General features: G+C 41.2%; 2 protein-coding genes and 1 long non-coding RNA gene across 4 annotated transcripts; 2 read left to right on the top strand and 1 right to left on the bottom strand.

Moving 5' to 3' along the window:
• Nucleotides 1-580: 580 nt before the first annotated feature.
• Nucleotides 581-2,748, bottom strand: LOC113906947. Its single transcript, XR_003515044.1, has 3 exons — nucleotides 2,524-2,748; nucleotides 2,300-2,406; nucleotides 581-849 (listed from the first exon to the last, which is right to left on the bottom strand). It is a non-coding gene; the product is annotated as an uncharacterized LOC113906947 (long non-coding RNA).
• A 17,167-nt stretch (nucleotides 2,749-19,915) lies between these two features.
• ZBTB41 (zinc finger and BTB domain containing 41) lies at nucleotides 19,916-59,353 on the top strand. Of its 2 annotated transcripts, none has more exons than XM_027565771.1 (11): nucleotides 19,916-20,040; nucleotides 20,674-21,913; nucleotides 33,611-33,818; nucleotides 34,497-34,566; nucleotides 38,039-38,186; nucleotides 41,104-41,233; nucleotides 44,558-44,653; nucleotides 45,982-46,088; nucleotides 47,552-47,657; nucleotides 48,659-48,747; nucleotides 53,166-59,353. In XM_027565771.1, the coding sequence occupies exons 2-11, from the start codon at nucleotides 20,791-20,793 to the stop codon at nucleotides 53,819-53,821; spliced, it is 2,733 nt and encodes a 910-aa protein (XP_027421572.1). In that variant the 5' UTR covers nucleotides 19,916-20,040; nucleotides 20,674-20,790; the 3' UTR covers nucleotides 53,822-59,353. The 2 variants fall into 2 exon arrangements, with proteins under 2 accessions (XP_027421572.1, XP_027421571.1); XM_027565770.1 differs by lacking the exon at nucleotides 19,916-20,040 and adding an exon at nucleotides 20,166-20,249.
• A 14,670-nt stretch (nucleotides 59,354-74,023) lies between these two features.
• Nucleotides 74,024-135,980, top strand: ASPM (abnormal spindle microtubule assembly). Its single transcript, XM_027565769.1, is given in 29 exon segments — nucleotides 74,024-74,500; nucleotides 81,967-82,110; nucleotides 82,263-83,754; nucleotides 90,033-90,128; nucleotides 90,868-91,014; nucleotides 93,000-93,245; nucleotides 93,521-93,588; nucleotides 96,156-96,297; nucleotides 97,833-97,963; nucleotides 98,741-98,916; nucleotides 101,652-101,797; nucleotides 101,886-101,971; nucleotides 102,402-102,623; nucleotides 104,531-104,738; nucleotides 104,841-104,983; nucleotides 105,103-105,231; nucleotides 108,949-109,143; nucleotides 115,226-116,195; nucleotides 116,198-119,928; nucleotides 122,058-122,224; nucleotides 124,251-124,347; nucleotides 125,388-125,597; nucleotides 126,921-127,073; nucleotides 127,905-128,093; nucleotides 128,688-128,880; nucleotides 129,232-129,386; nucleotides 131,566-131,742; nucleotides 132,770-132,939; nucleotides 134,910-135,980. Coding segments are annotated over 29 exon segments (10,383 nt in total). The 5' UTR covers nucleotides 74,024-74,203; the 3' UTR covers nucleotides 135,013-135,980.
• The last annotated feature ends 8,199 nt before the right edge of the window (nucleotides 135,981-144,179 follow it).

Raw genomic sequence — 144,179 nt, 5'->3', positions numbered from 1 at the left:
AAAGCATTGGTAATTAGATGGGGAGGAGACAGTCCTGTCCTACTTGCATTGGGCAAAGGCGTTTTTTCCTTCACATAAAGCCCTCAAGGGCATTCCGCCCTGTCTCATGAGTACAGATTTAGAGGTAACACAGACAACTCAGTGAATCTGCTCTCAGCCTTAGGATCCTGTCACTACAGGACTGAGTGTCTTAAATTTTACTCTAATTATTGAGGGTTTGTTAAATCCTACCCACCTGTGCTATCATTCAGGTAAGACTGCAGATGGAGTACATGAAGCAAACCTTGTGTCTTATGTAATACTTTATGTTTGTATGTGTAAACTTTATTAAATGCTCTAAAGAAACCTAACCGACAGTTCTCCTGAATCCGAGGTGTCTTTAATCATCATACAATGTTCTACTTTCCATATGAAACGCTCCATCCATTCCCCTCCTCACCTTTAGTCTTAGCTCTTCTCTGAAAATTATCTTATCAAATTCATCTCATTTTAGATACTGATATACTGAAACCTAGTGTCTTGTTGCTCTAATTTATTTAAGTCCTGGATTTTAGGTGACATGGACTCACCATCAGATAGAAGTTGCTGAGGAACAAGAAGGAAAGGGCAAATGCTGAGGAGGATACAAGTCATCCTTCCTACCTTTATTTCACTCAAACATTTTTTCACTCCCAGTATGTCTTTACTTAAGTCTTTTCAATACTTCTGTGCTCTCCCAGAACATAGTTTTAAGCCATTCTGAAAGGAGTTAATCTGAGAAGGTGGGAGAGAAAGCAGAAGAGCCGACTGGAGGGTTTTCCTTTTGTTCTTCCCTCGTAGAAGCAAGACTGCGAATGAGCTGGACTCTGACTGTAAGAGGAGAAGTGAGGGAGGGCATTAGAAACAGAAACCCAGGCTCTGAGCTCACCTTCCCTTTGACGTGAGGCTGGCTGCCCTGGCCCGGAAGAACTGGAAATCAGTCCTTCATATTCACTAGAAGGATTGACGCTGAATCTGAAACTCCAATACTTTGGCCACCTGATGTAAAGAGCTGACTCATTGGAAAAGACCCTGATGCTGGGAAAGATTGAGGGCAGGGGGAGAAGGGGACAACAGAGGATGGGATGGTTGGATGGCATCACCGACACAATGGACATAAGTTTGAGCAAGCTCCAGGAGTTGGTGGTAGACAGGGAAGCCTAGCATCGCTCAACCTCAGTCAGGGATGCCATCCAACCATCTTATCCTCTGTCATCCCCTTCTCCTGCTGCCTTCAATCTTTCCCAGCATCAGGATCTTTTCCAATGAGTCAGTTCTTTGCATCAGGTGGTCCAAGTATTGGAGCTTCAGCTTCAGCATCAGTCCTTCCAATGAATATTCAGGACTGATTTCCTTTAGGATTGACTGGTTTGATCTCCTTGCAGTCCAAGGGACTCTCAAGAGTCTTCTCCAACACCACAGTTCAAAAGCATCAATTCATTGGCACTCAGCTTTCTTTAGAGTCCAGCTCTCACATCCATACATGACTACTGGAAAAACTATAGCCTTGACTAGACAGACCTTTGTTGGCAGAATCTTAAAACCTTATGATATTCTACAGTCTATTCCCACAGACCTTTGGTCATCTTCTCACCTAGGAAGTTTCATGTAATTTTTCCCAAACATTGATTAAACCTGAAGGAAAGGGCCTTAAAGCAAACTTCATTTATTCTTTTCCTTAAAATAAGAGGCTGGTGGCAAGTTTAAAGAGAAGTTGGCAAAATCAAGGCTTGTGTCTGAGCAAAGAGGAAATGCTGGGAATCCAGGAAGTTAGTGAATTTCTTTATACAAAATGACTGTGTCATACTTATTCTTTACTGACAAATCATGTCGCTAATCTTATAAAAATACTTTTAACTTCTTTGATCTCAAGAAGAGTACACCATAGTACTCTTCCTGGCTACAGAAAGAGAAGTAACACTTGGCATGAATTAAAATATTTTAAATTGACAATGGTAAAAAGCAAGTTGCAAATTATTACCCTGAGTGGAACAAGCTTTGCAATTAACTTAAACTATGGGAAGAAGCAATCTTTAAAGAAATGATGGTGTAGAATTAAGCAAATGTGTATCACTAGCCCAATAACATATTCAAAATCAATATAATAGTCTGAAAGGAAGTTTGATGGCCTCATGGCAGGGTCACACATACTGAGAAAGGCTGTGGTTGGGTATTGACTGAGGATTGACAACATGGGTCTTTAAACCTTGCAAAAATCCATAACTGTTAATATGATCAAAGATAGCGGCCTATAGCAGAAAACCTCCAAATAGAGGCTTACAGGAGCTAGAAGCCTCTCTTGCTCGAGCCTCTCTTGCTCTTCATCCCAGCATCTTGCCTGAAGGTCTACAATGGCTGCTTAATCTCTTGCTGCTCTTCATGCAGGCACTGGAGGCAGGAGGAGAGAGCAAGCAGGAGTAAGTGTCGCAGACCACAGATCTTATATCTTAAGAAGTCCCCCTGGAAGTCCTACCCAACAGTTACACTTAACATTTCCTTGCCCACCTGTTGACAAGTCATGCATCTCTGAGGCCACATGAGCTGAGACGATGTGGTCTTTTCCTCTGAGTGGCAATCTTGGTGTTCTGCTACGGGCAGGGGAGGAGAGAAGAGCTGCTGGGATAGGCAATTAAGAGTCTGAGTCACCATTTCTCTAAGTCACGATTAAGGGAGTTCTATTAGTTTTGGCCAAGGAAAAACCATAATAGTTGATGGACATATTTGAGACATTAGCTGCAATGCAACTTGCCTGCCTTCAAGTGTCTAAAATAAAAATCAAGACACTGCTATTTGGGTAACAGGAGTTGACAAAGATAAGTCTAACATAGCTATTAAACAATGATCATGTCTGGGCCATGCAGTCAGGCCACCCAGCCTGAACGGTGGTAAGTATAAACTTGGGTAAGTCACAAGACAATTCAGATTCCTCTTCTCTGAAGTGAGGAAAAATGGTACCTATTTATTGAGGTTGCTGTGAGAACTAAATAACTTTCTGTTTTTTCTGTTAAAAACAGAAAGTTAATCAGTACAAAATTCTGCTGAGACACAACTGATTGGTAATCAATAAATATGGCTGTTATTAAAAATCTATATTTTATTAATGTTATATCTAAAGTGAAGTGAAGTAGCTCAGTTGTGTCCAACTCTGTGACCCCGTGGACTGTAGCCCACCAAGCTCCTCCATCCATGGGATTCTCCAGGCAAGAATACTGGAGTGGGTTTCCATTTTCTTCTCCAGGGGATCTTCCTGACCCAGGGATTGAACCCAGGTCTCCCACATTGCAGGCAGATGCTTTAACCTCTGACCCACCAGGGAAGCCCAATGTTATATCTAAGACACACATTAAAAGCCTTCATACTACATGAAGGCATATAATGAAAACAAAAAATTCAACTAAATGAACATATTAGTTTTATGCTTATTAAATAAACATTTAATTTTAGAGCACACATTATTATTACTGCTGCTGCTGCTGCTGCTAAGTCGCTTCAGTTGTGTCCGACTCTGTGCGACCTCATAGACAGCAGCCCACCAGGCTTCCCTGTCCCTGGGATTCTCCAGGCAAGAACACTGGAGTGCGTTGCCATTTCCTTTTCCAATGCATGAAAGTGAAAAGTGAAAGTGAAGTCGTTCAGTCGTGTCCGACTCTTAGCGACCCCATGGACTGCAGCCTACCAGGCTCCTCTGTCCATAGGATTTTCTAGCAAAAGTACTGGAGTGGGGTGCCATTGCCTTCTCCACATTATTACTGCACATAGTCTAATAATCTGTATTTCATAGAGAATTTTAAATGAATACAGACTGCTAAAGAAAACCACTGCAAAAACTTCACAATAAGTAGGGCTGTATTTCTCTTTATTATGAATTGTTAGCATACATTTTTGCAGTATTAAAAACCAAGAAAGTCATAGGCAGTATCCAAAAAAGAGAATAAAAAAATACACTTAGCTTAAAAATCACTTGATCCTAATTAAATCAAAAGTATACTATAGAATAAAGCCCAGATTCCTATTAGTGAAATTTCATTTATTTAAAGTTTCATAAAATCTACTCTGCATTCCACATGGAAATAATCATTTCTCTAATATTTTTTATAAAGTATACTCATTAAAGGAACTGTGGAAATATTGATACACTGATGAATTGCACCCTCCAGTGGGAAAAAAAATGTTTATCCATAAAAATTTAGTGTGCTTCTGCAGTGCAGGTTTAATATATTCAAAAGAATTTTCACCTAAAAAATTTAATGTAACTGTGTTTTATGACCTTCACTAATGTATATCAGCATCTATTCACTTCCTCTGGGTTCCAAGGAAGTTGCTCTGAGTTTCAGAATCTATTACGTAAATAGGCCATTAAATTCTGGGAAAGTAAAACACTTTCAAAGCAAAAATACAATTATGTAAAGTTTAAAAATAAAATTAAATTAAAAAAATTAAAAAAATTTTAAAAAAAAGTAAAGTAAAAGATAAAATTGGACACACACACTCATATATTGGTTGTTTTCTAGAAGAATATCCTTTACTCTGTGGTTGCTGCTCTGCAACCCTTCAGTCGTGTCTGACTCTGTGCGACCCCATAGACGGCAGCCCACTAGGCTCCCCCGTCCCTGGGATTCTCCAGGCAAGAACTTACTCCGTATTTAATGTAGAAATAATTTAAATATACTATACCACATCACCAGACAAATGTTTCATTCTTATTCAAAACATGTATGATTTTTTCAATGGGAAAAAATGTGAATCACTGATTGTAAAATTATTATTTTTCAGAAAGAACTGAAAGGCTGAGCACTCTCTCTGATTTTCACTATAGTCTGAAAAGCATACAAGCTGACACCAACAGGATGTAAGAGGTATGCTTTGACTCCAAAACTGAACTCATCCCACGATATTCTATGCCACTCCCACGGTTACCGACCCCTTGCTTCTCATGAATTAACAGCACACTATCAAAACCAGAAGCAGGGATCACCTAAAACTGAGGTCTTTTTCTTAACCGTCATCTCTCCTTGAAATGCCTCCCTCCTTTGCTTTCTTCTCTCTGCTGCAATGTGACCTATAAAAATCTCCTTTATTTTCCCGATCATTCTCTAGCCTTGCCTTACACACCGTACACAGTAGGCAAAATGAAAGCCTGATAACCCAACTTGACCACCTTCCATCCCAGCACACTCTAGAGGATTTACAAGTCTCTTCCTTGCAGATGGCCATGCTAAGCAATAAAATTTTCACTCCACGTTACCACTTTGCCAAACAAACATCTGATGTCCTTGACAAATCAACTTAAAGCTTTCTGGCAGAAGAAAGCAAACCCGATCTCTGTTACCTGAGGCTCTTACAGCACAGGGCCTAATTCTGACACCCTCCATCTCCTCCCTGCTTCTTTCATCTTGTCTCATATCAGAAACCCTTCTAGAACCAGCGTAGGCACTGAGCTGTCAAGTATGCTTTGTTCTCACCCCTCTTGAATACCTTCCTCAACCTAATTCAGTGTGTTGCAGGTTCCAGGTTTAATTTCTACTTCTTCAAAGTGTTTTGTTTAATCCACTTGTTTTACTTATTACAAATATTTCTCCTTTATTTTACTCAGTTCTTACTTTTTTTCATCCTTTAAAAACGTAACCCCCATTCCCTCAACTTTTTTTTCACTTAAAGGTGGTTGATTTACAACACTGTGCTAGTTTCAGGTGTAAAGAATAGTGATTCAGTGTTTTTACATATTATATTCCTTTATAGGTCACTAGAAGATAATGGGTAGAATTCTCTGCGCTATACAGTGTATCCTTGTTGCTTACCTACTTTATATAGAGTATCTTGTATCTGTTAATTCCATACCACTAATTTGTCCCTTCAGGGGTGAAGAATCTGCCGTCCTGTGTAGGAAATGTAGGTTGGATCCCTGGCTGGTAAGCTAAGATCTCATATGCCTCAGGGCAACTAGAGAAGCTCTCACACCACAGCGAAGATCCCTCTGTTCCAACTAAGACCCCATTCAGCCAAATAAATAAACTTTTAGGGAAAAACGGGATGCTTTCCTGGTGGCTCAGACTGTAAGAATCTTCCTGCAATGCAAAAGACCCTGGTTCATCCCTGCATTGGGGAGATCCCCTGGAGAAGGGTATTGTGACCCACTCCAGTACTCTCGCCTGGAAAATCCCATGGACGGAGGAGCCTGGTAGGCTGCAGTCCATGGGGTCGATAAAAGTCGGACACGACTGAGCGACTTCACTTTCACTCTTCACTTTCATGCATTGGAGAAGGAAATGGCAACCCACTCCAGTGTTCTTGCCTGGACAATCCCAAGGACGGGGGAGCCTGATGGGCTGCCGTCTATGGGGTTGCACAGAGTCGGACACGACTGAAGCAACTTAGCAGCAGCAGCAGCAGCAGAGCCATTAACACTCTTCTCCTTCCTTTCACCCTTTACCCTTCAGTAAGCACAGATTTGTTTTCTATATCTGTGAGGATGCTTCTGTTTTGTATGAGTTTTCAGATTCCATATATAACTGGTATCATACAATAGTTGTTTTTTTCTGACATTTTACCAAGTATAATATTCTCCAGGTCCATTCACGTTGCTGCAAATGGCCGTATTTCATCCTTTTACGGCTGAATAATATTCCATTCTGTATGTGTACTTCCTCTCCTGAATCCAGTCATCTGTTGATGAGCATTTGGGTTGCTTCCGTGTTTTGGCTATTATAAACAGTGCTGCTGTGAACATTGGGGTTCATGAATCTTATCCAATTATTGTTTTCATTTTTTTCTGGATATATATATATATATCCATCACTGGATAATACAGTAGTTCTATTTTTAGTTTATTAGGGTACCTCCATACTATTTCACATAGTAGCTGTACCATTTCCATAACCACTCCAGTATTCTTGCCTAGAAAATTCCATGGACAGAGGAGCCTGGTGGGCTACAGTCCATGGGGTCGCAAAGAATTGGATACAACTGAGCAACTATCACACAACAATTTACAAACATTTCATTTCCTCCGTATCCTATCCAACATTTATTATTTGCAGACTTTTTGATGACAGCCATCTGATAGGTGTGAGATGATACCTCATTATGGTTTTGATTTTCATTTCTCTAATAATTAGTGAAGCTGAGCATTTTACATGTGCCTGTGAACCACCTGTATGTCTTCTGTGGAAAAATGTCTATTCAAGTCTTCTGTCCATTTCTCAATTGGATCATTTGTTTTTTGATTCTGAATTGTATGAGTTGTTTGTATATGTGGAAATTAACCCCAGTGAGTTGAATCATTTGCAAATATTTTTTCCTGTTCCTCGTTGATGGTTTTCTTTCTTTGCTGTGCAAAAGCTGTGAAGTCGATCATTATAGGTCCCACTTGTTTATTTTTTATTTCTTTTGCCTTAGGAGACTGATGAAGAGGAAAATATTGCCGTGATTTATGTCAGAGTGTTTCCCCTATGTTTTCTTCTAAGAGTTTCATGGCTTCATGTTTTACATTTAGGTCTTTAAACTATTTTGAGTTTATGTTTGTATATTATGTGAGAGAATGTGCAAAGAGATTCTTATTTTTTACTTCCCTCTCCCACATTTTGTGTTTTTGATGTCATTTTGCATCTTCAAGTTTATCACTTTACTGTTCATTGTAGTTATAGTTGCTTTCACAACTTTGTTTTCTTTTTTTAAATCTACATACTGGATTATTTAAATGATCTTCAATCCTTCTATGTATTTGCCTTTCTGTTGGGATTTTCCTTTTCCTATAGATTTTTGCTTCTTTTCCATTTAAAGGAAACCTAAAGCAATCTTGAAAAAGAACAAAACTGGAGGCATCATACTTCCTGATTTCAAAGCAACATAGTATTGGCATGACACTGATCAATGGAATAGAATCAAGTGCCCAAAGTAATCCTGTGCATATATAGTCAATTAACTGACAAATGAGCAAGATATACAATGGGGGAAAGACATCTTTTCAGTAAACCTGTTGGGAAAGCTGGACAGCGCCATGCCAAAGAATGAGACTGGACCCCTTTTCTTACACCATGCACAAAAATCAACTCAAAAATAGATTAAAAACTTAAATGTAAGACCTGAGACCATAAAACATTTAGAAGAAAACAGCTGGCAAACTCCTTGGCATTGCTATCAGCAATGATTTTTTGGATTTAATAAAAGCAAAAATTAACATGTGGAACTATATCAAATTAAAAGCTTCTACATAGCAAAAGAAACCATCAGGAAACTGAATAGTCAACCTTCAGGATTGGAGAAAATATTTGCAAACCACTTACCTAATAAGGGGTTAATATCCAAAATATACAAGTAACTCATACGATTCAACAACAAATAACCCAATGGAAAAAACAGGCAAAGGACCTATACAGACAGTTTTTCAAAGACATACAAATGGCCAACAAGTACATGGAAGGTTGCTCAACATCACTAATCCTCAGGGAAATGCAAATCAAAACCACAAGGAGATGTCACTTCTCATCCACTAGGACGCTCATCATCAAAAAGACAAAAGATAACAATGTTGGTGAGGATGTGGAGGAAAGGAAATCTTTGTACACTGTTAGCGGAAATATAAACTGATACAACCACTGTCAAAAACAGCTTGGAGGTCCCTCGAGAAATTAAAAACAGAAGTGCCATATGATATAACAACCCCACTTTTGAGAATATATCCATAGAAAGTGAAACCATTATCTCAAAGTGATATATGCACTCCTGTGTTCACTGCAATATTCAAAATAGCCAAATTATGGAAACAACCTCAGTATCTGTAAACAGATGAATGCGTAAAGAAAATTTTATATTTCTTTATATATACTATTCAGCCTTAAGTAAAAGAAGGAAATTCTGCCTTTTGCAACCTAAAGGCATCATGCTAAGTGAAATAAGCCAGACACATATACAAAGACAAATATGAATACTATCAATATATATTACCATTTACGTGTGGAATCAAAAAAAAAAAAAAAAAAAAGGTCAAACTCATAGAAACGGAGAGTACAAAAGCAGTTGCCAGGGCCTGGGAGGTAGGGGAAGTAGGGAGAGACTGACAAAGGGCACAGACTTTCAGTTATCAGGTTAATAAGGTCTGACGCTCGAATACACAGCATGGTGATGATAACAACATAGATGACTGAAATTTGCTCAAAGAGTAGAACTTAAATGTTTTCACTAAAAAATGTAATGTGAGGTGATGGATGTGTTAAAAATATGTGACATGATGGATGTGTTATTTAACTTGATGGTGTATTAACTTATAATGTGTATGTATGTCAAGTCATCACATTGTACACTTTAAATATATTACAATATTATTGTCAATTATACCTTAATAAAGTTGAAAAAAAATTTTTCTAGGTAGCAGAGAAGTCCCCAAGACTATTTTAAGTTTTTACAGTCCTTGTGTTTTCATAAGGTGACAATGACAAAGCTTTCTTATTCCTTGCTCAGCATATGTGACACTCTTCAACTTTGGAGTCTGAAGTCTAAGAGCCTGTAAGCACTATGACATTATCTGACACATTTTATTTATGGTACTTTTTTAAAAACTTATTTTCCTCATTAAAAAGTGTTGTTGTTGTTCAGTTGCTCAGTCATGTCCAACTCTTTGTGACCCCATGGATGGCAGCACACCAGGCTTCCCTGTCTCCCAGAGTTTGCTCCAACTCATGTCCATTGAGTCAATGATGCCAAAAATACATGTTTATAATAGAAGAATTGAAATTTTTGTTTTAATTGAAGAAAAAAAAATCTTATATCACCCCACAACCTGGAGAAAATTTCTATTAATGTTTTGATGCAATGCTTTCCAAACTTCACTCAGTATAACTTTTACAAGTGAACAAAAAGCACTCTTTTACACATAAAAATTATGTAAGCATTTTCTATGCTGTTACAATTACAAAATGAATATATGATTTTTATTGAATGTAATTCATATAAAATAAAATTTAACCTTTTAAACCATACAATTCAGTGGTTTTTCAATTCCTGGGTTGGAAAGATCCACTGGAGAAGGAATAGGTTACCCACTCCAGTATTCTTGGGCTTCCCTTGTGGCTCAGCTGGTAAAGAATCTGCCTGCAATGCGGGAGACCTGGGTTTGATCCCTGGGTTGGGAAGATCCCCTGGAGAAGGGAAAGGCTGCTGCTGCTGCTGCTAAGTCGCTTCAGTTGTGTCCAACTCTGTGCGACCCCAGAGACGGCAGCCCACCAGGCTCCCTTGTCCCTGGGATTCTCAAGGCAAGAACACTGGAGTGGGTTGCCATTTTCTTCTCCAATGCATAAGAGTGAAAAGTGAAAGTGAAGTTGCTCTGTCGTCTCCGACTCTCAGCGACCCAAGGCTACCCACTCAGTATTCTGGCCTGGAGAATTCCAAGCGGTTGCAAAGAGTCGGACACAACTGAGCGACTTTCACTTTCACTTAGCGTATTCACAAAGTTGCACAAGTAAAATTACAATCTAATATTAGAACAATTTCATTACCCCAAAGAAAATCTGTACCCATCAGCAGTCATTCCTCCACTCCCCTTTTCCCTAGACCCTTACAACTACTAATCTACTTTGTTTTTGTGAGTTTCACTATTAATTTTATATAAACAGAATCATACACTATGTGGTCATTTACATTTCACATTTTTTCACTTAGAAATTTTTCAAGACTCATCTATGTTGTAGCATGTATCAGTACTTTAATACCTTTCCTGATAGGACATTAAATTCTATCAATAAGCCAAATTTTAATATCAGCATGGACATCTGGGTTGCTTCCACCTTTTGGCGATTATGAATAATACTGCCATAAACATTTGTGTACAAGTTTTTGCGTGAAAATGGGTTTTTAGTTTTCTTAAGTATGGTTAGATAGCATCACCGACTCAATGGACATGAATTTGAGCAAACTCCAGGAGACAGTGAAGGAAGGACAGGGAAGCCTGGCATGTTGCTGTCCAAGGGGTTGCAAAGAGTCAGACACAACGTTGAGAATGAACAGGAATAAACCTAGGAGTGGAATTGCTAGGTCACATGGTAACTCTCGGAGAAGGCGATGGTACCCCACTCCAGTACTCATGCCTGGCAAATCCCATGGATGGAAGAGCCTGGTAGGCTGCAGTCCATAGGGTCACTAGGAGTCGGACACGACTGAGCGGCTTCACTTTCACTTTTCACTTTCATGCATTGGAGAAGAAAATGGCAACCCACTCCAGTGTTCTTGCCTGGAGAATCCCAGGGGCGGGGGAGCCTGGTGGGCTGCCGTCTCTTGGGTCGCACAGAGTCGGACACGACTGAAGCAACTTAGCAGCAGCAGCAGCAGCAGCAGCAGCATGGTAACTCTTGTATTGTAACTCTTGTTTCTCTTTTTGAGAAACTGACAAAACATTTTCCAAAGCAGGTGCATTTCATGTTCCCACCAGCAGTGTATGAGGGTCTCAACTTCTGCACAGCCTTGCCAGTGTTCGTTATCTGTCTTTTTAATAATGACCATCCTAGTTGGTGTGAATGCGGTAGGTATGTATCTGTGGTTTCAATTCACATTTCTATACAGACTGTGACATTGAACAACTTTTCATGTGTTTATTGGCCTTTATATATCTTCTTTGGAAAAATGTCTATTCAAATCCAATGTCCATTTTAAAAACTGGATTATTTTTTGATTCATAAAATTTTTAAATAGAATCTAGATACTAGATCACCAGATTTATCATGTGCAAGTATTTTCTCCCATCCTTAGGTTGTCTTTTCACTTTCCTGATAGTGTCCTTTCTTTCTAGTACTTTCTTTCTGGTACTTTTACAAGACAGAGAGCTTGTCACTTTCCAACCATGGTTTTCTTACTTTTTAAAAATCTCTATTTTTCCCTTCAGAAACTAACAGGGAGCCAGCCTGCAAATCTGAGTGCCAGCCCAGCATCACATGCAGAATTTTGAAGGGGAGACTTGAAGTTAATACACAATAACTTAACAAATGGCACACAGGAAGGTAAGAGTTCCTTATCAACTGTATACTGCTTTTTTTTTTTTTAACAACAACAAAAATAACTTTAGGGTTTAAAAAAAAAATAAGTGGTATGGTCCAGGGGTTAAGAATCCATCTTCCAATGCAAGGGACATGGGTTCAATCCCTGGTTGGGAAACTAAGATCCCACATGCCACCAGGCAACTAGGCCCCAACTACTGAGCCTAGGCGCTCTAAAGCCTGTGTGCCCCAACTAGAGGGAAGGCTCTGTGCCATGATGATGAGCCCACGTGCCATGAGGAAAGCTCCCACACACCACAACTAAGACCCAATGCAGTCAACTACTAAATAAGTAAATATAAAAAAATAACTTTCCATTTTACTGATATCTGGTTTTGGTTGTTTCCAATCTTATAATCTCTGGAAATTTTTTTGAGGTGGGGGGCAGGTGCTAATACTTGGAATTAATGCGTAGATCAAGAATTTTCAGTTCTTCTTCTAGTGTGAGCATTTAAAGTTGCCTTCTAAATATGATTTTAGCTATATCACATTTGTTTTGATATATTTTTATTATTATCCAGCTCGAAATAAGTTGTAAATTATATTGTGATTATTTTCTTTAGGCTGTTTCAGTTCAGTTCAGTCGCTCAGTCATGTCTGATTCTTTGCAAGCCCATGGACTGCAGCACGCCAGGCCTCCCTGTCCATCACCAACTCCCAGAACTTGCTCAAACTCATGTCCATACAGTTGGTGATGTTATCCAACCATCTCATCCTCTGTCATTCCCTTCTCCTGCCTTCAATCTTTCCCAGCATCAGGGTCTTTTCCAATGAGCTGGCTCTTCACATCAGGTGGCCAAAGTAATGGAGCTTCAGCTTCAGCACCAGTCCTTCCAATGAATATTCAGGACTCATTTCCTTTAGGATTACCTGGTTTGATCTCCTGGCAGTCCAAGAGACTCTCAAGAGTCTTCTCCAACACCACAGCTCAAAAGCATCAATTCTTGGGCGCTCAGCTTTCTTTAGGCTATTGACTCTATGCTTGTTGTTGTTGCTGTGTAGGCGCTAAGTTGTGTCCGATTCTTTTGTGACCCCATGGACTGCAGCCAGTCACAGTCTTCTGTCCATGGGATTTCCCAGGCAAGAACACTGGAGTGGGTTGCCATTTCCTTCTCCAGGGGGATCTTCCCAACCCAGGGGTGGAACCCGCATCTCCAGCATTGGCAGGTGGATTCTTTACCACTGAGCCATCCATGTATTAATGAATTTCCAAACATTTTGGGTTTTCAAGTTATCTTTTTTGTACTAATATGATAATGTTATATATATAATTAGTATATAAAATATTATATACTAGTTACTATATACTTGTATATAAAATATTATATAATAGTACATACTTTTCTTATATATGTAAATAAAATAGTACATATGTATATACATATGGATAGATAGAAATTTATCAGTATATAAAATATATACATAATTGAATACAGGCATACATATTTGAAATTGCTATATCTTCTTCATGGATTGAAGACTGTATTATTATTACATGGCCTTCTATCTCAAATGAATAATTTATGTCTAAGTCTACTTTGCCTGATATTAATATAGGTACAGTAATCTATCTTTGGTTAGCATTTGCATAGTGTATAATTTTCCAACTATGTATTTTTAACTTTTCTTTAAATTTAAGCCTTGTCTACAGTAATCAAGTTTTTGTAGTAATGAAGTCTGTAATAGCAAGTTTTTATCTTTTTTCATTCAGTCTGTTAATCAGTGTCTTTTTAATTGAATAATTTGGTCAATTTCCAGTTAAGTCATTAACTGGAAATTATTACATTTGACTTTAGATCTTCCATCTTACTACATTTTTCTATTTGTTTCAAATGCTGTTGCTCTTTCTTTCCCTTTCTTCTTCTTGATTTTTCTTTCAGTGTTCAAATTCCTTACCTCTATTAGCCTACTTATTAAACATTTATTTAATTTTGATTTTAGTAGTTACCCCAGAGGCTAAACACCCTTGAGTTATTATATATAAATTAGAACTTTTAACACATGCTGAGTCTGGAGCTAGTGAATCCTCTCAAGATTGGCTTATTTCAACTAGTTTTTATCTTGCTTCTCATTTGAAGGATTTTTTCTAGCTTAGCAGTTGTCTTCTATGAGCATCATGAAGGTGTCTTTGGGCTTCAAAAACTTACACTGGGAAGTCAGCTCTTGGTCTAATTTTGCTCCTCTCATGCCAATACTCTTTTTTCTCCTGCATGCATGCCTGCTAAGTCGATTCAGTCATGTCTGACTCTGTACACCCTTATGTACTGTAGCCTGCCAGGCTTCTCTGTCCATGCGATTGTCCAGGCAAGAATACTGGAGTGGGTTGCCATGCCCTTGGCCAGGGGATCTTCCCAACCCAGGGATCGAACCTGCATCTCTTTTGTCTCCTGCACTGGCAGGGGGTTATTTACCACTAGTGCCACCTGTGAAGTCCCTTTTTTCTCCTATGGATGCTTTAAAATTTTTTTCCTTACTTCCAATTTTCAGCAGATTTATATGCCTAATTTTACTTTTCTATGAACTTATCTTGCTTGGAATTCCTACTTTTTCTTGAATCTCTGGCTTGATGTTTTTCATCAATGGGAAATTCTCAGCTGTTCTTTTTAAAATGCTACATCTTCCTCATTCTCATTTTCCTCTTCTGCTGCTGTGGTTCTATTAAGATTTATGTTTGGTGTTTTATGTGTTCTAAATATTTCTTTTCCTCTTTCCTGTATTACCTATTCTTGGTTTGTGTTTTATTCTGGATATTTCTTCTGATTTATCTTTTACTTCAACAGTTTCTCTTCAGTTCTTTCTAATCGTAGGTTAAACATACCCACTCTTCTTAGATTTACCTATTATGTTTTCCTGTCCTAGAATTTGTATTTTATTTCCATTTTTTTGTTTAAAATTTCAATATTCTCTGTCAATTCCTTGAACATATCACTCATAGTTTATATGCTGTTGCTGTATTGGTCTAATAACTTCATTTTCTTCATCTTCTGTGGATCTGTTTCATGTTTTGTGTCTTACATTTTTGGAAACAGCCTTTGTGTGTATAGGTGTGTGTTTGATACTGGATATTATATATTAAAACTTAACAAGTTAGGAATTCCTTGGTGGTATACGTTATGATACCACACTTTCACTGCTGAGGGCCAGGATCGATCCCTAGTCAGGGAACCAAGATCCCACAAGTCATGTTGAATGACCAAGTTAAAAAAATAATGAGCCTGGATGATGTCATCATAATCAAGACAGGATGGGTTTTGCCTCTGGCAGGCAGGTAGGCTAAAAGAAGGAGAAATTCTTCATTGTCTTTCTCAAATAAGGAATAAAAATGTTAAGAACTTTAGTGTATGAAGACTGGTCTATTTCTGGTACATTCTTACTCACAGAGTTCCAGCTGGAAACATGGGGTGTTTATTAGGGTCCTTTTTTGTGGAAGGGGTCCTTTAATTTCAACGTTTATCTCCCTGTCTCACGGCTCTGTCAAGGATCTGCTCATGTTATCAGCCTCTCAGTTGTTTTTTTCCAGTCAGTAACTGCTTTTAGGGAGAAGCTCCCCCACCAAGGCCAGATCACCTCTTTGAGCCTCTTTTTCTTGCAGTCCAGGCCCTCACAATTCCTCATATACAACCTTGTTAGCTATGCCATGCATTCAAAACAGTAGCTTTTGTCTTAAAAAAAAAAAAAATTGAACTAGCTGTTTACAGCAAGACAATTGGTTCCAGCTACTTAATACACCATTGCTGATACTGGAATTCCTCCATGTAAAATATTTTTAAGTTTATATAGTTGATTTAACAATTTTCTTCCCTTGAAGTGAACTGAAGTCGCTCAGTCATGTCCGACTCTTTGCAACCCCATGGACTATAGCCTATCAGGCTCCTCCATCCATGGGATTTTCCAGGCAAGAGTACTGGAGAGGGTTGCCATTTCCTTCTCCAGGGGATCTTCCCTACCCAGGGATTGAACCTGGGTCTCCCGCATTGTGGGCAGATGCTTTATCCTCTAAGCCACCAGGGAAGTTTTCTTCCCTTAATTGCTTCTAAATTCTGACTCATGCTGAGAGAGACCTTCACATTTTACTGTTATTTTGTTATACTCCTCTTATGGTTTCAATTTTTAAATTTATATTTTTTTATTCATCTGGAATTTATCTTAATTAGCTGAGGTTATATACAACTTACTTTTATTTCTGATGCCCACCTATTTTATCTATTTTCATTTATTGGACAGTCTTATATTTTTGTCACAGACTTGAAACTTTACCTTTTTAAATAGTAAATTGACCTGTGAATTTTGATCTGTGGACTTTCAACTTTTCCATTGTTTCATTGCATGTCTGTCTGTGACATGTTTTAATGACTTTAAGATTATCATGCAATACTCTGTATATATTTAAGGTATATAATTTGATCAGGTATATATTTGATCAGCTATATATATATATGTATACTAGTGTATACATATATGTATGTATACACTAGTGAAATTATCGCTACAATCAAAATTTTGTGTGTTTTTAATCTATACAAATTCTGATGCCACCTGCTGTGACTAAGCAACAAACTGTCATTTTAATCTGTGGTTTGTAGTTTTTTGATAAATCGAATCACATAGAATATACTCATTTTGTCTTTTATTCACAGTTATTTTGAGATATCTATTTTGTTGCCTTTGGCATTAGTTTGTTCCTTCTTACTGCTAAGTAGTGAAAGCGTTAGTCACTTAGTCATGTCTCCTCTTTGCAACCCCATGGACTATAGCCTGCCAGGATCCTTTGCCCATGGAGTTTTCCCAGGCAATGAACCTAGTCTCCTGCATTGCAGGTGAATTCTTTACCATTTGAGTAGTTTGAGACTCATCTAGGTTGTTGCCTTTGGCATTACTTTGTTCCTTATTGTAGACAGTAATAGTATTCTACATATTTATCCACTTTCCTCTTATTGGACATTCAGGTTGATCCTAATTTGGGGCTATCATAAGTAAAGCTGCTATAAAATTTTGTAAGACTCTGTGTGGATATAATGCTTTGATTTCTCTTGAATAAAGACGGACTGCCTAGCCTATATGATGTGTGATTTTCCAAAATCGTTCAACTGTTTTCTAAACTGCTTATACCATTTTACATTTCAGGAAGAAGTGAATAAAGGACTTCCCTCGTGGTTCAGTGGTTATGAATCCACCTTGCAACCCAGGGGATGTGGGTTCAATCCCTGATCTGGGAACTACGATCCCACATGCTGCAGAGCAACTAAGCTTGCATGCCTCAACTACTGAGCCCTCCCACAACTAGGGAGTCCACGCACCGAAAATGAGAAAATCTTGCCTGACAAAGCAAAGATCCCAAGAGCTGCAACTAAGACCGGATGCAGCCAAATAAATACATGTATTTTTAAATTAATGAGATTTCCAGTTGATCTATCTTCATCAGTTGATACATCTATCTTCCAGCTGAAACATCTTTTTCAACACTTGATATTATCAGTCAAATGTAGTTATTGTTATGGATGTACCTTACTGTGGTTTTAATTAGAATCTCCTTTAAGATGCAATTTAAAGATAATACCTTTCACATATTTATCTCTTTTCAAGCAATGTCTGATCAAGTATTTTACTCATTTTAAATATTTTTTTTCCCTTCTCATTAGCTGTAATAGTTCTTTTTACTTGGGGGACATTATGTTTTTCAAATATATTCTCATCTGCCTTTTGATTTTCTTAAACATGTGTTTAGCTACGCTGGGTCTCAGTTGCAACATGTGGGATCTAGTTCCCTGACCAGAGTTCAAACTCCAGCCCCCTATGTTGGGGGCATAGAGTCTTAGCCAATGGACCAACAAAGAAGTCCCTTGATTGACATCTTTACAATATGCACTCTTCTAGTCTATGAATATGACATATTTCAATTATTTAGGTCTTCTTTAATGTCTCTGAACTGTGTTTTAGGGGGAGTGCTCAGGTATTTCATATTCCCAGGTATTTTATATTTCTGATGCTGTCAAATAACACCTTTTAAGTTTATTTAAAATGTTACATGCAGGGTACAGAATAGTTGTTCAATGGATATTCAATGAGTAAATGAAGAAACACATTTTCATTTTCAGAAATAAATTTGTGAAACAGCCTTTTAAAGAATGTTGAATTAAGACCATGACAGATCAGCAAAAGGAAGCTATAGGGAAGAGGTTCTAAAGAGTGTAGATTTCCTTTCTGTCTTGACTTTTTGGCTCCGCGCTTTCCTTCGCGGCACCCACCCCACTGTTACTTCCTTTGACAAAGACTTCTGACACCTTAGGGACACGGATGTTGGTGCCACATGACTGAGGAAAATACAAAGGCATTATTTTTCATTTTCCTATTGTTCACTGCCAGTGTACTAGTTCATTGCCAGTGTACTAGTGACGGTTCTCCAGAAAAACAGAACTGACAGGATAGATAGAGGATACACTGATATTCTAAGGAATTGACTTGCATGGTTGATTCTGGGGGCTAGTAAGTCTGAAATCCATAGGACAGGCCTATGAATAGACATTTCCATAGGAAACTCAGGTAAGAGTTGATGTTCCAATCTTCAGTCCAGACACTTCACAGCATCAGGCTGAAAACCCAGGCAGAGTTTTCAGGTTGAAGTCCTGAGGAGAACAGCTTCTGCTGGAAAGCTCAGTCTTCGCTCTAAGACGTTCCACTGACTGGATAAGGTCTAACAAAGATTCTCCTTGACCAAATTTTAACCAGGCTCCTCTAAACTCCCTTCTCAGTTAGGTTCTGACTTTTGAGCTTCTGTATTTGTCTCTGCATTCCTCAGTTTAGCCGGAATACCCCACCCTCTGTATCTGATACCTGGTTCCTTAACCTCTTCCCCAACCCCATCCCACCAGGTGATGTCTGACCAATCCCACCTGCCTCCAACCAGAATCCTGTTGGGTCAGTTTAGCCAAAATCCCCCGACACCCCGCGTTATCTCTTGGCAGTTCTCCATCCACTGACATGCCCGCCACCCCCAGGCAGCTCCTGGGCTGCAAATTCCCACTATTCCTTGTCTGGAATTGAGTCCATTCTCTCCCCCACAGGACAGAACCCTACTGAACGAAGTTTGCCTTACCGTTAACAAGTGTCAGGAATAACTTTTTTGTACCAGGTCCATCCACAGGGGAACAGGGAATGGGTTCCCCGAGCTGCTCGGCGTCAGCCTCTGCCTCATTTCCCCGGTGTCTGGAAAACGACACGACTAGGACCGCCTAGTAAACGTGTAGTCTTCGGGGAAGCAATCCCGGCACCACCCGGGACTGCGCTACAAACGCACAATCCTGGGCACTGGCCCCAAAAGTTAGCCTGTGGACCTTTTCTCCTTGGTTCAGCTTTCTTTCCTGTCCTACCAGCTGTATGCTTATGTGTACAATGTTCAATGTTTCTGTGGACGGTAAAAAGTCAAACACTAATTTTAGGAGCAACTGCGTTAGCTGCGTCCTGCTGGGTTCTTCCGACGCGGGGCGGCGTAGGCGGACACGCTGTCGCCTGCCGCTGAGGGGCCGCTGCGAACCGCCCCAGGCAGGGAGAACGCTGTCCTTTCGCGCCGCGGTGCCCCCGCCCAGGCCTCCGCAACTTCGCCTCGTCTTCTCCTCCGCCGGTCCCCGCAAGGCTGTCCCCCAGGGCCAGACTGGCTCGGGCACAGCGGCCCCTGAACCGCCGCGAAAACCCGGACTAACGGACTCGGAGTGTAGTCGCTGGGGTCGCCCGGGAGCGGGGGCATCACGGAGCATGCGCGGGGAGGGTGAGCGCGCGCACATGCGCAGGGCCGCGCGCTGTGGGGGTGGAGGGGTGTCGGGCGGCAGCGAGGCTGCGCGCCGCTGACGTGTTCGGTGGCCGCGGCGGCGGCTGCGGCGGCGGGGCGACGGCAGGGGAAAGGCGGGCGGGGCCGGGGGCTGAACCCGGAAGTGTCTCGGCGCCGGAGCGAGCGCGCCCGGAGTGGAGCTTGGCGGCCGGGAGCCAGCGGGGAGCCCTGCGTTCCCGGGTAAATGGACGCGCGGGGCGTCCGCGCGGGAGCGGGTGGGCGGGCGGCGAGGGGTCGCCGTCGGTGGTGCGGTCTCGGCGCGGCAGCGGCCCGGGGAGGCTCTGCTCTGGCGGTCGTCCCCCGGGTGACCCCGATCTCCTCTCCGCGCCGCTCCCAGGGCAGTCCCGCCGGGCGCCTCCGGCCTTTGGACGCTCGCCGGCCGGGATGAGGTGCGCCTCACCGCCCCGGGGAAGCGTGTTAATGGGGGAGGGGGAGGGAACGTGGGTTCCGTGGCCGCGACGGCCTGAGTGTCAGCGCCCCGGCGCCCTTGCATCGCGAAGGTGGGCGCCTCGACCTGGCCCGCGGCGGGCTCGGGGGAGCCTCCCCTTCTGCCCGCTTTCCCGCTACTCCGTTCGGGAATAGGGCCTGCAAGGTGTGCCCTGCCTCCTTCAAAATTATTCTTTTGTTGGCTGTCTTTTTCTAACCCTGCCCTCCTCGTTCTCCGCCCTAAAATCTCAGCCACGAATGCGTGGAAGCGGTGACTTTGTCATAATTTACTTCTCATTTAGGAAGGTTTTGTTGACAGTACCGCGAGTGACTTAGGATGGCTGGGCCGTGGAGTTGTTTTACATGCTTCTACTCTCTTCTTCACAGACCATGCAACCCTCGGGCACGCCCCTCCAGAAGCTGTGATCCCAGACAATCCTGTTTTCCTTCATAAATCCCTCAAGACACTTATGAAGTTTCTTGTTCTGAAACCGTTGTACTGCAATGAAGAAGAGGAGAAAGGTTACTTCACATCTTGACGAGAAGATCCATCTAGGCTACCATAAAGATTCCCCGGAAGGAAATGTTGTAGAGGAGTGTGACCAAGTAACCTACGCTCATTCCACAGAAAGACCAGCTCCTGAAGCCCTACGCTGTTATCAGGAACTTCCTCCCTCCCCGGATCAGAGGAAACTTCTGAGTTCTTTGCAGTACAATAAGAACTTGCTGAAGTATTTGAATGATGACAGGCAGAAGCAACCGTCTTTCTGTGACTTACTTATCATAGTAGAAGGAAAAGAATTTAGCGCCCATAAAGTTGTCGTTGCTGTTGGCAGTAGTTATTTCCATGCGTGTTTGAGCAAAAATCCGAGCACGGATGTTGTCACCCTGGATCACGTAACGCACTCCGTTTTTCAGCATTTGCTTGAATTTCTTTACACATCAGAATTTTTTGTGTACAAATATGAAATCCCTCTTGTTTTAGAGGCTGCAAAGTTTCTGGATATTATAGATGCAGTTAAGCTGCTAAATAACGAAAATGTTGCCACTTTTCAGTCTGAGCTAACTGAAAAGTCATCACCAGAAGAAACACTAAGTGAATTAACTGGAAGACTATCAAGTAATCATCAGTGTAAATTCTGTAGTAGACATTTTTGTTATAAGAAGTCTTTAGAGAATCATTTGTCGAAAACCCATAGGTCCCTTTTATTAGGGAAAAAACATGGGTTAAAAATGCTGGAGAGAAGTTTTTCCACAAGAAGATCAAAACGGAATCGAAAGTGCCCTGTTAAGTTTGAGGACACCAGTGATGATGAGCAAGAAAGTGGTGATGGGTCAGACAATTTGAATCAAGACAGTTTTGATAAGGAAAAGTCAGATAGAAATGATTCTGAGGATCCCGGAAGTGAATATAATGCTGAAGAAGATGAGCTAGAGGAGGAAATGTCAGATGAATATTCTGACATTGAAGAACAGAGTGAAAAAGATCAGAATGATGCAGAAGAGGAGCCAGAGGCCGGTGATTCCGTTGGAAGCATTCATGAGGGGTTAACCCCTGTAATCATTCAGAACAGTAACAAAAAAATATTGCAGTGTCCCAAATGCGATAAGACATTTGACCGCATAGGTAAGAAAGAAAAGCATGTTTCTTGTCTCTAATAGTTTACTTTTCGTGGGTGCTTTAAAGGTGATTATTAAAAACTAAACTTTGAAAATAACTTTTGAAAAGTATGGAGGGTATTTGATTTTTGATCTGTATTTTATCCTGTTATAAATTTGTTGTGATTCAGGAATTAAGTATTTATATTACCTTTTATTTTCTCTTCCTCATGTCCTGGCAGTAGGTGACAGATCATTAGTTCCTGTGTTTAGTATGAAAAATTCCAGAGTGTCAATAATTACGAATATAGCATTTTGATTTATATGCTAATTTAATTTAAGCGCTATTTTTGAGTCATCATAGAAAATTGAAATAGGCCATATTGTATGTAATTTAATAATTCCTGTACTGTTTCCCCTTGAGCGTGGTAATATGTGAGTCATAAATATAGTCACTTTTCCAGTATCCAGTACTGTTTAGAACTGGGATGTTTCAGATTAAGAATAGTTACAGATAAAACTAAATTACTAAGTGTAATAAATGCCTTCATTCTGTAGGCAGAGACTTTAGGAAGTGTCCTAATAGTATTCTTGGGTTATTATAATAATGAAGAAATCAATTTTTTCTTTATTAGAAAAGCATATATATGAAAAGCATATGAAAAGTGATATGAAAGTGAAAAGCATATAAAAGTGAAAGTATTAGTTGCTCATTTGTGTCTGACTCTTTGCAACCGCATGGACTGTAGTCCACCAGGCTCCTCCGTCCATGGAATTCTCCAGGGAGGAATACCTGGAGTGGGTTGCCATTCCGGTCTCTGGGGATCTTCCCAGCCCAGGGATCGAACCTGGGTCTCCTGCATTGCAGGCAGTCAGTGAATATTTAATTTCAGGAGAGCTTACTTGCTAGTAAAATAATTTTTGGAGGTGTCTTATATGGACTTTATAATGTGAACTTTAAAATTGCAGCAGTTCACCTATTTACATATAAATGAGAGTTATGAAATTGGGGACTGTATTTTACCACATAGAATGATAAAAGAAGCTGCTGCTGCTGCTGCGTTGCTTTAATCGTGTCCGACTCTGTGCAACCCCATAGACGGCAGCCCACCAGGCTTCCCGTCCCTGGGATTCTCCTGGCAAGAACACTGGAGTGGGTTGCCATTTCCTTCTCCAATGCAGGAAAGTGAAAAGTGAAAGTGAAGTCGCTCAGTCGTGTCCGACTCTAGCGACCCCATGGACTGCAGCCAGATTTTCCAGGCAAAAGTACTGGAGTGGGGTACCGTTGCCTTCTCCATAAAAGAAGCAGATAAGTATTATTTGACCTTGTAAAATTACTTACATACATTTAATATATCCCCATGTGTCCCTAGTGGGTCAGATGGTAGAGTCTGCCTGCAGTGCTGGAGACCCAGGTTTGATAACCTGGTCAGGAAGATCCCCTGGAGAAGGAAAGGCAACCCCCTCCAGTATTCTCGCCTGGAAAATCCCATGGACAGAGGAGCCTGGCAGGCTTCAGTCCATGGGGTGGCAAAGAGTCAGACATGACTGAGCAACTTCCCTTCAGTCACTGATGTTATTGAGTTAGGAGGAAATTGGTTAAATAAGGTATTGATAATCATTTGCTCTCAAAATACTCAACAGTGTAAACTATGACACAGCAGTAGGTGCCTTTTTTTTTTGCTTTTTTATGCCTTTGAATATTTTTTTCTAAATTAGAATGCTTTTGACAGTCCAACTTAATAATTGTTCATGGCTATTTTTACTGTGTTTAAAGTTCTGTGCAAATGAATAGAGTAACTTTTTTTGAGCAACTAGTCAGTTGGAAGAGTGTGTGAATACAAGTAGCTTGTTAAACTAAGGCTGGTAAATATTCTTGTGGAGCTGTGAACACATACTGTGAGCATTACAGGGAACAGAAGAACATTCTTGAATTGAGATACCTGACAACATTTCATCTTTCTAGTTGATTCTGCCTTTTTAAACTTTGTATTCTTAGCACACGCTTCCTGTGTCATGCCTTGTTCTCAGTCGGGCTCAGTTGCTCAGTCGTGTCCGGCTCCTTGCCACCCCATGAACTATAGCCCACCAGGCTCCTCTGGTCATGGGATTTTTCCCGGCAAGGATACTGGAATGGGTTGCCATTTCCTTAATTTGGCCTAATTTGATTTGAGATGTGTGAGAGCAGGGTCAGTCTGCCAGTGGCATTGTGGGCCCAACAGATAGATATCAGGCTCTTGTATCCAACACTGGGCCTGTGGGATGCATTGTGAGCAAGGGATTCTGTGTTCAGGTAAGACAAGGAAGACGATACTCAATCTCTATTAACACTCTCAAATTCTCTAGCAAACAAACCTGTTAATTTTACTTAACCTGGCATTTTCTCAGATAACTTTATCACGGGACATTTGGAAACTCCCGGGAAACTAGAGTTCTGTGCACACTATTTGGGGAAATACTGCATAAGTTAAGTTCTTGATGTACTAAGAAGAAGGCATTTTGCAGCTTTTTGAACTAAGGTTAGTTCAGATAATCAGATAAAAGTGGGTATCAATAGATCACATTGTCAGCTTATTTCCAGCCTCCTTTCTGAATGTGTTTTATATTATCCCCCTCTTATTGAACCCCTCTTTTGCTTAGCCTCAATGGGGCTGCTGACTTCTCCCCTGTGCAGAGAAAGAGAAGAGATTGAGATTATGATTTTATCATACTGGTTATGAAGCATTGATATGAGCTGTGGTGATGTCAGACTGCCTGCATTTTTGAATCCAGGTCTTATGTGAGTTACTTCACCTGTGTGTACTTTTGTCTTCTCACAGATAGAATGGATGATGCTAATAGTACCTTCTCATGGGGGTTACTATGAGGATTAAATAGCATAGTCTTTGTGAAATTTGTGTGAATATAGTATGAAATTACAATACTGTGAAATTTAGGTGTGCAGTGAATGCAAGCTGCTTATTCATCATTAATATAGTTTCTAAGTGTCTGTACTATGCCAGACACTAAACAAATATGAAGTGATATGTTCTTTGTCATCAAGAATCTTAGAGATTAATGAGTACAGGCAAAAACAAAATTATAATAAAGATAATCTTATCAGGACAGGGACAGAGGCTTAGGGGAATCTGGAAAGATTTCATGGAGCAGGTAGCATTTGAGCTGAGAACCTAAGAAAGGGAGGAGCTTGCAAGGCAGAAGGACCAACAAGTACAAAGACTTTAAGGTAGTCAGGTTCTAGAAATTGCTAAAACTAGGGTGATTTCAGGGTGGGCTGCTGCTGCTAACTCGCTTCAGTCGTGTCCAACTCTGTGCGACCCCATAGATGGCAGCTCACCAGGCTCCCCGTCTCTGGGATTCTCCAGGTAAGAACACTGGAGTGGGTTGCCATTTCCTTCTCCAGTGCATGAAAGTGAAAAGTGGAAGTGAAGTCGCTTAGTCGTGTCTTGACTCTTTGCGACCCGGTGGACTGCAGCCTACCAGGCTCCTCCATCCATGGGATTTTCCAGGCAGGAGTGCTGGAGTGGGGTGCCATTGCCTTCCTCGTCAGGGTGGGCAAATAATGGGCGTAATGAAAACGATGATAGATGAGGATTGGGAAGTGAGCAGAGGTCACATTTTGAATGGTTTATATGCAGTGCAGAGGAGTTTTTAATCCAGTAAGTGATAAAAAGTTGAGAAAACAGAGGAAATGACCGCCATAGGAGTTTTAGAAAGGTAAGCTGGCTTCAGGGAAGAGAAGGAAGTTGGAAAGAGCAGAGGGTTATTCAGGCTTGGGCTAGGAGGATGAGCAGCATTGGGAATGGGACGCGGGACAGGGTGGATCAGAGCTGCAGGCTTCAGTGGACTGGTGACCGGTAGAATGAAAAGAACAGGCAGATGGAGAAGACCTGTGATTCTTCAGTGTCCTCCTGTATCATCTCTATCAGAAGTCCTCTTTATTCTTGAAACATTTCCAGGGCTACTTTCCAATAACCCTTGTATCACCCACATTTCTTTAGGAGGTTTTTAAAATGTCCACCTAGGATTTTGGTTCTTATTTCCCTGCCTCATCAGATTGTGAGCTGGAAAGTGTTGTCTGTTACTTTTGGTTAGTATCCTTCATGATCCTCCAGGTCATTTCAAATGGAATAGTAAGTTTTCAGTAAGCTCCTCTTTAGTTGAACTAAGGTGAAAGATGGACCTCTGACTTGTAAGAAGCCTTTAACTTGCTGTTTCAGAGGGGTTTATGAGAGGCAGCTAATGAGCTCTGGAACCATATGTAGTTTACTAATTTGATTCTCTCACTTTGGATCTTTTACCTTTTTTGGTGTGTTTCATAGATGCTTGGAGTCAGACTCCTGATGCAGTTGTGTTATTCCTGAGGCTCCAGCTGTCCTCCTCTCTGCCCATTCTCATGCAGATAAGAGTCCTTTGACCTTTCCCCCTTAAACTGAAAACCTCGGGTTAAAAGGCAAAGATCAAATTGGGAAAAGATGACAGATGGGAGTGAGAGAAAAAAAATTTGGATGATTTGTCTTTTCTGTCCTTTCCTTAGATTAAATTTGATCTCTTCTAGAAGCAAAAAAAATGTAGCTTTAAAAAAAATGTGACTTGTTTAAGACTATCCTGACAGATTCCACTTGGTTCTGAATAGGGAAGAGTTTTGACTTACGGCATACTTCTCTACTTTAAAGTTAAATATTTTAGTGAAGTGTTCTTCACGCCATGCCAAATGATTTGAGGTATAATTTAAGATTTGGCATATGAGATATATAATGAGCTAATTTGGTGATGTTTCTCTTTGAAAAATCTCCACATGAAATCTGATAATAATTTAGCATGACCCCCCCCAAAAAAAATAATAATTTAGCATAACCCATTTGGAATGAAACCCAAGGTCAAGTTTTGGTATGTATAAATATGTGTTTTCTATATCTCCTAATTTGGGACATAATTCATATTGGGATTCAGTCAGAAAAATGCTGTGGATGAAATTTCTTAATATTATGTATTTTCTATTGGTGATCAAGAATGGTTGGGCATAACTTAGTATTCTGTGAAAGAACATTTTTTTGATGGAAACTTTATTTGATAACCTTGAAGTAAACACTTGATTTATACATTATTATTGAATTCCCCCCACCTGATAAGAAAGAGAGATTTGTTGTCTGTGTTCATGCGAGGAGAACCCCACCCTCAACAGCCTTACCAGTTGATTTAAACCTGGGATTTCATTGTACATTTACCTGACTTTGTGGTTCAGCATTCCCTCAGAAGCTATGTCTCTTGTTGTTCAGAAATTCAAAGCCATGCAGATAACATATCCTGCAGTGCCTCTGTGCATAAATTTGAGTTGACATAATAGAAATGTGTTTTTTATTTTAGAGATTCTGATTGTTAAAGTGAATTATTCAAATTTATCTATTTTCATAGGTGTCTTTGGATTTTACTGAATTTATTTTAAAACAATTTTCTTTTTGGGGGGTTAAATCCTGTTAAGTCTTCTGGTCTGTAGGCAAATGGAAGTTTAACAATCAGAAGTAGTTTTGATCTTTAACTGCCACTCAAGACTTTCTTGACTCTAAATAAAGGGAAATTCTACTAATTGTTAATTTAACATCTTCCCAACAGAGGTATTTTCATAGAAAATAAAAGGTTTGGGGAAGATTTTTCTTATAATTTAAGATTTTCATTAAGTTGCTCTTCCTATTCACTTGGGTAAAAATCAGGAGACTTGAGTAGTAGGAGGTTAAGTTAGCTTTCAGTTCTGAGACTCTGTGCGAGGTATGCAGTCAGTCCCCTGGTAAGAATAGTCCCATTCCAAAAATCACTTGTAATTTAATCATTTAAAAATTATACTGTATACTCTTGATTCATTATTTACGTAATTTAAAAAGCAAGCTTATGAAAAATGTGAAACATAAAAACTTTTATAATCACGGAAAACTTTTTTGCTTTAATTTCATAAAATGACCCCTATCTTTGCCAAATTAAAATTATGGGTTATTAGTACATATTAATAATGTTTGGATTCTGTACCTGTTCTGGTAACTGATAAATGCGTAAAAAGTATTTTGGAATCCAGTACAAGCATGCTATATTTTTTTAATTCATTAATTTAATTGGAGGATAATTCAAGCATGCTGTATTATAATAGAGAAATATTAAAATCAACTCAGAAAACACTTCCCCTAAGAAATTTTTATAGCAGTATTATTCTGGTTATATCCTGCAAAAAATAATAAAAATACATGCTTTTCCAACTTTTTTTGGATAGTTCAAGGTTAGAAACATGGAACATGGAACAGACTGGTTCCAAATAGGAAAAGGAGTACATCAAGGCTGTATATGCAGAGTACATCATGAGAAACTCTGGGCTGAAAGAAGCACAAGCTGGAATCAAGATTGCCAGGAGAAATATCAATAACCTCAGGTATGCAGATGACACCACCCTTATGGCAGAAAGTGAAGAGGAACTAAAAAGCCTCTTGATGAAGGTGAAAGTGGAGAGTGAAAGAGTTGGCTTAAAGCTCAACATTCAGAAAACGAAGATCATGGCATCTGGTCCCATCACTTCATGGGAAATAGATGGGGAAACAGTGTCAGACTTTATTTTTTTGGGCTCCAAAATCACTGCAGATGGTGACTGCAGCCATGAAATTAAAAGACGCTTACTCCTTGGAAGGAAAGTTATGACCAACCTGGATAGCATGTTGAAGAGCAGAGACATTACTTTGCCAACAAAGGTCTGTCTAGTCAAGGCTATGGTTTTTCCTGTGGTCATGTATGGATGTGAGAGTTGGACTGTGAAGAAGGCTGAGCGCCGAAGAATTGATGCTTTTGAACTGTGGTGTTGGAGAAGACTCTTGAGAGTCCCTTGGACTGCAAGGAGATCCAACCAGTCCATTCTGAAGGAGATCAGCCCTGGGATTTCTTTGGAAGAAATGATACTAAAGCTGAAACTCCAGTACTTTGGCCGCCTCATGCGAAGAGTTGACTCATTGGAAAAGACTCTGATGCTGGGAGGGATTGGGGGCAGGAGGAGAAGGGGACAACAGAGGATGAGATGGCTGGATGGCATCACTGACTCGATGGACGTGAGTCTGAGTGAACTCCGGAAGATGGTGATGGACAGGGAGGCCTGGCGTGCTACGAATCATGGGGTCGCAAAGAGTCGGACACCACTGAGCGACTGAACTGAACTGAACTGAAGGTTATGCTAAGTCGCTTCAGTCGTGTCTGATTCTGTGCGACCCCATAGAGGGCAGCCCACCAGGCTCCCCCATCCTGGGATTCTCTAGGCAAGAATACTGGAGTGGGTGGCCATTTCCTTCTCCAATGCATGAAAGTGAAAAGTGAAAGGGAAGTCGCTCAGTTGTGCCCAACTCTTAGCGACCCCATGGACTGCAGCCTACCAGGCTCCTCCATCCATGGGATTTTCCAGGCAAGAATACTGGAGTGGGGTGCCATTGTCTTCTCCGGAACTGAAGGTTAGAAATACATAATTATGTTATATGCATATTAATATGTATGTGTATGTTCAGTTGCTCAGTTGGGTCCAACTCTTTGTGACCCCATGGTCACAAAGGCTCCTCTCTTCGTGGAATTCTCCAGATAAGAATACTGGAATGGGTAGCCATTCTCTTCTCCAGGACATCTTCCTGACCCAGGGATGGAACCACAGTTTCCTGTTTTGTAAGCAGATTCTTTACTGTCACAGCCACCAGACAAGCAAAATATGCATAGATCATCATATGGTCTGTGCTTAAATACCTTGTGGATTTTTATCATATTTTGGTTTTTCTTTGCTTATAATGTTATCCTTCCCCCCTACATTAAGGGAAATACCTTGGTTCCCTTTCTTCAGTATTCTTATGTAAGTGCAGTGCAATTAATTTTTAGATAATACTCTCTGTGTTTATTAAATTTAATCATATTTGTTTAATTAAGGAACTAAAAAGCCTCTTGATGAAAGTGAAAGAGGAGAGTAAAAAAGTTGGTTTAAGGCTCAACATTCAGAAAACTAAGATCATGGCATCTGGTCCCATCACTTCATGGGAAATAGATGGAGAAACAGTGGAAACAGTGTCAGACTTTATTTTTGTGGGCTCCAAAATCACTGCAGATGGTGACTGCAGCCATGAAATTAAAAGACACTTAATCCTTGGAAGGAAAGTTATGACCAACCTAGATAGCATATTGAAAAGCAGAGACATTACTTTGCCAACAAAGGTCCGTCTGGTCAAGGCTGTGGTTTTTCCAGTGGTCAAGTATGAATGTGAGAGTTGGACTGTGAAGAAAGCTGAGCGCCGAAGAATTGATGCTTTTAAACTGTGGTGTTGGAGAAGACTCTTGAGAGTCCCTTGGACTGCAAGGAGATCCAACCAGTCCATTCTAAAGGAGATCAGCCCTGGGTGTTCTTTGGAAGGACTGATGCTGAAGCTGAAACTCCAGTACTTTGGCCACCTCACGTGAAGAGCTGACTCATTGGAAAAGACTCTGATGCTGGGAGGGATTGGGGGCAGGAGGAAAAGGGGACGACAGAGGATAAGATGGCTGGATGGCATCACTGACTCGATGGACGTGAGTCTGAGTGAACTCCAGGAGTTGGTGATGGACAGGGAGGCCTGGCGTGCTGCAGTTCATGGGGTCACAAAGAGTCGGATACTTAGCAACTGAACTGAAGTCCCATTTGTTTATTTTTGTCTTTATTCTCATTACTCTAGGAGATGGGTCAAAAAGGTCTTGCTGCGATTTATGTCAAAGAGTGTTGTTCTGCCTATGTTTTCCTCAAAGAGTTCTGCAGTGTCTGGCCTTGCATTAGGTCTCTAATCCATGTTGAGTTTATTTTTGTGTATGGTGTTAGGAAGTGTTCTAATTTCTCTCTGTTACATGTCCAGGTTTCCCAGCACCACTTATTGAAGAGGCTGCCTTTTCTACATTGTATATTCTTGCCACCTTTGTCAAAAATTAGGGGACCATAGGCACTTGGCTTTGTTGCTGGACTTCTATCATGTCCCACTCATCTGTATTTCTGTTTTTGTGCCAGTACGATACTGCTTTGGTTACATAGCTTTGTAATGTAGTCTGAAGTCAGGGAGCCTGATTGCTCCAGCTCTGGTTTTCTTTCTCAAGATTGCTTTGGCTATTTGGGGTCTTTTGTGTTTCTATACTAAGTAAAATTTTTTGGTCTAGTTCTGTGAAAAATGCCATTGATAGTTTGATAGGGATTGTGTTGAATCTGTAGATTGCTTTGGGTAGTATGGTCATTTTTACAATATTGATTCTTCTAATCCAAGAACATGGTGTGTCTAAATGTCCATCAACAGATGAATAGATAAAGAAGATGTGGTATATATGTACAGTGGAATGTTACTCAGCCATAAACAGGAGCGAAATTGGGTCATTTGGAGTGATGTGGATGGACCTAGAGTCTGTCATACAGAGTGAAGTAAGTCAGAGAAAAATAACATATATTAAGGCATGTGTGTGGGATCTAGAAAAATGGTACAGATGAACCTATTTGCAGGGCAGGAATAGAGACAGACATAGAGAAAAGACTTGTGGACCCTGGGGTGGCTGGGAAGGGGAGGGTGGATCTGGAAGGTAAGATTGACATATATACATTACCATGTGTAAAATAGATAGCCAGTGGAGACCTGCGGTGTAGCACAGGGAGTTCAGCGTGGTGCTCGTTGATGACCTAGAGGGATGGGATGGTGGGAGAGAGGTCCAAGAGCGGGGGGACAGGTGTCTACATACAGCTGATTCACGCTGCTGTACAGCAGAAACTGACACAACCTTGTAAGCAATTGTTCTCCAAAAATCGTATTAGATGCATGTAATAAATTGGTGAATGTAGACAAATAATTATGATTATCTTTTTTCCTCCTGGCCTTAGAATATTTTGTTTTTTATCTAATCTCCATGATACATATAAGACTTACATATTTTTAAAAAGTGTGTGGGTGAAATGTTTATACTTGCTTATTAGCTTTCGCCTGAAGAAAAATTTATGTATATATTTTTTTCAGGACAAGGCAAAGCTAAGCTTATCATAGAAAATTACTCTTCATATTGATAGTGCTTTTTCTTATTTCTATTGCCTTTCACTCAAAAGTATCCTTAATTAAAATTTCTATTTTATGCTACTAGATGTGCATATTCACAGCTTTGATTACAGAATAATAATAACAGCCAGCATTAACTGATAGGTTATAATGGGTTAGAAAACAGTAGTGTCTTATGTGTATGAATTGATTTATTATTACGCTAATCCTCTGAAGTAAATACTATTATTCCATTTTTATTTTTGCATATTTTCATTACGCCACTATTATTTTTTCAAATAAGAAAGATTTGAGAAAGGTTACTTGTCCAAGGTCACATAGCCTGCAAATTAAAGTGTTGTGATTCATGTCCAGGTGCCTGGATCCAGAGTCTCTGCCCCTACCATTAATACTGGTGTGCCTCTATAATGTGAAATTGTATATTCTGAATAATAATGTAAAAGGCTTTTAGTATAAGGTGGCTCAGTGGTAAAGAATCTGCCTGCTAGTGCACGAGACATAGGAGATGCGGATTCCATCCCTGGATCCGGAAGATCCCCTGGAGAAGAAAATGGCCACCCACTCCAGTATTCTCGCCTGGAGAATGCCATGGACAGAGGAGCCTGGAGGGCTACAGTCCAGGGGGTTGCAAAGAGTCAAACGTAACTTAGCAACTAAACACACTACCACCACCATAAGTAGGAATATAAATAAAAATTAAGCCAAAATGTATCCTTTTATTTCATTTTTTAGTTGTCATTTTTCTTTTTGGACAAGCTGTGTTAAAATTTCTTTTTTTCAATTTTTTTTATTGAACTATATTTGATTTACAATATTGTGTTAGTTTCAGGTGTACAACAAAGTTACTCAGTTTTATATATATATAAATTCTTTCCCATGATAGGTTGTTATGTGTGTGAGTCTGTTTCTGTTTGTAAATAACTTTATTTGTATTATTTTTTATATTCACCTGTTGTATGATAGGTGATTTTGTCATATTTGACTTACTTTGACTTAGTATGATAATCTCAGGGTCCATCCATGTTTCTGCAAATGGCAGTATTTCACCATTTTTTATGAGTGGGCAGTATTCCATTATATATATATATGTGTGTGTGTGTGTGTGTGTGTGTGTGTGTACACGTATATATACATACAACATCTTTTTTATCCATTCATCTGTTAATGGACATTTAGGTTGTTAGGGCCTATAATTTAGGACATTATACTCAGAATATAATACAGATCTCACATTAATATGCCTCCACATGTCTGCATTATACCCGTTCATTTTGTCATTTTCTTACTTTTCTTTGTTACCTAAGTATGTGGGCTTTAGTAACTTCATGTTAAGCATGCAGTCAAGCCCAGGTGGTGTACTTGTGTCCTAACGTCTTAATAAGTTGGAGAAGTCTTGTATGAATGGGCTGTAGTATAAATTTTGTTGAGTAATGCTAGATTTGTAGTACCCTTTCCAGATTTCCTTCTGTGGGAAGAGAGATGAAAATATATGAGCTATATAATATATTATGCTGCCTTTTGTGATATTTTTAAAAAGTCTGCTAATCTGTAAGTTTCTTTCAACGTGTGTCTATTAAGTATACTGTTTATCATGAGATTTTATTCCACCATCTAATTTCAGTCACTGTGTAGTAAATGTACTGAATTTAATTTTAATTTCTGTCTCTTCATAGGGAAGTATGAGAGCCACACACGTGTTCACACAGGTGAGAAGCCCTTTGAGTGTGATATTTGTCACCAGCGCTATTCGACAAAGTCTAACCTAACTGTTCACAGAAAGAAGCACAGTAATGAAACAGAATTTCATAAGAAGGAGCACAAGTGCCCTTACTGTAATAAACTTCATGCAAGCAAGAAGACTTTAGCCAAGCATGTTAAGAGGCAAGTATGATCTTGCTTCCATAGTAGACTTTAATATGCCTTCTCATTTAAATATGTAGTGAGCCAAACACATCTATGGAGTGCTTGTCTCCAGTCCTTTGATTGCTTAAAATTTTCTAGATGACAAATTTTTTAAGAAAGGAACAGCAAATATTAGTTCATACTTGTGAGATTAAGTTTTTTGAGATTGCAACAAAAACAATCTATACTCTAGAAATTTAAGAAACAGCATTTTTATTATCCTTGGTTTTGTGTCTTGGGTTTTGACAAGTATATTTTCAACGTATATGATTATACAACTCCAGAAAACTTATTCCTCATACTCAGCTTTGTCTTTAGTATATAAAAATTTATGAGAGAATATTTATATTTAACTGAGAAATTAAATTTACTGAACTATGGACTAAAGTCAAGTGAGTTGCCTTGAAGATTCTCTGTGAATAGATAGGTTCCTGAATATATTTAAAATGATTATGTTTTAGTTTGACTATTTCTGCATAAATTCAGGCACACATTCATATATTAAAATGATAGCAATTCTTTAAATACTCAGATGTGCCTGTCTCTAATAAAGGAATCACTGCTTGATTCTTATAATTACTGTTAACATGTCAAATGGAGTACTGACTTAACTAATATCATCTCTTCCTAACAGTATTTTAATTTTTTTTCTGGTAGATTTCATCCTGAAAATGCACAGGAATTTATATCCATTAAGAAGACTAAGAGTGAAAGTTGGAAATGTGATGTAAGAGATTTTAATTTGTAGTAGAAAAACCCCAAATTAAATGTAGTGTGAACTTTTGTGAAAGTAATTAAATTTTAAAGTAATATAAACTTAGCTTATATCACTTTTAGAATCTTTTATACAGTGTTATTCTAATATTTTTACAAATTAAGCCTGGTATGAGTTACTTTTTGGATGATGGACCTGAAAAATAGTCATCCTAGATTTTATTTTTATTGTAACCACTATAACGTGTTTCTATAGCTGTCTGTATAAACTGTGACATTACTGTTGCATATAATATAAAATGTTAGAATTTTCCCTCCACTTCTGATTATCAGTTGCTATGTGTCAAACCACCTGAAAACTTGAAAGTGAAAGTGAAGTTGCTCAGTCATGTCTGACTCTTTGCAACCCCATGGACTGTAGCCTATCGGGCTCCTCCGTCCATGGGATTTTCCAGGCAAGAGTGCTGGAGTGGATTGCCATTTCCTTCTCCAGGGGATCTTCCCGACCCAAGACTCGAACCCGGGTCTCCTGCATTGCAGGCAGACGCCTTACCATCTGAGCCACCAGGGAAGCCCCTGAAAACTTAGTGGCCTTAAATTACTGTTTCACTTTCATTTTATCACTTTGGGGGTCAGTAATAGCAATGGGGCAGGAGTTTGCTAGGTAATTCTTCTGTCCCACGTGGCGCCAGCTGAAGTCACTCAGTTGTTTTCAGCTGGTAGGTGGTCTGTCTGGTCTGATCCGGTCTGGTCTGGTTTGGAGCTGCTCCCAAAGTGCCTCACTCACCTGGCTGGAAGCTGGTATTGGTCTGCAGCTGGGAGCTCTGCCAGGCCGTTGGCCAGGGTTGCTTCCTGGAGCTGCTTGAGCTTCCTTCCAGCATGGCACCTGGGCCCCAGGAGGGAACGAGTGTTCTAGGAAGCCAAGGTGAGCAGTACCAGGCTTTTTACAGCCTCACCTTGGAAGTCTCACAGCACCACTTCTAGCATGTTCTGTTGGTCACACAAGCCACTCCAGCCAGGGAAGATTTAAGGGGAGTGGAATCAGTCTCTATTTTACAATGATAGGAGAAGCAATGAATTTTTAGGTATTTTTTATTCTTCTATACCCTCTAAAGTCAGTCAGTTTAGTTCAGTTGCTCAGTCGTGTCCGACTCTTTGCGACCCCATGAACCGCAGCACGCCAGGCCTCCCTGTCCATCACCAACTCCCGGAATTCACTCAGACTCATGTCCATCAATTCAGTGATGCCATCCAGCCATCTCATCCTCTGTCGTCCCCTTCTCCTGCCCCCAATCCCTCCCAACGTCAGAGTGTTTTCCAATGAGTCAGCTCTTCACACGAGGTGGCCAAAGTACTGGAGTTTCAGCTTCAGCATCAGTCCTTCCAATGAACACCCAGGGCTTATCTCCTTCAGAATGGACTGGTTGGATCTCCTTGCAGTCCAAGGGACTCTCAAGAGTCTTCTCCAACACCACAGTTTAAAAGCATCAATTCTTCGGCGCTCAGCTTTCTTCACAGTCCAACTCTCACATCCATACATGACCGCAGGAAAAACCATAGCCTTGACTAGACGGACCTTTGTTGGCAAAGTAATGTCTCTGCTTTTTAATATGCTATCTAGGTTGGTCATAACTTTCCTTCCAAGGAGTAAGCGTCTTTTAATTTCATGGCTGCAGTCACCATCTGCAGTGATTTTAGAGCCCAGAAAAATAAAGTCTGACACTGTTTCCACTGTTTCCCCATCTATTTGCCATGAAGTGATGGGACCAGATGCCATGGTCTTCATTTTCTGAATGTTGAGCTTTAAGCCAACTTTTTCACTCTCCTCTTTGACTTTCACTTTTCACCCCCTAACATAGTTTTTCATTATTTAGGTAAATACTGTTTAAATGAGTCACCAGCTGTCATTTTGTCCTTTACTCCAAAGCCTCAGTTTATGACCGCATTCTCACCATTTCTCTGATCTCAGCTTCTAGGAATTGAAGTTAATTATTTGGATCTTATTATAAGATGGTTTCCTTACCTTACTAAGTTTTATCATCCTCACGTGTAAAATGATAATAATTGTATCTACCTCCTAGGTTTGTTGTGAGAATTAAGTAAAGTAATCCATGAATCACTTAGCTTTGTGCCTGGTATATAGTACATGCCATGTTGTTACACCTGGTGGATAGTACATTGTTATTACAGCAGCCTGCCCCCCCACCCCCCCACCCCACTTTCTAAATTTGATGTCTACTGGATTTTTTTTTTTTTAAGTTTTATTTTATTTTTATTTTTTTTTAATTTAATTTTATTTTATTTTTAAACTTTACATAATTGTATTAGTTTTGCCAAATATCAAAATGAATCTGCCACAGGATGTGTTCCCCATCCTGAACCCTCCTCCCTTCCCATACCATCCCTCTGGGTCATCCCAGTGCACTAGCCCCAAGCATCCAGTATCGTGCATCGAACCTGGACTGGCATCTCGTTTCTTACATGATATTTTACATGTTTCAATGTCATTCTCCCAAATCTTCCCACCCTCTCCCTCTCCCACAGAGTCCATAAGACTGTTCTATACATCAGTGTCTCTTTTGCTGTCTCGTACACCGGGTTATTGTTACCATCTTTCTAAATTCCATATATATGCGTTAGTATACTGTATTTATGTTTTTCCTTCTGGCTTACTTCACTCTGTATAATAGGCTCCAGTTTCATCCACCTCATTAGAACTGATTCAAATGTATTCTTTTTAATGGCTGAGTAATACTCCATTGTGTATATGTACCACAGCTTTCTTATCCATTCATCTGCTGATGGACATCTAGGTTGCTTCCATGTCCTGGTCTACTGGATTTTTTTAAAAGTTGTGTCTATTCTTCTTTCTGACCACTTTTAAGAGATAAACTTTCAAGTAATTTTTCTGAGGTTTTTTTATTCCAATTCCTAATCAAATATATGGCTGGTATGACATATAATTAATTTTCAAATATACATTTAATGGATTTAGAAATGTTGACCAGGATTAAGATTACTGTATAATCTGAGGAATTAGCCTATTAGAAATGTAAGATGTTGAAGTAATTTCTTACTATAATTCCTCCGGGGCTTCCCTGGTGGCTCAGTCGGTAAGTGATTTGCCTGCAATGTGGAGACCTGGGTTCATTCAAACCCTGGATTGGGAAGATCCCCTGGAGAAGGGCACGGCAACCCACTCCAGTATTCTTTCCTGGAGAACCCCATGGACAGAGGAGCCTGGCAGGCTGCAGTCCATGGGGCTGCAGAGTCGTGACAGGACTGAGTGACTGAGCACAGTGCACATAATTTCTCAAGGCGTTCTTTTTTTTTTTCTGTACAATCAGTTGATTATACTTTTGGTAAGTTTTTTCTTTTGGGAGAAATTCCTGACTGCTTGAATTTATATGTTTATTTCTCATCAAAGCTTTATATTTTTATTTTAGATTCATGTTCCCTCACATTGTATGTGCGTTTTCCTTTAGATTTGTAAGAAATCTTTTACTCGAAGACCACACTTGGAGGAACATATGATTCTCCATTCTCAAGACAAACCTTTTAAGTGCACCTATTGTGAAGAACATTTCAAATCACGATTTGCACGGTTGAAACATCAAGAAAAGTTCCATCTGGGTAAGCAGATTACTTTTCTAGGAGCATCACAGCCACTGTTGGTGAGCACGTCATGCTGGGGAGACTGCTGCTGTGGGACCGCTTAGGAGAGGAGCTCGTGTGAGGGGGCAGGGCTCTTGGAGACGAGTAAACGCTGGGTGTGTTTTGTTTTTGGTGGCGCTTGTGGTCGTGGTCGGAACTGCATTATTTACAGTTGATTGTCGGATAGGTTTGTGAGTGCCTGGGCTAGGCATTTTTGTTTGTTTGTTTTAGAAAAACCTCATTTTTCAGAAAGTGCAGTAAACTTGGTACACTTGGAACGCAGGGCTGTATTTGCTGAGTTTTCTGCCTCCTGCTAGTGGGCACAGTGGAGACTTGTGTTCCAGATAGGTGCATTTATGACAGCTTAATCCCAGTAATGAATTATCATCATCCAAGTAGCCTTTTCCCTGTCCTATTCACTGTTTTTATTGACAACTTGGATAAAAGATAATATACTTCATGTTTTATCAATATGCAGCATGACATAAAGCTCGCAGCGGGAGTGGTAGCAGAAAATAAAAATGTAAAAAAAAAGTCTGTCAAAAAAGTTAAAACAAATTAACTTAAAATTAATTATGAATAAATACAAAGTTATACATATGGGAACAATCTGACTTCCAGTCATTAGGAGTTGCAGAGCTGTAAAATGGTATAGAATCCAAAGGCCTCAGTTTTCAGATGGGCTTATTAACAGCAGAGGCCTTTTAGATACTGTCTGAATCAGTAATGTCATATGACTGACAAAAGCAATGGTAGTTTTAAACGACATTAATGAAAACGTATTGTTCAGAATTAGGAAGGTCGTCATCTCACTGATTTTAAATTGATCTGGAACATTGCATTCATTTATGGATACCATATTCAGGATGCATATTGACACATATTCCAGAGGTGGGTAATTATGGCAACATAGGGCCTTAAGATCATGTCATCTGAAAAACTTTTGAAGGACCTTGAAATATTCTGTTTAGGAAAGGGAGACAGAACAGCTGTCTTCGGATATTCTCAAGGCTCTGTGTACACAGTGAGGAATACAGTTGCCCCTCAGTATCCGTGGGGGTTGGTTCCAAGACTTCCCCAGACACCCAAATCTGAGGATGCCCAAGTCTCTCCTATAAAATGGGGTAATGTTTGCATATAATGTGCAAATCCTCCTGCATACTTTAAATCATCTTTTGATTAGTTAAATAATACCTAGTACAATGTAAATGCTATTCAAATAGTTGTAAATACAATGTGGGTTTCCCTGGTAGCTCAGTGGTAAAGAATCTGCCTGCCAAGCAGGATACCCAGGTTCGATCCCTGGATCAGGAATATACCTTGGAGAAGGAAATGGCAACCCACGCTGGTATTCTTGCCTGGGGAAATCCCATGGTTAGAGGAGCCTGGCAGGCTACAGTTCTTGGGGTCATGAAAGAGTCAGACATGACTTAGCATGTAAACAACAACAAAATACAACATAGATGCTATGTAAATGGTTGCCAGGGCCTGGCAAACTCAAGTTTTGCTCTTTGGAACTTTATGGAATTGTCTTCAAATATTTTCTATCACTTCATGGGAAATAGATGGGGAAACAGTGGAAACAGTGTCAGACTTTATTTTTTTGGGCTCCAAAATCACTGCAGATGGTGACTGCAGCCATGAAATTAAAAGACGCTTACTCCTTGGAAGGAAAGTTATGACCAACCTAGACAACATATTCAAAAGCAGAGACATTACTTTGCCAACAAAGGTCCGTCTAGTCAAGGCTATGGTTTTTCCTGTGGTCGTGTATGGATGTGAGAGTTGGACTGTGAAGAAGGCTGAGCGCCGAAGAATTGATGCTTTTGAACTGTGGTGTTGGAGAAGACTCTTGAGAGTCCCTTGGACTGCAAGGAGATCCAACCAGTCCATCCTAAAGGAGATCAGTCCTGGGTGTTCATTGGAAGGGCTGATATTGAAGCTGAAACTCCAGTACTTTGGCCACCTCATGTGAAGAGTTGACTCATTGGAAAAGACTCTGATGCTGGGAGGGATTGGGGGCAGGAGGAGAAGGGGACGACAGAGGATGAGATGGCTAGATGGCATCACTGACTTGATGGACGTGAGTCTCAGTGAACTCTGGGAGTTGGTGATGGACAGGGAGGCCTGGCGTGCTGCGATTCATGGGATCGCAAAGAGTTGGACACGACTGAGCGACTAATCTGATCTGATCTGATTTTCTATCTGGAGTTGGTTGGAACTGCAGATTCTTCAGGGTGGTGTTCAGTGGGCAGGGCATAGCAAGTACACCATACTTCTTTTTCGCACATCCTTGGTCTACCTTTTGGTTTGCCCTTCAGTAGAATTCTGTCTTCTCTCCAGTCATTTGGTAAAACCATGGTGACATTTTGAATGCAGTTAAAGGTCAATATTACTGTAAGAAATTTGTGTTTAGTTTTTGTAAAACAACAGAAATGTGCCACAGTGTTTTCAGTCTAGACAATATCATTACATTTTTTTGGTTATAAGGAGCAACAGTATATTTCCAAACCATGAGCTCTCTTAAGTCCTCTGTTTATCCTTTGAAAGTTTCTTATTACCTCTTTTCCCCCCGAACTTTGGTAGGTAGCATTTTTTACTTTGATCCAGTCTGATTTCAAGCTAGGAGTTGGCCATTTCAGTTTGTAAACCCATTGGTTTATTCAGCATTTATTATACCAGATGCCTGGTGCCATGCTCAGCTCTGGAGATCTAGAGATGTACCCTGTCTTCTGGGACTAAACGGTCCCAGAAGGAAGGAGATAACTATAAATAGATAATTGGTTGTGTTACGAGATATGCACTAGTAGTGGGAGGTATGAATTTATAACATGTATTAAATTTAACCTAGTATCTGTTCATAAACTTTACATGCACACTAATTCTTCCTTTGTAGGTCCTTTCCCATGTGATATATGTGGTCGCCAGTTTAATGACACTGGAAATTTGAAACGCCATATAGAGTGTACTCATGGTGGAAAGAGAAAATGGACTTGCTTTATCTGTGGAAAATCAGTACGAGAAAGGTGAGGAATTATCTAAATACCCAGAAAAATCCTGATACTGTTATGTAGAAATAATCAATGAATATATTTTATAAGATTTAAGGTAAAATAAGATACTTGAATCATGCTTTAATTTGAAACTTAAGTATAAAAGAAATTACATAAATGTTATAGAAGGTGATACGAAGTCAGGATTTTCAAATTTAGATGGTGAGCTTAACAGAGACATCATTTTGTTTCTTTCTGAAACCCCACTAAATATTCATTAAAGGTTGTTTGTTCATTCATTCATTTTGAAGACATAAGCTGCAAAGACAGCAAGACAGGAAAGCCACAAGAGCAGCCCAGGTTTGGAAGCTCAAAAGCAGTATCGGTGGGAACTGACCTAGCAGGTCTGAGGAGGACAGATCCCAGAGCGGTAATGGAGAAATAGAGAGCCTTGTCTCCTTGCAGAGTCCACAGAAGGTGCAGGAACTGGCGGGCCCAGATGCCTCTGGAACCAGGGTGAAGGGCAGGGGGAGTAAGGACTGCTCTGCAAGTGAAGTTAGAGCGTTGGGTTCTCTGTCGCCTGCCAGGCCTGCTGCTGGACAGCCACCCCCCGCAGTGGCAGATAGCTGCGTGGAGTCATACAGTCGGACACACAGCAGTGAGCCCCAGTTACGGTACAATGCAGTGCACTGCCTATGATGTGTGCTACACGGCAGTAAGACAAAGAAAGGGAGCACTTACCTAAATGGGTGTTTCTGAGAGAGGGACGAGCGGAGGGGACCCAGGATACCATGGGAAAGTGTGACGGGAGCGTTCTCCGTCTCATCCCGCACATAGCACTCTTCTTTAAACAGTATGTGCATACTAGTACACATACTAGTCATACACATATACTCTTATATGTAGAAGTATGTAGTTCTGCGCTTAGTATGTGGAAGTTCATTATTTTAAAACAATTGAAGTGACACTTTGCTAAAAGAATAAATGGGTACAGCGGCAGAAAAATCAGTATGCTATATTTATATGAAACTTGTATTTACCCGATTAGCAAAATATAAATGATATCTTATACATTATAAATTATTGTTTCCCTTAAAGGTCTTTCTGTAAAAGTAAAAATCAAACAGACTGAAAAGGAAAACAACCTTTCCATCTTTTCACTTGTTAGGGTCTGGGAATAGTTTTCCTGGTGGTGTGGGCCTGGAAGAGGAGACCCCCTACTGGTGGAGATCTGCCTTTAGTTCACATTCACCTTCATGCCCGCTGGATGTGGGGCCGAAATAAAACCAGGTGGTGGTGACAGTCAGAAGCCCGCATGGTCAGATATACTGTGCTTTCCTTTCTTTCCCCTCAAAATAACTTTGTCTGCCCTTCCTCAGCCTTTATTTTATGTATGTGGGAAATCTCCGAATATTAGAACTGTAGGAGATGCCACAGTGGTTAGTGATCCATCCACGGTCGGTAGGGCTGGAGGATTTAGGACTAGCAACAATTAATATCCTTTACATGGTTTCCCTGTTTACCATTGCCATCTGGAAATTGCAAGTATCTGTGAAGTTTTCTTTGGCTTAAAACATTACTTTAATAAGTTGTGAGCACATATTGGAAGGGAATAGTACTGATAAACTGGATTTCTTATATATTATTAAACTCTATCCACTAAAATTTACATCAGTTTTACTGATTTGTCACTAAAATTCAGTACTGACAATTGAGTATTTTTCATTTGTATGTCTTGGAAGTTTCAGTTCAGTTCAGTCGCTCAGTTGTGTCCAACTCTTTGTGACCCCATGAACTGCAGCACGCCAGGCCTCTCTGTCCATCACCAACTCCCAAAGTCCACCCATATCGAGTCGGTGATGCCATCCAGCCATCTCATGCTCTGTCATCCCTTTCTCCTCCTGCCCTCAATCTTTGCCAGCATCAGGGTCTTTTCAAATGAGTCAGCTCTTCGCATCAGGTGGCCAAAGTATTGGAGTTTCAGCTTCAACATCAGTCCTTCCAAAGAACACCCAGGACTGATTTCCTTTAGAATGGACTGGTTGGATCTCCTTGCAGTCCAAGGGACTCTCAAGAGTCTTCTCCAACACCACAGTTCAAAAGCATCAATTCTTTGTTCAGCGCTCAGCTTTCTTTATAGTCCAGCTCTCCATCCATACATGACCACTGGAAAAACCATAGCTTTGACTAGACGGACCTTTGTTATTAAAGTAATGTCTCTGCTTTTTAATATGCTATCTAGGTTGGTCATAACTTTCCTTCCAAGGAGTAAGCGTCTTTTAATTTCATGGCTGCAATCACCATTACAGTGATTTTGGAGCCCAGAAAAATAAAGTCAGCCACTGTTTCCACTGTTTCCCCATTTGCCATGAAGTGATGGGACCAGATGCCTTGATCTTAGTTTTCTGAATATTGAGCTTTAAGCCAGCTTTTTCACTCTCCTCTTTTACTTTCATCAAGAGGCTCTTTAGTTCTTCTTCACTTTCTGCCATAAGGGTGGTGTCATCTGCATATCTGAGGTTACTGACATTTCTCCCGGCAATCTTGATTCCAGTTTGTGCTTCCTCCAGCCCAGCGTTTCTCATGATGTACTCTGCATATAAGTTAAATAAGCAGGGTGACAATATACAGCCTTGATGTACTCCTTTTCCTATTTGGAACCAGTCTGTTGTTCCATGTCCAGTTGTAACTGTTGCTTCCTGACCTGCATATAGGTTTCTCAAGAGGCAGATCAAGTGGTCTGGTATTCCCATCTCTTGAAGAATTTTCCACAGTTTATTGTGATCCACACAGTCAAAGACTTTGGCATAGTCAATAAAACAGAAATAGATGTTTTCTGGAACTCTGTTGCTTTTTCCATGATCCAGCGGATGTTGGCAATTTGATCTTTGGTTCCTCTGCCTTTTCTAAAACCAGCTTGAACATCAGGAAGTTCATGGTTCACATATTGCTGAAGCCTGGCTTGGAGAATGTTGAGCGTTACTTTACTAGCGTGTGAGATGAGTGCAATTGTGCGGTAGTATGAGCATTCTTTGGCATTGCCTTTCTTTGGGATTGGAATGAAAACTGACCTTTTCGAGTCCTAGCAAACCACTAGCAAAGGAGGCCAGAGCTAAATTATTTGCTTTTTTAAAGAAAAGAGACATAATAAACATACTGGTACAACTAATCCAATAGGAAGCAGAAATGTTGTAGGAGAAGGGGAACAGTTGACATTATGTTAGCTTGAACAACTTTCTAGTAAGCTTTCTAGAAATCTGTGTTTATGTATTAAATTTGTGTTTCTGTATTAGGTTGGCATTAAAAAATCTGTAGCTATATATATATGTGTGTATACTTTTTTTTTTTTTAATACAGAACTACTTTGAAAGAACATTTGAGAATCCATAGTGGAGAAAAGCCTCATCTCTGTAGTATCTGTGGACAAAGTTTTCGTCATGGAAGCTCATACAGGTAGGTCAGGCCATTTTCCCCTATAGTAAGAAAGATAAAATTCTACCTCCATTTTATACTCTCTTTTCTTAACATTGTGTTAGTTGTTTGATGAATTAAAACATGTCTTAACATTTGTGATAAAGCAAAGCTGTGCAGAAAAGTTTATAGACTTTTGCCTCTTCTTTATGCCTTTTAATATTTTCTTCATTCTGTAGTATAAAATATGTTAATATCACTAAGAGTAATGCTTTACCAAGTCGTTTTTATTTAAATATTTCATTACTTTTCTTTGAATCAAAATTCATGAAAACTCTGGTGTTCTAAAGTTGGTGTATTTTTTCAGTCCTAATTGTCAAAGAATGTTTTTGTTACAAAAATATGACAAAATTGAAAACTCGAGGATTGTCAATTTTAGAAAGTTTTCTGAAAATAAGTTGTAACTTAAGTGATTATTTTTACAGCTGAATGCTGACTACCATTGCAATTTATGAAAAGTTGTTTTTAAATGAATATATAATAGATGACTACTTATTGTGAAATATGTATACAATTTTAAATCTTATCAGTGTTCTCAGGATTTTAGTTTCTACACTGTTATTTCCTGTTTTTAAGTTTAAACAGAATGCTGATTTTACTGATTTTAGTCATAGCAGAATCAACACCTGTTTTGACAACTTGAATGGAAAGGCTGTTTATTTCACTAGGATGTATACAGATGGAATATTGTGGGGATAAAAATAACTCAAGTTAAATTAATTCTCATAATCTGTTATTTATGATAGCCTTTTATAATCTGTTTCTAGGTGATTGTAAAATGAGCCACACTTTATTTGGTTGGTGTGAAGGAAAGGAGTGAAGTGTGACTGTCAGAAAGCTGATTCCTTATTGGCTTTGCTAAGTTCTCAGTTGCCAGTGTGTAAGCGGTGTCAGTTGTCCAGAACAGGACTGATTCTCAGTGATTTGCTCTCATCACACATCTGTCGCTTGTGCACTTACCTCGTTTGTCGATTCTGATTCTGTCCCATTCAGTCCTGCAACACCGGCTGACACCCCTAGACGTCCGGTAGGTTCCCAGAAGCAGGTTAGGAGCCTCATGTCAGGAAGGAATGTCATCCAGAGGTAGTGGAGTCTGTGCAGATGTCGAAGTGCTGCCCAAAAACAGCTGAGTGGGACCCTGGAGTCAGGTGTGAAGCGGGAAGGCCCCTAGAAGTCAGAAATGGAGCAAATAATGATGGGTGAGCGTGGTTGAGTAGCAGCCCAGTTCGCATTATTGAAAGTTTAATCGAGTTTTTCTCTTTCCTTGTCACTGGTGTCAGTGGGCTTCATTTATTTTTTTTTCTTTGTAGACTTCACTTACGAGTACATCATGATGATAAAAGATATGAGTGTGATGAATGTGGGAAAACGTTCATTCGTCATGATCACCTTACGAAGCACAAGAAGATACATTCAGGTGAGGCGCACTTTGTAACGATTTTCCAGAGCACCTGAAAAACCACACCATGGCTGTGCTGGCTGTAATTTAAATAGCTTGGTATATTTGGTCACCTCTTTGTAAACAATGCTGATTATAAAAGCTTTTTTAAAAAGCATCTTTTTAAGCTTTTTTAAGCATTTCTTTTAAAAAGAGACATAATTTTGTGACATGTTTTTTTGGTCTCTGTAATTTTAATCATTTGGTTACCCTTTATGATCACAAACTGACTTTTAAAATTTGTTTCAATCAGATTCTCAAAATTTGCATTTTGTATATAATGTGGATATGTGAAGTTATTACCATTGGCACTTTTTTGAATCAAGAAGTCAAGATTATATTTCTCATTTTAATTGGATTTGAAAGAAGCTAGCAAAACTTAGATCCCTCAAGAGGATCATTGTAATTGGGGTGTTAAAGTTTATGTACCAGTGAATTTTTGAAACCGTATCTTTGGAAGAGCACCTTAATAATCCTGATCAATTTCAGATCTTTATTCTGTATTTATAATTTTTATACTCTGGGGATTTCTTTCATATTTTCCTCTCAGATTGATGTTCAGGAAGTGCTAAGAGAGCCACCTTTATGAGCACAATGATGGGAAAGAGCCATCTCTCTCTGAGCCCAGTAGAACAGGTGATTATTATTATTATTTTAACCATAATTTAAATGGACAGTGTGCAGCAGATGTAACAATTTCTTTAATGATCCCCGTGAGGCAGGCTGCAGTTGTTATCACCACTGTTAATAGTGCTAAAGTTCTGATGACTTTGGCATTGTGCATTTCCATTTTCAGGAGGAGAATTGTAAATTTCTGATTCTAGAAGTCACATGGTTTAATTGCACACGGGTAATGAGACTGATTTTTAAAGAGCAAGCCTTTGTAACTGAATATGAGAATAGAGGTGACAAATTGAACTCTTCTAGAACTTTCCTTTATATTTGTATTTTGGCTCATTGCAAATGTAAGAAATCCCCACAGATGAAAAATCTTTAAAAGTAAAGTGTAAAGATCTGAAAATGTTCAGGTCCTTTTTTATAAACAATAAGACAGCCTCATCTTGATTCATTGTATATTCATTTGAGGTGTTTGATATCCAGACTTATATATTCCTTTAAAAAAAAAAAAAAAATCCTGAGTTGTGAAGTCCTTTCATTATCTCACCCTGTTACACTGAAAGTCAAGATTTGAAGTCTGCAGCAAAAGGCTACCGATTCCTTCTCCAACTGGGGAGGAGGATTCACATTCCTAAAAATAAGTACAGAGTCCCTGAAGAAACATAAATTTGAGTATTAATATAAGGCAAAGAGCCCGGATAAAGGGTGGCTTTACTTTTCTGGTATCTGTTTTCTACCATGGTGTGTTAACTGCTGGATAATTTGTTTCTGGGGATAAAAAAGATTGACATGCATATTATAACAAAAATATTTGGATCTTTAAGGTGAGAAGGCTCATCAGTGTGAAGAATGTGGAAAATGCTTTGGCCGTAGGGATCATCTCACTGTTCATTATAAAAGTGTACACCTTGGAGAGAAGGTGTGGCAAAAGTAAGTTTCAGGCAAAGTTTCTCATCATCATCACCTTGGATAAAGCTAGGTTGGAGAAAAGTTGTCTCATAGTTTATTTTATTTAATTGAGGATGGGTTAATCGGTGACCTTTTCTCCAGCTTATCTAGCTTCTCTGCAGATGTAAAGGAATTGAATGTAGCATAATTTTTCATACTTGTTTCCAGTTGATTCAAACACTGGGAGATGGTAGACATTGAAGTGAGTGACTAATATAAAATTGTGGCCTTCTTTGGGGATTTCATTTATATTTGGTTGCGGTAGCTCTTGGAGAGCTAAATATAAATGAACATACTGCCTACATTTTGTACTTAATATGACAACAATTATTGGAAAATGTTGTCAGAATTTAGATCCCTTTAATGACACTGATAAATGGTACTTTAATGGAAGGAGGTATGTACTGTCTTTGAATATCAACTTTTTAATACAATTTAGATATCCAGGCTTAATAACTTGGATTGTGTGAGTATGAGATGTTCTAAGAATTCATGTTCTTGGAGTAGGTATTTGGATCAAATGGTCTAAGATATCGGGAAACTTAGTGTAATGCTGACCTAGATAATCATGGAACCAGAATTGGTCCCTTACACGTTCTGCAAGGGCTGCTAGGAGTGGGTCTCAAGTGGAGCCTTGTGATCACTCCACGGTGCACTTTTGTGGTCAGCCCCCACTTACCCATCTCATTGGTTTTTTTTTGGTCCCTATAATTTTTCCTTCTCATTTTTAAGTAGAAAATAATATATAAAATTCTGATGATTTAAAGCTTAAAATAAAGTAGTTTAAAGTTGAAAATCTAAAGACATCTTTTTATAGATTTATTTGTTGAGTATAAATGGAGGAGGAAAAACCAGGGTTAAGGCTGATGTTTAAAAAGTATCTCCATGTTCATTTTATTCTCTGCTTTAATAATGAGACAGTTATGTATGAAGTTATAACTTATTTTCACTATTAAAACACTCAAATATTTTTATTTTCTTAGATATAAAGCAACCTTTCATCAATGTGATGTTTGTAAGAAAATTTTTAAAGGCAAATCAAGTCTGGAAATGCATTTTCGGACACATTCAGGTAAAACCTGATGGGTATTTTATATATATATTTATATATTTGTTTATATATTATATATATATGTATATAGTCTAATTATTCAGAAGTGATAAATGGATGTTTATACTTTGTTGTTCTTGGTGAAATTGGTTTTTTTCCTGCCAGTAAAATTTTTACTTATTAAAATTGGTGTCATGAATGGACATTAGTGTGATCATTCTGTTCCATATTATGTAAGCTTTAATACTTTTGAATATCATTTTGTAGAATTTGGGGAAATTTTTTTCCATAGAGAATTTATTTAACTTTCAGTTCTCATTTTCTCCTTTCCTGGTTGTTTATGGTTCCTCTATATCTATATCATATATATCATAGAGCATGGCTCTATGAAGACATTTTATTTCCTTATCTTTTAAAAGAGTAATTCAGATACGACCTTGCTGTTGCTTATCAAGTCAACCATTGTATGGTTTTCCTTTTTACATATTCAGTTGTGATGTATAGGTAGTTATAGTAGAATGATTCACTTCAGCTGCTTTCTAGGACTTGAAAGTGAAAGTCATTCAGTTGTGTCCAACTCTTTGCAGCCCCATGAACTATACAGTCCATGGAATTCTCCAGGCCAGAATACTGGAGTGGGTAGCCTTTCCCTTCTCCAGGAGATCTTCCTGACCCAGAAATCGAACTGGGGTCTCTTGCAATGCAGGTGGATTCTTTACCAACTGAGCTATCAGGGAAGCCCTTTCTAGGACTTATCATTTTCTAAATCTTTCCTTTTTTTCCTTTGGCAATTCTACCATATTTTGAAACATAGATTGTTGGATTTTTTTCCTATATGTTGTCATAGTTCTTGTTTTACTTCTCATGTAAATTAATAATTTTTAAAGCTTTCTTTCCTTCTTTTTGGGCTTCCCACGTAGTCTGTACAGCATCTGCCTGCAATATGGGAGACCTGGGTTCTATTCCTGGGTCGGGAAGATTCCCTGGAGAAGGAAATGGCAACCCACTCTAGTATTCTTGCCTGGAGAATCCCATGGACAGAGGAGCCTAGTGGGCTACAGTTCATGGGATCGGAAGAGTTGGACACGACATAGTGCTATCTTTCTTTTCCTTCTTTTTAAGAAAGAAAGCTATTAATACATTTATGGCTGTTTGCTTTATATTTAGTTTGGAATTTGTCAAGCTGCCGTTCTGGAAGGGAAATTAATTTATTTTATATTTCTCATATTTAATGAGAATTGGAAATAACTGAATTTGGGCAATTTCAATAGCATAAAATTACAGTAAAAAATCTATTACTGGGACTTCTCTGGTGGTCTGGTGGTTAAGTGGTCCCAGTGCAGGGGGCCTGGGTTCAATCCCTGGTCAGCAAACTGGGTCCTGCATGCCACAACTAGGAGCCCCCATGCTGCAGCTAAGACTTGGCACTGCCAAATATTTTTTAAAAATTAAAATAGAAAAAGGAATTTGTTACTGGTACAGTAACTGTGTTAAACATAAAAACGCATCTCCCTGAAAATGAAAAAGTCCTAATTTGGGAGTTACATAAATAGGAGTAAGAAATGAGGAAACTGTATTAATACTATTCTCAATGCTAGTTAAGAATAAACTCATGATTTGAAGGAGATAGTTAAAAGTTAATTTGAAACCATTGATGATTTCAGAACTGTAAAACTATAGGAATTACCTAGAGGAGAAAGTTATTAAGGGCTGTCTTTATAACTGCATTAAGTTTTTTTTAAACATTGATTTGTAGTAATTAATTGATAACCAGTGATTTTGGAATTCTCATCTCTGGATATGTCACAGTTAGTTAGAATTAGGGACAAGTCCCTCTGTCCATGGAAAACTGGGGAAATGAGCTCTCTTACAGATTAAGACAACACTTAATGGCAGTTACAAAATGAGATAGAGGGATCATTTGAAGCAGAGGTCAACTACTTTTTTGGTAGAGGACTGCAGAGTAAACATTGGAGAAGGCAATGGCAAGCCACTCCAGTACTCTTGCCTGGAAAATCCCATGGATGGAGGAGCTTGGTAGGCTGCAGTCCATGGGGTCGCCAAGAGTCGGACACGACTGAGCGACTTCACTTTGACTTTTCACTTTCATGCATTGAAGAAGGAAACGGCAACCCACTCCAGTGTTCTTGCCTGGAGAATCCCAGGGACGGGGGAGCCTGGTGGGCTGCCGTCTATGGGGTCGCACAGAGTCGGACACGACTGAAGCGACCTAGCAGCAGCCTAGCAGATAGTAAACATTAAAGGTTTTGTGGCCCCAGCAGTCCAGACCACAAGCACTCAACTCTCTGTGGTAACATGAAAGCAGCCATAGACAAGGTATAAATAAAAAGAACGTGACCACATTCCAAGAAAATATTATTTACCAAAACTGTCATTGTGCTGTTTGTCCCATCTGTTACTTAATGCTTTTTTCCCTTGTCTTCACTTCCTTGTAATTGTGAAGTCTTTTTATTACCCATTTTCCCCTTGGTTTACTTGTTAATTGCATATTCTTTCAGTTTTCTTTTAGCAGTCACCCTGTAGATCACAATGTGTTTTCTTAAATGATGAGACTCTATCTCACGTTAGCTCATCATCCCTTTTCAGACAATTCAGAGACCTTACGACACCTCGTCTGTCACCCTTTATGCATTGTGTGTGTTTTAATTTTACATATACTTTAAGTGACATAAGACCTTATTATTTTGTTATTTTGCTTTAAATAACTTGTATTATTCATTTTTACTCTTCACTCCTTCCTGCATTACCATTCTTTGACCTGGAATCATATTCTTTCTGCATGAAGAATTCCCTTTTGTGCATATCTGCTGGCACCAAATTCTCTTAGGTTTTGATTGTCTGAAAATGTTTTTATTTTACTTTATAGAGGACATTTGGCTGACTATAGAATTTATGTTAGTGGTTATTTTTCTTTCAGTATTTTAGATGTCATTTTTTCCTCTTTGACCTTCTTCAGTTTTTGGTGAAAAATATACTGTCAGTCTTATTGTTGGTCATTTAAAAGGTATTTCTTTTTAATTGCCTGCTAAGATTTTTCTTTTATTTTTGATAGTTTTTTATAGTGTGCCCAGATATGCTTTTTTTTTTCCTCTTTTGTATTAATATTTTTTTAGATATATAGAACTTATTGCATCTATGACTTGATGCCTTTCATTTAGTAAGATTGTCAGCCATTTTTTCTTTCCAGTTCTGCTTCTGACCTATACTCTGTTTTCTTTCTGGGACTCCGGTTATATGTATATTAGACTGTCCACTTTGTCTTATGTATCTCTCTCATGTAAGTGGCTTCCAGTACAAGCTTATGATGTGACAGCTTTATAAGGTGAGAAGAATGGCCCAAGCTAAAAATGTCAATGTTAGTAGGGCTCCATTTCTTTCTGGAGTTGCTAGGGAAGAGTCTGTTCCCACTCGGTTGGATTATTTATTGACTTTCAGGAGTAGGACTGAGGTTCTAGTTTTGTAGCTAGTCGTAAGCTGAGATCTTCTCGGGTTCCAGAGGCTGCCGCATTTCTTGAGTCCTAGCCTCCTCCTTCCGTTTTCAGAACCAACAGTGTGGGTTTGAGTCCTCTTGTCACAGCTGTCCTACCCCTTCATCTTCAGTTATCACTGCTTTTAAAAATCTATGTGATTTTGGGTCTACCTGGTTAATCTCCCCACTTCAGGGTCTTTAAGCTTAATCATATCTTCAAAGTCCCTCTCTCCATGTAAGGTAACAAAATCAGTCCTTTCGGGGATTAACCAACCACCCTGGCTACTTTAAGAATTTATACCATTAATAGGAAGAAACAAAAACTACAGTGTGAGAACCTGACTCAGGCACAGCCAAAAACTGGCTTCCTTATTCTTGATCCTGATCAACTCTCCTTATTTTAATCTCAGGCTATAGACACCAGTATTACTACTTCTTATTCCAGTCCAAAGCCCCAGGTTAGTCAGAGTTGCTGTTTTAGTTTTTAATCCTTCTTGATAGGAAGAAATCAAATGTTCTAGTTTTACAGCTTCTTTAGGGGCTATAGTGAGAGCAAGCCGTAGTAACAATAGCGTGAGTTTATAAGGTACTCACCATGTGCCAGGATAATGCTGAGCACTACTATTTACTTTTCTCATTCAGTCCTTTCACCAGTCTGTGAGGCAGGTACTATTAACAGGTGAGGAAATTGTGCTTAGAAGTTGGGGGGTTTGCTCCAGGTTTGCCTGGTAAGTGGTACAGCTAGAATTCAAACCCAGATCTTTCTGATGTTTGAGTTCATTCTCTTTTTTTCTTTACCAGTTACTATACTGCCTCCACTTTATGATAGCATATATTAATTGCTTTTATTAAGTTCTTGTAAGTATTCACATGGAAAATTTACTGCTTAATTAATATTATTGTCTTAACTGAATGTATTTTACGGTTAATTTCATTTATGTTCAAACAGGTGAAAAACCATACAAGTGTCAAATTTGCAATCAATCTTTTAGAATTAAGAAAACTTTAACAAAACACCTGGTCATTCATTCTGATGCCCGGCCTTTCAACTGTCAGCACTGTAATGCGACATTTAAACGGAAGGACAAGCTGAAATACCACATTGACCACGTTCACGGCATAAAGTCTCCCGATGACCCTCTCAGTGCTTCTGAGGAAAAACTCGTGTCCTTGCCGGTAGAGTACTCATCTGACGATAAAATCTTTCAAACAGAAACAAAACAATACATGGAGCAGCCCAAAGTCTACCAGTCGGAAGCCAAGACCATGCTACAGAACATGTCTGCCGAAGTGTGTGTCCCCGTGACGCTGGTCCCGGTGCAGATGCCTGACACGCAGGGTGACCTGGTGCGCCACACCACCACCCTCCCGCCCCCCGCTCACGAGATCTTGTCGCCACAGCCGCCGGCCACGGATTACCCTCGAGCCGCTGACCTAGCTTTTCTGGAGAAATACACGCTTACTCCTCAGCCTGCAAATATAGTTCACCCAGTCCGACCCGAACAGATGCTCGATCCTAGAGAACAGTCTTACCTTGGAACGTTATTGGGCCTTGATAACTCCACTGCTGTACAAAACATATCTAATAGTGAGCATCATTCATGAGCAAATCTAAACATTCCACAGACTTCTTCAGTGGCTATGCACAATGGTAGCCTAGCGCTGACGGCTTTTAAATTAGTGGGGCTGCTATTTTTTCATTTTCTGTATAGTTTCTCAAGTCCTCAGATGCTTTTCCAATCAAAAAAATATGTATCTCTGTTTACTGAACATATTTGAATATTTGGACCCATTTTGAGGTATATAATATTTGAAATAGACATTTTGTGATTTTTTTTTTAAAAGATTATTTAGTGCTAATTTTTAACTCTCTTAACTTTTCAAAACTATCAGCTGTTGACATTATGGGGGTATTTGTTTTTAAACATCGGTGGAAGTTTTTATTCTCCTTTAGTCTCATTCCTCTTTTCTCCTTTCCCCATCTTCCAAACAAGTGTTAAGGAACATGTACCCTTTAAGAAAGAATGTCAGAGTGTACTGATAATTGCAACTGTTCCTTATCCTGACTTAAGTTTCATGATTATTTCTTCCAGATTTAAAAAAAAATGAAATTAGGAATTTGAATTTATAAGAAAGTCTTGGGATCGATCTGTGTTGTTTTTCCATCTGGCCGTAATTTCAGTGTATCACTCTTCTTTGGTCTTTTGACAGACTCAAGACCAGAAAGCTGACTAATGTAGGATTAGCTTGTTAAATGAAATGTAGAACTGAAATAATTATCCAAATGATTGGTTTTTGCCTGTGCTTCAATTATTATGAATAAGAAATGGAAATACAGATGTAGGCATTAAATTATACAAGTTGAAAATGTGTTAAAAGCAAAATATGGCAGTTTTAACTAGATTTTTTTAAGGTAAATTAACTGTTTGTATTTTGTCATTTATTTCAGAAACATTAACAGTATATCAGCATATATCATCATCTGACTAATTAAAATTCAGTTAACAAGCCACTTTTGGTCTCATTTACCTTGGCCAGCTGTAACTCTGGGAAATAGAACCTAGAGATTTGTGTTTAATTATTAGAACAGGGGCCAACAAATTATAAAATTCATGTCTAACTGAACTAAATGTTCATTTACTTTAATTAGAGCAAACCATTCCTTGTATACAGATACACATGTAACCTAGATCTTTATTTTTACTTTACACATAACCCTAATGTCTGTGATTATCCTTAATTTTTATGTTTGTATGATACAAAAGTTGAGGACTTGGTAAAAGGAAATAGCAGTTGGAGCAAAACCTCACTGATTAAAATTAAATGAGGAAAACAAAAAGTCAGCCAAAATTGTGAAATACCTTAAAGATGTGCACTTTCCATACTCTGAAGTCAATTTAAACTTAAACTAGGATGTTTCCTAGTGGAGCTGCTCGAAGGATTAGAGACTAGGCAGGGTTGATTTATTATTAGCATGTCCTTATGTAAACTACTGGAAAATAGCAATTTTAAGAGTTTTCTATTTCAGTTTTGTTTACACTCCTAATTGCTTTAAGCACTTTTTTTGTGTAAACTGTAAAGTCTGGCCCAGCCCTTGTGAAAAAGAAAAATCACAAATAAAATAATGAAGTTTAGCAAAAAATTTTAACCACTTAATAATGTGGAAACATGTTTGCTGAAGCACTTAAGAAATGAAGGTACTTTGCAGGAATATTTACCACACTAGTGGGGAAAAAAAAAAAAAGTTGAGAATTGGGGCAGTTAACCAAAGTAGCTCATATAACTAGTAAAGCCAACCTGAGTTTTGCCTCATTTGTTGAAGTTTGGTTATAATTCTCCTATAACTGATAGATACAAGCAATGTATCAATATTCTTTTTAAAGCATTCTTACTTTTGTGTGGAAATGTTGTGTCTGGGGTACTTAACATGATAGAACTTGACTATATAAGGTACTATTAATTTGTCTTTCAAACTGACTTTTAAAAACATCTCTTTATGATTTTTATCATAAAGACTTTTAACTAAAAGACTTACTATGATGAAAAGAAATCACTTTTAAAAATGTACCCTGCCTTGAATATAAAACAATGTAGAAAAGTCTGGACTTAGACAAAGGCAAATAGTATATATGTATATGTGTGTGGTATATTATATGTTTGGTAGCAGAAAAAGAGGGTGTTGCATTTTCACATTCAAAAGAATACTTTGCTTTTTGAAGGTATTGACTTTAGGGTTCTTTTAATAATAATCTCCTAATGCTTTAAATATATAATTTGATTGTAGGAATTGGTTTACAGTATAGAACTTTTCTTGAATACATCTCTTATATAAAGTGAAACATAATTATATTTACTTATTATTGTAGATAACTTAAACTTGAAAAGTAGTTTACTGTTTTATAAAATGCTTTGACGGTTAACTCATTTAAACCTCATAGCCAGCTCTGAAGTAGAAATGGCATGCTGTATTCCCATGTTAGAGATGAAGAGTCTGAGGTTAAGCCTACATCGTTAGTAAGTGGCAGAGCTACTAATAGGGGAAGAAATAGAGCATTAATGAATGCTTTCCAGGTGCCAGGCACTGCATTTTCTCATGTAATCTTAAAAATAGTATGGGAGGTAGGTAGTATAATTCTTATGAAGAAATAGTCTCAGCGGGCAAACAAATCTTCTGCCTCTAATCTCCAAATTAGAATATAAGAAGTCTTAAAATTGTGAAAACCTCATGGATTTGGGCAAACTGAATGTATATATAAGTTTTTGAAGTTGGCACAAAAAATATGAAATGAGGCCTGCTCTTTTCAGTTAAGTGTTTGTCACATTTGATTTTGAGTATTTGGGGCAAATGCTCCATTAACTCTAAAATCCATGAATTCTGTAACTATACTTAAAATTTTGAATCTTGCAACTAAGGTCAGCCTCATTCAGAATTTTTTATTTTATGAGCATAATTTATTGTTTTAAATTAATTTTGTAGCTGATAGCTGTTAGCACTTATTATGTAAATTGAATAATTTATCAAATGTAGAAATTTGTTAACCTAATCCATTTTTACGTAAATACGCCAAAGATTTTTAGTAGGTTTTAAAATAGTTTAAAAGAATTTAAATTCTTTGTTGTTTGAATAAATATTTGTCCAAAGAAGCACAGTTGAAGTCCTAGGATTATGGATTTTCTAAAAAAAATCATTAGTTTGAATACTAAGAATAAGTGTTTGTGTTTATATGTATTAGAAATAAGAACAGAAGAAAATACTCCGGGAGTAGTCATACTGACAAGCCAATTACAAGTAAGAATACTCTGTTTTCCTCAGTTTAATTAATTGAATGTTATCTTTTAAGTGGACACTATTAATTGCTAAATAATAATAAGCTGATTTTTTACACTACACTATTAAAATAATTTTGCCTTAGAATTTTTTTAGGACAAACTGAAGATTTTTTTGTAACAAACCCCACCTATTTTTTTGCAGCCTAAAATACCATTTAAGATTAGGGTTTGTTCTTCATGCCAGCAAGATTTCACTAGCTATGAAGGTGGTGATCTTTGCATACTTTTAAGTAACTTAGTCATTTATTGAAGAAGAGTAGCAAAAATAGGGTTTTAAACTGGTGCTTTATTAAGTGACTTCCTTTAAAGTGATGGTACATCATGAAGTAGGTACACTAATACTTTTCTGTCAACCTTAAAATTGTCAAAACATCTTGGCAGAGTGAGTGACTATAAGCTATTAGTTAAGGGCTAGTAGGTATTCAAAAATCATTCATTGCTTTCACTCTGTCATTAACAAATGAATTAAAAACACCGTTAACTGGTGTGTGTGTATGTAAGTTTGCATTCTCTTCTCACAGGTCATTCTGCTGTATCATGGGTGGGAAGTCAGATGTGGAGCATCAGCTCTGCGACAGTGTGCTTTTGACCATGCCCAGTCATCTCTGGATTGAATGCTTTGTGCCTTTTCAGATTGAGGCAGCAGTTTGTAGTAGCTTAGAGTTGACTCTGCTGGCTAGGTTGTGCTGGTTAATAAATGATTGTGGTTGTTTTGTTATTGTTATGGGTCTTATGTTTGTGTTGCCTGCTGGTCAGGCAACAGTCTTTTTTTTTTTTTTAGGTTGCTTTATATTTTTGTAGGGAAACTGGCATCAAGTACTAGTATGAATTTTTTTTTAATCTTTACTATTGTGGCCTTTCTAGTTACTGCAAAGCCACTCCTGGGCCTGTCTCTAGATACTCACTAGAGGAATCTGACAAATAAAATGAGCAGTGTGTCTGCCTCTCCATCTCCTCCCATCTCCCACCTTTTCTTCTGAATAATCCGTTACCAAACCACCCTGCTCTAAAAAGCAGCTTCTTCGCTCAGTTTGCCTAAAACTGAGCCAAAGGTGATGGTTTGAGATGAGTCTCTAAAAAGCAACATCCCAACCAACTGACAACTTGAGTTGATGAACTCAGGAAAAATTAGGACTTTTGAAGTCGTATTTGGATCATTCTAAGATTCAGTGCCAAATTTTAAATGACTCAAAATGTATTTTTTAATAAGAGTCAAGTCACATTTCTAAAACCTGTAATAGTGTTATGGTAAATGTCACTTACTATTAGGCTGAATAATGGATAATGTGACAATAATTTTGTAGTAATTTCTAGGAACCACAGACAGTTCTTTTTAGGTCCTCCCCTTTTGCACATTCCTCTAAAGTCTGTAGTGGTTTTTGGGGAGGGGGGACTATTCCCTGTTTCTTCAAAAATTGTTTCTACTTCAAGGTACTTTTATTCTGGACTAGTGGCATACTTTCTGCGCTTCCTCTTTGGCAGTGGCCTTAAGAAGGCAGAAGTAGCAGCAGTAGGTCATGTGAAGAATGAGGGGAAGGGCTGGTGGAGAGAGTATCTTTCCTGTATTTACTCTTCATCTTTCAATTTGCTGTGCACTCATCTTGAGTCTGTGACTGTTGAAAAATCCCTAAATAGTTTAAATTGAGCCTCTATAGCTATTCGTATAAAGAGAAAATAAGAATTATATTCAGAGAATAGAGGTTATACAAAATGGATATGTCTTTTTATTCTGCTTTCCCCCCCTAACTTCTTAGATAAAGAAGTAATTTTGGTGCTCATATTACTGCTAGAGATTCTAAAACATTTCTTGAATGAAGAGTGTGCACACTTATTGTTATTTCACCCTGTTGCTTGGTATTCCTGCTTTATGATTACACAATTTTTATTCCTTGTAACAGTCGGACTTTTCTTATCCCTGTGGATAAAACTGTATTACAGCTGATGACTGAGGCTGCCAAAAATGAGCACAGAGGTGGGCACTTGGATTATGAGATTTATGATGTACATTAAAGTGGAAATGCCTTTGAACCTGTTTTCAGACTCCAATCTTAAATTTTGTTTTTAATCATTAGAACTTTTAAAAGCAACTACAAAGAAAAATCTAAAATACCAAGATTTATAATTTTGTCAACTGTGTGTAAAGTATCTTGTGAGTTTTCTAGATATTTTGACTGTCTTGTGTTTCCTGAATATCAATGTCTTTATAGAAAAATTCAGTTCTCTGTGAAGACTAGGAAGTGTGTTGTATGCTGAACTAGTTCTTTGTCTTGTTTTGATATTTAAATAAAGTTCTTTGGTCCTAATAAAGCATTCTAGGTTTTATTGAACACATTTTCACAGCATGACAATGCACAGTGCTCTGCCTGCCTCCTGAAAAATTGAATGAAAAGACAGTGAACACATAGAAAACCAAACTCTTGGAGCACAGGTATTAAAATATTATTCACTTTTCATAAGCTAGATATAATTTCAAATATTTTATGTTAAATGTATAAATCATTAATATTTAATGGTTTTTAATCCAACCAGTCCATCCTAAAGGAAATCAGTCCTGAATATTCATTGGAAGGACTGATGCTGAAGCTGAAACTCCCAATACTTTGGCCACCTGATGCGAAGAACTGACTCATTGGAAAAGACCCTGATGCTGGGAAAGATTGAAGGCAAGAGGAGAAGGGGACGACAGAGGATGAGATGTTTGGATGGCATCACTGACTCAATGGACGTGAGTTTGTAAACTCTGGGAGTTGGTGATAGACAGGGACGCCTGGTGTGCTGCAGTCCAGGGGGTCACAAAGAGTCGGGCATGACTGAGCAACTGAACTAAATTGAAGTGGCTAAAGAGGAGAGTGAAAAAGTTGGCTTAAAGCTCAACATTCAGAAAACTAAGATCATGGCATCTGGTCCCATCACTTCATGGCAAGATGGGAAAACAGTGGAAACAGTGTCAGACTTTTTTGGGGCTCCAAAATCACTGCAGATGGTGACTGCAGCCATGAAATTAAAAGACGCTTACTCCTTGGAAGAAAAGTTATGACCAACCTAGATAGCATATTCAAAAGCAGAGACATTACTTTGCCAACAAAGGTCCGTCTAGTCAAGGCTATGGTTTTTCCAGTGGTCATGTATGGATAGGAGAGTTGGACTGTGAAGAAAGCTGAGCACCGAAAAATTGATGGTTTTGAACTGTGGTGTTGGAGAAGACTCTTGAGAGTCCCTTGGACTGCAAGGAGATCCAACCAGTCCATTCTAAAGGAGATCAGCCCTGGGTGTTCTTTGGAAGGAATGATGCTAAAGCTGAAACTCCAGTACTTTGGCCACCTCATGCGAAGAGTTGACTCATTGGAAAAGACTCTGATGCTGGGAGAATTGGGGGCAGGAGGAGAAGGGGACGACAGAGGATGAGATGGCTGGATGGCATCATGGACTTGATGGACGTGAGTTTGAGTGAACTCTGGGAGATGGTGATGAACAGGGAGGCCTGGCATGCTGCGATTCATGGGGCCGCAGAGTTGGACACGACTGAGCAACTTAACTGAATTAATATATTTTCAATCATTAATGACAGTTATTATGCTTGAAGCAGCCACCTGCTGTTTTTCCCCAAGAAGTCTAAAGTGCAGAAAACCTCATGGATGGGCTGTCCCCTGTGACAGTGAGGGCCATTCTCACCGGTGCCCCTCACTCCCAGAACTGTACACTCTGGCCACAGGAGAGGCCACTGCAGGTTTATAAAAGGAACAAGCTGTGTCACAGGACACGCCTGGCCTTGCCAGCTGCTGTCTGCATCTGGCACCATAATTCAGCCTCTGTGGGCAGATGGTAGCTCAGTCAACTCCATGGACAGGAGTTCATTTCTTTGAAGCATGTCTTCCCACTGGAGTCAGTGTTGTATGAAAAACCTAATTCTCTACTGCTGTGTAACATATTAGACCAATTATAGCAGACAGTGTCTTAAAACAGCAGGCATTTATTGCCTGCTGGGTCCGGTGGGTCAGGAGTCTAGTGGCTGAGCTGGTGGCTCTGGCTCAAGATCTCCCCTGCAGCTGAGGTCAAAGCTCATGGCAGTGCAGTGGCAAGAAGGGGCAGAGGAGCTATCCCTCGCCCAAGGTCAGGAGCAGCGGCCGAGAAGAGCTACCCGATGCCTGAGGTCAGGGGCGGCAGCTGAGAGGATGAACCCCACGTCCAAGGAGCAGTGGCTGCACGGGTGGAGGACGGCTGAAGGAGCTACTCCACGTTCAAGGTCAGGAGGGGCAGCCGTGAAGAGATACCCCTCGTCCAAGGTAAGAGAAACCCAAGTAAGACAATAGGTATTGTAAGAGGGCAGACACACTGAAACCATAATCACAGAAAACTAGCCAATCTGATCACACGGACCACAGCCTTGTCTAACTCAATGAAACTAAGCCATGTCCTGTGGGGCCACCGTCAGGACTGCTGACCCCACGTGACTTTTGCATAACATCTCAGTGTATAAAAGTAGACCATGGAAAATAAAGAATTGGGATCAGTTTCTCGAAAGACTGGTCTCCCCATGTCGCTCTCTCTCCCACTCTGGCTGAGTCTCCATCTGGAGCGCGGAACCCACCATGCTTACTAATTATGCCTGGGCTTCTAAGATCCGACCGGGGAGGCCTCAGTGTCTCCTCTCCTTCGGGAGAACGGAAGGACGCCTGTGGCCTACGTAAGTGGTGCAAGCTTCTTGTCTTGAAGTTTTATTGGTCTCCCGCGTAAACCAAACCACTCAGCCTCTTTTCTCCACTGAATTTTCCTACTGAGCTATCCTCATTCTATTACTCCTTACATCTCTAATTAATATCTAGTTGAAGCTATCGTATCCTGATCTTCGCCTACGCCGTCTCTCCTTCGAATACCCTGGATCAGCCGGGGCTGGTCCCCGGCAGCCACCCAAGAAGGGCAGGTCATGGTGGAGAGGTCTGACAGAATGTGGTTCACTGGAGAAGGGAATGGCAAACCACTTAAATATTCTTGCCTTGAGAACCTCATGAACAGTATGAAAAGGCAAAATGATAGGATACTGAAAGCAGAACTCCCTGGGTCGATGGGTGCCCAATATGCTACTGGAGATCAGTGGAGAAGTAACTCCAGAAGGAATGGAGCCAAAGCAAAACAATACCCAGCTGTGGATGTGACTGGTGATAGAAGCAAGGTCTGATGCTGTTAAGAACAATATTGCATAGGAACCTGGAATGTTAGGTCCATGAATCAAGGCAAATTGGAAGTGGTCAAACGAGATGGCAAGAGTGAATGTCAACATTCTAGGAATCAGAAACTAAAATGGACTGGAATGGGTGAATTTAACTCAGATGACCATTATATCTACTACTGCGGGCAGGAATCCCTTAGAAGAAATGGAGTAACCATCATGGTCAACAAAAGAGTCCAAAATGCAGTACTTGGATGCAATCTCAAAAATGACAGAATGATCTCTGTTCGTTTCCAAGGCAAACCATTCAGTATCACAGTAATCCAAGCCTATGCCCCAACCAGTAATGCTGAAGAAGCTGAAGTTGAATGGTTCCATGAAGAACTACAAGACCTTTTAGAACTAACACCCAAAAAAGATGTCCTTTTAATTATAGGGGACTGGAATGCAAAAGGAGGAAGTCAAGAAACACCTGGGGTAACAGGCAAATTTGGCCTTGGAATACGGAATGAGCAGGGCAAAGGCTAATAGAGTTTTGCCAAGAAAATGCACTGGTCATACCAAACACCCTCTTCCAACAACACCAGAGAAGAGCCTACACATAGACATCACCAGATGGTCAACACCAAAATGAGATTGATTATATTCTTTGCAGCCAAAGATGGAGAAACTCTATACCGTCAACAAAAACAAGACCAGAAGCTGACTGTGGCTCAGATCATGAACTCCTTATTGCCAAAGTCAGACTTAAATTGAAGAAAGTAGGGAAAACCACTAGACCATTCAGGTATGACCTAAATCAAATCCCTTACGATTATACAGTGGAAGTGAGAAATAGATTTAAGGGACTAGATCTGATAGAGTGCCTGATGAACCATGGATGGAGGTTCGTGACATTGTACAGGAGACAGGGATCAAGACCATACCCATGGAAAAGAAATGCACAAAAGCAAAATGGCTGGCTGGGGAAGCCTTACAAATAGCTGTGAAAAGAGAAGTGAAAAGCAAAGGAGAAAAGGAAAGATATAAACATCTGAATGCAGAGTTCCAAAGACTAGCAAGAAGAGATAAGAAAGCCTTCCTCAGCGATCAATGCAAAGAAATAGAGGAAAACAATGGAATGGGAAAGACTAGAGATCTCTTCAAGAAAATTAGAGATAACAAGGGAACATTTCATGCAAAGATGGGCTTGAAAAAGGACAGAAATGGTATGGACCTAACAGAAGCAGAAGATATTAAGAAGAGGTGGCAAGAATACACAGAAGAACTGTACAAAAAATATCTTCACGACCAAGATAATCACGATGGTGTGATCACTCACCTAGAGCCAGACATCTTGGAATGTGAAGTCAAGTGGGCCTTAGGAAGCATCACTACAAACAGAGCTAGTGGAGGTGATGGAATTCCAGTTGAGCTATTTCAAATCCTGAAAGATGATGCTGTGAAAGTGCTGCACTCAATATGCCAGCAAATTTGGAAAACTCAGCAGTGGCCACAGGACTGGAAAAGGGCAGTTTTCATTCCAATCCCAAAGAAAGGCAATGCCAAAGAATGCTCAAACTACTGCACAATTGCACTCATCTCACACACTAGTAATGCTCAAAATTCTCCAAGCCAGGCTTCAGCAATACGTAAACCATGAACTTCGAGATGTTCAAGCTGGTTTTAGAAAAGGCAGAGGAACCAGAGATCAAATGCCAACATCTGCTGGATCATTGAAAAATCAAGAAAGTTCCAGAAAAACATCTATTTCTGCTTTATTGACTATGCCAAAGCCTTTGACTGTGTGGATCACAATAAACTGTGGAAAATTCTGGAGGAGATGGGAATACCAGACCACCTGACCTGCCTCTTGAGAAACTTATATGCAGGTCAGGAAGCAACAGTTAGAACTGGACATGGAACAACAGACTGGTTCCAAATCGGAAAAGGAGTACGTCAAGGCTGCATATTGTCACCCTGCTTATTTAACTTATATGCAGAGTACATCACGAGAAACGCTGGGCTGGAAGAAGCACAAGCTGGAATCAAGATTGCTGGGAGAAATATCAATAACCTCAGATATGCAGATGACACCATCCTTATGGCAGAAAGTGAAGAGGAACTGAAAAGCCTCTTGATGAAAGTGAAAGAGGAGAGTGAAAATGTTGGCTTAAAGCTCAACATTCAGAAAATGAAGATCATGGCATCTGGTCTCATCACTTCATGGCAAATAGATGGGGAAACAGTGTCAGACTTTATTTTTGGGGGGCTCCAAAATCACTGCAGATGATGATTGCAGCCCTGAAATTAAAAGACACTCCTTGGAAAGAAAGTTATGACCAACCTAGATAGCATATAAAAATGCAGAGACATTACTTTGCCAACAAAGGTCCATCTAGTCAAGGCTATGGTTTTCCCAGTGGTCATTTATGGATGTGAGAGTTGGACTGTGAAGAAAGCTGAGTGCAGAAGAATTGATGCTTTTGAACTGTGGTGTTGGAGAAGACTCTTGAGAGTCCCTTGGACTGCAAGGAGATCCAACCAGTCCATTCTAAAGGAAATCAGTCCTGGGTGTTCATTGGAAGGTTGATGCTGAAGCTGAAACTCCAGTACTTTGGCCACTTCATGCAAAGGGTTGACTCACTGGAAAAGACTCTGATGCTGGGAGGGATTGGGGGCAGGAGGAAAAGGGGACGACAGAGGATGAGATGGCTGGATGGCATCACTGACTCGATGGACATGAGTTTGCGTGACCTCTGGGAACTGGTGACGGACAGGGAGGCCTGGCGTGCTGCAATTCATGGGGTTGCAAAGAGTCGGACACGACTGAGTGACTGAACTCAATTGAAGAAGTGGCTGAGAATTTAGACACTATTTGAAAACCACCACAGATTCTTTGGTTCCAGAAGAAGCATTCTCCGGGTCCATGGGGAGGTACAGTCTCCAGACTCAGCAAATGCATCCACTCCAGAGAGGACAATACCACCTCATCCATGACAGAAGGGGTTTAATGTAACCCACACACCACAGGCAGCTGGCTGATCCTGGGTAGGGGTGTTACATTGGGGGTTCTGCTTGGCCTTTGTTAGTCAGAAAGAGGTCCTGACACCTGAGCATGACAGGTTATCTTGTTTGCTTGAGTTGTGAACTCCTTCTTGGCCATGGATGCTCTCTGATGGGCATTTACTTGGGACACAAATTTCTTAACTTCCTGTCCCTATATTGGGAGGTCCTTTAACATACCTCTCCTTCCCAAATCTACTTGTCACCAACTTTTCATTTTTCTTTTTCCAAACCTTTGACCAGCTGCCCAACCTGTTGGCTGCTGTCTTTGAGTCAGCAGAGAACCGACTCACATCTCCCCTTTGAAGAGGACCAGATGGACCTATGCAAATACTGCTCTTGAGAGTGTTGTCATCTACTCCTGAGAGGAAGATGAAATGTAGCTCTACTCACATCTGGCCTACCACCCACATCCATACATCAGTTCAGCTGACTTCAGTCACTCAGTTCTGTCCAACTATTTGGAAACCCATGGACTGCAGCATGCCAGGCCTCCCTGTCCATCGCCAACTCCCAGAGCTTGCTCAAACTCATGTCCATCCAGTCAGTGATGCCATCCAACCATCTCTGTGGTCCCTTTCTCCTCTGCCTTCAATCTTTCCCAGCATCAAGGTCTTTTCAAATGAGTCAGCTCTTCACATCAGGTGGCCAAACTATTGGAGTTTCAGCTTCAACATCAGTCCTTCCAATGAACACCCAGGACTGATCTCCTCTAGGATGGACTGGTTGGATCTCCTTGCAGTCCAAGGGACTCTCAAGAGTCTTCTCCAACACCACAGTTCAAAAGCATCAATTCTTCGGTGCTCAGCTTTCTTTATGGTCCAACAATCACATCCATACATGACCACTGGAAAAATCATAGCCTTGACTAGATGGACCTTTGCAGACAAAGTAATGCCTCTGCTTTTTAATATGCTGTCTAGATTGGTCATAACTTTTCTTCCAAGGAGTAAGTGTCTTTTAATTTCACGGCTGAAGTCACCATCTGCATTCATTTTGGGGCCCCCCAAAATAAAGTCTCTCACTGTTTCCATTGTTTCCCTATCGATTTGCCATGACGTGACAGGACCATGCCATGATCTTAGTTTTCTGAATGTTGAGCTTTAAGCCAAATTTTTACTCTCCTTTTTCACTTTCATCAAGAAGCTCTTTAGTTCTTCTCTGCTTTCTGCCCTAAGGGTGGTGTCATCTGCGTATCTGAAGTTATTGATATTTGTCCTAGCAATCTTGATTACAGTTTGTGCTTCATCCAGTCTGGCATTTTGCATGATATATTATGCATATAAGTTAAATAAAAAGGGTGACAATATACAGCCTTGACGTACTCCTTTCCTGATTTGGAACCAGTATGTTGTTCCATGTATAGTTCTAACTGTTGCTTCTTGACCTGCATACAGGTTTCTCAAGAGGCAGGTAAGGTGGTCTGATATTGCCATCTCTTGAAGGATTTTCCACAGATTGTTGTGATTGTTGACACAGTCAAAGGCTTTGGCATAATTAATAAAGCAGAAATAGATATTTTTCTGAAACTCTCTTGCTTTTTTGATGATCCAGTGAATGTTGGACATTTGATCTCTAGTTCCTCTGCCTTTTCTAAATCCAGCTTGAACATCTGGAATTTCTCAGTTCACGTACTGTGGAAGCCTAGCTTGGGGAACTTTGAGCATTACTTTGCCAGCATGTGAGATGAGTGCAATTATGCAGTAGTGTGAACATTCTTTGGCATTGCCTTTCCTAGAGACTTGATTGAAAACTGACCTTTTCCAGTCCTGTGGCCACTGCTGAGTTTTCCAAATTTGCTGGCATATTGAGTACAGAACTTTCAGAGGATCACCTTTTAAGATTTGAAATAGATCAACTGGAATTCCATCACTTCCACTAGTTTGCTCGTAGTGATGCTTCTGAAGGCCTGCTTGACTTTGCACTCCAAGATGTCTGGCTTTAAGTGAGTGATCACATTATCGTGGTTAAGTGGGTCATTAAGATCTTTTTTGTGTGTAGTTCTGTGTATTCTTGCCACCTCTTCTTAATATCATCTGCTTCTGTTATGTCTATACTGTTTCTGTCTTTTATTGTGCCCATCTTTGCATGAAATATTTCCCTGGTATCTCTAATTTTCTTGAAGAGATCTCTAGTCTTTCCCATTCTATTGTTTTCCTCTATTTCTTTGCACTGATTACTGAGCAAGACTTTTTTATCTCTCCTTGCTAGTCTTTGGAACTCCACATTCAGATGCGTATAACTTTCCTTTTCTCTTTTGTCTTTAGCTTCTCTTCTTTTCTCAGCTTTTGAACTGTGGTGTTGGAGAAGACTCTTGAGAGTCCCTTGGACTGCAAGGAGATCCAACCAGTCTATTCTAAAGGAGATCAGTCCTTGGTGATCTTTGGAAGGAATCATGCTAAAGCTGAAACTCCAGTACTTTGGCCACCTCATGCGAAGAGTTGACTCATTGGAAAAGACTCTGATGCTGGGAGGGATTGGGGGCAGGAGGAGAAGGGGACGACAGAGGATGAGATGGCTGGATGGCATCACCGACTCGAGGGACGTGAGTTTGAGTGAACTCCGGGAGTAGGTGATGGACAGGGAGGCCTGGCATGCTGCAATTCATTTGATTTAGGTTGTTTATTGACTATGAGGGTTTCATTCTCCTTGGATGGCAAGCATTCTTCCATGAACCCCACAATTCATGGGGTTGTAAAGAGTCAGACACGACTGAGTGACTGAACTGAACTGTGAGGGTCTGAGATTTTATACAACTAAAGTTTTATTGGAACACATTAAATGAGCCCATTAATTTACACATTTTCTATGATTGCTTTTACACTACAGTTCCAGGAGAAATTGTGTGGCCTCCAAAGTCTAAACTATATGGTGTCTGGTCCTTTACAAAGAGGTCTACCATCGGGGATCTAATCCAAAGAACCAAACAACTCATTGTGACAAGCAAACTTCTGTTATCAAATCAGTGGTGTCCAACAGCTTGGGGCTGAGTGGGTCCAGAGTTCACAACCTGCAAAGATGACTTGGGTCCTGTAATATCTCCTCCTCCCATGCTGCCTCAGTCTGTACCTTGGGATGGTGGGGGTGTTCCTTGAGCATTTCATAAAGGAATAAAAAGCCTGGTTAATGGAAGAATGTTTGCCATCCAAGGAGAATGAAACCCTCATAGTCAACAAGAGTCTGAATTGCAGTACTTCGGTGCAATCTCAAGAATGACAGAATGATTTCTGTTCGTTACCAAGGCAAACCATTCAATATCACAGTAATCCAAATCTATGCCCCAACCACTAATGCCAAAGAAGCTGAAGTTGAACCCTTCTATGAAGACCTACAAGACCTTCTAGAACTAACACCAAAAAAGATGTCCTTTTCATCACAGGAGACTAGAATGCAAAAGTAGGAAGTCAAGAGATACCTGGAGTAACAGGCAAGTTTGGCCTTGGAGTACAAAATGAAAGCAGGGCAAAGGCTAATAGAGTTTTGCCAAGAGAACGCACTGGTCTTAGCAAACACTGTCTTCCAGTAACACAAGAGAAGACTCTACACATGAACAGCACCAGACGGTTAACATCAAAATCAGATTGATTATATTCTTTGCTGCCAAAGTTGGAGCAGCTCTATACACTCAGCAAAAACAAGACTGTGAGCTAACTGTAGCTCAGATTATGAACTCCTTATTGTAAAATTCAGATTTAAATTGAAGAAAGTAGGGAAAACCACTAGACCATTCAGGTATAACCTAAATCAAATCCCTTACAATCATACATGGAAGTGAGAAATAGATTGAAGGGATTAGATCTGATAGAGTGCCTGAAGAACGATGGATGGAGGTTTGTGACATTGTACAGGAGGCGGTGATCAAGGCCATCCCCAAGAAAAAGAAATACAAGTAGGCAAAATGGTTGTCTGAGGAGGCCTTACAAATTTGCCATGAAGTGATGGGACCAGATGCCATGATCTTAGTTTTCTCAATGTTGAGCTTTAAGCCAACTTTTTCACTCTTCTCTTTCACTTTCATCAAGAAGCTTTTCAGTTCCTCTTCACTTTCTGCCATAAGGGTGGTGTCATCTGCATATCTGAGGTCATTGATATTTCTCCTGGCAATCTTGATTCCAGCTTGTGCTTCTTCCAGCCCAGCGTTTCTCATGATGTGCTCTGCTGCTGCAGCTAAGTCGTTTCAGTTGTGTCCGACTCTGTGCGACCCCATAGACGGCAGTCCACCAGGCCCCGCCATCCCTGGGATTCTCCAGGCAAGAACACTGGAGTGGGTTGCCATTTCCTCCTCCAATGCATGAAAGTGAAAAATGAAAGTGAAGTCGCTCAGTCATGTCTGACTCTTAGCGACCCCATGGACTGCAACCTACCAGGCTCCTCTGTCCATGGGATTTTCCAGGCAAGAGTACTGGAGTGGGGTGCCATTGCCTTCTCCCAATGTGCTCTGCATATAAATTAAATAAGCAGGGTGACAATATACAGACTTGATGTACTCTTTTTCTGATTTGGAACCAGTCTGTTGTTCCATGTCCAGTTCTAACTGTTGCTTCCTGACTTGCATATAGGTTTCTCAAGAGGCATGTCAGGTGGTCTGGTATTCCCATCTCTTTCAGAATTTTCCACAGTTTATTGTGATCCACACAGTCAAAGGCTTTGGCATAGTCAATAAAGCAGAAATAGATGTTTTTCTGGAACTCTCTTGCTTTTTTGATGACCCAGCAGATGTTGGCAATTTGATCTCTGGTTCCTCTGCCTTTTCTAAAACCAGCTTGAACATCTGGAAGTTCACGGTTCACGTATTGCTGAAGCCTGGCTTGGAGAATTTTGAGCTTTACTTTACTAACATGTGAGATGAGTGCAATTGTGTGGTAGTTTGAGCTTTCTTTGGCATTGCCTTTCTTTGGGATTGGAATGAAAACTGCCCTTTTCCAGTCCTGTGGCCACTGCTGAGTTTTCCAAATTTGCTGGCATATTGAGTGCAGCACTTTCACAGCATCATCTTTCAGGATTTGAAATAGCTCAACTGGAATTCCATTACCTCCACTAGCTTTGTTTGTAGTGATGCTTTCTAAGGCCCATTTGACTTCACATTCCAGATGTTTGGCTCTAGGTGAGTGATCACACCATCGTGATTATCTTGGTCATGAAGATCTTTTTTGTACAGTTCTTCTGTGTATTCTTGCCACCTCTTCTTAATATCTTCTGCTTCTGTTAGACCCATACCATTTCTGTCCTTTTTTGAGCCTATCTTTGCATGAAATATTCCCTTGGTATCTCTAATTTTCTTGAAGAGATCTTTAGTCTTTCCCATTCTGTTGTTTTCCTCTATTTCTTTGCATTGATTGCTGAGGAAGGCTTTCTTATCTCTCCTTGTTATCCTTTGGAACTCTGCATTCAGATGTTTATATCTTTCCTTTTCTCCTTTGCTTTTCGCTTCTCTTCTTTTCACAGCTATTTGTAAGGCCTCCCTAGACAGCCATTTTGCTTTTTTACATTATCTTCCCTGGGTATGGTCTTGATCCCTGTCTCCTGTACAATGTCACGAACCTCTATTCATAGTTCATCAGGCACTCTATCTATCACAGTACCTGACAGCTATTTCTTGCTCATTAGATTTAATCAGCAAACATCATCAATATAATGGACTGGCAGACGGGGCTGACTCTGCTGGAAAGTGAGGTTTGTAGGAAGAATTACAAGTTCTCAGCCTTTAAAATTTTACCGAAATTACTTTGCCAACAAAGGTCCATCTAGTCAAAGCTATGGTTTTTCCAGTGGTCATGTATGCTTGTGAGAGTTGGACTATAAAGAAAGCTGAGCACTGAAGAATTGATGCTTTTGAACTGTGGTGTTGGAGAAGATTCTTGAGAGTCCCTTGGATTGCAAGGAGATCCAACCACTCCTTGTGGAGTGGAGACTCCATCCTAAGGGAGATCAGTCCTGGGTGTTCACTGAAAGGACTGATGTTGGAGCTGAAACTCCAATAGTTTGGCCACCTGATGTGAAGAGCTGACTCATTGGAAAAGAACCTGATGCTGGGAAAGATTGAGGGCAGGAGGAGAAGGGGACGACAGAGGATGAGATGGTTGGATGGTGTCACCGACTTGATGAACATGGGTTTGGGTGGACTCAGGGAATTGGTGATGCACAGGGAGGCCTGGCGTGCTGCGGTCACAAAGAGTCGGACATGACTGAGCAACTGAACTGAACTGAACTGAAGATACATTTTCACAGGGTTCCACTTTCTCCCCTTAGGTAAGAGGCTGGCAGGGTTGGGTGTTTAATTAGTGCTGCCACATTTACCAGAAGACGTGGGCTTGGTCCTTGGCCATATGTTCCAGGAGACCACAGGGAGTGAGGGGCTTCTTCAGAGCTCCTATCCACACATTCTTATTCTCAATATATATTCTTAGTGGTACCTTCATTTTCTTTTTCTCTATGTATTCTCTCTAGGGTGTCAGGTAAAACCAGATGACACTAAGCTTGGACAGTGTCCAGTGGATAATTTGAGGACTCAGGATGCTACCCCACCCTTTGGATTGTCATGGTGTGTTTCTTGCTAGTAAGAGTTTATCCCTGTGCTTCTCAAATATGAGCAACTCAATTCAGAATTCTACCTGAAGAGGCTATTTCCCAAGGCCAGTGTTGTAACAGCCAAGGTCACTAAGGAAATAGTTGGCCCTCTCCAATTTACTGTAATTCAAGGAAGCTTAATAAAGGGACTATTCACAAAGATAGGTCTGGGTTGCAGGGAAACAAGCAATAGGGTCTTATCCTGGGCCTAGTGATACTGTGGTATCCCCACATCCAGATCTCCAATAGGAGAGGGCACCTCTCCAGCTACATATGACTTTAATGTGGAGATGGAGCCAGCCCCTGGTGGGTAGGGTTGGGGGGCATACCCTGGCTTACCTCTTTGACTAAAACAGATGTCACAGAGTAAGAAACCTATGGATGTAGCAAATACAGAACACAGCCAGCGTCTCACAGCCAAGAGCAGGCTGGAAAAAGGTGAAGGGTGGGAGTGGAGGGCAAGCAAAAAATATCCAGTATAGTTCATTTTGGGTTTTTAAAAACTATGCATCAACAGCATTGCTTTATGAAGAGAAACCTGTAAGGGGAGAACATATAGAAACAAAATGTGTTCCTATCATGTTAAAAAGGATTGAGACAAACATTTCAGTGACTTAAGCTTGCTGCTGCTGCTAAGTCGCTTCAGTCGTGTCTGACTCTGTGCGACCCCATAGATGGCAGCCCACCAGGCTCCCCCTTCCCTGGGATTCTCCAGGCTTAAGAGAGCCTATATTTGCAATGTTAATTTGATGAATAACATTCACTGTACAAAATATAATAAATATAAATTAAGTGTATTTAAAAGTTACTGTCATTCATTCAAACATTTTGGTAAAAACGTATGTAGTAGCATTCTCCTTGTGCATCAGTCTTGAAGGATTTTTTAAGAAACCTCCATAAACACGTTTGATTAAATATCATTGAGGTAACAGGGTTCAACATCAGGTCAAATTGGGTGTCAGTGAATACAGTTTCCTATCTCACTTTCCTCATTTTGGTTTTCCTTTCAGGGAGTTTTCTTTTCATGTATTCTGTGTGGCTGTATGCACATCCACAGGCTATTTTTTAAAGTCTCCTCCTGTCTTTAGCCGAGAAGGCGATGGCACCCCACTCCAGTACTCTTGCCTGGAAAATCCCATGGACGGAGGAACCCGGTAGGCTGCAGTCCATGGGGTCGCTCAGAGTCGGACAGGACTGAGCGACTTCACTTTCACTTTTCACCTTCATGCATCGGAGAAGGAAATGGCAACTATTCTTGCCTGGAGAATCCCAGGGACGGGAGCCTGATGGGCTGCCGTCTATGGGGTCGCAAAGAGTCGGACACGACTGAAGCGACTTGGCAGCAGCACCTGTCTTTAGAGGCAGCGCGGGCAGCGGGGACAGCAAGAGGAGCCTAGCCTCCGGTGCCCCTCCTGGCCTCGCCACTCCCAGCTGGCTGAACGCCGGCCTCGCTCTTCTGTGAATCGCGAATAACGGTCCCTTCCCCCAGGGTAGAAGGGAAGGTGGAGATAAATACGTGCAGGGCTTAACACAACCCCTGGCAGAGAGTAACATGTAGGCTACAATCATTACTATCAGATATATACAATTTAAATGAAAACCGAGAAGTTATCTGTCGAGGGCCATGCCCGTAAAGACCACCGCTTATGAATTACTGGGAATTTCGGGTTTTGTTTGTTTACCTGGTTTAGCTCCCAGAATCCCGAGGTAAGAACCAGCAGGTAAATTACTGAGCCACTGCAGCGACACCACGCACTGACGTCAGCACGTTCGCACTAACTGTACATTTAATTTTCATTTTCCTCATTTTCTCCCTTTTGGGCCCAGGAAGTGGCAGAGGGATCCCGGGCGAGTACATTGATCTCCCTCAAAGTACTGTGAGGGAATGACTTTGCCGGCAACCGCCAAGACAGCTGCATTTCCGGAGGAAGTGCTGTGACTCTCTTCGCTTCCACCAACCTGTTCACAAAACCGATAGGCGAATTCCGAACCTGAGCCCCAGCCCTCAAAGGGAGCCCAGACCCAGCTGCCATAGCCCTCTCCTCTGCGAGAGCTACCCGTCACCGTCGCCGCCACATTTAAATAAGGCGCCGTCTTCTCATTGGCTGGCAGTGCTGCTCACCGATTGGGCCCGCTCGGAGGTGGGCGGAACCAGGGCAGCCCATTGGTGGAGGCGGGAATTTTAAACGGGGCAAAATCCCTTCTCAGTTCGCGTCTCTCTCCAGTTTGAGTTTGTGCGTCCGGACGCCTTCCTGTGTCCTGGCAACTGGACGAGAAAGGGGGCGAGTTGTTTCTCGATCCCCGCAGCTCCTCGAGGGGAGGCTGTGGGCGTTCTTGCGGAGGCCGCTCGGAGCAGCCGGGCGTACCCAGAGGCCTCGATGGCGACCTGGCAGCGGGGTAGCGGCTGCTGGGAGCGGAGCCCGCCGGAGCCGAGGCCGCGGGCGGGGCCGAGGGGTCCCCGCGCCGAGGAGGAGGCGGCGTCCCCGGCCGTCCTGTCCCTCAGCCACTTCTGCAGGTCGCCCTTCCTCTGCTTCGGGGACGTGCGCCTGGGAGCCTCGCGGACGCTGCCCCTGATCCTGGACAACCCCAACGAGGAGGCGGCCGCCGTGTGGCTGTCCCGCGGCCCCGCCGCCGAACGCGGCTTCACGATCTGGCCGAGCGCCTTCGTGCTGCAGGTAGGAGCGGGATGCGGCCTCCCCGCCGCGCTCCGGGACCCGGGCTCGGAAGGGGCAGGAGCGGACCTGAGTAAAAGCCGAGTGATTCCCTCAGACTCTGGTGAGCCCCTGTCCCCGGGGCAGGAGGAGCCCGGTGGGCGGGGACCCGGCAGTGACAGCGCCCGCGCCCGCGCCGGGCATCCTTCGGAGCACATTCCTGCCTTCTGTGATAGAGAAGAGTTTCTCATTGACTTAGGGCCTCGAGAAGATTGGCAGTTCTAGAGGAGTGGATGGCACGCTTACAATTAATATTCTTATCTTTCATCTACTCATCCATCTATCCATCTTCCTGTTTGCATATAAGATTGCCAGGAGTACTCTGATTAGAGCAGGGTTTTTAAATTGCTTTCTATCAGTCATCTTAATATGCGCTTTAGTTTCTAAAGGGAAACTGAGTCCATGGAGTGTCAGAGTAACTACTCTTCTGGTGAGCTTCGTTTTGGCCAAATAGCGACAAAATAAAAAACACTTCTCAGGGTCGTTTTCAATAAGTATGCACACTTTATTATTTAATCTTTTTTTTTTTTCCTTTGCTGTAGTGTAGTTTTAATGGTGATTCAAATTTAAATTTGTAACTGCTGTTTCAAGGATTTCCAGGGTAGCTTTTCTGCATTACATTCGCCACAGTAAAGCTCCCATTCCTGTCATCAAAATCCAGAATATTTACATCCTTATTTGGACTGCAGTGGTCTTTCCATTGGTTAGAACCTCTGAAAGTGTGAGAAGAAGAAAAAAAAAAATTAGCTGAGGGAGTCCCACTCCTTGTCTAAAAAACCACTTCCTAAAGCAGTGATACAAGGCTCTAAGCTGAGGTCCATTGACTTAAGCACTTGTTCAGCTACAGTTAAGAACCTGCCCTTCCTCTCTAGTTTATAAACTCCTTGCAGTTTATAAACTGCTTGCTTTTCTTTTTGTGGGAAAACAAATACTTGCTTTTTCTATCTACACTATACTTCTGCTTGTTCTTTTTTGTTTTGTGGGACTAAAGTTTTTGAATTTTTTTTTAGAGTTATACTTTTATATTATGAAAGTTAACTGTTCTTTTAAACCATATGTTTGTGATGTTTTATGGTTTCTGCTTTAAAACAAAGCTTGTCTTTTATTAGCTGTTGATTTCCTTCAGCTTCAGGTTTGGGTGTGTTGATTCCACTCAACCACTAAGATAATACATACAAACATAATGTTTACCTTTTACAAATTGTTCTCAAGTCTGTTGCCTTATTTAATCCTTACAACAAACTCATGGAGTCATTATTTACATTAGAGGATAAGGCACTACTGTCAAAGGGTTTGTGTGCAGTGCATCAGAGTTAGGCAGCTCGGTTCAGTATTCTGAGTCTCTCTTTTCTCGTCTATTAGTTGGAAGCAATGCCAGCTAAAGCTGTGCATGGTGCTCAAATGAGAGAAAGCTTCAAGCAGAGATCTTGACTGTGTCCTGAATAAATGTTCCAGTCTTAATTTTTAATGAGGAAGTATGCTCAGAGGGTGGAAAACATTTACACATGGTTTTATTCTTGGCGATTGACACAGTTAGGATTCTCATCCAGGTCTTTAAATCCCGTGCACTTTCATTTGTATTGATTCAAAGACAGGAGGCATGGTTCCTTCCTAAAGACATATGTTAGGAGGATGAGGGGAAATTCTAAGAACAAGGAGAAGCTGCATCAGATAGGCACCAAGAAGGATGGGATGTTTTGAGGAGACTGGTGGTTCTAAATTTGAGGGCATCAGAATCAGCTAAGGGTAAAATACTTGGGGCCCCTCAGAGTCTGATTCCATATGTGCAGAGGACAACTAGAATTTGCTTTTCTCAGAAGTTCCCAGGTGATGCCTCTGCTACTGGTCCAAGGACAGCATTTTGAAAAGCACAATAGTAGAAAATACCTATGTGAACATCCCTTATCTAAAACACACCCTTGGTGAATTAGCATGTCACCATACACCTAAGCAGCATTTCTCCGAGATGCCTCAACCACTCACATCAGATTTGTCTGGATTGCTTGTAATATGGGAGATTTCTGCTCATCACTCCACACTTGCTAATGTGAATCTCTGGGGGTAAATACAGAAAACTGCATTTTAAACAAGATCTTTTGTATGCAGATGGCATCTCAAGAATCACTAGGTATTATACCTGCCAGAGAGTGACTTCACAGTTACTGTAAAAATATGTCTACAACACAATGTATCTAGGCCTGAAAAGGAATGAAGGACCAGAGACTCATTCAGGATATTTTTTGCAGAGCAGATTTATGGGCAGCCCTTTTCAAGGAAAAAACATTTTTTTTTGTGGGGGGGTATACTTATCTATTTTTTTCCCATGATACATTAAAAACTGTATTTTTCATGCATCTGCTTTTTGCCAGGTACTGTATGAGACACTCAGCTTATAAAATTGAGGACAAAGGGAAAAAAACTTTAAATGATTGTTCTCTTACTCTCCTAATCATGCTTTTTAAAACTTTGATAATACTGGTGTGCTAGAATCTGCCTGTGACGGCTGTCCTGTAGGGGGTGTGTCATTTGGGCCTGAGTCTTCATAATGACAGTCAGTTAAAATCACCACCCGCCACAGTAAACACCTCCCTTGTAGCTCAGTTGGTGAAGAATCTGGCTGCATTGCAGGAGATCTGGGTTCGATTCCTGGGTCGGGAAGATCCCCTGGAGAAGGAAATGGCAACCCACTCTAGTATTCTTGCCTGGAGAATCCCATGGACCGAGGAGCCTAGCAGGCTACAGTCCACAGGGTCTCAAGTGTCTGGACATGACTTAGTGACTAAACCACAACCACACTGAATGGAGTTCAGCTCTGTGTCCATCCTGGCTGCATGTTACCTCCTGGTGAGCTTTGAACAACCGCAGGTACCAGGACCCCGCTTCAGCATCACTCCTGGGAGGACATGGGGAGGGCCAGGGCATCTTTACCTTCCACAAACCCCTCAAAGTGATTCCTGTAGCCAGGTGTGCAAATAATTTAACTGGACGGTTTAACAGACTCATTGGTGCCAGTTATGGGAATATGAGCTTCTGCTACAGATGAGTAGAAACTAACATGAGGCCACTTGCGCTTCTTTAATAAAACAAGCTATCCTTCTTCTATCTGCAGTGAGTGTGATGCTATTTTGATCTGACTGGAAGACTTGGATGAACTGGCTTAATAGCAGCCCCAAACCTGACTCTCCTCCCTCTTCACCTCTAGGCTTGAGACTGTTCTGTTCATTGCACTTAGGGCCACCAGGGGGCGAGCCAGATCCAGTTAATAACCACGCACCTTCCGTTGTCACTGGCTACAACTATCATTTTCTGATTTGTCACTAATAAGGGAGTGTGTAAACAAAGACTGCAGAATCTTAGGACTTGAGGGAAATGACAAATGATTCTGTTCACTGATTCTCGGCTTTTAAAAATTTCCTCCCCAAGGAGAGATGCAGTACACATTTTAAATTGCTATCCTGACTTTCTAATGTCTCTCTTAGAATCCAGATAAAATAGTATCACTCTTGTCTCAGACACTCGGCAATGCTTCTGTTCAAAAAAATAAACAGTGACGCATAGACTGCCGTTACTGAAGGTATTTAAAAGAAAATATATAACAGATCGGTTCCCTCATTTGTTTTGTTTGAGTTACTAAGAGGTTGAAAGCAAGGGGGAAATCCAAATGAAGACTTACCAAGGGGAAAAAGCAAAGTGCTTCATGTTTTATCTCAGTTTTTATACCTCTGAGAGTATTTGTCTCCATAGAAAGTCAAGTTTTGTAGATAGACTATCATCATCACAGTCCAAAAGCAGGTATCAGTTTTAAATCCCTTTTAAGTGTCTCTCAGAACTGACTTGCTGTCAGTGTCTCAATCTATGGACTGTTACAGATTAAAGGAGGACTTCCTCATGGGAGAGTGGATGGAGGAGGAGGAGGCAGGAAAGAGGAAAGGGGAGGAACATTTTGAGCATCTGTTTTCCCAATGTACTCTCCTAGGTTACAGGATTAAGCCTTCAGTTAAGGATAAAAAGACTTGAACTTCATTTTGGTATGCCTTAAAGAAAATAGGCACACAAGCAAAACAAAACCTCTGAAGCCAAATGTACACCTAAGTAATGTTTGCAATGTTTCGATCTGCTAGAGAGTGTTCTAATATGCAGCAGTCCTCTGCTGCTCTCTCCAGCCTCACATGTCGCAGGTCATCTGCCTTCTCACTACTCTTAAGCCACACTGGTCCTCTTGTCTGTTTCTGGGGTTGTCCTACGAGGCAACCCTAACTGTAACCCTAACCCTCTGGTTCCCGGGCTATGCATGTGTTGGTACCTTCTGAACTGCTTCTCCCTGACAGCTCAGTTGGCAAAGAATCCACCTGCAATATGGGAGACCCCGGTTCAATTCCTGGGTTGGGAAGATACCCTGAAGAAGGGACAGGCAACCCACTCCAGTGTTCTTGGGCTTCCCTTGTGGCTCAACTGGTAAAGAATCCACCTGCAATGTGGGAGACCTGGGTTCAATACCTGGGTTGGAAAGATCCCCTGGAGAAGGGAAAGGCTACCCACTCCAGTATTCTGGCCTGGAAAATACCATGGACAGTCCATGGGGTCTCAAAGAGTCGGACACAACTGAGCTACTTTCACTTAGCTCTATGTGTCCAGCTCATTCTTATACTTTGTTTTAGCTTAAATATTATAATTATTATAATCTCTGATCAGCCCGTTAGCGATTATAGTTCCCTACACTGTTGCTGTGCCTCTCAACCTTTGTTTCATTGATGACAGTACTGGGGACTTGTATTTTTGTACTTATCTTTTTATTTAGATTTTGTCATTTCTTTTATTGAGCAGAATATAGTGTCCATGAGACCAGAGGCCAAGTGTGTTTTTCATTCACTCAATAATTTTGTCACTTAAATATGTAACATATGCCCCCTCTGTGTCAGGCACTATGTATGCCATTAGGCAGTCAATAACCATTTGTTCAATAGTTCCTTCTTTAGAAGGAACTTCCCCTTTTAAATTAAAAAAAATTTTTTTATGTATAAATTGAGAAGCAAGTAGTAAGAATTCACACTCTTGAATTTATCCTAAACAGACAATTTCATCTGAATCTCAGTGACAATGAAATTTGAAAGATAAGCCCATTAAGTATAAGCAGATCTCAGATATTGTGGGTTCTCATCCAGACCACTGCAACAGAGTGAAAATCATAGAAAAATGAGTTACATGAATTTTTTGGTTTCCCAGTGCATATAAAATTTATATATACACTATTCTGTAATTTTTTAAGTGTACTATAGCCTCATGTTGAAGAAGACAGTATATGTATCTCAACTAAAAAGACTGCTACTAAGAGATACTAACAATCAATTGAGCCTTCTGCAAACTATACCTGTTTTGTGGTTGTTAAGTTCTGACCTTGATGTTGGTGGCTGCTGACTGGTCAGGGTGGTGGTTGCTGAAGGCTGGGGTGACTGTGCCAATTTCTTAATGTAAGACAGCAGTGAAGTGTGCTGCATTGATTGGCTCTTCCTTTCACGAATAATTTCTCTGTAGCCTGCAGTACTGTTTCATAGCATTTTCACCACAGCAGAACTTCTCTCAAAATTAAAAGTCTCTCCTCGTCAGCCTTGCTCTGCTTTCCCAACTAAGTTTGTGTAATATTCTAAATCCTTTGTCATCATTCCAATAATCTCCATAGCCTCTTCACCAGGAGTAGATTCCATCTCAAGAAACCAGTCTCTTGGCTCATCTGTACGAAACAACTTCCCATCCATTCAAGTTTTATCATAAATTGCAGCGTTTCAGTCACGTCCTCAGATACTTCTAAATCTGTTACTGAGTCCACACTTGTACTGCTCACCATGCAACAGGCTAATAATCCTAGAGACGAGCTGCTGGGGCAAGGAGTAGTGACTTTATACGGAAATTCAGCTGACCAAAAAGACAGTGGACTAGTGTCCCAAAGAACCATCTTACCCTAGTTAGAATTCCAGCTGCTGCTGCTGCTTTTTTTTTTTTTCAAGAGGAGGGTACATGATTGGTTGGTAGAAACTTCTTGGTGTCAGAATCCTTTGTTCTTGCAGCTGTCCCTATAGGTCGGGTCATGATGTTCCCATAAACCCCTAACAGGGCAAATGCTACAACTGTCTTGTTCTTCAACTTTTTAATCTCTATCTTAATGGGAAAGTGCAACACGTAAAGGTCAGAGCCTTGAGAATGGGCTCTCCTGTATGTTTCAAGTTACCTCTAACATTCTTAACTTGTAGGAAAGCAACGGAATACAAAGTTTAAAGTAAAAGAAACAGATCTGCTGCGGAGTGGGATTTATTCTTCCCTCTTAAAATTCAAGTTCTCTTGCTATTTCTAACACATCTGCACCTTTGCTGAAGTCTTGAACCCCTCAAAGTCATTCTGGAAGACTGAAATCAACTTCTCCCAGATCCCTGTTGATGCTGACATTTTGATCTCTTCTCATGAATCATGAATGTTCTTAATGGCATCCAAAATGGTGGATCACTTTCAGAAGGTTTTCAGTTTACCTTTGCCAGATCCATCAGAAGAAGCACTCTTCATGGTGGCTATAGCCTCATGAAATGTATTTCTTACGATTTGAAAATTGAAATTACTCCTTGTTTCTCTGGGCTGCAGAATTCGTAAAGCTTCCTGAACCTTGATTACTTCATCTGTAAAACATGTATCATGACAGTGTCTGCTTCCTAGGGATGTGAGATTCAGACTAGTTATGTTAGATAACCTGAAACTAGGCCTAGAGTATCAATAATGATGCTATGGACTTTAGAGAAGCTCGTGGAGAGCAAGGAATTTAGCTGATCATCTTTACATTTCTTTCTGAAAATGTCTTTCTCATATAAGGCATTTATATTTGAAATGGAAGTTCTGTACATAGTCTAAAGAAGTGGAAATAATGTGATTAAATTTTTAAAAACCACTGAATTAAAATAAAGTGATTCGTAGACTCTCTGTTCCACTGCTTTCATATACAATTAAGAGTTTATTATAATTTTATCTTGTTGTGAACTTTGTTATTACGGTAGCCTTTTTCCTTAGAATGAAATGAGATAGGATAGGAAGATACATTTGACTTGTTAAATGTTGGTGAGTAACAATTATTAATCCTCTACTGTATTCTCTCTATTGATGGGGGTGTTAGTTGCTCAGTTGTGTCCAACTCTGCAACCCCATGGACTATAGACCACCAGTTTCCTGTGTTCATGGGATTCTGCAGGCAAGAATACTGGAGTGTGTTGCCATGTCCTTCTCCAGGGGATCCTCCTTACCCAGGGATCGAACCTGGGTCTCCTGCATTTCAGGCAGGTTCTTTACTGTCTGAGCCACCAGGGAAGACCCATTTGTATATAATATAGAATATGTTTGTGTTGTTATACATCACTACTGTTATAGTAATTTAAAATGTGTTCTTTTGGTTATAGCCTAAAGAAAAAATTGTTGTTTCTATTACCTGGACACCGTTAAAAGGAGGCCGAATAAGAGAGACCATAACATTTCTTGTAAATGATATTCTGAAACACCAAGCTATATTACTAGGAAATGCAGAAGAGCCGAAAAAGAAAAAGGTAATAAGTTTTCATCATTCTGTATTTACTCTAGGAAATAATATGTAAAATCATTTTGTTCACAGGTCTCTTGAAGTAACATTCATAATATTGCTTATAAGTAGTATTCAATAGTTATCAACTTAATCTGTATGTTTTGCTTATTTTTGCAGAGGACTCTTTGGGATACTATTAATAAGAAGAAAGCATCAGCCTCTTCAAGACATAACAAGAAGGCTTCAAATATTCAAAATGTGAATAAAACATTTAATGTTTCCCCCAAAGCTGACAGAGTTAGGAGCCCACTACAAGCCTGTGAGAATCTGGCTACAAATGGAAACTGTTCCCCACCAGAAAGCAATCCTTTAATCCTTGAAGAAAATAAACTCCCCATATCACCTATCAGCCCCGCTTCCCAAGAGTGCCACAGGGGGACCTGCTTGCCACTTCCTGTTCGTCGATCTACAACCTACACATCCCTCCCTGCTTCTGAAAATGGGGGACTGGTGAAAGCAGACGGTGCCAACACTGCAGAAGATTTTCATTTTAATGAGAAAGGCATAACTGAAACCTCCTTTGACTCCATAGACAACGTTAATAGTCAAATTGAAGAGAATGGTAAACTTACTCTTACCCCAAATTATTCTTCAAGTTTGAACATCACACAAAGCCAAGGACATTTTCTAAGTCCGGATTCTTTTGTGAATAATAGCCATGCATCTAATAATGAACCAGAATTCGTGAAGTGCCTCTCACCAGATATGTTTGTGAAAGGTAATACAAGGCCTGTGATTTTGGAATCAAAAAGGGTACATGAAATCTGTCGGAAAATTCTAAGTCCAGATTCTTTCATAAATGATAATTATGGACTAAATGAGGATCTAGAAACAGAGTCCATCAACCCAATTCTCTCCCCAAATCAATTTTTAAAAGATAATATGGCATATATATGTGTATCTCAGCAAACATGTCAATTGCCATTATCAACTGGACATTTTCAGGACTCACAGCCTCCTGAAGATGAGAGAAAAAATGCAGCTGTACCTTGTATTTCTGAATGTCAGCAGTTAGAATCTCCAAGAGCTACTTTTGAAGCATCCAAAGCTTTAGAAGTGATGTCAAACTCTTACACTTTTAAAAAACAGAACCAGTCTAAATTTTCGGCAGTTCAGGATATTTCTAGTCACAGCCGCAAAAAACCTATTAAGAGACGCCCAATACTTTCTGCCACTGTGACTAAAAGAAAGCCCACTTGCGCTGTAGAAAACCAAATGGAGACTGTTAAACCAAAGGCAAAAAGATGTCTCAATGTCGTAGTGGGTGACTGCAAAAAGGAAACAGATGATCAAAAAGAGAAAGATGATTTTCATCCTTTTCTTCCAATTAGAGATTTAATACAGAGTAGACCTAAGAGCTCTAAAAACATAGTAACTCCTCCCTGCAAGGTAGCTTCAGTTGCTCGTAAAAGAAAGAGTGAGGGACACACAGGAGATGAAAATGTGAGGATAACAGTTACAGAATGCATGGAAGTACAAGAGGTCAAAAGGCCCCATTTTTCTCCTGTGGAGTCTAAAACATCAACTGTTAAACACACAAAAAAAGTGGTAACCTCCTCCTTGAAACGTGTTAGCCACAGAGAGAAATTAAACCTGAAGAAGAAAACAGGTGAGTCTCATTCATAAAATCTTTCATGAAAGTATACCTATATGGGGGATAGTTTCTATTTCTTTTGGTTTAGTAAATTGCTATTGAGAAGCTTGAATCAACTTGTACTTTTCATTCACCGGTTGGCTTTAGTGGAAGATGAGTCAGACATAGAGTAGGGCCGAATTCTGAAATCACTGTGATCTCATTCTTATTTACATTTTTGATGTTTCATTCATCACGGTTTTTCTGCAGTAATTTTTAAAAACTATTGTGTTAAAATGCTTTCTTTATATATATATATATTTTTTTGTCTTTATATTAAAAAAATTTTTTTTTAACATATTTGTTTATTTGGCTGTATCTTAGTTGCAGCATGCGAACTCTTTTTTTCCCCGAAACTTTAAGTCTTATTTTGTATTGGGGTATAGCCGATTAATAATGTGGTGATAGTTTCAGATGAACAGCTGAAGGGACTTAGCCGTACGTTTACATGTATCCATTCTCCCGCAAACTCCCCTCCCATCCAGGCTGCCACATAACCTGCAGAGTTCCATGTGCTATACAATAGGTCCTTGTTGGTCATCCATTTTAAATAGAGCAGTGTGTACTTAACTTTTCCAAGGTCCCTAACTATGCCTTCCCTTCCAGCAGCCGTGGTTCATTTTCTGTGAGTCTGTCTCTCTGTTTTGTAAGTGCATTGATATGATTTCTTTTTAGATTCCACATATAAGGCATGTCATAAGATATTTCTCCCTCTCTGTCTGACTTACTTCACTCAGTATGACACTCTCTAGGCCCACCCATATTGCTGCAAATGACATTGCTTCATTCTTTTTAATGGTTGAGTAATATTCCATTGTTTGTGCCACATCTTCTTTATCCATTCCTCTGTTGATTTAGACTGTGTTTCCATGTCCTGGCCACTGTAAACAGTGCTTCAGTGAACACTGGGGTGCATGTATCCTTTTGGATCATGTTTTTCTCTGGATATGTGGCACACAAACTCTTAGTTGTGGGAAGTGGGATCTAGTTCCCCAACCAGAGATCGAACCTGGGCCCCCTGCCCTGGGAACATGGAGTCTCAGTCACTGGACCATCAGGGAAGTCCCTACGTGCTTGTCTTGCTGACAGAGTTTTTTGCTCCCCCTGCAAGTGTTGCACCCGGGGAAGTACTGAGCGTGCCTCACCTTAGTCCAGGCCCCAGAGTGAGGGCCCAGTGCACACCTGGCCCCCGTCACACTGTCTGAGGGGGCGCAGAGGGGGCCTTCCCCCAGGGACATCGTTCTCCTTAGCCTCTACTTGGCCCTTATTTGGGGATGAAGACAAGGCCCCCGAACTCCTCTTTCCTTTAGGAGGAACCTCACCGTTCCATCCCCAGCCCTCACCCATCCCACCCCTGTCTGCTTCAAAAACTGTCAGGACTAATCCCAGACTGCCTCAGATGCCAGTCAGGGTCCAGGCAGGAAAACAAACCACACAGGCTACGAAACAGATAGTGTAAAGGGATCCCAGGACTCACAGGAAGTGTCACACCCACTCGGGTACTTGAGCTCATTTCTCTTTGTACACTCCCCAGTTGGAATCACCTTCTGCATCTCCCCAGCTCTCTGCAGTGCCTGTGTGCTCTGGACTCACTGCCTTCCTTCACATCCAGCTTTGCTGAATGCCCCCTCCTCCTGTTCCCGCCCTGACCTGGCCCTCTCCCGAGAACATGCCTTCTCTCCTGCTCCTCTGACCCGGAACCTCCTGGGACCGTGGACCACCCACCGTCTCATACCTGCTTCCAGACTGTTGCTTCTCCTTTCTTCCCGGAAACAGATGACAAGAAAGCAAAGGGCACAGATAGCTGGAAGCTCAGTTTCCATACCACCTCACCTTGAGTTCTCCTTGTTACAGGGAGAGATGACTGAGAATTTTTATATTTGGCTCATAAGACCTTCTCTAAAACTTCTACTTTATGATGCGTCTTTATGATTTCAAGATCCTTGAAGGAGATCCTTCCAGTACCCTGGCCTGTGAATTGCAGCCTCCTTAGGCCACACTCTTAGAGCATCTCCCTCGCTGGGATTTCAGCGTTTTCTCTAAAAGCCAATGAATCCACCTCCATTTCCCCAGTCCTCATCCCTGACCTGTCATCATTTTCTCACTTGGCTTGGCCTCCATGGCTCATCGTAACCCCTTGTTCCGTCTTCGTGCTTGTCTGGCACATTCCAGTTCCCAGGCCAGCTCTGTGCCTGAACCTTGCTGGACCGTGACCGCTCATCTCCTGGAAGCCCGCAACTCTCCTCAGCTCTGTCGTCCTGCTTTGTTGACTTTATCTCTCTCTGCTGCAGACTACTGCCCCCCTCCCTTTTTGTCCTGAAACCTCGAGCACCTCCTTCCTCCTCTGAGGACAAGGCAACAGCAGCCAGTGTTTACTGCCTGCGTTCCCCGCAGCCCCCGCTGTGAGTGCCTTGCTGATAGCGCCTCTCATAGCTACAGCAGTCAGACTGAGTAGATGTCATAAGCACACGTTCAAGTCAGAAAACCTCCGCATCCAGAAGCTGAGTCTTTGCCTGAGGTCACGGGGAGTAAGTGGTCAGGCTGGGGTTCCCCCATGCAGGGGGCTCAGGAGCTGGTGCTCTGATCCTCACCTACACCGACAGCATACTTGCTGCCTCACTGAGGATGCAGAGGTGTTGTGGAAAGTTCCACAGCATCCATCACCCTCTGCGTTCCCATCCCCTGCTGCCTCCCTCCCGTGACAGCCTGAGAAGTCTGTGCACCGGTCAGGCGGCTCTTTCCTAGTAACAGTAAAGACCCCAGCCGTCTACACAGTCGTTGTTTTAGCAGCTGCCTTTGCCCACGTCTCCAGGGTTTGACTCCCTATCAGGTCATTTCTGATTCATGCAACAAAGTGCTGTTCTTACCTCCATCTCCCAAAAAAACAAAGACTTCTCATTGATACCACATATCCATTCACACCCGGCATCTTTCTGCTTTCTTGTAAGCAACACTCCTTGAAAGAACCTACATGTTCATTTTGTGATAGTTCACTGATTCCGTATACTTTTCCACGTAAACTTATGCTTGAATTAAAAGGTGCTTTTTAATGTAAAAGAAAATAATCACTTTGAAAGATGCTTTTATTAGCTGTTTCTAGATCTCCTCTTTGTTGAAGTCACTTCAACCAGATTTTGATGACTCTAGTAAAACCTTGTTTTGTCAAGGTCATCAGCGCCTCCACACTGAATCCAGAGGTTATTTCTCAGTCTTCATCTTGAACTATTAGGCAACCTCTCTCTTCTGAGACCGCTTTACCCTGCCACTCCCACTTCCTCCTGGTTCTTTTCCCGCCTCCCTGGGGGCTCCTCTGTGTCTGTCGCTCCAGCCTCTAAACTTTGAGGTACACAAAGACTCAACCACTGAAACTTTTTCACACTTTTGCTCATTCCCTTAATGCTTTCAGGCCGTCTCACAGCTTTCAGTACTGCCTGTACATGGAGGCCTTCCAGCTTTACATCTTTAGGATGGACCTTTCATCTGTAGACTCGTTTATCCAGCGTCTTTTATTTCCACTTGACTGCCTAGTGAGTGCCTTTAATTTGTCCAAAAGCACCCCTTGCATCCCCAGTCCCGTGACATCTTCCCTGGTGTGTCGGTCCGACACACTTCTGTTATGATCTCCTCTCAGCTCAGGCCCCACACCTTGGGGTGTCCCTAAGTGTGCTTCTCTCCTACCCTTTCTCTATAAATTCAGACAGTCTGCCTGATTCTAAACTCAGTCCCTCAACAAATCCTGTGTTCTTTTTTCAAGTACATTCAGGACTGGGTCACTTCTCACTATCACTGACGGCCCCATCCGAGCCTATGTCTCTGCAGGTCCCTGTCAGATCTTGCCTTCACCCTTGCCTTCTCTGGAGCCCGTTTTCCACTTAGCTGCCAAGGCAATGCTTTTAAAATAGTCATCAGTTGGATTCTAACATGCTCCACTTCTATACCCCCGCTGGCCTTTCATCTCACTGGAAGCCAGGTTCTTACAGTGACGAGCAAGACCCTGCAGTGTCTACAGAGAAAGAAGTCAGTTTTTCCAGGTACGTTTATTCAGCTCTGATAGGTCCCTGCCACGCGCTATGCATTGTTCTAGGCTCTGTGGATACTGGGAGAAAAGACCTCATTCCTGTCCTCAGCCGCTCCCGGTCCTTGGAGCTGTGCCCAGGGAATCATGAAAGCACAGAAGGGGAGGCACTTTACTTGGCTTTATGGGAAAGACCAGAAGCTGTGAGACGTTTCCAAGGAAGTCTCCCACAGAACAAAATGGTTGTAGGCAGAGGGACTAGCCTGTGCAAGCCTTCAGAACGAGGAACTCACATTTTTAATTTTAGGTACGTTAAGACGGAAAGAAACTTATAACCGAATAGATATTATGTAGCAATGTGGTCATATTCCTTATTTTGACAATTGGCATGGATTTGCATTTCTTCTAAGTCAAAGCTGGGCACTTTTTCTCTGAAGGTCTAGATAGTAAATATCCAGTTTTTGCAGCTCATGTGACCTCTGTCACAACCAGTGGGCCCTGTCATTGCCGACGGGGAAACAGGCACAGACAGTGTGGACATGAGCAGCTGTGACTCCGTGCCAAGAAGACTTTATTTATGGACACCAAGATCTGAATTTCATATTGTCTTCATGTGTCATGAAATCAAACTGTTTGGAGGTCTATTTTGTTTTTAACTAGTGTTCATAAACGTGAGAACTTCTTAGCTTGCAGACTGTACCCAAACAGCTGTGGGCTGGTTTCTGCCCTGGGCCTTAGCTTCCCCCCCTCTGGCTTTATTATTAATATTAGCTCCTGGTTTGTATGGAACAGCAGCACAAGCTGGTATGAAACCCACATTTGAGGGAGTGAACTGCGTTAGGACAGGCTGTTTTCCTCTGTGACTTCCCCTGTAGGTACCCCCAGCCCCATCATCTACCTCCTGTAGGTACCACTTACCATCTACCTCCTGTAGGTACCCCCCACCGTCTACCTCCTGTAGGTACCCCCTACCGTCTACCTCCTGTAGGTACCCCCCACCGTCTACCTCCTGTAGGCACCCCCACCATCTACCTCCTGTAGGTACCCCCCACCATCTATGTCATCACCTGGGTGAGGTCTGGGGACCTGTCAGTGTTCTCATTCTCCATCACTTGCCCAGTCAGTTGACATTAAGCCCTGTTGCAAATTCTGCTATGAAAACAGCTCTTCTCTGGTTTTTTCTCCACTGCTTCTGCAAATTCTGCTATGAAAACAGCTCTTCTCTGGTTTTGTCTCCACTGCTTCTGTGTTCCTTTAAATTCTCATCATAACTGACTTAGGCCCCTGGGATTGCTTCCTTTTCGCTTCCATCTCTAGTCTTGACTCCAGTCCACTGTCCATTCCATCTTCTGAAATACATGTGACAGTGTGACTGCCTGGACCTTAATCCTTCACTGGCCCATAGGGTACTTGGAACTGAATTACAGTGCAAGCTCTGAAGCCATACTGTCTAGCTCAGCTACCTACTAGCATGTATGACCTTGACCAAGTAGCATAGTTGCTCTAAGCTCCATAAAACATGGAAAATGATGGTGCACTTCTGATAGACTTCTGGTGCTGACTACATCAGTAACCTAAATTACAAGACTCTGGGAGTGCCTGGTGCAAGTATTCAACTACTGGCCATCACTGTTATTTTTCATATTTTTTAATTCCTTTCTTCCTCTTCCAACCCCTTTTTTGTCTTGCTTTTCTTGTCTGTGTTCTTGGCTCCGGGCACCACCTTGCAGTTCAGTCAGAGGCCCGGTTCCTGGTGTGTCAAGTCCATTGCAGGGTCAGCCCAGGGGCGCTCCCGCCAGGAGGCTGTCTGCCTTCCAGGTGACTCAGCTTTCCCTCCCCTTGTCCCGGGCTCCTCTTATACTTCTGATGTAATGTACTGTGATTCTTTCTACTCCTCTGTTCTGGACCCAGAACATCCTGAGGGCGGGAACCACATCTTTCCATTCTGCATTCTCAGCACCTAGTTGTATATGTACATACACACACACACGCACACACACACAGTGAGCTGGTTCAATCTCAATCGTAGCTTCTGTCAACACAAAATACGTTGTAGTTTCTGGTCTGTAACTTCCAGACATAGGTTTTATTTACCCAAGTTCATACCCTGGCACATAGTGGTTACTCAGCATCTGCTAAATGGATATGATTTTGGAGAGTGCAAATTTTAAGTTGATAGCAGTTCACTTGCAGAATTTATTTTACTTTTAAAATGCTATTCTTTTTTGCATGATTGTAGATTCATTAGGATACAGAACTCCTAAAACAAACAGAAGGACAAGACCCTTTGTTCCTGTGGCTCAGTCTAACTTGACCTTCATAAAACCACTAAAAGGCAAGTGTTTAATATCTTTAAAGTCTATGAAAAACTGACACTGAATGAAACATTAATCGCATTTCAAATGGAAATGAATTGATTTTTTTTAATGGAATAAAAGCCTTGAAGAATTGTTAAAGTATGTGTCCCAATAACAATTAGGATATTTTCTCAGAGTTCAATGAAGTTGACTCACTTTTCTTGGGATTTTTAAATAACCAGGAGGTACTGCCTTACTTTTTCTCTCTTACTTTTACTATATTTTATACCCCAAAATGGGCTTCCCTAGTAGCTCAGCTGGTAGTGAATCTGCCTACAATGCAGGAGACCCCAGTTTGATTCCTGGGTCAGGAAGATTCCCTGGAGAAGGGATAGGTTAACCATCCGGTATTGGGCTTCCCTGGTGACCCAAATGGTAAAGAATCCACCTGCAATGCAGGAGACCTGGGTTTGATCTCTGGGTTGGGAAGATCTCCTGGAGGAGGGCAACCCACTCCAGTATTCTCGCCTGGAGAATTCTGTGGACAGAGGAGCCTGGCGGGCTACAGTACACGGGGTCACAAAGAGTCGGACATGACTGAGTGACTGAGCACAGTGCAGCACACCCCAAATGCTTTCAACTACTTCCAGCAGGAAGTAGAAAAGCAAACGTCATTCAGTGTCTTAAAGGTGTTCTTGCTGACGATAGTCTATTGCTATAGATTGTATAATAATTTAAAGGAAAAGTTTTTATGCCTTAACCTAACTGTATTCCTAGGTATACCTAGACATCCAATGCCGTTTGCTGCAAAAAACATGTTTTATGATGAACGCTGGAAGGAAAAGCAGGAACAGGGCTTCACTTGGTGGCTAAATTTTATATTAACTCCTGACGACTTCACTGTAAAAACAAATATTTCTGAAGGTAAACATGAAGTTAATGTTTAAATTGGGTAATACTTTCTTTGTTTTAATGGGTCATTTTTAACATGATTTTTCCATTCTTTAGTTGTACAGATTTATTGGGCTTCCCTGGTCGCCCAGATGGTAAAGAGTCTGCCCATAATGTGGGAGACCTAGGTTCAATCCCTGGGTCAGGAAGGTCCCCTGGAGAAGGAAATGGCAGCCCACTCCAGTATTCTTGCTTGGAAAATCCCACGGACAGAGGAGCCTCGCAGGCTATGTAGGGTCGAAAAGAGTTGAACACTACTGAAGTGACTTCACTTTCACTTTCACAAGTGTATCATAGTGTAGTACTTTGGCCACCTCATGCAAAGAGTTGACTCATTGGAAAAGACTCTGATGCTGGGAGGGATTGGGGGCAGGAGGAGAAGGGGACGACAGAGGATGAGACGGCTGGATGGCATCACTGACTCGATGGACGTGAGTCTCAGTGAACTCCGGGAGTTGGTGATGGCCAGGGAGGCCTGGCATGCTGCGATTCATGGGGTCGCAAAGAGTCGGACATGACTGAGCGACTGATCTGATCTGATCATAGTGTAGTTCGTGGCACAGCACACTAGGTCTTTAACATGAATGCTCATTATTGTGCAGGTGAGAGAATTTTGTGCTGTAAGCACTGAACTTCTTTTTTTGCTCATCAGCCAGTGTGATTTCCAGCCTTGCCAGTGAATGGGTTTTATTGTAAGACAGATTCAGTCTGCATTAACAGAGACATGGCTGCCTAGAAACCCAGTCCAGTCTTAGCTGCATCAATCAAGTGGAATGTCCGGCGGATCGTTTTGTCTTGTATGGCCTGTTAGGGGTATTGTCTCTGTTGGACCCTGTTTAAGATGTTTGTGGCCAAGTATGTAATGATGAGAGGTCTAAAAACCAGTGGGTATGAGGAATTTTTAAAATATTTCACTGTAGTTCTGGAAAACAGAAAAACTCAAAGTATGGAATGTGATGGAAACATGGTGTTCTTCAAATATTGAAAGGGTTTTCTCCTGAGACAAGGAAGATTCACGTGTGGTACTCTCTCATAGAAGTTACAGAGATCAGTTCAACTCCAGATAAGGAAAACCCCTTTAAAATACTTAACTTGCCCAGGCATCACACAGGCTGACTTTAAGGGGGACGATTTCCCTCTTGCTGTAGTGTTCCAGCAGACACTCGTCTGCATTTGTTAGAGAAGTTTGTATAGGAATTCTACCTTTGATTAGGTACTTTTCTTTTTCTCCAAAAGTAAACAAAACATGATTTTTAGTTCTTTCCTTGAGAGAAGATGTGCTCTATGAAAATTCAAATTGCATTTCAAAATTTGACTTTAACAAATCACATTCTTTTTTTTAACCTTTATTAATTTATTTTTAAATATTATTTCTATTTCTCTTTGGAATAGAGAAATATAACTTTTTTTTAATGTATTCAAGCATATTGACTTTTTACCTTTTGGATATTTTCCATTACTTTTTTATTATTATTCTTTTTAAATTTATTTTTAAAATTGAAAGATAATTGCTTTTAGTATTGTGTTGGTTTCTGTCGTACACCAGCATGAATCAGCCATGGATATATGTATGTCCCCTCCCTCTTATACTCCCTCCCAACAAATCCCATCCTTTAGGAGTTTATCTTTTGATAAAGCGTATGGAAGCAGAGAAGCCAGCTAGGAGGCTCTCTCATGAGTCTGGGTTAGAGGAGATCGTGTTGGAACCTGGACGACAGTGGTTATAAGAAATGGTTAGATTTGGGATACAGTTTGCAGGTACAGTCAACTGGTTGTGACCATAGGACAGCCGAAGCTTCTGAGTGAAGGATGCCACCTTCACTTTGAGGTGGGAAGGAGAGGAGCAGGCTGGAAGGCACAGGGACTAGATCCTGTCTTCAGCTGTGCTTATTGCTAGATTTTAAAGTGTATGCACGTACTGGTTAACCAGAACTGTCCTTTCTTTCATTTTGACCCAGTAAATGCTTCCACTCTTCTTCTGGGAGTAGAGAGTCAACATAAAGTAAGTGTCCCGAAAGCTCCTACCAAGGACGAGGTGTCTCTCAGAGCTTACACCGCCCGGTGCAGGCTGAACAGGTTGCGCCGTGCCGCGTGCCGCTTATTTACTTCTGAAAAAATGGTTAAGGCTATGAAAAAGCTTGAAATTGAAATCGAAGCTCGGCGGCTAATTGTTCGGAAAGACAGGCACCTCTGGAAAGATGTGGGTAAGAAGATTATAGAAATCTTGAGATTAATTCTTTAAAAACACTCTAGAAATTTTTTTTCAGAGTCAAATATATACATGGTTTCACTTTGCTACCTAAAATTTCACAAACTTAAACGAGATCATGTACATATATAAAAGAGTGGAAGTATACTTTAACATATTTCATATATGTGATGTTCCTTTTTGGTCTCTGATTTCTGTCCATGAAATTGTATTCACTGTCTCATATTTGATTAGTGGTCTGAGCTTACTTGCATTTCATATGCGTTTCAGGAGAACGCCAGAAAGTCCTGAATTGGCTATTGTCATATAATCCTTTGTGGCTACGAATCGGCCTAGAGGTAAGTACACCATTCAGTTTTTGAAAAAAGATACTTTGATATATATATATATATATATATATATATATACACTTTTAGAAGATTCTTTAATAAAATGATGGTTTCAATTATCAAATTATTTGGTTGCTTAATCTCTCAGTATGAAATTTAAGGTCCCTTCATAAATGCTCATTAGGTTAACAGACTGTCATTCTGTATTACTGCCATCTTGTTACATAGCAGTTTTCCCGTTAGTTTCTTACATATATAAAATTTGGTACCAGATGTAATAACAAGCATAGTTAACTCCTTTCTGAGCATTTACCAATGACAATACTGCTGCTGCTGCTGCTGCTAAGTCGCTTCAGTCGTGGCCGACTCTGTGACCCCATAGACGGCAGCCCACCAGGCTCCCCCGTCCCTGGGATTCTCCAGGCAAGAACACTGGAGTGGGTTGCCATTTCCTTCTCCAATGCATGAAAGTGAAAAGTGAAAGTGAAGTCGCTCAGTCGTGTCCAACTCTTAGCGACCCCATGGATTGCAGCCTACCAGGCTCCTCCATCCATGGGATTTTCCAGGCAAGAGTACTGGAGTGGGTTGCCATTGCCTTCTCCGAATGACAATACTAGGCTGTTTAAAACACATTAAATACATTTTCTAATTTAGATCTCCATAAAATCCAGTGAGGTATTTATTGTTATTCCAACTTCACTGACAGAACAGAAGCTGAAATGGTAAGTGACCTGCCGAATGCCAGTGAAGGGCTAGGACTGGAATCCATACCAGTCTGAAGTCATCAGAAACATTTAGATGGAACACTACTCATGAAAACATCAGAATTTGAGTTTTTCACATGGTGTATGGTTCAGTAATATTTAGAATGATAAAACTAACTGAATTAGAAAGCCACTAGGAGTTGAGTGTTAAAAATATTCTTTTATTCCAGCCCTCAGTGTTTCCATTTCCTTTAGTCTTTTACTGGTGAACTCTTATATCTTGTTTAGGCTTTTTACCTTTGTCATGTGGGATATCCCATTCTTCAATTTTTTCTAAGTTTTTGAATAGAAAAATCTTTTGTACTAAAGAACAATCTTTACAATAACCTGTCTGTTTATCAGAAAATTGAGCTGTTGAGAGAATGAATGATAATCCCACTATGGTCACCCAACTAGACAGTGAACTTGTTAAGATTTCCTACTTTAATTCTTATTTCAACTGATTTGAAATTCAACTTCTCATTTCTTTCAATGAAAAGTTAATCAGAAAATTACATATCAACTGGCTATGCTTCAGATATCAAAGAGTTCCAGAACCTCAGCTAAAGTAGAACCTGTCTAGGGCTTCCCTGGTGGCACAGATGGTAAAGTAGGACCTGTCTATTTGGGGCATAGCTCTTTTGTGGCAGAGGTAACACGTAGGAGAGTTAGAAACATGCCATGCCCTTTGAAACTTCCTCCTAGATGTAGTGTGCATCACCTCATCCATAGTTCTACCCACAGTGCACTATCTGTCCAGACACAGATGAGGCAGAAATATTTATTCTTTCACAATACATACAGCAAATCTATGCCATTTGGTGGGAAAGGGGACTTCTAAAGGGAAGGGAGGAATGAATAATTATAAACAAAACATTGTACCATCACACCTTAGAATTCTGTTAGGAGGCATGACCTTTGAGGATCTTAAGAAAGCATCACGTGCCAAAAAAATAAAGTAAAGAAAGACAAAATGTCTCTGTTTTGGCAGATATTAGTATTTTTTATGCTTTTCTCTAGTTTTATTGATGTAAAGTTATAAAATACAATTTGATGTTTGTAGTTTTTTCTAATTCTTTAAAAATCATTAACAATCACATTGATGTTAAATTAATAACATTTTAATCCTTGATTATATACAGATCTGAACATCTCAAGTTATTGTCTTAGATGATTTACAGATGGTTTTCCATTTGTTAACTACTCAAGCATTTAGAATTACTTAGGTGTCTGTTGTACCTTCATGATACACTTGCAGGACGTGCGTGCATGTGTGCTAAGTTGCTTCAGTTGTGTCTGACTCTTTGCGACCCTATGGACTGTAGCCCGCCAGGCTCCTCTGTCCATGGGATTCTCCAGGCAAGAATATTGGAGTGGGTTGCCGTGCCCTCCTCCAGGGGGTCTTCCCGACTGAGGGATCGAACCTAAGTCTCCCATGTCTCCTTCACTGGCAGGTGGGTTCTTTACCACTAGTGCCACCTAGGAAGCCCACTAGCAGGACAGTTGTCATTAAATTTGAACAAGAGGCCTACATTTGGTAGTTCTTAAAAGAAAAAATTGCAATATAAATATCACTTGTCATATAATTTTTAAGAACTGATCTTAGTCCTGAACTTATCTTAGTCCTGAACTTTCTTCTCTTCTTCACTGTGAAGAAGGGTGCACTAAAAATTGCACAAAACATTACATGTTCAGCCCATCCTCATCCTCATCTCTCCCAAAGGAATCAGAACCTCGCCAGTTCCTAGACCATCGTCATCTGTCCCTCCCCTCTGCTTCCCTGTGCCCCGAAGAGAGAGCACAGCCCTGACTTGGGCTTGGATTTCTTTTCAGACGATATACGGAGAACTGGTGCCTCTGGAAGACAACAGTGACGTCACGGGGCTGGCGATGTTCATTCTGAACCGCCTGCTTTGGAATCCTGACATCGCAGCCGAGTACAGGCACCCAAGTGTCCCTCACCTGTACAGAGATGGTGGGTGGCTCTGCCTCCGTCGTGTGCTCCCCACGCTGTGTGCAGAGGGCATCCTGTCCTCATTCCTGTCTCTGTTCCGACTTCACCTTCCAGAGAAACTGGTGTAAAAGGCCTCTCTCTCCACTGCCCTTTCTTTCTATGACCTGCGCCATTCCCCATCTGTCCCCCACCGCTATTCCCCTATCGCTATTTGTGCCTGCTGTCTCTCCTCGCCACCTCACAAGCAGGCCTCACGCCCTGTGGAGGTCACGTCTGTCTTAGGCTGCCACTTGCTGTTTTAGTATTCTTAGCCCCTGGGTCGGTGCCTGCGGTGCTCATGACGTAGTTGTCGTGTGAAGCTAACCCAGTGTCTTGCTGTGTCTGTGCCCCAGTTTCTTCCATGAACTGGAAACGTTAAATAGTACCCGCCCCATAGAGGCGTCGTGAGCCTTAAATGAGCCTGTACATGGAAAGCCTAAGACAGGCAGTGTGCTCCTGTGCTTATTGCTGCTGGTTTGTTCTAGCAGATTGTAACTCTCCTACTTTTACATAAAACTTGTTTTTTGTTTAATTGAGGTTTAGTTGATTTACAGTGTTATGTAAGTTTCAGCTGTTCAGCATAATGATTCATAATTTTGAAAGGCTATCCTCCGTTTACAGCTTTTATAAAATATTGGCTATATTCCCTGTGTTGTACAATATGTCCTTGTAGCTAATTTATTTGATAAGCTATTATCAAATAAGCTATTATTTATTTTATCGTGATTTGTACTTCTTAATCTCCTCCTCTGTCTTGCCCCCACTGTTCCTCTCCTCGCTGGTAACCGCTGGTTTGTTTTCTGTATCTGCAGGTCTGTTTCTTTTTTGTCATATTCACTAGTTTGCTTTATTTTTTACATTCCACATTAAGTGATACCATGCAGTATTTGTCTTTCTCTCTCTGACTTATTTCTCTAGCATAATGCCCTTCAGGTCCATTCATGTTGCTGCAAATGGCAAAATTTCATTCTTTCTTATGGCCGAGTAGTATTCTATTCCACACATGTACATACATACACATATACATATGTATACACCACATCTTCTTTATCCGTTCTTCTGTCAATGGACACTTAGGTTGCTTCCACATCTTGGGTATTGTAAATAATGCTGCTATGAACATTGCGGTATATGTATCTTTTTGACTTAGCGTTTTCATTTTCTCTGAATATATACTCAGCAGTGTAATTGCTGGATTACTTGGTAGTTCTCTTTTTAGTTTTTTGAGTCATCTCCATACTGTTTTCCATAGTTGATGCACCAATTTACGTTCCCCCTGCCAAAAAAAAAAAAAAAAGGTAAAATAAGGAATTTTATAGACTTACAAAGAATTCCAAGATAATTTGACTTTAAAGTACAGGACACATCTCAAGAATCCTTAGCAGGAATATATAGACCAAAAGCATAGCAGAATAACTAAATATAGAAAAATATTTCAGAAACCCCCCACCAAGAAAAGAAAACCAAACTTGTCTTACATAGATGAATGTGCTATGCCTTTTTGTACTTTATTTCAGGTCATGAAGAAGCTCTGTCTAAGTTTACATTGAAAAAGCTATTATTGTTGATTTGTTTCCTTGATTATGCTAAAATCTCTAGACTTATTGATCATGATCCTTGTCTCTTCTGTAAAGATGCAGAGTTCAAGGTATGGTTTTCATCTTATATATTTTATTTCACATATAAGACTTTTGTCTGTTTTTATTGTGTATTTTCTCCTCAGAAAAAGTGATTTTCCCAAAGAACACTAGTCTGACTCTTTGCAACCCCATAGACTATATATATATAGTCCATGGAATTCTCCAGGCTAGAATACTGGAGTGGGTAGCTTTTCCCTTCTCCAGAGGACCTTCCCAACCCAGGGATCTAACGCAGGTCTCCTGCATTGCAGGCGGATTCTTTACCAGCTGAGCCACAAGGGAGCCCAATAGTTTTTATCTTATATTTTATATTTCACATATAAAATTTTGTCTGTTTTTATTGTATATTTTCTCCTCAGAAAAAGTGATTTTCCCAAAGAACAGTACTCTGAAGTAGAACAGAAATGCCTGCCCAGTAGTTCGAACCCTGCCTAGCTTGTTGGTTGACATTTCACCAGTGCGTCATCCTAGCTTTGCTTTGAGAATGAATGTAACTGTGCTTCTGAGGAATTAATTTGGGAGAAAATTTCTTTCCTAATTTAGTATGCTATCAAATTCTAATTTTTAGAGTTACTATTATTTATGAGCCCTTTCTTAAAAAGTCTTAAATTGGAAATATTGTGGAAATATATGAGGTTTCCATTGTTACCATATGAAACTGTCTTTTTATACTACTGTTAATTTTACTTTATTTCTATATGCACAGAATGATTTGAAGAATTTGTTTTTATTATAAACAGAATGATGATACTGGATTATAATACCTTCTGTTTGTTTCTCCATAGGCCAGTAAAGAAATCCTTCTGGCTTTTTCACGAGATTTCCTAGGTGGTGAAGGTGACCTTTCCCGTCACCTGAGCTTACTGGGATTTCCTGTGACCCACGTCCAGATGCCTTTTGATGAATTTGATTTTGCTGTTAAGAATCTTGCTGTAGACTTGCAGTGTGGGGTGCGTCTCGTGTGAGTATAAGAAATGGAATTATGTCTCTCCCTAGAATAGACGAAAATTTTCTGGAAGACACTTTTTTCTAACATACACAATCCCTCTTGGTCCTTTATGTAATGGGATAAATCTAGGGTTTAAAAAGTTGGGGTAAGTTCAGGAAAATAGTGTAAATTTTAGGCCAAGAAACCTTGTCCCCTATCCACATTTTTCCCTGCTGGCAGGTGACGAGGTCTGAGTGGGAACCACTGATGCCCCAGAATAGGAGTTGGGGAAAGCATGGGGCTAATTAAACTATAAGACTTAGCACTTTATCTGCAGTGATTTCATGACTTCTACATCATTTGAGACCAGTTTTATTTGTGTTAACCATGTTGCACATGTAAGGATGAAGATCTGAAATTAAAAGACACTTGCTCCTTGGAAGGAGAGCTGTGACAAACTCAGTGTATTAAAAAGCAGAGACATCACTTTGCCAGCAAAGGTCCATATAGTCAAAGCTATGGATTTTCCAATAGTCATATATGGATGTGAGGTTTGGACTATAAAGAAGGCTGAGCACTGAAGAACTGGTGCTTTCAGATTTTGGTGCTGGAGAAGACTCTTGAGAGTCCCTTGGACAGCAAGGAGATCAAAGCAGTCCATCCTAAAGGAAATCAACCCTGAATACTCATTGGAAGGACTGATGCTAAAGCCGAAGTTCCAATACTTTGGCCACCTGATGCGAAGAGCTGACTCACTGCAAAAGACCCTGATGCTGGGAAAGATTGAGAGCACAGAGAATGAGATGGTTGGATGGCATCACCAACTAAATGGACTTGAGTTTGAGCAAACTCCAGGAGATGGTGAAGGACAGGGAATCCTGGTGTGCTGCAGTCCATGAGGTCACAAAGAGTCGGACACGACAACAACAACATGTGAGAAGTGAGATGAAGATACGGCGTGTTTTGCCCAGGTTTTACCCGGCAGTGGCAGTGGGCATCAGCTCCCGACATCCAGCTTCCTGTCGCACGCGTTTCCTCACTAACACACTAGAGTCCTAGGCACTGGCTTTGATGTGACAGCAGTGAGTCACCACTGCCTGCTTTGGAAGGAGCGGCCTTTACACTGTATGTCGGGTGGCTTCTTTACAATATGTGACTTGAAGGCATCCATCTTGTTTCTAAGAAACTCTCTAATTTATATTATGTCTGACATTTGTGAGGAAGTTATCATTATATCTTTGTGAATCCCCAGTTCTTCACAAATAGGATACATGGGACTTCCTTTGGTAGTTTAGTGGTTAAGAATTTGCCTTGCAGTGCAAAGGATGCAGGTCTGATCCCTGGTTGGGGAACTGAGATCCTGCATACCTTGGAGCAGAGAAGACCCAGCACAGCTAAACAAATAAGCAACAATAACAGCACACATGTCTCTCGTTGCCTTCTAAATTAAATTTCCATGAACCTTCTTTCCTTTTCCGATCATATATTCTCATGACAAAGTAATAGTCTTGAACTTTACTGTAGCTTCCTCTCTTGAATAATTTCTATATAGGCTGGAGCATTTGCTGAGAATGTTCTCCACACTATTTTTATATTTAATTTTAATTTGTTCATTCCATAAATCCAAACCAGCACATCTGTTTTCTGGGCACTAGCAATTCACGATTTGAAACTTCTTCCTCTGTCTGGGAGGAGCAGTGATTGGCTTCCTGTTCAGTGTAATTTTTTTATGATGAAAGAAAGTTTTTGTTCTTTTATAGGCGTTACTAAGGACTTCCCAATGTTGGGTGTTGATGCTTTGTCATTCTCAGGAACTCTCACTAGTTAAGAGACTCCGTCTTGCTTGACAAGCTTCTGTTTTCTTCAGTGTCCCCAAAACAAGCATAGGTCTTGGAGGTCATTTGCGGTCACTTGGGAACGGTTAATCCACTGATGCTGTAGGTGACGGTCAGTCGGTCAGTCTAGTGTTGCAGGAATGCTTCAGATGTTGATTGAGTGGTTGGCCTACACCTATCTTACATTGCTTCCTAACCTTTAGAAATTATGGTTCTGTAAACAAATCTGCCAAATTTTAACCAGATACAGTCATTAGTTGGGCTCGATCTTTCTGTGGAAACAGTGATTTTTGTCTAGTGTAAAACACTAAATGATATTAGGAGTTTGAATTTAAACTGTGGTATAAATGATTCTTTAAGGTAGGCACTCAAACATTTTTGCTTTACCTGGTATAAATATAAGACAATGGCTTCGTGGGAAACTATAACAGTGGGGTTTAGTTCTGATCTTAGTCTTGTCATTACTAGTTGTAAGATCACGGGAAATTTATTTTACTTTTCTGGGCTTTGGTTTCTTCATATGCCAAATATGGGATAATAATTGCCCGACTGTGGGATTTGCCATGGACAAAATAAGAAAAGGACTAAAATAAGAAAAGAAAGCGCTTACCTGATGTGTAGAACACTGGAGTCCCTCAGTCAGTGTCCGTTTTCCTTTCTTTTCCCTAAAGAGCCTTGTTCTTCTGTTTCTGTGTGCATTTGTGTGTGTGCATCTTATTTCCCATTCTTACATTCTGTTCATAGACCTTAACGCCCAGGCTTAGATGAGAAATAACTCTATTTACTTAACTATGGAGTAACAGTTTTGAGATCTTTCTAACCTAAAAACCCTTTAACTCTGGAAGATTGATATGGGTGATTATTTAAATGAAGTTAGTTTTTCCTGCATGTTTTTATCTTAACAATTTCATGTGGCAATCCCTTCACTGTTAGGCGAACTATGGAACTTCTCACGCAAAACTGGAATCTCTCAAAGAAACTCAGAATTCCTGCAATAAGTCGTCTTCAAAAGATGCACAATGTTGACATCGTTCTTGAAATTCTTAAATCACGAGGAATTCAGCTGAATGATGAGCATGGTAAAAACCAAGTAACGATAAAAGTTTTCTTCTCACTGAAAATCAAGTTGTACGTACTTTGTGCTAACGGACTCTTTTCCGTTTGCAGGAAATGCAATCCTGTCTAAGGATATTGTGGACAGACACAGAGAGAAAACCCTGGCGTTGCTCTGGAAGATCGCGTTGGCTTTTCAGGTATTGTACATTTGGTGCATTTTGTATTTTTTGTCAGTTTTCAGTATTGACTTATAAAAGTCTTTTGTGTCAAATAAAGACTAGCAGTAGTAGCTGTTACTTTCGAGACTTATTCTGTCCCAGGAACTGTGCTAATGGCTTTATGTACACTCCAGTCTAATCCTCACAAGGCCCTCAGTAGGTCGCTATTGTCATTTCTTTATAGGGGAGGAGACTAGAGCTAAGGGTTCCTCGCTGATGGGACACAGACAAGATCAGATCCCTGACTTAGGTGAACACAGATCCCGTGCACTCAAGCACTTAAACGTTCCATGACTTCCTTGTAGACTGTGTTTGTCTTAAAAAAATATTGATAGTAGCAGACTTGAACTTTTGTGGGCCAAAAATAATGTATGAAAAATATGGTATTTATCCTCTTTTTGTATTCCAGGTGGATATTTCCCTTAATTTGGATCAGTTAAAGGAAGAAATTGACTTTTTAAAGAACACACAGAGTATGAAGAAAACGATGTCTGCACTGTCATGCCGTCCTGATGCTGTTATCAGTAAAAAGAGAGATGAAAGGCATAGCGGCCCCTTTGAACAATGCAGTGAAAGCGTAAAGCTACTGATGGATTGGGTAAATGCGGTCTGTGGCTTCTATAATAAAAAAGTAAGTTCTGTGATTTTGTTTTAGCCTAATTTCTTTAAGCAAATTTTGGTTAAAATCAAATAAACAGTGCATGAAATATTTTCTTTAATTTCTTTTCTTTAATGTCATATAAGGTAGTAGAATTTTATTACTATATAGATCATTTATACAGATATTTTTATATGATGTATTTTATATAGGTATATATTAATATATAATAAGTAACACATAAACATGTAACAATTATATAACTATAATGATACATCTTATACAGATTTATTATGATAATACAGATGCTAATATAATTTATATTATAAACAATACAGTGTGTTAATACCAATTAAAAATTATAATAATAATGATGATAATGCATTTCTTTTTTTCTTTTTTTTTCTTATTGGAGTATAATGGCTTTACAGTGTGTTCATTTCTGCCATACAGCAAAGCGAGTCAGTTACATGTATACCTGTATCCCCTCTTAGTTAATATGTACAAGCAAACTTTTCCTCTAATGAGTAAGGGTGCCGTCACATATCTAGTTTCATCAAATCTGTCACCAATTGTGTAATGAACGATTATATTTTATGTCTTACTAGGGGAAAAAATGCCCTAGTTGGTAGTCTTAAAAGGAGATGCTTGCATAGAACTGGGGCACCAAAGGATCATATCCTTATTACAAAGTGAAGTCGCTCAGTTGAGTCTTTGCAACCCCATGGACTGTAGCCCTCCAGGCTCTTCTGTCCATGGGATTTTCCGGGAATTTCCGGGATTTCCGGTTGCCATTTCCTTCTCCAGGGGATCTTCCTGACCCAGGGATCAAACCCGGGTCTCCCACACTGTAGACAGACTCTTTACTGTCTGAGCTACCAAGGAAACTCTTATTACAAAGGTGAATGCAGACAAACCCACCATCCACAAAGGGACATTAGAGGACTTTGCCCTACTGGGTAGAGAGGGAGGAAATAGTCTGAGTTGTGTCTTTTATAATCATTTGTTAGATTGATCCTCCATTGCTATATGAAATGGAGGATATGTATGTATAAGTATAAATACATATATTTATATGTATTTAATACACAAACATATTTGTATGTTTAAGTACAAATACATGAAAATAAATGGTCCTGATGCATATGAATAACATATCCCATAAGGAATGTAAAACAGAAAAACTGTCAGATAGATGATCGTCTGTGTTTTAAGTAAGTACTAGAGAGCCCCAAAGACCCTGGTGCTGCAGTCCTGCGTCCCATGCCTTTCTCTTGACTCCAGTCCCTTGGCTTTCCTAGGTCCGTAGACACAGTGCTCCAGTCACTGCCTGTCTTCACATGGCATTCTCCCTATGCGTCTTGTCTCTGTGTCTCTCTCTCTTTCTCATAAGGGCACCAGTCACATCAGATTAAAACCTCATCTTACTCCAGTGTGGTCCCATCTTAACTGGTTAAATCTGCAATGACCCTATGTCCAAACAAGATCACATCCTGAGAGTCTGGGAAGGACATGAATTTTTTGATGAACACTCTCCAACCCAGCACAATGATATAATATTTTAGAGGTGAGAATTTGGCCATGAATGTGGTAGTCTACAGTATAACTTCCCAGGTGGCTCAGTGGTAAAGAATCTGCCTGCCAATGCAGGAGACGCAGATTTGATCCCTGGGTTGAGAAGATCCCCAGGAGAAGGTGATGGCAAACCCACTCCAGTATTCTTGCCTGGGAAATTCCATGGACGTAGGAACCTGACAGGCTACAGTCCCTGTGTTCACAAAGAGTCAGATACGCCGGAGCATACACATGGTATTACAGTAGGTGCTGCTATAAATTAGCACGCCGTCCTAGCTATTAAAAGGAAATACGGACTGTAAAGCCACCAGTACCTGTGTTCTTACCTAGATACCGTCCATTCTTTTCCCGACGTTTCTCACCAGGTGGAGAACTTCACGGTGTCCTTCTCGGACGGCCGGGTGCTGTGTTACCTGATCCACCACTACCACCCTTGCTACGTTCCTTTTGACGCCATATGTCAGCGAACCACCCAGACCGTGGAGTGCACGCACACTGGTTCCGTGGTGCTGAATTCATCATCCGAATCTGACGGGAGTTTTCTGGATTTCTCTCTTAAACCACCTGATCAGGGTTAGTCCCTTTCAGTTAATTTACTCCTCCAGTGTTCTCACTGGCCTGTCTGATTTCTGGCCCTCGCAGTATCATCTGATCTCTGTTTTTCTTGCATTGCAGAAAATACTTCAGAACTATACAAAGAACTCCTAGAAAATGAAAAGAAAAATTTTCAGTTGGTTAGGTCTGCAGCTAGAGACCTTGGTGGAATACCTGCCATGATCCATCACTCAGATATGTCAAACACAATCCCTGATGAGAAGGTAAAGTAAAAGTTCCTTAACAGTAATAACTCTTAGTAATCAGAGTCTCAGATGATAGGAAGTCTCATGCTCTCTGTCTCATAGAAACTTCTCTCTTCATCGTTTATGTTCTCTCTTAGGTGGTGATTACCTATTTGTCATTTCTTTGTGCGAGGCTTTTGGATCTTCGTAAAGAAACAAGAGCCGCTCGACTCATACAAACAACTTGGAGACAATATAAGCTAAAAAAAGATCTAAAACACCATCAGGTACTCCTCAAAAATGAAGTGTGTGTGTGCCCAGCCACCCAGTCATGTCCAGCTCTTTGAGACCCCAGTGGACTATAGCCCACCAGGCTCCTTTGTCCGTGGGATTTCCCAGGCAGGAATACTGGAGTGGGTTGCTATTCCCTTCTCCACGGGAGCTTCCCCACCCAGGTTCCAACCCACATCTCTCATATCTCCTGCATTGGCAGGTGGCTTCTTTACCACTGAGCCACCTGGGAAGCCCAGTCAGTAATGAAATACTGTAATGTAAATTGTTCATAAAATGTCAGCTGAATGATTCTTGATATCCTTTTTACATTTTACTGACGTAAGAAATTAGTGAGGTAATTTTCATGATTGTGTATGTTTCGAGTAGGGGATGCATATTTCTCCCTAATGTCCAATGTTTCCTTCACTGGGTATTTTTTCCAGGCTTTGTCCTCCCTTTCACTCTGCTCCAGGGGACATGGAATAACTTACGCACGTTGTGAATTTGTGAAAAGTAAACTGGGGTTGTCTGACTCATCTCTTCCCTCCCTCCTCTTGAACTCTGACATGCCTCTGGGAAATAGGAGCTTTCCTTTCCTTTTTCGCCCTATGCTCTGGGACGCTTGCCCCCAACCAGTGCCTCTCTGGCCTGGGTGTCCCCTGCCAGACTCTGCAGTTTGATTAGCCAAGCTCATTCTGTCTGCCATGAAACTGTCTTCCAGGCTATCGTTTGTTAGTTTAAAAGTGGCATTTTGGTTTCCATCGCTTAACTTCTCAGAACATTTAGGACCCAAGCTCAGGGAGAAGGGTTGTCCCTCTGTGTCCCTGATAACACGAATTTTGCATTAACATAAAATAAGTGTTTTCTTGAGTTCGGAAAAAATGTCATTTTTCACAATGTTAGAAATGGTCTCCTTGGTCAAACTGAATGAACTATTTTAATCCTCTACTCTTTTCACTAATAATGCTGTATTTATTTGGAGAAAGTAAAAGAAGCATTCATGTTTAATAAATCTTAGCAGGTATTTCAGAATATATTTCACCCAAGATTGCTCCTTAGTTCTGAATTACCATGTATTTATGATAAAGTTCTTAGTACCTGTAAAGTAGCTGAATTTTGGTGATTCATACCATTTATTCTCTTGCACCATTTCAGACCTGGGTTATTGTCATTGTTCAGTCACTTAGTCCTGTCCAACTCTTTGCGACCCCGTGAACTGCAGCATGCCAGGCCTCCCTGTCCGTCAGTATCTCCCGGAGCTTGCTCAAACTCATGTCCATTGAGTCGGTGATGCCATCCAACCCTCTCATCCTCTGTCATTCCCTTCTCCTTCTGCCCTCAATCTTTCCCAGCATCAAGGTCTTTTCAAATGAGTGGGCTCTTTGCATATGGTGGCCAGGTTTACAATAGCAATTTGATCCCTTCCCTAGCTGTGTTCCAGAGAAGGCAATGGCAACCCACTCCAGTACTGTTGCCTGGAAAATCCTATGGATGGAGAAGCCTGGTAGGCTGCAGTCCATAGGGTCGCTAAGAGTCGGGCACGACTGAGTGACTTCACTTTCACTTTTCACTTTGATGCATTGGAGAAGGAAATGGCAACCCACTCCAGTGTTCTTGCCTGGAGAATCCCAGGGACAGAGGAGCCTGGTGGGCTGCCGTCTATGGGGTCGAACAGAGTCGGACACGACTGAAGCGACTTAACAGCAGCAGGTAGCTGTGTTCTCATGCTGCATGGTTTCCAGTTGTAGTTAAATACCAGTCAGCACCTACAGCTGATCTCTGTGCCGAGCCCGCCCTCGCATTGCTCACTGTCCCACGCAGCAACACAAAGGGCTGTCAGACAGCCTGTATGTTGTTCCTTTCCACCAGAGGAATAATTTATATTCCTGTGTCTAATTCAAGTGAAGTGAAGTAATAAGTCTAGCCTTAAAGAGCAGCGAAGTGATTAGGAGCACGAACTCTGAAGCCAGACTGTCTACGTCAAATCCTGGCGGGCTGACCCCTGGGGGACCAGCTGTCTACTTGACCTACCTGCCTGGGTTTCCTCACGGCCATGGGGGTAGAAGGCAATGGCACCCCACTCCAGTACTCTTGCCTGGAAAATCCCATGGACGGAGGAGCCTGGTGGGCTGCAGTCCATGGGGTCACTAAGAGTCAGACACGACTGAGCGACTTCACTTTCCTGCATTGGAGAAGGAAATACAACCCACTCCAGTATTCTTGCCTGGAGAATCCCAGGGACAGGGGAGCCTGGTGGGCTGCCGTCTATGGGGTCGTACAGAGTTGGACATGACTGAAGCGACTTAGCAGCAGCAGCATGGGGGTAGGGCCGGTTCATCTGTTCTCATGGTTGTTGTGAGGTTGGATGGCTCATTCTCGCAGTGTTTAGAATGGTGCTTGATACCTGGCATTTAACCTGTTACTATTCACTGAAATTCATTGTTAGAAGTAGAGATGTTCAGGGCGCTGGCCTCTGGAACTCCCGAGGCAGCCAGCTCCTCTTTGGACACTGACACCTCAGGCAGTCCTGACACCACTTGTCACAGCCCTGAGCTCTGTCCTCTTGAGCCTCTATACTTAAAACCACAGTGTATTCTAGTGGTAAAAGAGGGTGTTTTGCCTCTTTTTTTCTTTTTTGTGAATTCCTTTCTTCAAATTGCAGCAAAGCAATACTTCCAGGACTTCCCTGGTGGTCCAGCAGTTAAAACTCCTAGCTTCCAATACAGGAGGTGTGGGTTCAATCCCTGGTCGGGGAACTAAGATCCCACATGCTGTGAGGTACGGCCAAATAAGTAAATACACATTAATAATAAATAAACACAGTACATCCAATTAAAATCATAAAATAATACTTCCTTATACTGTAAAGCATTTTGTTTATTTGAGTCTCTTTTTCCTTTTTTTTTTCCTCCTACTTTGTTATTCAGTTGCTCAGTCATGTCTGACTCTTTGCAACCCCATGGACTGCAGCATGTTAGACTTCCTTGTCCTTCAGCTATGTCCCAGAATTTGCTCAGACTCATGTCTACTGAGTTGATGATGCCACATCCACCCGTCTCATCTTCTGTTTCTGTTGTCCCCTTCTCCTCCTGCCCTCCATCTTTCCCAGTATCAGGGTCTTTTCCAATGAGTCAGCTCTTTGCATCAGGTAGCCAAAGTATTGGATCTTTGGCTCAGCATCAGCCCTTCCAATGAATATTCAGGATTGATTTCCTTTAGGATTGACTGGTTTGATCTCCTTGCTGACCAAGAAACTGTCAAGAGTCTTCTTCAGCACCACAATTTGAAAGCATCAATTGTTTGGTGCTCAGCCTTCTTTATAGTCCAACTCTCATATGTGAACATGACTATAGCTTTGACTATATAGCCCTTTGTTGGCAAACCCTTTCCCAAAAATCAAGCATGAATTCATTCCACCATAATCTGAGAAACTGTTGTTGTTGCTTAGTTACTCAGTAGTCTCTGACTCTTGTGACCCATTGACTGTAGCCCACCAGGCTCCTCTGCCCATGGGATTTCCCAGGCTAGAATACTGGAGTGGGTTGCCATTTCCTCCTCTAGGGGATCTTCTCAACCCGGGGATCAACCCGCATCTCCTGTGTCTCCTGCATTGGCAGGCAGATTCTTTACCACTGAGCCACCTGGGAAGCCCAATCTGACTTCTTACAAATAATGGCTTAGGGTCTCAAATGATTGTTTAATTCATATTTGCATTTTTTTTTTTTTTTTAGGAGAGAGACAAAGCTGCAAGAATTATTCAATCAGCTATAATCAATTTCCTCACTAAACAACGATTTAAAAAGAAGGTCAGCGCAGCATTGGTCATTCAGAAATACTGGCGAAGAGCCTTAGCAAAGAGAAAACTATTAATGTTGAAAAAGGAAAAACTAGAAAGAGTTCACAGTAAATCAGCATCTATTATTCAGGTATGGTATTCTCAATTTTTAGATTTAAAAAGGTTTAATGATATTTTTAAGAGAATAAAATATGGTAAAGTTTTAAATTAAATTTTAGGCTTTATATTTTATCTAGCACTTTAACAAATATTTGGTATCTCCCCACTACATGTAAAACTCTTGGCTATGTTGAACATGAAGATCAAACAAATCGAAGCACCTACTTTGCTCTGACAGGGGGAGCAGTTTAATTCTGCACCCCGTTTTGCTGTTGCTCAGTTGCTCAGTCCTGTCCAACTCTTTGAGACCCTGTGGACTGCAGCACACGAGGCTTCCCTGTCCTCCACTCTCGCCTGAAGTTAGCTCAAATTCATGTCCAGTGAGTTGGAGATCCAGCAATCTCATCCTTTGTCGCCCCCTTCTTCTCTTGTCATCAGTCTTTCCCAGCATATGATATCCTACAATTTATTCATCTCTTCTACTGTCGATGGATATCTGGGTTTCTGGTTTTGAGCTGTATGACTAAAGGTTTTATGAACGTGCCTTTTGGGGTGAGATACACACACTCTGTTTGGCACATACCTACGAGTACAGTCGTTTGCCTGAAGGCGTATGTGTTTCAGTTTTAGTAGATACTGACGAGGTGTTTTCTAAGCTGGTTATAGGACCACCGGCTGTTTAAAATACCTGGAGGTTATCTCTTTAATTTCAGTGATTCTAGTAGTGGTACCTTAGAATACTTTTAGTTTGCATTTTGTTGAGAATGAATGACACTGAACAACTCTTCGTATTGAAAATCTTTTGTGAAGTGTTTTTTCAAGGATCTTTTTTTTTCATTTTGTATTTTGATTACCTTCTTGTGGATTTGTGTGAGATCTTTATATATTCTGGTTATTGGTCCTTGTTGGATATGTATGTTGCAAATATCTTCTCCCAGACCATTATTTATAGTTTATATGTTTCCAGTGAGAATTCTTAATTTTCTTCTGTGGTTAGGGGGTTGTGTGGGGTGTGTTTTTTTTTAACCATTTGAGGAGCACTTGTTTAACTGCTAAGACTTTGAAGATATTCTCCTACACTATATTCTATTCTGAAAGCATTAATGTGTGGTCTTTCACATTTAGATCTCTCTTGAAATTAATTCCTGCATATGATTTTTGCCAGGGACCATATTTCGTTTTGTATATGTGGATAGCCGCTGTTTCAGTTACAGGTCACTGAAGTGACCACCCTTGCCTCGCTGTGCTACCTGTAGTGCACATCAAGTCTTCTTTTCTCTGCGCAGTACAGCATTCGGGGTCTTAGCTCCCAAAAAACTGAACCCCTGTCCCCTGCAGTGGAAGCCAGCGTCCTCACGGCTGCACTGCCAGGGAATTCCCCTAGCACGGATTCTTACACATGTGGTTCTGTTTCTAGAATTTTTTTTACTATTTCATTGTTCTTTTTGTCTCCCATCGAACCATATACTCTGGCTTTACAAGAAATCTGAACGTCTGGTAGACAAAGACTTCTTTTGTTTTCTTTAAGAAGTTTTTAGCTATCCTAAGTCCTCTGCATTTTCTTACAGATTTTGAATCTGAAGTTTAAAAAATGTCAGAATTTGAGATTTAACTGAATATGTCAGTTTAGTTAGAATTGATACCTTTAGCTACTGAACATGGTGTTAATAAATACCTATTTATTCAGGCCTTCTTTAAAAGCCTCCTAAAATGATTTTTTTATCTGATGCAAGAAGTCTTAAATACCTTTACTTAGATATAGTATCTATTTTTAAAATTTAAATTTAATAAATTTTAACTTTATGCAGATTAAAATTAAAATTTTAATTTTCAAATTATTAATAACACTCAGTAAAATGTTCATGTCTTTTTTTGGTGTGCACTTACACAAATTTAAACACACACTCAGGTTGTGAACAGTCCATCTCCCAGAAGAACTTTTGCATTCCATTTCTCTGTGGTCCGTTCTTCCTCCACACCCATGCACCAAGCTCTGTTCTCTTTTACTATGGTTTTGCCTTTTTAAAAATATCACATAAGGGAGCCTTACACTAGGTCAGCCTTGAGACTGGCTTTTTCCTCTGCGGGAGGCCTTGGAGCCTCATCCTGGTGTTGCATGTATCAGGTGTGGCATGGATCAGTGCATGCATTCTCCTTTGTTGCTGCGTAGTGTTCCCTGGTGTGGATGTGCCACAGTTGGATTAAATGTTAATCTGTTGAAGGATATTTGCATTGTTTCCAGTTTTAGGTGATTTCATTCTGTTAGGGTAAATATCTAGGAATGGGATTGCTGGGTCATTTGTTAAGTATATATTTAGCTTTATAGATGAGTTCAGTCACTCAGTCATGTCCAACTCTTTACAACCCCATGGACTGCAGCACGTCAGGCCTCCCTGTCCATCACCAACTCCCAGCGTTTACTCAGACTCATGTCCATTGAGTCAGTGATGCCATCCAACCATCTCATCCTCTGTCATCCCCTTCTCCTCCCACCTTCAATCTTTCCCAGCATCAGGGTCTTTTCAAATGAGTCAGTTCTTCGCATCAGGTGGCTAAAGTATTGGAGTTTCAGCTTCAGCATCAGTCTTTCCCAGCATCAGGGTCTTTTCAAATGAGTCAGTTCTTCACATCAGGTGGCTAAAGTATTGGAGTTTCAGCTTCAGCATCATTCCTTCCAATGAATATTCAGGACTGATTTCCTTTAGGATTGACTGGTTGGATCTCCTTGCAGTTAAGGGATTCTCAAGAGTCTTCTCTGACACCACAGTTCAAAAGTATCAGTTCTTTGGTGCTCATCTTTCTTTATAGTCCAACTGTCGCATCCATACATGACTACTGGAAAAACCATAGCTTAGACATCACCAAACCATCTAGACTGGCTTATTCCATTTTGCATGCCCACCCCCAGTGTGTAAGGGTTCTAATTGCTGCATATCCTCAGCAACGCTGATCGCTTGTGTTTCACCCGTTCTGATAAGTGTGTAGTGGTCTCTTGGTTTTAATTTGCATTTTCTCAAAGGCTATGTATATGTTTTCAAATGCTTAATTGCCTTTCAGTCATCTTCTTTATAAAGTGTGTTGAAGTCTTTTGACCATTTTTATAACTGTGTGCTAATCTTATTGAGTTTTGAGATTTCTTTCTATATACTGGAGACAAGTTCTTTATCAGTGATTTGTCTGTAAATGTTTTACAGAAAAAGTTGGTCCTAGTCTTGGTGAATGTTCTCTGTCCTGGAAAAGAACGTGTGTTCTGTTGTTGGATGCAGTGTTCTATAAATGTCAGGTCGATAGTTCTTTTATGTCCTTACTGATGTTCTGTTTACTTATTCTTGTGCCAAGAAAGCGGTGGTTAAGTCTCCAACATAATTGTGGATATTGTCTTTCCCTCTTTGGTTTTATCTACATGTATTTGAAGATGTTTTGTTAGGTGTGTACACATTTGGAATTGTTCTGTCCTCTAGGTGAGTTGAGCTTTTTTATCATTGTTTATTGTTCCTTTTTATCCCTCATAATTTTCTTTGTTCTAAAGTCTACTTTGCATGTTCTTACTATAACCCCAGACTAGCTTTCACTTGATTATCATTTGCAGGGTATATTTTTTCCCTTTATTTTACTTATTAGTTACTTAAATCGTTATATACGGCTTGAAGTCTTGACAGCATTTAGTTTTTATGTCTTGAAAATCTCTGTCTTTTAATTGGTGATTTAGGCCATTTATATTTAAGATATTTATCAATATGTTTGAGCTTTGGTCTGTCATTTTATCATTTATTTTCTGAATGTTAGCTTTCTTCCCTTTTTCTCTTCCCCCTTTCCTGTCTCTTCAATTATTTGAATACTTTTTAGTGTTTCATTTTAGTTTATCTTTTTTTGTTTTAATTATTATTTTATTCCTCTGTACAGGGATTTATTTGGGAGATTTTTTGTGTTTTTTGTGTTTTTTTTTGGGGGGGGTGTCTTTTTTTTGTCTTGTTTTTTGGTTGATATAGGCATTTCAGTATACAAAACTTTTACTTAGAATCAATACTTTATCACTTTAAGTGGAATGTAGAAAACTTACCACTATCTAGATCCCTTTGCTCCCCTCCCTCACTTTTATGTTTTAGCAGCGACTTAGCAGCAGCAGCAGCAGTTTTATTTATTAAACTTACATACAACTGAAACCACATCAGGCAATATTATAATTTTTGCTTTCAATCATAATAAAATTTTAAGGAGTACATGAGAATCATATTCTATTAGTGCAGATTTTATCATTTCTGTTGCTTTGCTTTCTTTTTTTATGGTATCGTGTTTGCAATTTATGAACCAACAATGATGCATTATAATTAACTGAAGTCCTTAGTTTCCAAGGGTTTCACTATTTATCTGGTATAGTTATGTGTTTGACAAAAATCCTGCCCTAAAAATCCTTTCTGCTCTACATATTCATCTCTTACCCTTCTTCAAAATCCTGGGCAACCACTGTTGTTTTTACTGTCTATTTTTGCTTTTCCAGGATGTCCTATAGTTTGAATTCAGAGATATATAGCCTTTTCAGATAGATTCTCTCACTTCACAAATACACATTTAAGTTTAAATAGTCTTTTCCTGCCTCAGTAGCTTACACTGAATGACATTCCATTTTATAGATATACTACAGTTGTTTATCCATTTGCCTATTGAACGATATATTGGTTGAGACAATTTTTTCCCCAATCATTTTTTTTTTCCTTTCTCATTCTGCATTGATACTTTGCATTGATCTTCAAGTTCATTGACTCTTCCGTCATGTACATTCCACTATTGAGCCATCCCAGTGAGGTTTTGTTGTTGTTTTGGTTACTGTGTTTTTTAGTTCTGATATTCCCATTTGGTTCTTAGTTGTATCTTTGATTTTTTTATATGAGACTTTTAATCTTTCCATTACTTCCCACCCCATCTTGGCAATATTTGGAGTGTTTTGGACAGAAGAATCGTCTTACAGCTAGAGCAGACTGTCCAGAGCTTGATGACCAGCAGCCAGGATCTGCTTAAGACTTCACAGCTTGCACATTGCTGGGATAATTACAGGGTTAGGGAACAGGGGGTGCTGGGAAGGAAGCAGATGGCAAACGGCTTCTTACTCCTCAAGTCTTTCCAGAATTACATTTTTTAACCAAGTAACTATAATTCCTGAATTTTATTCTTAATGAAAATACTGACTCAGAAAGTGATCTGCCTCACTTATTTCTCAAAACTCTTTGTTGACATCTGTTGTTGTTCAGTTGCAAAGTCATGCCTGATTCTTTGTGATCCCAGGGACTGCAGCATGCTAAGCTTCCCTATCCTTCACTATCTCCCAGAGTTTGCTCAATGTCCATTGAGTCAGTGATGCTATCTCACCATCTCATCCTCTGCTGCCCCCTTCTTTGACTTCAGTTCTTCCCAGCATCAGTCTTTTCCAGTGAGTCAGCTCTTTGCATCAGTTGGCCAAAGTATTGGAGCTTCAGCTTTGCATCAGTCCTTCCAATGCATATTCAAGGTTGATTTTGAGAATTAACTGATTTGATCTCCTTGCTGTCCCAGAGACTCTTAAGTTTTCTCCAGCCCCACAAATTGAAAGCATCAATTCTTTGGCTCTTAGCCTTCTTTATGGTCCAGCTCTTACATCCGTACATGACTCTGGAAAAACAACAGCTTTGACTGTATGGACCTTTGTCGGCATTACCAGGCCTATGAACAGTTTCCAGTCGTTATATCTTATCAACCTTGATAGAAGGTAGAATATACGAACCAGAGATATATTCACAGGAACTTACTTAGAATCAATAGATAGCAGAATATTACTATCGTTTTTTTTTTTTTTCTAGTATGTTATTCTAATATAACAAAAACTTATTTATATTTCTTATGTCTCCTGAGTACAAATGTTATGTAAATATCATTAGTATTTTGAGAAAGATTTTTGTATTGGCTACAGTTGTATCAACATAGAAACAAACTATAAACAAAAGAGACAAGTATCTCCTTTAGAAATATATTGCTTTTAAGTTTGTTTGTTTTTAAGCAAAATATTAGGAAAAGTGATAGTTTCAAAGGTCTTAAGCATAGGAAGTTGTGTCTATTTTATTTTCTGTCCTTTCTTTTTTCAGAGACACTGGAGAAGATATTCCACTAGAAAGCAGTTTCTGAAATTGAAATATTATTCAATTTTCCTGCAATCTAAGATAAGAATGATCATTGCTGTTGCTTCTTACAAACGATACCATTGGGCTACTGTGACAATTCAGAGGCGCTGGCGTGCTCATGTGAGAAGCAAGCAGGATCGGCAGAGATATGAACTGCTAAGATCATCCACCCTTGTAATCCAATTTGCCTTCAGGAGATGGAGGCGACGTAAGAGGCAATCACAAATAAATGCTGCCATAACATTGCAAAGAGCTTTCAGACAATGGCGTGTCCGGAAATGTGCTCAAGAAGAAAGAGCTGCCATGGTCATACAATCCTGGTATAGGATGCACAGAGAATTACGGAAGTACATTCACCTTAGATCTTGTGTTATCATCATTCAGGCAAGATTTCGGTGCTTTCAAGCCCAGAAGTTATATACAAGGACCAGAGAGTCTATCCTGACTCTGCAGAAGCACTACAGAGCGTACGTGAAAGGAAAGGTTGAGCGCACAGGCTATTTGCAGAAACGCGCTGCAGCCATCCGCCTGCAGGCTGCTTTCAGGGGAAGGAGAGCACGTAACTTATGCAGGCAGATCAAGGCTGCTTGTGTCTTACAGTCGTACTGGAGAATGAGGCAGGACAGACTCCGATTTCTAAACCTTAAGAAAAACATCATCAGGCTGCAGGCACACATAAGGAGACGTCAACAATTACACACATACCAGAAGATGAAGAAAGCCGCCCTCATAATTCAGATTCACTTCCGAGCTTACATGTCAGCCAAGGAAGTTCTGGCCTCTTACCAGAAGACACGTTCTGCTGTCATCGTCCTGCAGTCTGCATGCAGGAGAATGCAGGCCAGGAAAAAGTTTCTTCACATCCTCACATCCATTGTAAAGATTCAATCATATTACAGGGCTTATGCTTCCAGAAGAAAGTTTCTGAGGCTCAAAAGGCTACAGTAAAGTTACAATCCATTGTCAGGATGAAGCTAGCCCGCAAACAATATTTACATTTAAGAGCAATTGCACAACAGAGAGAAGAACATCGGCGGGCCTCTTGCATCAAACTGCAAGCTTTCCTCAGAGGGTACCTGGTTCGGAAGCAGGTGAGGCTGCAGAGAAAAGCCGCTGTTTCACTGCAGTCTTACTTTAGGATGAGAAAGATGCGGCTGGACTACCTGAAAGTCTGTCACGCAGCTGTTGTCATTCAGCGTTACTATCGTGCGCACAGAGCAGGGGCCCAGCAGAGGAAGCACTTCCTGCAAGTCAGAAGAGCCGTGACCTACTTGCAGGCCACTTACAGAGGGTATAAGGTCCGCCAGCAGCTGCAACAGCAATCTGCAGCTGCTCTGAAAATTCAAGCTGCTTTTAGAGGCTATCGTCAGAGGACAAAGTATCAATCCGTACTTCAGTCTGCACTCAAGATTCAGAGATGGTACAGGACACACAAGACTGTTTCTGCCATAAGAAGCCATTTCTTCAAAACAAGGACAGCTGCGATTTCTCTCCAGTCCGCTTACCGTGGCTGGAAAGTTCGGAAGCAGATGAGAAAGGAACATGAAGCTGCAGTGAAGATTCAGTCTGCTTTCAGAACGGCCAGGGCCCAGAAGGAGTTCAGGGTGTTAAAAACGGCAGCATCCGTGATCCAGCAGCATCTGAGAGCTCGTGCCGCGGGGCGGAGGCAGCGGACGGAGTACACGGCACTGCGCCGGGCGGCAGTGATGCTCCAGTCCGCCTGGAGGGGCCGAGCAGCCAGGAGGCGGATTCAGAAGCAACAGAGATGTGCCATCATCATACAGGCCTACTACCGAAGGCACGTGCAGCGGAAGAGATGGGAAATCATGAAAAAAGCGGCTCATCTAATTCAAATGCATTATCGGGCTTATCGTACAGGAAGAAAACAGCATCATTTGTTTCTGAAAACCAAAGCAGCTGCAATAATCCTACAGTCAGCTTTTCGAGGGGTGAGAGTGAGGAAGAAAGTGAAGGAGATGCACCAGGCAGCCGCCACCATACAGTCTAGATACCGAGCATACCAAGCCAGAAAGAAGTACGCCAGCTACAGAGCAGCGGCCGTCATCATTCAGAGGTGGTATCGTGCGGCTAAGCTCGCAGGCCGTCAGCGTGAGGAATATCTTGCTGTAAAGAAGGCAGCACTGAAAATCCAGGCCGTCTATAGAGGAGTCAGAGCAAGAAGACAGATCCGGCGCATGCACATGGCAGCCACTCTCATCAAAGCCGCCTTCAAAATGCAGCAGTCATGGAGGAGGTATCAGCAAATGAGAACAGCAGCCATCATAATTCAGGTAAGGTACAGAGCGTACCGCCAAGGTAGAGCTCAGCGTGCAAAGTACCTGACGATTCTGAAAGCCGTTGCCCTCCTCCAGGCAGCTCTCAGAGGGGCAAGAGTTAGACAGAGCCTGAGAAGGATGCGGACGGCGGCCACGCTCATCCAGGCCCACTACAGGGGACGCCGGCAGCAAGCCTATTTTAATAAGTTAAAGAAGGTGACGAAAACGGTGCAGCAGAAGTACCGGGCAGCGAGGGAAAGGCACGCACAACTGCGAAGGTACAACCAGCTGAGACGCTCCACGATCTGCATTCAGGCTGCTTTCAGGGGCATGAGAGCGCGAAGACGCTTAAAAGCCATGCACTCCGCTGCAGCGGTAATCCAGCGGAGGTTTAGGACTCTGGGGATGAGAAGAAGATTCCTGTCTCTCAGGAAGACCGCCGTGTGGGTTCAAAGAAAATACCGTGCAAAGGTTTGCACAAGGCATCACATACAACAGCTCCGGTTGCAGAAGGCAGCTATCAAAATCCAGTCCTGGTACAGGGGGTGGATGGTAAGGAAGAAGATACAGGAGATGCGCAGGGCGGCCACGGTCCTCCAGGCCGCGTTCAGGAGGCACCGCACTCGGGCGAGGTACCAGGCCTGGAGGTGCGCCTCGCAGGTCATCCAGCAGCGGTTCCGGGCAGGCCGGGCTGCACGCCTGCAGAGGAGACAGTACCTTCAGCAACGACACTCTGCGCTGGTCCTCCAGGCTGCGTTCAGGGGTATGAGAGTCAGAAGACGTCTAAAAAGGATGCATGCCTCCGCGACCCTGATTCAGAGCAGGTTTAGGTCTATAATGATGAGGAAAAGATTCCTTTCCCTCAAGAAAGCTGCTGTTTTTGTTCAGAGGAAGTACCGAGCCACCATCTGTGCCAAACACCACTTGCACCGATTCCTGGAGTTACAGAAGGCGATCATTATAATCCAGGCGTCTTACCGAAGACGGATGGTAAAGAAGCAGTTACAGGAGATGCACAGGGCTGCAGCCCTCATCCAGGCAAGCTTCAGAATGCACAGAGCACGCCTGGCCTTTCAGACCTGGAAACACGCCGCGGTCCTCATTCAGCAGCGTTACCGGGCATGCAGAGCTGCAAAACTGCAAAGAGCACTTTACATCAGATGGAGGCATTCTGCAGTGGTCATTCAGGCTGCATATAAAGGGCTGAAAGCAAGACAGCTTTTAAGGGAAAAGCACAGAGCCGCTGTCATAATACAAAGCACATACAGAATGTACAGGCAACATTTTTTCTACCAAAAGCTTCAGTGGGCTACAAAAGTAATACAAGAAAGATATAGAGCGAGTAAAAGGAAAGCTCTTCAACACGATGCACTCAAAGCAGCAACCTGTGCCCGAGCTGGCTTTCAGGATATGGTCGTAAGGAGACTGATTGAGGAAAGGCAGCATCAAGCTGCCATTACTATTCAGGAGCATTTTAGAGCCTTTAAAACACGGAAGCACTATCTCCACTTTAGGGCGAAGGTAGTTTTTGTTCAAAGAAGATACAGAGAGCTAATAGCAGTGCGAACCCAGGCAGTCATCTGTATCCAGTCCTGTTTCAGAGGCTTTAAGGCACGAAGGGGCATCCAACGCATGCACCTGGCTGCCACACGAATTCAGTCATGCTACCGAAGGCACCGGGCCAGAGCTGATTATCAGGCCAAGAAAAGAGCAGTTGTTGTCATACAGAATCACTACAGGTCGTATATCAGAGTGAAAATGGAGAGGAAGGAATTTTTAGCCATTCAGAAATCTGCACGAACTATTCAGGCTGCTTTCAGAGGCATGAAAGTTAGACAGAAATTAAAAACCATGCCCGACAAAAAGATGGCAGCCCCTGCTACCCAGCCTGCATTCTACTGTCACAGGACTGAGAGCCAGCATGAAGCTGGCGAGAGTCCAGCACTTGTGGCTCAAGGGCTGTATAAAACTTCTCTGGTTGGCCCTTCACAGGAAACAGAGCAGCATTCTCAAAGAAAGGCTGCAGTCACAATTCAAAAAGCTTTCCGTAAAATGGTTACAAGAAGATTGGAAAAACAGAGGCGTGCTGCCGTGCGAATTCAGTCCTTCCTTCAGATGGCCGTATATCGCAGAAGATTCCTTCAGCAGAAAAGGGCGGCCCTCACGTTACAGCGGTGCTTCAGGACACAGCAAAGCAGAAAACAGTTCTTACTGTACAGAGAAGCAGCAGTGGGTTTGCAGAATCCCCACAGAGCCTCTCTGCCTGCAAAACATCAAAGAGAACTGTACTTACAAATAAGGAGCAGTGTAATCATTATTCAAGCTAGAGTGAAAGGATTTATACAGAAACGGAAGTTTCGGGAACTTAAAGATAGCACCATAAAAATCCAGGTATTTATGTATTTAAGTATAAAGCTTTCATTCATCCTTTGACCAATATTTCATAGAATTTTCAATTTGAGCTGTAGCAGGTTATAAAGAATAAGAGTTAGTTTATGTAACCATTTCATTTACCTTCCAAAATGGAAGATTTTTGAAGTTGGGTAAAAGGTGCCGATAATTGTCTACCCAAGACAGCACAGAACAAGATTGTTCTGGACATGATCACCCTAAAGTTAAGTTATGACTGCATAGTTAAAAGTGAAGACTTTGAGACCATATGGTTGCAGCTGGCAACCTTACATGTTTTGAGAACAGCTAGTGGTATCCTTCGGAGAAGGCAGTGGCACCCCACTCCATTACCCTTTCCTAGAAAATCCCATGGACGGAGGAGCCTGGTGGGCTGCAGTCCATGGGGTCGCTAAGAGTCGGACACAACTGAGCGACTCCACTTTCACTTTTCACTTTCATGCATTGGAGAAGGAAATGGCAACCCACTCCACTGTTCTTGCCTGGAGAATCCCAGGGACGGGGGAGCCTGGTGGGCTTCTGTCTATGGGGTCGCACAGAGTCAGACACGACTGAAGCAACTTAGCAGCAGCAGCAAGATAAGAGTTAAGCTTAAGCTGAAGGAAATAGCCTAGTAAATTGTATTGAAGGAGTATTCCAGCTCTAGGGGGTAACACGGAGCTCTAAGCTGAGAGTGAGCACAGGTGTGCAATAAAGGTGATCTGAGACCAGGATGGCGGTCCATGGAGTGAGAGGTGGGCAGCTCTGTAAGACGGAAAAAGGGTAGCCTTCATCCTCTGGACTAAAAGAAGTTCTAGATGAGTTTAAGGGGAGGACCAGAATCCTAGTTTATCTTTTTAAAATTACTCAGGCAGGGTCTTGCCTGGCAGCCCAGTGGTTAAGACTCTGCACTCCCAATTCAGGGAGCACAGGTTCAATCCCTGGTCAGGAAAGTGCGTTCCCACATGCCCCGCGGGAATGTGGGAGATGGACTAGGCTGCGGGTGGCCAGTCAGGAAGCTGTAGGCAGTGGGGTGGGGAAAGTGAATCACACTGAACAGAGGGCAGTGACGGTAGGGTCTTCAGGGTCCACCTGAGCAGAGGGTGGGATTGGCCTCACATGGAACCTAAACAGAGCCGCAGAGACAAAAAGACTGACACCTGGCTCCCACTAGGGGGTGCTTGTCTACATAAAACCATATAGAGATACTCCGAGTCAAGGACACCACAAGAGTCAGTTTGACCTACATATCACTCTCGCCTGTCAACTGAATTTAGAAACCGACCCCCACAAAGGAGGTAGTTATCATATTTGTTGTAGGTATTTTGAAATCAAATAGACTCAGGTTCAGATTTTGACCCTATTCACTTACTATGAGGTAACAAGTCTCAGCGTTAATTTCTGTTTTGTGAAAGAGCTTAATTATCATCTCACAAGATATTTGTCAAGATTAAATAAGACAGGTCTGCTGCTTATTACCTGTGACATCAGCACGTTCTTTTACTGGTGTCAGTTCCTCTGGGCCTTCATTTCCTCATCTCTAAATTAGAGGGAATAGTACCTACCTGTGTTACCATAAGGACTCGTAGCGCTGAGTGTAGCGCTAAGCACTTAAGAAGTTGTAACTGTCACTTAAGCTTTTAGTCAGCTGCAGGGTTGCCAGAATCAGAAAGTCTGAAGGTCGCGGGTGGATGGGCGCTGGGACTCTGCAGCCGGCTGGCCTGAACCCAGGTGCACCTGAGGTGGGGTGGGAGGGCGGTGGGCGTCCCCGTCCTCTCCCCGGAGGCGGAGTCGGTGCATGTGTGTCCTTTGTGTTCCTCACAGGGTTGAGAAGGTGAGGGCAGCGCACACACCTGGCTTCCCAGGCTTTGTGCAGATCTTACAGCTCAAATACTTGCTAGGGTTGGGTGAGGCCTAGCCGGCAGCCAGCCACAGGGTGAAAGCACAGATCAGCCCGCTGTTCTCAGGGCTCACGTGTCAGGAGCGAGCGAGCCTCACAGACGAGTTGGGATGTGACGGCGTTTCTGCAGTTGATCTTGTCTGCCTGAACTTATATTAGTTGTTTTCCAATACTGACTAAAAAAACTATTAGACATCTCATTGCATATTTGTTATGTTTATTTGTTTAATAGGCTGTGTGGAGGAGACACAAAGCCAGGAAATATTTGCGAGAAGTGAAAGCTGCCTGCAGGATTCAAGCCTGGTACAGGTGCTGGAAAGCACGTAGGGAGTATCTGGCTGTGTTAAGAGCTGTTAGAATCATTCAGCGTTGCTTCTGCACCCAACAGCAGCGAAGACGGTACTGTGTCAGCTGTAGAGGACAGTGTGGTGTGTGTGTGTGTGTGTGTGTGTCAAATAATACCACTTGTTGGTTTTTTAAATAGTTGCTATGCTTAATTTATATGGTTTGTTGATGTTTTCTCCATTACTGTAACAAAATTATCTCTGAGACTGCCTTATTTTTTTGAGATAGAGCCTTGATGGTATAATCCAGTTGTTGTTGTCCAGTTGCTCAGTCATGTCTGATTCTTTGAAACCCCATGGACTGTAGCATGCCAGCCTTCCCTGTCCTTCACTATCTCTCAGAGTTTGCTCAAACTCATGTCCATTGAGTGAGTGATGCCATCCAACCGTCTCATCCTCTGTCATCCCCTTCTCCTCCTGCCCTCAATCTTTCCCAGCATCAGGGTCTTTTCTAATGAGTCAGCTCTTTGCATCAGGTGGCCCAAGTATTGGAGTTTCAGCTTCAGCATCAGTCCTTCCAATGAATATTCAGGACTGATCTCCTTTAGGATGGACTGGTTGGATCTCCTTGCAGTCCAAGGGACTCTCGAGAGTCTTCTCTTAGCATCACAATTCGAAAGCATCAATTCTTTGGTGCTCAGCCTTCTTTCTGGTCCAACTCTCAGATCTATACGTGACTACTGGAAAAACAGCTTTGACTATATGGACCTTTGTTGGTAAAGTGATGTCTCTGCTTTTTAATATGCTGTTTAGGTTTGTTATAGCTTTTCTTCCAAGGAGCAAGCATCTTTTCATTTCATGGCTGCAGTCACCATCCACAGCGATTTTGGAGCCCAAGAAAATAAAATCTGTCACTGTTTCCACTTTTCCCCCATCTACTTGCCATGAAGTGATGTGAAAGTATTTACTTAAATTTGATTAACTCAGGTTCTTAAGGATAAGAGTACAGATGGAGGAATGGGAAGTAGGTAAAATGATATAGTACTGTGGCTTTGCTTGTTAGTGCACTGGTCCATTTTGTTTGTTGATTTAGTTATTGGCAACATTTCTTTTTTTTTTTTAAGCTTGTATTATCACCTGTTCTCTATCCTTAATGATGACATAATTACCAACTTGTCTGTGTTAATTCTATTTCCCTCTTCCTACTTCATTTCTTTGAAACACGTTTTCAGAAGCTCTTACCAGATTGTTCATGCTATTGTTTATTCCATAGTGTAAGAATTTTTTCTTCTGTTCCCAGAATTGATGAATTATTGTATCGTGGTTTAAAGATTGTTTTAGGAGAGCACACTCGTGTTAGAAGTGTTTCTTGATTAATTCCATGGGTAGAGTCAGGCTTAACAAATAAACATAGTTGCTGCTCTCAGCTATTAAGGACCAGTATTTAGTTTTCCTGTTGACATTCAGCCTTATTTTCTAGGAAGAGTGGTGACATGACTTAGTTGATCTCTCTGTCTTTTCCACACAGTTGTGAACAGATAAAGACCTGCCCATTCTATGTTGTTGCCTATTACTACTATATTGACACTAAAGTTTAATCGCGGTCCCTCACATTTTAAGTTTTTCTCCAGTTCTGTCTTTTGAGATCTTTTGATAGCACTCATCTTTTTCAGTTGAGTGTCCACTTCTCACTTGCTGATGCTGTTCCACCGTCCCACGCTCTCTTCTTGGCCACCTCTGTCTGCTTAAAGACTTTATTACAATGTGGACTCAGATTTTATTCTCTGCCATTCATTCTACCACCACCCCTTTATTGAGGCTTTTCTCTAGATCTAGCTAATCCTACTTTCTCCTGATCAGTTCAGAATCTTTTGTCATTCTAGAACTTACTATTTCCTGACCACTGAAACACTGCCAGTTGTAGAATTTCTTTTGCATTGTGTTGTCCTGTTGTGTCTCTGTGTGTGTGTTTGCACCATCCTGATTGCTAGACCCTGATATAAATTACTCGTTTCCAGTTTTTATTTATTCTCTTCTTGCCTTTCGTATACCTTCTTTCTCCTTTAGTATTTATAGGGGTGGGCAATAAATACTTACTGAATAAATTAATTTGAAATCGCTTTCCAATAATTGCTTTGTAGGTTTTTGAATGTGAGAGCATCAGCAGTCATCATTCAGAGAAGATGGAGAACTGTACTCTCTGGAAGAACAACTCATGAACAATCCTTAATGACTAAAGTAGGTGTTAAAAAAAGCAGTTCATGTGTAAAGAACTACTGTAGAAAATAGAAAACAAAAAGAGTCAAGACCTAACTATACATTTATTTTAATTACATCATTGCAGTCAATTAAAAATTATATTCACTCATAAAAATACTATTTGTAAATATTTTTGTGTGTGTGTACCTATATTTATAAAGTATTCTCAAAGTTTGAAGTGATTTATTTGGAAAAAAGTCATAATAGATGTAGCATATCTTATCTGTATGAGTCAAACACATACTCTTTCAGCCACAATTGGTGATCTGTTTAAAATATTTAGCATCAGGTTTAGAATAGTACTGATACCTATGATCTTTTAATAAATTAAAAGTTTACTTGTAAATGTTTACATTCATGTAATATTCACTATGTATGATTATATACCCACTATTATTATTACACCTTCTATTATATATTTACTAAGGGGATTCTCATGAGGTAGTTATTGTCAGCATTCCCGTTTTATAGATGAGTAAAGCAAGGTCTGGAGACGAAAAGGGATTTGCTCAAGGTCACTCAACTAATACGTGGGGGTCTGTGTCATAAAACAAATCTGGTTCCTGTTTCAATCCAGAGATTTACATGGCTTGGAATTTGATTGTAAGGATGTTCTGGAACCAAGGAGCCTACGATGGGCTGGGCCTGCACTGCGGTTCTTGAAGCTGCTGACAGCTTCCCTCACAGCTGCTTATGACGTCCATTCTCCTCTCTAGAGTGTAACTAGTTGTTTTATTAGGTGCATCTGTCCTGTAGTAATATTAGTCCTTTGCTCATTCACAGTGAAAAGTATTAAGAGAAAGAGAGGGGAAGAGTACCTGGTATCTATAGCTCCTGGTTTACATCCCCATAAAACTTCACTTTCAGCTATAAACCTCTATGGGTTTTGAAATCTATGACATATGACATCTTAAACTAAAAAATATACATTTGATTTTACATTGAGAAATTCCAGAACCTCCAGTGAGTTGAAATATTATATCTATATGTTAACATCACTTGCAAATTTTTCCTTATAGAGACATCAAGCTGCTTGTTTGATCCAAGCAAATTTCAGAGGATATAAAGCAAGGCAGGCATTTCTCCAGCAGAAATCAGCTGCTTTGACCATACAGAGATACATACGAGCCAGGAAGGCTGGGAAGCATCAGAGGATGAAATATGTTGAATTAAAAAAATCTACAGTTGTCCTACAAGCACTGGTGCGTGGTTGGCTCGTAAGAAAAAGGGTGAGTATTTTTAAGTAGGATATCTGTTTCCTGGATGCTCCCCAGAAATACAACATAGATTCTCTCGTGTAATAAATCTTAACAAAGGAGCTGAAGTCTGAGTGAGGGCTCCACCTGTGCAGCAGGTTGATATCCACGTCGTCCTGTGCTACCACAGGCAACTCTGTCAGGGCGTTGTAAGACCATCCTGCAATGATTTCCACACCTTCAGCAGGGAAGAATCCTCCTTAGGGAATTCGTAACGTCCTGGGCATCCTATATATGCAGCACTGGCAAACAAGAAAAAAAAACTTAAAGGAGAAATCTGTGTTTTGTTCTTTGAGTATAAGCTGGAACTCTGAAGGCCAAAGGCCCCTGTCAGGAGCTTCTGCTACAGGAGTCCGCTACATAGCGACACTGCCTGACACTAGAGAGATCTGATCAGATGTTTGTCCCACTTGATATCACCGTCTCCAGCCAGTCTGCTTGGAACACGCCAGCCCTTCCTGATTTTAGTATTCCTAGACCTCTCCTCTCGCAGAAGGCAATGGCACCCCAGCCCAGTACTCTTGCCTGGAAAATCCCATGGATGGAGGAGCCTGGTAGGCTGCAGTCCATGGGGTCGCTAAGAGTCAGACACGACTGAGCGACTTCACTTTCCCTTTTCACTTTCATGCATTGGAGAAGGAAATGGCAACCCACTCCAGTGTTCTTGCCTGGAGAATCCCAGGGACGATGGAGCCTGATGGGCTGCCATCTATGAGGTCGCACAGAGTCGGACACGACTGAAGCGACTTAGCAGCAGCAGCAGACCTCTCCTGTTACAGTTAGTACATTTTAAGCCTTAACTAGCTGGTATTGGGTAGCCTAATTAAATTCTTGAGTGAAGTGCCCAAATATAGTTTTGCTTTCTATACCCTCAGTTAGGGGTTTCACCACTGAAAATATTGTAAGGAATATAATTGGGGGCTTCCCAGGTGGCTCAGTGGTAAAGAATTTGCCTACCAATGCAGGAGACATGAGTTCAGTCTCTGGGTCGGGAAGATCCCCTGAGGGTGGAAATGGCTCCCCACTCCAGTATTCTTGTCTGGGAAATCCCATGGACAGAGGAGTCTGGTGTGCTACAGTCCATGGGGTCGCAGAGTCAGACACAACTTAGTGACTGAACAACAACAGCAAAGGAATATAATTACTTCAAGTTACAATGTAGATAATTTTAATAGTTAAAAGTTAACTTACTATTGCTAATTTATATAACTTGATATTGAAGATACACAGAAATAAGCATTGGTTGATCGTCTCAAGAGTTAACTATTTGATTGTTAATCTTTTTTTCTCCTTCAGATCTCAGAGCAGAGAGCCAAAATTCGGCTTCTTCACTTTGCAGCAGCTGCCTTTTATCACCTGTCTGCTCTTAGAATTCAAAGAGCCTATAGACGTCATGTGGCTCTGAAGCACGCTAACAATAAACAGCTTAACTCAGCCATCTGTATTCAGGTTAGCTTTCCTTTGCATTAAGACTATGATCTAATTTTTGTTTATAAAGTTTTTTGATATTTCATAAGCAATTTCCGAATACCTCTAGTAAGGTTATGTAACATTTAGCTTTGGCCACACAGCTGTTAGGATGTCTTGATGGTTTAGAGATAAGTTGATGTTTTATGGCACGGTACTGAAGCTATGACTTATTCTCTGGTGCTTTGGACTCATTTACTCTTCTACTAGCAACATCTGAGGGTACCTGTTTCTTTCTCGACACTCTTGCCAACTTGTGGCATTGGAAGACTTTGTGATTTCTGTCATTTTGATGAATGGCAAATTATATCATTTTTGTTTTGGATTTCCTTTGACTGCTAACAATTCTGAAAAAAAAATGTCACCTGTGTTGATTATTCAAATTCTTATCTGTGTATAATGTGCTTTAAAAAGATTTTTTTCCATATACCTTGCTTGTTTTTCTGTTGAGTGTTTTTTTTTTAATAAATTATAGGAGTTCTTTATGTATTCTGAATAAGAATCCCATTTGTGTATGTTAAGTAAAAAAAGTAATTGAAGAATAATACACAGCTTAATAAGATTTATATAAATTATGAAATGAGGAATATGTTGTACAGGGTTGAATTCACATGCACACACTTACACACGCACACATTCACACTCACATACTGTGGCCTGGAAGGATCTGCACCAACTTGGGTGGGAAAGTCATGCCACTGGGGAGGGTTGAAAGAAATCCAATATAATGTTCTATTTATTTCATTTGTGTATATATGTATACATTTATTTAAAAAACCTGAAATAATAAAGATCTTCATCCATCTGAAACAGAGATGGTTTCGAGCAAGATCACAGCGTAAGAGGTTTCTTCAGAAATACAGCATCATAAACATTCAGCATGAAGCTCGAGAACAAGCGAGGCAGCACAGCAGGGCTGCCTCCGTAATACAGAGAGCTGTCCGCCGTTTCCTCCTCCGTAAAAAGCAGGAAAACTTTAACAAAAGAATTGCTAAAATTCAGGTAACCGAAAATATTATGATTTTGCAATTCATCTACATGATATCTAACATTTTATTTTATTTTATTTTTTGGCCATACCTCAAGGCTTGCAGGATCTTCGTTCCCCAACCAGGGATTGAACTCAGGCCACAGCATGGAAAGTGCTGAGTCCTAACCACTGGACCGCCCGGGAATTCTACATCTAACATTTTAAAAAGCACAATCTCACTCATTCTAGAAAACTAAGGCTGGCCAAAAGAATCATTCATAAGCACTATGCTACCATAATTTCATTGTTAAGCACTTTATTTTCAAATTCCCTTTAGGAAGTTGATGACTGAGAGCTGCAAAAGTATTTTTGCATTTTGAATACAGTTAGCCACCTTTGACCAATGAATGCTACTTTAGCTCATATACAGGAATATTATACGTATTTCTTCTTAGAAAAATTTATTTTGCTCTTTATTAGATCCTGAATTGAAGTTCTACTTGTAAACTGTCTGACTGCATCATATAATTTTACTGAAAATATTTACTTTGTTTGGAAGTAGATATAGATATAAATTCACAACACCAGGGGTTGCAATCTTCACGTTACTGGTTTGTCTCTTTAAGGCACTATGGAGAGGATATTCTTGGAGGAAGAAAAATGATAGTACAAAAACTAAAGCCATTCGACAGAGACTTCAGTGTGTTAACAGGGAGATTCGAGAAGAAAGCAAGCTCTACCACAGAACAGCAGTCGCCCTGCACCATCTCCTGACGTACAAGTACCTTTCCACCGTGCTTGAGGCCCTGAAGCACCTGGGTTAGTTTGTTTCAACAGTCTCTTGTAGAAGGCTAGAAATGCATTTTTACCTTAGAGTAGACAAAGAAGGGGCTTCCCAGGTGGCGCTAGTGGTAAAGAGCCTGCCTGCCAGTGCAGGAGATGTAAGAGACGTGGGTTTGATCCCTGGGTTGGGAAGAGCCCCTGGAGGAGGGCATGGCAACCCACTCCAGTATTCTTGCCTGGAGAATCCCCATGGACAGAGGAGCCTGGCGGGCTACAGTCCATGGGGTCACAGAGTCAGACAGGACTGAAGCAACTTAGCACACACGAGTAGTTAAGATGCTGATTTTTGTTGTTGTGACTTTATCTTTTTTTTTCTTCCTCTTTCAGAGGCAGTTACTAGACTGTCTTCAATTTGCTGCGAGAAGATGGCCCAGAGCGGAGCAATCTCTAAAATATTTGTCTTGATCCGAAGCTGTAATCGGAGCGTCCCGTGTATGGAGGTCATCAGATACGCCATGCAGGTCTTGCTTAATGTCGCCAAGGTACTTTCCAGCTCGATTGTGAAGCGTCCCGTGGTCCAGAGCTGTCCTCCAGCAAGTTAGGTCTATGCTTGCTCATCACTAGAGCTGAGATCCCCAAGTTACAGTGCATTTACTGCATGCCAGGGTTTTAGGGGGATATGTTGACTCGTTTAACATGGCTGTACATAGAGACACTGAATATGTTATGATTTTATTTCTTCTGTTGTTGTAGTATTCATAACGGTGATGGCAAGCATTTATCAAGGACTTGCTAACTACGTGCTAATGCTTCTCATGCAGCATTTAATTAAGTCCTCATGTTAATCCTCTAAGGTGGTTTGTATCATCCTTCCCATTGGTTGTTGTTATTTTTTGTTCAGTCGTGTCCTACTTTGTGACCCCATGGACTGCTGCCTGCCAGGTTCCCCTGTCCTTCACTATCTCCCACAGTTTGCTCAAATTCACGTCCCTTGAATTGGTAATGCTGTCTAACCATCTCATCCTCCGTCATCCCCTTCTCCTCCTGCCTTCAGTCTTTCCCAGCATCAGGGTCTTTTCCAATGAGTTGGCTCATCAAAAATTAGGTGGCCAAAGTATTGGAGCTTCAGCATCAATTCTTCCAATGAATTTTCAGGGTTGATTTCCTTTTGGATTGACTGGTTTGATCTCCTTGCTGACCAAGGAACTCTCAAGAGTCTTCTCCAACACCACAATTTGAAAGCATCAATTCTTCAGCGCTCAGCCTTCTTTATGGTCCAACTCTCAGATCTGTACATGACTACTGGAAAAACCATAGCGTTGACTATATGGACCTTTGTTGGCAAAGTGATGTCTCTGCTTTTTAATATGCTGTCTAGGTTTGTCATAGCTTTCCTTCCAAGGAGCAAGCATCTTTTAATTTCATGGCTGAAGTCACTGTCCCCAATGATTTTGGAGCCCAAGAAAAGAAAATTTATCACTGCTTCCACTTCTTCCCTATTTGTCATGAAGTGATAGGATCAGATGCCACGATCTTCATGTTTTTAATGTTGAGTTTCAAGCCAGCTTTTTCACTCCCTTCTTGTAGTGAAGGAATAATCATTCTTACGGGAGGGAGGGTCCCAGCCTGAGGACCAGCGTGTGGTCAGTGGTGGGGCCAGACGTGGGCTTACGCCCCCCCCCCCCCCCCCGCCGGAGCTGACCCTCTACACGCTGTGCTGTGCCAGAGCAGCAGCACCTCTTCTCATCACAGCCAGCAGAGCAGGATGATCCACCACTGTACTCGGGGCTCCCTGGGACCTCTCGGTACGAATGTCAGCCTTTTGGCCTTGGACTGCTCAAGGTAGTCTCCACCAAACTGACACATGCAGAGATGTCGACATGGCAGGTTTATCCTCCTCGCCCTATCCATCAGCTGTAACTTCGAGACTTCCCCTGGGCTTTTTCTCTTTGAGGAGTAGTGGTTGAGACAAGAGACTCTGATGCCAGACTGCCTGGGCTTGCATCCCAGCTCTGCCGCTCACTCTGGGTTACTCAGCCTCTCTGTGCTTCCCTTTTTTTAATGTAAACTGAGGGTAGTCATCGTACCTTTCTCATAATGTTATTGTGAGAATTAAATGAATCCGTGCACATAATGTGCTTGATCCACAGATGTGCCAAACAAGTGCTAAGTGTTCATATTGCTTAGTACCAGTAGCATTATCTGTTACCATGCAGATGTCAACATGAATCTAATGATGCGATTCACAATTAAAGCATGAAAGATATATTCTTGGCTAGTGATCGTCACATTTATTTATTTTAAAGCAAGCTCACCTTCTTCTCAGGAAGCATGAGTAGGGTAACAAGCAGTAAATCTTATCTTTATGGTTATCTTAACCTAGGATTACCTATCACAGATATGTTATCTTTTTTCTGAGAGGGTCTCACTAAAACGTCCCTGGTTTTTACCTTGTTTTCATTTACATCAAGGTGTGCACTTTCAGAGATTTCAGATTTGATTCATTTTTTGTGGAACTTTAAAGTAGGTTGGGAAGAAAAACATTAAAAGGCGCATGTGCATATAAGATGGATCCAGAAATGACCTCGGAAAGTCATCTCATAAAGTCCTCGCTCTTGATGCACATGGTCCAAAATATGGCTCTCAGCCTCCTTCTCAGTTGGTGTTTCTAAGAGAATCTGCCCTCATTGTAACTCGTAACCTGGTTCTGTTCTCCTCCAGTATGAGAAGACAACTTCAGCGATTTATGATGTCGAAAACTGTGTAGATACACTGCTGGAGCTTATGCAGATGTACCAGGAAAAGTCTGGTGATAAAGTCGCCGACAAGAGCAGAAGCATTTTCACAAAAACCTGTTGTTTGTTGGCTGTTTTATTAAAGACGACAACTCGAGCTTTGGTGAGTATTCATTAGCTTTTTTTCCTTTGCGGTTATTTTTGCATGTTCTTAAGCCCAAGACTTTTATGCAGAAATTATCATAACTTAAATAGGGTTTTGTGTGTGTTCACACCTGCTTTTGGGGCTGATCTGATTGTTCCTCACGTGTCAGAGGAGCTGAATTCTAGAAGTAGAATTTATTACAGCCCTTGAAGTAGGAAAATGGAACCCACTCCAGCATTCTTGCCTGGAAACTTCCATGGACAGAGGAGCCTGGCGGGCTGCAGTCCGTCAGGCCACAAAGAGTCAGACATGACTGGGCACACACAGGAGCAGCCAGCTTCCATGCACTTGAGGGAAGTAAGAACCGTGCCAACCAGGAAGCAACATCCTCTCGCTGTGATGTAAAGACATGTCAGACGTTCCCTGGTGAGGTCTCTGCGTTACCCTCTCCAGGTGTGCAGGCAGCAGGGCTCACCATGGGCCGGGATAGGATTGTGACCTTTATCCTGAGAACTATGGGAAACCACCGAAGGTTTTTTAAGCAAAGGAATATGTTCAGTTTAAGTTTTAACATCACCTTGGCTGCTGATTGAAGAATGGATTTGGGAGAGCATTTGAGATGTAGGGAGACCATCAAGGAAGGAGGCAAGTGTAGGCACTCAGTGGTCTGGGCCAGAGACTGTGCTTGACCTGGGGCTGCTTCTGTGAGAGGTAGGTGGGTAACGCTGTAATCTTTGATAAGGTAAAATTCATGAGACTTGGTAACTATAAATAATAGGTATATTGACTCTAATGTTTGCTTTTTTTATTCAGTATGGAATTAAGTGTATAATTTTTGAATATTTGCCCTCTTTGTGATTCTTTTAAATTAGTTTATAGTTTAAACCAGTCTAACTGCTGCACTTGGAGAGCATGGCTTTTTATTGTTAAAAACTTGTCATTTACTGCACAGTGTTTGTTAACTGTGATTGATTTTTCTGGCAAAGAAAGGATATGAAGTTTAATCCTTGTTACTGTTTTAAGAAACATACATTTTCTTTTTCAGGATGTTCAAAGTAGGTCCAAAGTTGTCGACCGTATTTATAGTCTCTACAAACTTACAGCTCATAAGCATAAAGTGAATACTGAAAGAATCCTTTGTAAACAAAAGAAGAATTCTTCTGTGAGCCTTTCCTTTTTTCCAGAAACACCTGTAAGAACCACAATGGTTTCAAGGTGAGCAGTACATGTACCCTGCAGTTCCGTGTCACCAAACATTCATTTGTTCATTAAGGCAGGGCTTCCCGGGTCGCTCAGTGTTAAAGGATCCTCCTGCCAAGCAGGAGATGCAAGAGATGTGGGTTCAGTCCCTGGGTGGGGAAGATCCCTTGGAGGAGGAAATGGCAACCCCCTCCAGTATCCTTGCCTGGGAATCCCGTGGACAGAGGAGCCTGGCGGGCTGCAGTGCACAGGGCTGCCGAGAGCCGGACGCTACTGAGCACTACCACCACCTTTTCTACGTATGATGTTTATTTAATAACTTGGTATATTTTAATATGAATTATATTGTAGAACTATTCATATATTAATGAATAGATTCTTCCCCCCACCCCCACCCCCCCTTTTGAGATTTGTTGTTCAGTTGCTCAGTCATGTCCAACTCTTTGCAACCCAAAGGACTGCAGCACACCAGACTCCCCTGTCCTTCACTGTCTCCTGGAGTTTGCTCAAACTCATGTCCACTGAGTTGGTGATGCCATCCAACCATCTCATCCTGTCATCCCCTTCTCCAGCCCTCAATCTTTCCCAGCATCAGGACACAGTCAGGGGTTTGTTTTTGGGGGGGCGTTGTTGGGGGGAGTGGGCAGGTAAAACTCCAAACAGTCTACATGCACCTTTTCTGAGATAAAATATTTCAGTCACAACAAGGTTCCCTTGTGCCCCTTTCAGTCAGTTCTCTCACGTTGACCCCCGATTCTGGAAACTGCTGACATGATTTCAGAATCTTTAGTTTTGCCTTTTCTGGTTTGTCCCGTACATGGGATCAAACACAGGCAGCTTCCTGTGATGAACTTTTCTATTTAGCTTAATAAATCCACCTTCATGAGGTTCATCCACATCTTACCTGGCCTAGATTTCAGCTCTCTCTTCACACAGTGCTCGTCCATGACAGGGAAACACCCACTCTGTGTGACCACTCTCCACCCCCCACCCCCCACCAATTAATTGATACTTGGAATTTGAACTGAAAAGAGTAAGAAAATGGAATTGTGTATAGTGGTAGGGATTCATGTGAGGAAGATGGATATGATGCTGTTTTCTCAGTGAAGGAGATTATAAACATTAACTCAGCAGCAGATGGGGGAGGGTGTGGAGGGGACATTTGAAAAATAAAATAGTCATCTTGGGGAAAGAGAAAGGAAGCAATCTCTAGGTGGTTTCAATCGCTGGCGTACAGTCAGCCAGCCTGGTTGTGCAGTTTCTCTTTAGCACTGTTCAGCTTGCAGGAATGGAAAAGGCAGATACCTGGATTCAACTGGGAATCTGACTAGAACTTTCCAGCTGAATTCAGTAGGAAAGAGCAACAATAGCGTTAACAGCATTTTCAAAGGAGATTATACTGGGGTACCCAAGGCAGCCGGGAGGGAAAGGTGTGCAGCGCTGTGCTGGGGGCGGGCCTGCACTGAGGTCCCAGAAGTGGGCCCCCAGCGGGCGGAGCGTGCGAGCATGGACATGTTAAGTTGAAGGATGCTGATGAATCCCAAGTGGTGGTTGGGGATGGAAGGCCGGGCACCTTCTGAGGGTGGTGCCAGTTTATCGTGTGGTCACATGACAAGGGGTGGCGCTGCAGGAAGGGGGCAGAAACGGACAGAAGAGGGGTTATCTCTTTGGCTGCAAGGATTTGGAGTTCTGAGATGGGACAGGAGTCCAGTGGAGACCAGGAACCAGGTTTACAGACAAAACCCTGGGGTTTCATGGCTGAATAGCCTGAGCTTCAAAGGAGCCACCATCATCCTTCGGGGAAGATAGGTAGAAACGATCTGAAGTTATGAAAGACAATAACAGGAAGCCTTCCACCTGCGTGAGGGGCCTGGAGGGGGTGATGTGTCCACGAGGGGCTACCTTTCAGTTAAGACAAAGCGGTAGACATGACTCTTTTTTAAGAGAAGAACTCGGTTAATGAAAGGTTTTTGTTCTTCTCACAGACTCAAACCAGACTGGGTTTTGAGAAGAGATAATGTGGAAGAAGTCATGACTCCTCTGCAAGCTATTCAGATGGTGCTGGACACGCTCAGCCTTCCTTATTAGCAGAGGCAAGCGTCTCGGCCTGTACAGGAAAAGACAGGAAAGCTCATCACGCAGATGGAAAGCGTTTTTAGGTTTCTTTGTACAACTTTTAAAAATCTGACTTTGTATTAAAATTAAAAAGATATATGTAATAAATAAACTTTATATCATTTCTTTCTCATTTAATAGCTTTATTCAGGTAACAAACTAATGTCACAACATGATTCCAACACTGTTGTCCACGGCTGTCATCTTAAAATAGTGCATTAGTTTGAATATAATCATATTCCTAAAGGGAAAGGAGTAGCTTAGTGTGCCTGTTTTATAGGTAAATTGAGGCATTTGTCCAAAATAAATGTTGAAAAGTTAAGAGTCTGCCAACTCACGTAGAAGTGAGAAGAGGATAAAATAACCCCACAAATGCCATCTACCCCTGCTTCCTGACTGACAACCATCCAGATGGGCAGCTGAGCCCCTCCGGGCACATTGGGCAAATTCAGCCCACCTCATCACATGCTAAAAACCCTACACTCGGAACTGAGTGGGGCTATAATTTGACCTGGGGAGAGCAAGGTTGTAATAGAAACTCTAGTCCCTGAGCACAGACCTGAAGAAGGTTCATTTACGAAACACAACCTGTTTTTCATAGCTTTGGGTCACTGCTGCCAACCCTGCACCCGTGGTTCCTGGGCCGCAGACACCTACCTCCAGTGGCTGTTTGCAGTCTGATCGGGTCCCAAAGTCTGTCTAGAAATGGGGGCCAGGACAGTTCTTAACTGTTAGAAATAAATCAGTAGTAGCCAGAAATGGAAAGACCATTTAACTACTTGTTGGAATAAGGATTAAACTTAGTCAGAAATTGTCTGAGACCTGGTTAGAATAGATCTAAAGACCATACTGATGTATTGTAGAATATATTGAAAGTAACTGGAGAGTTTTTTTTTTTTTGTCTTCCAATAAAGTGTTTTGGGCACTCTTGGTACTGAGAATTTTCCAAATGGTGTGGTTTTTGTTGACTCTTCCAAATGCTTCATTTTTCATGTCACAGAATTTTAGTATAAACAGTTTATTTACTTGGTAAATTATACTGCTAGGATATAGTCAAGCAGCATAAAATGTTATTAGTAATTGGAATACCAATTACTATTTGCACAAGAACTATTTTTATTAAGTTATACATGAAAGGTGATTTCCAGATAGTACATTTAAAACCTTTTACTGATTAAGAAAATGCTGTCTTTTTGATTACTTTTTAAATTTTTATATTGTCCACCTGTCACTGATTCTCTGTATAAAGAAAGCATTATAAGCTACTATAGTTCTACTTTTAACAAAGGAAGAATTTCAGTGAAAACACTTTACTTATAACTTCTTCACAGGAGGTAAAATCAATATAGATAAACATTAATTTATAATCTATATTTGAGGGCATGTGTATTTGTGGGTGTGTCTAAAAATTTCCAACCTATGTAAAGAAAGAAGGATATGGTCTAAAAACCTGCTTATTTCAAGAAATGCTTATGGAGGCTACATAAAGTAGTGTTTCTAAAGCTTGCGTAGATTATGGACCATTTTTTTTTCCTCCAATTTTACAGAAGCCTATTTCAGAAACATCTTAAAAGAACAGAGGTTTTTTTTTTTTAATAATCTAATTTTATTTTGATTTTTTTTTGTTTTTTCACCTTTTGGCCTCACCATGCAGCAGGTGGAAACTTAGTTTCTCTACTAGGGATCAAACCCACACACCGCGCTTCAGAAGCACAGAGTCTTAACCCCTGGAATGCCAAGGAAGTCTCTAGTTTTATTCTATGAATAATACTCCATCATTAATGCAGATAACTTGTATTTGGAATAATGGTTTATTTTGGATTATCTAAAAAAACGAAATTTGTTCTAAACTTTGCCCTTGCTTTGCCAAGGCATCATTAGTTTCATACCTGCTGAACATTATTTGAAACAGATTCTTCCTTCTATCAATAATTGTGATTGATCTTTATTGTGGTATGTTGGTACATTCAGATCAGATCAGCCGCTCAGTCGTGTCTGACTCTTTGCAACCCCATGAATCGCAGCACGCCAGGCCTCCCTGTCCATCACCAACTCCTGGAGTTCACTCAGACTCATGTCCATCGAGTCAGTGATGCCATCCAGCCATTTCATCTTCTGTTGTCCCCTTTTCCTCCTGCCCCAAATCCCTCCCAGCATCAGAGTCTTTTCCAGTGAGTCAACTCTTCGCATGAGGTGGCCAAAGTACTGGAGTTTCAGCTTTAGCATCATTCCTTCCAAAGAAATCCCAGGGCTGATCTCCTTCAGAATGGACTGGTTGGATCTCCTTGCAGTCCAAGGGACTCTCAAGAGTCTTCTCCAACACCACAGTTCAAAAGCATCAATTCTTTGGCGCTCAGCCTTCTTCACAATCTAACTCTCACATCCATACATGACCATAGGAAAAACCATAGCCTTGACTAGACGAACATTTGTTGGCAAAGTAATGTCTCTGCTTTTGAATATGCTATAATTTTGAGCATTACTTTGCTAGCATGTGAGATGAGTGCAATTGTGTGGTAGTTTGAGCATTCCTTGGCATTGCCTTTCTTTGGGATTGGAATGAAAACTGACCTTTGCCAGTCCTGTGGCCACTGCTGAGCAAATCTGGAAAACTGGTGGGTTGCCATTTCCTTCTCCACAGGATCTTCCTGGCCCAGGAACCAAAGCCAGGTCTCCTGCATTGCAGGCAGACTCTACCATCTGAGCCACCAGGGAAGCCCTATGAGAAGTGCCTCCTACATGCTGGGATGAAATCTCTGTGCTTCCCTTCCCTTAAATCTTGGCCCCGAAATTCTTCAATGTCTTAGTAGTGCACTACTGCCTTCCAACAGCTTGACAAATGTTTTATTAAATATTTATAGTTGCTATCAATGTCCAGCGCTTTGGTTCAGATAGTAAAGAATCCACCTGCCAATGTAGGAGACCTGGGTCTGATCCCTGGGTTGGGAAGATCCCCTGGAGGAGGGAATGGCCACCCATTCCAGTATTCTTGCCTGGAGAATCCCATGGACAGAGGACCCTTGTGGGCTACAGTCCATGGGGTCACAAAGAGTCAGACATGACTTAGTGACTGACACACACGTGGTGGCTATCAGTAAGAGGATTGAGCTAAAACAACCCAATCCACCTGTGATGGAGGAATTCCCATTCTTCTGACTTTCAAATATGTTCAAAATGTTGAATATGATGTGGCTTGTCATGATGTCAGCAACTTCGTCTGATTTGGTTCAGCTAAAGTATAAAAAGGTAAACTCATACATGAATTTTTATAGCTGGATAACCTGATAGAGCAGATACAGTAAAATGTTAAAAACTGCTGAATTTTGACATTTCAACAGTGGTTGAATCAAAGAGTTTGATCGACTAGTCTGTGTGCATACTTGTCTTGAAATAAAAGCTGGTGAGAAAGCGTGTGAGGAGCATTTTGAATAGGCTTTCCCATCCTCCTGTCCTTTAGAACTTAGCGTGGATAAATGCATGAATGGAAACTGATTGTCCCATTCAAATGCTAATACTCACAGTGTATTTTCTTAATAGAAGGGGGAAAGCATGACTGCACACCATCCGAATTCAAGCTCAGTGCTAGCATCTTGTCAGCAATTCTGTCTTTTGTGGTGATACAATACAAAATCCACGACATCATATATTAGACCTTCTGGTCAAAACATTTGCCATCAATTCAACACAGTAATGAAAACTCTGAGCTTGGGCCAAAGTGAGGTTGGCCTTTCCTCCCCCAGGTCCTTGGGAGCTGAGCGTATGGAGGTGAAGGGCCCAGACAGCCTTCCCTCTGTCACCCCAAGCTCTTGCCACACTCGGCTCCATCCAAGTCAACAACCGGGACTTGGGCCCCTCTGGGAAACACAAAGAAGAAAAGGAGAGGCGATACTCTTGTGGATAATTACTTCAACAGCACTGTGGGACCTGTTTCGTTTTGCATTTCAAAACCTTGCTGGCTCTCTTTTTTGGGGGCTGCGTAATATTCCATTGCCTCTTGATGAAAGTGAAAGTGGAGAGTGAAAAAGTTGGCTTAAAGCTCAGCATTCAGAAAATGAAGATCATGGCATCTGGTCCCATCATTTCATGGGAAATAGATGGGGAAACAGTGGAAACAGTGTCAGACTTAATTTTTTTGGGCTCCAAAATCACTGCAGATGGTGACTGCAGCCATGAAATTAAAAGACGCTTACTCCTTGGAAGGAAAGTTATGACCAACCTAGATAGCATATTCAAAAGCAGAGACATTACTTTGCCAGCAAAGGTTCTTAGATAGCATATTCAAAAGCAGAGACATTACTTTGCCAGCAAAGGTTCGTCTAGTCAAGGCTATGGTTTTTCCAGTGGTCATGTATGGATGTGAGAGTTGGACTGTGAAGAAGGCTGAGCGCCGAAGAATTGATGCTTTTGAACTGTGGTGTTGGAGAAGACTCTTGAGAGTCTCTTGGACTGCAAGGAGATCCAACCAGTCCATTCTGAAGGAGATCAGCCCTGGGATTTCTTTGGAAGGAATGATGCTAAAGCTGAAACTCCAGTACTTTGGCCACCTCATGAGAAGAGTTGACTCACTAGAAAAGACTCTGATGCTGGGAGGGATTGGGGTCAGGAGGAGAAGGGGATGACAGAGGATGAGATGGCTGGATGGTATCACTGACTCGATGGACGTGAGTTTGAGTGAACTCCGGGAGTTGGTGATGGACAGGGAGACCTGGTGTGCTGCGATTCATGGGGTCGCAAAGTCGGACACGACTGAGCGACTGAACTGAACTGAACTGAGTATTCCATTGTGTACACATATATGTACCACACTTTTATCCACCCTTCTGTTGGTGGACTTTTAGGTTGCGTCCATGTCTTGGCCATTGTAAATAGCGCTGCAATGGACATTAGGGTGCATGTCCTTTTAGATGGTGTTCTTCTCTGGATATATGCCCAGGAGTGGAATTGCTGAATCATGTGGTAGTTCTACTTTTCCTTTTTTAAGGAACCTCCGTACTGTTTTCCATAGTGGCTGCACAGATTTACATTCCCACTAACAGTGTAGGAAGGTTCCCTTCTCTCCACACCATCTCCAGCATTTATTATTGGAAGATTTTTTGATGATGGCCATTCTGACCACTGTGAGGTGAGACCTCATTGTAGTTTTGATTTGTGTATCTCTATTAATTAGTGATGTTGAGCATCTTTTCATGTGCTTTTTGGCCATCTGTATGTCTTCTTTGGGAGAAGGCAATGGCACCCCACTCCAGTACTCTTGCCTGGAAAATCCCATGGACAGAGGAGCCTGGTAGGCTGCAGTCCATGGGGTCGCTAAGAGTCAGACAGGACTGAGCGACCTCACTTTCATTTTCCACTTTCATGCATTGGAGAAGGAAATGGCAACCCACTCCAGTGTTCTTGCCTGGAGAATCCCAGGGATGGGGGAGCCTGGTGGGCTGCCGTCCATGGGGTCGCACAGAGTCAGACAAGACTGAATCGACTTAGCAGCAGCAGCATGTCTTCTTTGGAGAAAGGTCTATTTAGATCTTCCACCCTTTATTTTTTTTGATTGGGTTGTTTTGTTTTTTATATTGAGCTTGCAGCAACATGGGTGGAGCCAGGCATTGTTGAAGTGAGTGAAGTCAGAGGAAGACAAATATTATATGATGTTGCTTATGGATGGAATCTAAAAAGAAAATGGTACAAATGAACTTATTTTTCAAAACAAATGGAGTCACAGATGTAGAAAGCAAACTTATGGTTACCAGGGAGAAGGGAGAAATTGGGAGACTGGGATTAACATACACACACTGTGGAAGTGTATTAGTCGCTCAGTCATGTCCGACTCTTTGTGACCCCATGAACTACAGCCCGCCAGGCTCCTCTGTCCATGGGATTCTCCAGGCAAGAGTACTGGAGTGGGTTGCCACGCCCTCCTCCAGGGCGTCTTCCCAACCCAGGGATAGAACTGGGTCTCCTTCATTGCAGGCAGATTCTTTACCATCTGAGTCACCAGGGAACATATACACACTACTATATATAAAATAGAGAACTAATAAGGACCGACTATGCAGCACAGGGAGCTCCACTCAATCCTCCAGTGACCTACATAGGACAAGAATCTGAAGGAGAGTGGGTGTATGTGCATGTATAACCGAGTCACTTTACTGCACACCTGAAACTAACTCAACATTGTAAATCAGCGATACTCCAATAAAAATCAAGAAAAAACACACGTCTTGCTGGCTCTCCTTTTCTTAACTAGAGTGGCTACAGGTGGACCTTTCGGGTGAGTACTATAAAAATCTGGCTTCAAGCCAGTTTCTCTCTCCTTCATGGCCTCTGACTTTTCCTCTGCCAGTTTCTCTTTACCTCCTCAACTTCTCTCAGTCGTGAATCAGACATAGTGTGTAAAAAATAAATATCATGGCCTCCAAATAGTCTCTCTGAAGCCCTTATGACTAGATTGGAAGGAATTGGAAATGAAATTCTACTCACCTCCCCAAGAAAGGTGGCTGTGACTCCCAGCACCTGACGATTACCTGTAAAAGGCTTTCTCCTATTTCCAGTCTTACTCCTGTTATGTTTTGATTTTGGCTCCTTTGCCTCGTGAAAGAGAATAGTGAGCTACGGCTCCTTTGCCTCGTGAAAGAGAATAGTGAGCTACGCACAGCAAACCTTACCAGCAAGCACTGCATCGCTGCTGACCAAGCACCTTGCTTTGGAATATGCACCACAAAAGAGTTTAAGAAAGAAAGAAATTCTGAGAAACAGAGAGAGAACATCCAAGTTTAAAATCCTGTTTCCTATGCTCTGAATAAAACATTTTCATATGTATTTTGTTATTCTCAAAATTCTAAGTAATAGTCCCAGTTCAAGATTTCCCCCTCAATACTGAGGAGGAGAAATAAAACTTCTATTAATACCTTCTTCCTCCTAACCTAGAGGTCAGCTGTTTTAACAGCAAGAGTGATTTATAAGTTCTTATTTTTTTTAATTCAACACCACCAATCTTCGAGTTAGTATAAATTCTTCATAGATTTTGATACTGTCTTAGTTTTTTGTTTTTTTACATTCCCTGTGTTTCTCATTGATTTAAAATTGTTGACCACTATTTTTGAAAATACCTTTATTGAGGTATAGTTCATATACCATACAATTAGCCCATTTAAAATGTACAATTCAGTGTTTCCTGGCATAATCACAGAGTCATGCAATCATCACCATAATCAATTTTAGAACATTCATCACCCTCAGTTTTCAGTCATCAGCCCCTCCCCAACTGTAAGCCTGGGCGACCACGAGTCTCCCTCGTGTCTCTCTACATTTGTCTACTCTGGACATGCCATATTGACGAAGCCACATAATATGTAGTCTTCTGTGACTAGCATTTGACACTTAGCATGTTTCTGAGGTTCATTCATGTTATGACATGTAATAATACTTCATAATATTCCATTGTTTCATTGTAAATTTTGTTCAGCTCTTGTGTATATTAATGAGCACCTGGGTTGTTTTTCAGTTCAGTTCAGTCACTTAGTAGTGTCCAACTCTTTGCGACCCCATGGACTGCAGCGTGCCAGGCTTCCCTGTCCATCACTAACTCCCAGAGCTTGCTCAAGCTCATGTCCATTGAGTCGGTGATGCCATCCAACCATCTTATCCTGTCACTCGCTTCTCCTCCCGCCTTCAATCTTTCCCAGCATCAGGGTCTTTTCCAATGAGTCAGTTCTTCGTATCAGGTGGCCAAAGTATTGGGAGTTTCAGCTTCAGCATCAGTCCTTCCAATGAATATTCAGGACTGATCTCCTTTAGGATGGACTGGTTGGATCTCCTTGCAGTCCAAGGGACTCTCAAGAGTCTCCTCCAACACCACAGTTCAAAAGCATCAATTCTTCAGCGCTCAGCTTTCTTTATGGTCCAACTCTCACATCCATACATGACCACTGGGAAAACCATAGCTTTGACTAGATGGAACTTTGTTGTCAAAGTAATGTCTCTGCTTTTTAATATGCTGTCAAGGTTGGTCATAGCTTTTCTTCCAAGTAGCAAGTGTCTTTTATTTATTTTTTATTATTTTATTTAAATTTATTTATTTTAATTGGAGGCTAATTACTTTACAGTATTGTATTGGTTTTGCCATACATCAACATGAATCTGCCACGGGTGTACACGTGTTCCCAATCCTGAACCCCCCTCCCACCTCCCTCCCCATCCCATCCCTCTGGGTCATCCCAGTGTACCAGCCCCAAGCATCCTGTATCCTACATTGAACCTGGACTGGCGATTTCTTTCTTATATGATATTATACGTGTTTCAATGCCATTCTCCCAAATCATCCCACCCTCTCCGTCTCCCACAGAGTCCAAAAGACTGTTCTATACATCTGTGTCTCTTGCTGTCTTGCATACAGGGTTATCGTTACCATTTTTCTAAATTCCATATACATGCATTAATATACTGTATTGCTGTTTTTCTTTCTGCCTTACTTCACTCTGTATGCTGCTACTGCTGCTGCTAAGTCACTTCAGTCGTGTCCGACTCTGTGCAACCCCATAGACGGCAGCCCACCAGGCTCCCCCATTCCTGGGATCCTCCAGGCAAGAATACTGGAATGGGTTGCCATTTCCTTCTCCAATGCATTGAAAGTGAAAAGTGAAAGTGAAGTCGCTCATTTGTGTCCAACTCTTAGCAAGCGACCCCATGGACTGCAGCCTATCAGGCTTCTCCATCCATAGGATTTTCCAGGCAAGAGTACTGAAGTGGGGTGCCATTGCCTTCTCTGTGTAATTGGCTCCAATTTCATCCACCTCATTAGAACTGATTCAAATGTATTGTTTTTAATTTCAAGGCTGCAGTCACCACCTGCAGTGATTTTGGAGCCCCCAAAATAAAGTATGTCACTGTTTCCCCTGATTCCCTATCTATTTGCCATGAAGTGATGGGACCAGATGCCCTGATCTTAGTTTTCTGAATGTTGAGTTTTATGTCAGCTTTTTCACTCTCCTCTTTCACTTAAGAGGCTCTTTAGTTCCTTTTCGCTTTCTGCCATAAGGGTGGTATCATCTGCATATCTGAGGTTATTGATATTTCTCCCAGCAATCTTGATTCCAGCTTGTGCTTCATCCAGCCTGGCATTTCACATGATGTACTCTGCATATAAA

The sequence above is a fragment of the Bos indicus x Bos taurus genome, chromosome 16 (assembly GCF_003369695.1).
Source record: "Bos indicus x Bos taurus breed Angus x Brahman F1 hybrid chromosome 16, Bos_hybrid_MaternalHap_v2.0, whole genome shotgun sequence".
In the NCBI taxonomy this organism is placed as follows: Eukaryota; Metazoa; Chordata; class Mammalia; order Artiodactyla; family Bovidae; genus Bos; species Bos indicus x Bos taurus.
Note: the sequence above shows the minus strand (reverse complement) of the source record. Positions and strands in the feature narration are given on the sequence as shown.

Bases quoted from the DNA above. Each gene is read 5' to 3' on its own strand.
- ZBTB41 (XM_027565771.1), top strand. From the start codon at position 20,791: ATGAAGAAGAGGAGAAAGGTTACTTCACATCTTGACGAGAAGATCCAT. The intron at 41,234-44,557 runs GTGAGGAATTAT...TTTTTAATACAG, and splicing joins GGAAAATCAGTACGAGAAAG to AACTACTTTGAAAGAACATT. The intron at 46,089-47,551 runs GTGAGGCGCACT...TGGATCTTTAAG, and splicing joins GCACAAGAAGATACATTCAG to GTGAGAAGGCTCATCAGTGT.